The sequence below is a fragment of the Cinclus cinclus genome, chromosome 1 (assembly GCF_963662255.1).
Source record: "Cinclus cinclus chromosome 1, bCinCin1.1, whole genome shotgun sequence".
Taxonomy (NCBI): Eukaryota; Metazoa; Chordata; class Aves; order Passeriformes; family Cinclidae; genus Cinclus; species Cinclus cinclus.
The window spans coordinates 28737621-28881799 of record NC_085046.1 but is presented as its reverse complement, the minus strand read 5'-3'; the positions used below and the strand labels follow the sequence as shown (position 1 = coordinate 28881799).

Sequence of the window (144179 nt, the reverse complement as noted above, 5' to 3'; positions counted from 1 at the left end):
CACAAAAGGGGTGATTGTGTGAGGTTTTGCTGACGATAGATCACACACTCTGTGATAGAGCTCACAATAGATCTGCAAATTTTCAGCACATCTGCTACAACTATATACAGATGCAATTCAATCTCCATTTTTTTAGCTTAATATTAAAAAAGACAACCTATCTGTCTCTTTGCATTCTTCATGAGAAATATAAACATAGCAGACAAAATGTATTTTTCAGGCAAATGTATAACATACATTGTCAATAATGCTGTCGTCAAAATTCTTCAAAATTCAGTTTTTGCTGCTAGGAAATTCAGTAGAATACCCTGCTTCTAAGGAAATATCTCAAAACATTAATCCTATGACACCAAGGGGGGAAAAAGCATATTCTAGAAATTAATTGCTCTGACTCTGACTAAAGAGAAAAGTTTTGATCCAGGGCTTTTTACCTAGCTACTACATCACAATACCTTAGGTACATGCAATGAATCATCAAGCATAGAAGAGCCTGCCCCAGCTGTGTTTCCATTTTGTAGTTCACTTTGCTGGATGGGCTGAAATTTCCAGTTAGATTTGCAAAGCCCACCTAGGTAACCTCTGCTCTGCAGGTAGGTTGAAGTGAGCCATGGGAATAATGTCTGCTTTAGTGAGCAGTGCAGACCAATGGGAAAGTATTTCTGACATGAGTTAGTGCTGAGAACTTAACAGACACATCACACATTTCAGGAAGACATTTCTGGGATGGATAGATAGATGATAGATAGATAGATAGATAGATAGATAGATAGATAGATAGATAGATAGATTGAAGCTGGAGCTGGACCCAGACTTGGACCTGTAGCTGGAGAATATTAGGTGTGCTTTTGGAGAATATCTTCTAGATCAATCTTATCTAGAAGCTACCTGGTTTTTATGCTTTGAGATTGCTTTGTGATGTGAATAAAAGCATGATGAATATTACAAAAGCACAGGCTAAAATTTCAGTGATAAAATGATGCTGTGGGTATCATCAACATTTGAACTTTGTTACAATCAATACTTTAAACACAATGGTCTGATAGTCTGAGTTATTTAGAAGCCATACTTGTGAAGGATTTTCATCAGAATACTGCTTCTTACCATTATCATGAGACTAAATATGGCTACAAAACTGTAAGATATCTGAGCAAAATTTGTGTAGTACAAAAATATGTATTTGCTTGCAAGTATAAAGATTTGTTTTAAGTACATTTATCCATTTTATAGATGGCCCACAACATAGCTCCAGGACCCACCTGAAGGAATGAGGAACAGTTGTGTGCATATTTCACAAATACCAACAACAGATTCTTGAAATTCACAAACATTTTTTGATACTTGATTGTTCAAGAGCAAATTTTACAGTTTATTAAATTGTCATATCTGGAAAAAACCACCATGGTAAACAGTGCTCTTTATTACTGCATTACATTTTGTCCATTTTCATCTTTCAACAAGCCATGGAGTCAGGAAAATCTAAAGTGTCCATATTTTATTGGAACTGAAGAAATTCTGCAAGGTTTAGAGAATATTGTCACTAAATTAATCAGTTCAAGCTGGTTTAGGAAAAGACCAGGCTTATATAAATAGAAAATATTCAACAGTCTACTCAATGACATAATTTTGAAAAAGGGAGGCCACTAAAAAGTGGAAAAATAGATCCTTTTAAATAATGACTCAACAGTGGAAGAATGTTGCCCATACCCATCTGTGTCCCAGACAGAGTGAAGGAGATGGTTTATCTCCTGCCAGGAGAAAAGCCAGCACAAAAGGAAGATCTTACAATAGAGCATTCTGGTGAATCTTCACTTATGATACCCCATGGAGTCTGTAGTAACAATAGAGAAAGGAAATGTGACAGACTGAAAAAAATTTCACAGAAAACCACAAGATGATAATTGAAGTCTTTTTACTGAATGGAGCTGTAGGTGTGTGTTTGAGTGCAATCTGGTTGTGTTTATGAAAGAGTACCATATCACTTTAAATTCCCTACTAGCAAAACAGTAAGTGAGGAAAAACCAAATAGAAAATAAAAATAGAATCTATGGTTCCTGTAGTGTGTCATTTATTATGTATATGTCAGCTAAATGAAACTGTTGCCAATGGAATTTTTTTTGTTGGACAAGTAGATGCATACTCATAGGTAAAAAAAAAGTTGAGTCCATACCATGTAGATCCCACACTCACTGTTGTGATCGATTTAGTTAATTTTGAAGAACACCAATGTTTCTTTTCCTAGTGTACTCTCCAACCTCTGCTTTGGAAGAGGAGGTGGGTTCTGGAGCTAACATGGTTCAAGAGGTGGATTCATTGTTTCATGGTCCCCCTCTGCTCCTGCCCTGTGCGGTCCTTCCAAAAGACATTCCCCCAGCACAGTCCTACACCTTGTCCTCATCCACTCCTTAGCCATTTCTCAAGCAGCATGATTTGTGGGGAGTGGCCTCCTATGTAGAGAGCTGGTCCAGAATGACAAATAAACAACAGTTAAACTAAAAGAAAAAAGAAGAAAAAAGAAAAAAGAAAAAAAGAAAAAAAAAAGAAAAAAGGAAAAAAAAAAAAAGAAGAAAAAAGAAAAAAAAAGAAAAAAGAAAAAAACCCAAGAAGAAAAAGAGGAAAAGCCCAAGAACTCAGATTTCTTTTGACTTTAAGTCCTAAGATTTCTATGAAATGGTTGAGGTAGAGCTCATAATTTGGTATAAAGTGCTTAGTGATGTCGTGCAGCTACTTGGCACCCTATTTAACAGTATGCTCTATCCTTTAATTCACTCTATTCTGTCTCTGATTTTCTAGTTAGTTTCCAATCTTTGTGTTAAATCCTTGTCTATTAGTAGAATTTTGGGGGTTTTTACTTCCCCATGATTTCTATAGCACTTATGAAACATGAGAAGCAACTACATGTACCCTTACATGGTTTAAAATGTCTGCATTCACTGGTATTCCTTGGTATTATTTCTTGGTGTGCACCTGGACTGTCACACTCCACCGGTATGTGGGACATCAGTTTAATTGCTAAGGCCTTCTGCAGATTCATGTGTTTGCCTGATGAAATACAGAAGAAATATAGAAATATACCTCTAGGGGATTGAAATTTTGGTCTGAAACCACAGTGCTTGCCTGAACATGTATCCTTGCTTCCAGTTCACATCAAATGACACCAACCTTCATCCCACAAGTTCTAGGAAGGCATTTGTTTCGTGTCCATGAAAACACCAACTTCCCAATTTGTGCATAGCTTTAGAATCAAAGACAATGTCTGTATAACTTATTTATTAACCAGTATAGTTCAGTGAGATCAATCTAATGAATGTGGAATTTATACTGCAAGATGATTCTAGAGAGAATGCAGATTTGGACTGTGCAGAGGTACAAATTACCAGCATCAAGTGAAAAATTAGCCAGCCTGAAAAACAGCCTGAAACAGGTCCAGTTCTTTTATATGATATTTTAGAAACCCCAAAAACCAGAGGCAAGGGGGGGTGGGGGGGTGGTGTCCACCTCAACTAATTTATTTTCTAGAAGTACCTATCTGCATGATGAAGCAAAGCTTATAAAAAAGGTTAACACAGATATAACCATTTTTATCAAGGTATTCTTCTGACACCGCTCAGAATTTGTCAGCACTGTTCTCATATTAGGTTTTTGTCATGAATACCTGGGTGTTTTGTACTCTGTGTATAGCAGGCCTCATTCCATATTCTTAAAGACAAAAATAATTCCTTTGTGTTCAGCAGAGTGTCTTGGCATTGTCTGAGACACTGAACAGTGATAAATGAGAGAAATAAAAGAAGACTCAGAGATCTCTGAGACCTAGTGTGCCTGTATCTTTACAAGGGAAAGTTCTAGGCAGTATTATAGCCGAGAAATCTGTGCGGTCAAAAAATAAAATCCCCAGCCTTCAGGCTACAGATTAGATATATATTCTTAATAATAAGGGCAAAGGTCCAGATTAGCAGAAGATACAGATTCTGGATCTCTGAAGAAGTCTTCCTTGGCATTTCAGCATCTTTCTGAAACATGTGCTTTAGTCAAATACGGGTAATGAAGCTTAGTACAAAAGAACCTGGATGTATTGTATAAAGTCACCTGGCAATATCCCCTGGCCCTCCAATCTTAAAAAAGCCTAGAGAAATGAAATAAAATTCGGTCTATGTTCTGTTTAATCTTCCATTTAAGAAAGAGTAAGAAATAACATTTGAATACTTTTCATGCGTGAGTCAAGTATTTTGCCATATTTGTAGCCTTTAGAATTAATAACTTACATATATTTTTGTGGCTTTTGTAGTCTCGGATTCTTCTTTCTATAATGAAAAATAGTGCTTTGCTTTAGTGACTGTCATTTTCAGATAAATGTCCAGCTGATAGAAAATAAACCATCCTCATGAACCAACTAAAGTGGACACTGATTTCCTTTGGCTCTTTTAAGGACTTCATCCAAAATCAATTTTCCATTTTTTATGTTTTTCCTTGAAACACAAAATCAGAAACAATAAAAATTTGCATTCCATACACCTACAAAAAGAGTACTTCTCTTCTGTTTTCCTAAAGAGCTGTCCCTGATGCAAAACTATACTGTTAAAGACTTTCAGTTTGTGACACAGAACAACATACTCAACTCAGTCAGGAGACCATGTGTGGAAAGCTAAAAAAAGTTTTAATGAATAATAGGTCCCAAAAAGCAACATCAATTGTAATCATTACTTTCTTTTAAAATGAAGTCATTTAAGAGAATTCTTCCAAAAGCTCATTTAAAAAAAAAGAAAGAAAATATGTAGATTATAGTTTATTTTTTGGAAGGGAAGAAGAAAATGTATATTTTATAATGTTTTGTATACATGTTTATTATCTGTACCATATGAGTTGTGTTTTGCCCCTACATTTTCTATTGATAATTTACATAAAATGCTTGGATGAAGAACGGGCCCTTTGGCAGAAGTAAGCTAGCATGGAATACATAAACCAAAAATCTGTTTCTTTGGGTGAAATACATTTCTAGTTTCTTGAGACTTTTGCCTCAATACGCAAAAGTGCAGTTTCAATTTGATATAGTATTTCTAATGCCATGTAGTAAATCCTTTACTTTTCCAGTCTTAACTAACCGCATTTCAGCATTTCAAGCTACTCTTCAGCAAGCTAGATCCTGCCTTACTTATGCACAATTGCAGTTGAATTGTGTGAGAGTTCCTGCTTCTAAAGAAGCACACATTTCAGTCCTGACTTGTGTCAAGCATTTTTGGATCTCCCAACATACTTGATGCCAAAATACAATGCTACATGACAGTTCTGCAAGCAAACAAAAAGAGCACTCACTACATCCTCCATTTCAATTCCACTCTCACAAAAAACCCTGTGATTTTAATATATACATTCACCCAATATAATTACTTGCATTAGTTGCATGAAGTACTTATTTTCTTTACAAGTTACTGCTACGTTTAGTATTTTTTAATTTTAGCAGGGCATACCAATCAGGCAAATGAATGCTAGTAACATTCAGTTCACTCTCCTGTAGGAGAGGGCTTTTGCTTGTCTGCAGCCTCACTATGGCTTCGTACCTGACAACTGTCTCATCTGCATACAAAACATAGGAACTATTATCTAGATATATCTGTCAAGGGAAGCCTAACACTCTAAGCATTAGCTTTAAGGCATGCAGACTTTTCCTGTTGCAATCCCAGTCAAGTAATTTCACTGCTTCTACCTTCCCGGGTACTTAATAGACCAGTAAAATTTGCAATCAATGGAGTATTTTGAAAAAAACCAAGGTCCTGGCCATTTAATTTAAAAAAAAACAACCCTGTACTATTCATTCAATAGTGGTAGAACTTTAGTCTCGTGTTCATGGCCATTTCATTTAAAAAAAAACCCTTGTACTATTCATTCAATAGTGGTAGAACTTTAGTCTCGTGTTCATGGCCATTTCATTTTAAAAAAAAGCCCTGTACTATTCATTCAATGGTGGTAGAACTTTAGTCTCGTGTTCATGGCCAAAACTCCTGTAGTCCAAGGTATGTGTTTTGCGACCATGTCTGGTTGTTGCTTCCCTTGCAGTTTAGTGATATTTAGATGATTTCAATTGAAGGCAGTTTTCAAAGTCTGTTGGGACTTTTCTGGATGAAAAGCACTTTACAAATGTAAAATATTTTATTATTACAGCTGCCTACAAGAGAGAAACTGTGTTTAGCTGAACATTCAGAAAGAATATTTACAGAAATTTATTAGAAACTTTAATTTTGCTTCCAAACCACACTCACTAGAGATTTGAACTATTTGTCTTGAATTGTACCTGCCAAATTTTGATGACATGAAATTCCCCCTCCCCATTTAAAAGAGAGGGATTGACCACAGTCATACTGCAGACATTAAAGTAACCTGCATTATTAGGTTTTCTCCACATTCCAATCTATCTGCCTTAGGGTATTAAACCCTACTTTCATCTCTGTGAGATTCAGTATTGCCAAATCCAAGCCATAAGGCCATGTCTAGACTACAAACTGAAAAGTGGGTTTGACTGCACATATGGGCACCCTAAGCCACATGTCCCACAATTTTTCCATCTCTACTTTTGTACATAGCCTACTCACAGTTTGGGTTTAAATAATTTACACTGTTACAAAGAAAACCAACCTCCCAGTGCTAGCTGATGAACCATTACTATGATTGATTTTGCCTGGGTGCAGGCCAGGCAGGCTGCCTGAACAAAAGCTTGGCCCACACAAAGCCACTGAGTATAATCAACGTTTCTGAGAGTAGCGAGAGTTCTTCCATCTCCTGGCACTCATCTAAATAACGCCTCAGTATTAGTTTAAGGGTTTGTGGTGTAAATTATGGGAGAGTTAGGTCTTGAGAATATTCTGAGATCCACACATGCCTGACAGTAGAGATGCAAATCCTAGACATAAAAAGCATTGTAATGGTCCCAAAATCATGAGATTAGATTAATGAGATATTTTCAAGTACACCGCCATCTTTTGATGCTGGAGCCCAAACCAATTAAGGTTCAGGATACAGTCTGAACTTTTACCATGCAAAGATTATGTGTGCCACAAAGCTGAAGGCTAGGTTTGGAGAGCAAACTCAGTATTTCTGTTCCTCTGATGGTAATAAGGTAATAAGGCAAACAGTGACTGACTTCAATCCTCTGCAACACCCCTAGCAAAAAAGGACCTTAATAGCCAAGAGTAATCCTGAAGTATGATTACATTAAGCACCCTCTGTATTCCAGGGACTGTCTTCCTTCCTTTAATCTTTCTGTGTGGGATAATTAAGATATTTTCAAGTTCTTTCAGGTATTGTAGTTTCACAAAGTGTGATAAGTTTTATGTGGTGACGTGGTATTAAGTCACTACTACATTACCTATTGTATCCAAATAAAGGTGAGTGAGTGATACAAAAAAGGACCAAATGGGAGTGGGAGGATTCCCAAACCTCTCTTTCAAGGACACTCTAGATTATCTTATAGTTGCATTACTGCATGTGGCATGAGGTTGAAATTGGAGTCTCAGTGTTGAATATCCATAGGAAGTAATGTATACTCGGGGGAAAGGATACGATGCATTCACTAATGACCTCAAAACAGACTACACTTCTAACAGGAAGAGTGAATGAAGTCCTCCCTCAGATGTTTGGAATGAGTACTTGGGAAGGACTGCCATCACATAATTAGAACAAGTGTTCTGACACTAGTAATAAACATTAAGTAATGGAAACAACGAAAAGATGTAAACTATTTTAACAAGATGGATAAATCATAATTTTTATAACCATGCTGTTCATTAATATGATGTTTCTTTCTAACATGGAAATGTGAATCTAATGCTAATTGAGCAAAAGCGAGTAAAAAGACCATTCTGATTGCTGCATACAGACTGTTAAAATTCATATTGGCCTTTATGTCCAAACTAGTTACCTAAGAGCTTTCTGGGCTGGTGGTGACATGTTATCACTGTATTTACGTTTTAGACTACAAAATCTCATGTTCCACCTATTGGAAAGATGTTTTGGGTTATTTTAAAGTGCACACTCAGAACCTCAGAACACAGATCATCAGAACTTGGCCAGCTACTCTCTTGGTGAGTGTTTAACTTCATGGAGTGTCTAAACACAACTCCCTGTGAGATGATAGAAGGGTTTCCTTTAACTTCAGCAAGGTTCAGATTGGATCCCTATGACCGAAGCAAAAAGCATGCTCTTCCTCGTGACAGTTAAGAAAACGCATTATCTAACTTAAAAAGGTTTTTTTGAAAGTGTTTTTTAGAATGTACAATAAAATGCATTTCATGACCATACATTCCTCTGTCCTTAGCAACCATCATATCCTTTTGTCTTTTTTTATACTTGTTGATTGAATTAATTGTAATAAAATAACATCTTTCCTCACTTCACAACAGAGAAAGTCATTAACAATTAAAATCACTCTAGCACTTCAGTTTTAGTTATTTTCTTAACAGACCTTATACTGATACTACGTCTACATGAATTATGGATTGGGTTGACCAGAACAAAATAATTTATTCTGCATAAGAGATCCTCTTTTCTGTTCTCTATATTATTTGTTAGAAGGTGCAAAAGAGATCTATTCTATGCACAATTTATAAGAGGCTACATACATAAATGTGGTGCAGTCCAAGTAAGAAGCAGTCATGAAACTTTATATCAGCTAGAGAGTGCAAAATTTCAAAGTTCAGGTAGGTGTTTGATCTTTAACATTTACTGACATCCTCTAAATATAAAAAATACAAAAACTATGTCATAACTTCTTTTACATATGGAAGTAAGGTTTAACTAGTTTTCTTTATGTGATTTGCATAAAGTAAGCAAGCCATCAGATATGCATCTTCACTGTTGTAAGGAGCGCTACAGCAACAGGTACTTTCATAGAATCATATAAAATTCTTTTTCACAAATTGTTTTTTATAAATGGGTGCAAAATGCATTGCCACCTGCTAGTTAAGAGAATCTCCTCAGAATAACAAATTTATAAAATATGTCCCCAAGCTACCTCCTGGACTTGCCTGATCTTTCTGACCTGTCTCTTTCTGACATTGTGCAAGTATGCAGACTGTATAGGTACTTCAAACGCTTTTCCTTCCTCGAAAATTCAATTGTACAAAAAAAATCTCTGGAGAGATACTCTCAATCCTCTGTCTCCTCTCTTGGTTGCTAAATGTGCTTCCTGCACAGAGGAACCAGGTGGACAGACATGGCAGTGCCAGGCAGTTGTGATCACACTTCTCATGCTCCAACAGCTTGCCAGAGTTTGCAATGGAAAAAGAAAAGGAGGCAGTCAGCATGGAGCGCTAATTCTATTCAGCTGTGCAAGAGGTGGATGGAAATGAGCATCTGTGAGGCAAAATTCTGAAGGGAGGCTGGAAGACAAGATTTCATGATCCTACCCTCCTAAGAGGTAGCAAACATAACGTAATGAGAAAAACAAAATTAAACAAAATGCAATCTCTTACTGTCTGTTTACACGAAGGTGGCTTGACACATCCAGCTCGACAAATGACAAAGGAAATAGGCAAATCCAAGATTTGCAGGAGGCCAGTCTGGTTACCATCAGGGAAGAATCAGGCCAGGAATTTTCACCTGCAGGATTTTCCACTTATAATAACAATGGTTTTGTTGTTCTAATCAGGCAGGCATGAATATGTGAGATGAGAGCTACATTTCAGATGAAAACTCCAAGAAGGAAGGACACTACTCTGGTTTTCTTCAGAGTGAAAATTTATTGGAAATATTCCTCCTGAAAAACAAACTCAGACGTTGACAGCTATGAAAGCTTTATTTGTCCAACATTTCCATGCTAGGATACATTTTAGAAAAGCAACCCTTTGAAAAGCTCTGAGGAATTGCAGAAAGGCCAAGTGAACAAAGAGAATATTCTGACATTTCCTTTCTTGAATACTGTTTATAAGTCATCTAAAGCAGTTTGTCATTGCAAAGACCAAAGACTGAAGTCCCAAAATAAATGTTGTTCACAACAACCATGCTTTGCATTGGAAAAAGAATGTCTTCATTGCCCGAAGGTTACAGGCATAAACAGAGTCAAGGTTTTGAATATTGTGTAACATGCATTTGTTGTTGAGCCTGTTTAGCTCCTGGACAGTGATGTGATGTGCAACAGTGACAAGAGCTACTGTTTTGGCCAGTTTTGAGCAGTATGGACAAAGTTTAATCTTTGGAGAAGTACTAATTTTAAAATAATCATTGCTGATTATCTCTGCTGACAGCGGCTTCATTGTTATTTTGTAACCATACAACTTTAACTTCATTTTAATTCAAAGTGCCACTCTGTTGCGATCATATAGATATATGGAGCATTAGATGAAAACTGAAATCCCACTGCACTTCAGGCTAGAGGATTGTTTTGCTTAAAACTCTGTGATTAAACAAGTACAGCTAATAATTATTTATTACATGAAGGCATACTCAGTGACTTCTAACATTAGATAAAATGAGATAAATAATTCTCTAAAACCTAAGGCAGGGATTATCCTATTGCTGGTGAACTGCCACTATTAAAAGTCAAGATTAATAAAAGAAAAAATAAAAATAGTAACATCTGGCTAGATTTTCTTCTTTTTCTGAAGTTTCTTCTGTAAGGAGTCTCAGAATGTGAAGATTTCTTTCTGACTTGGATTGAAGAAAAGATTTTGAATTCTTGACATTTATGGCTGCAATGATTGCCATTCTTGCTCTTCCCTGAAGTGTTTTGATATTAAATTTTGCATAGAACCTGGAGAATGAGTGGAATGTACTGAATATTCATTCCCAACTCTCAATTTCACGTCAATAACATTTTTCTCACTCTTCACCAAACAGACTGCCTATGTGTTTCTATGTATTATAGTTGTGAGTGACATGATTCAACTGCAACAACAAAATGTTCTCCCTGTAAAAATGCCTAAAAACCTATTAGGCACTTAGCCCTAGAATTTTGGAAACCTGACTCTCAGTATGCATTTTTCCACTCTATTAGTTAAGGTTTTGTAGTCAAAATAAGTTTTACTAAGCTTTAGTTCAGTATAAATGTAATTTTAAAAGAGATTCTAGACCATTCCACTGAGATCTCAATCAGCTCTTCCTGTTATGTTTTCTTTTTATATGTGAAGTCAAGGTAATGAAAATTGCCAGAAAGGAAGTCTGGAATGGGCTTTAGTGTCTGTGTAGTCAGGTAATACTTGGTTCTGTGTCTTAACTTCATTCAGACTGACTAATTCATTTATGGCATGAAATAGTTAGGGACTTTAAAAAAAAAAATAGGTGACTGAAACTAACTTCTGATAGGAAGGAAATACTCTCAGCAGCCGAGAGTAAAAACCAACACAATAAGATAGATCCTCTAAGAGAGAGACAGATTTCCATTTTAATTAAGGTTCTCAGTGTTTAAAATTGTGTCTGGGGTGATAACGTGAAAACATTTGCTGGATTTTACCAGATCCCACATCTTCAAATAAGAAATTCTCAGTAATGTACAAATGCACCATCATATTGGATGAAGTAATTTTAATAAAATAAGATCTATTCACTTTGATCAATAATATTGCGGTTCATGGGCAAAACCCTGTTAACCAAGTGTGTGGTAAACCTGTGAATTTTTTGTGCGGGATGGGCCATTTCTGTCTCTTGGCAGGGAAAGGATTACACAGTATAAAAATTATTAAAATTCTAATTTGGGGCCAGGTTTTGCCCTCGGGAACTTCCTTAATTTCATCAGGGAGTTGTGCATGTTTATCTGATTGAAGAATTTGGACACTAGCACTCGTGGTGAAGGTAACATTTTTCTTTAACAAGAATGTGCACTAGTCAAATCTAAAATCTGAACGTAGCAGGGATAAGTTTCCTACCAGGAGACAAATGTCAGTAACTGTTCTGTTTTGATAATGTAAAGCAATTTCCTTGTAAAGGGAGTGGGAGATGGAGTAGAAGGAAGGAAAAAGGGATCTTCTTCCAGATACCTTGTAGGCTTGTTTTTAAATTATGACTTTGGATCTAACAACAGGTTTGGCAAGTGTTTGCCTGGGAAATCTTGACACCGTGCCAGATTTTCTTAGCTGGTTTGTAGTAGAGTGTGCATTTTTTAAATACACTGTAATCATTTCAGACCACATAATTAGAAACACAAAGCAGTTTACTGAAACATAGTGATATATTAAGGGTTCAGTTAATCACACATAAAGAAACAAGTCAGACTTCAAAACCTTCACTCAGTTTCTGTTTTATTTGCAACTGGGGCATGCTGATGGGACTTTGCCTGTTTAACATTGAGTGGGAGTTTCAGAATTTTAACCTGAGGGTAAAATTTTCAAAAGTATTTAAGTGACTGGCTCACTGAAAATCAATAGGACTTTCACTCCTTAGGGCAACACTTTACAAAATATGTAGATACCAAAGTCCAGTTCACTTCAGTATCTATGTGTTGTTAAAAAAAATAAAAATAATCCATTTTTCCTGTCCTAAATTTCCTTAAAATAGAAGTGTTACATTTCAGTGTCATCTAAGAGTTTCTGAAAATGTTATCACAAATGGACAGGATGTTATTCCTTTTTTTTTTTTTTTTTTAATTTTTAAAATGTTTTGGTACTCTTTCTTCTTCAACACATGCAGAAATCATATGTTTTGGATAATAAGACACATTGTCTTCAAACTTGTTTTAAAATCTTACTGCAAATGTTCAAGAAGAATTCTTCAGTCTACTGTAAATTTCCCATTTTAAAAAAAAAAATTCCCCCTTTTCAGTCTATTTAATGTCTTTTTTTGCTGAAAGTGATAATTTACCTCCTCTGAAGCCACAGCCTGACCTAAATAATTTTGTCTGCATTACGTATAAAAGCAAGCAGAAAAAAATTTAAATTGTAATATGGTATCTTAGGGAGATGAAGGAGATATAACTCAGAACTAATTAGTAACTCTTATTAATGAGAATATATGTTATGTTTTCTGTTGAATCTCTCAAATGTAGTTTACTGAGAAAATTAAAAAGTGTTAGTATAGAAAAACCTCAGTATTCAGCAAATTTGGTTTTAGAATTTGCAGCACAGGAAGATATCTTGGTTCTCTAACATGTTTTCTGTATGAGCTTTAAAACTATGCTAACTTGTTGCACAACAGCTTACAAGTTCTCAGCAGTTGCATTTATTACAATTTTACCTCCCTTTCAGACAAGTTCTCTTATCAAGCTCCAAATCACATTTTAGGCAGCTTTGAAGTACATTACGAATGTACTTATTGCTTAACAGAAAATAGCCTGACAATCCTTTCTGTTTTAAGGTGCAAAGTAATAAATGTCAGTTTATTTTTTGGAATCATTTATCTGAGCCTGTGCTTACTCTCAAAGTATCTGGCTTTGAAACAAATCAGAAGTACAGTGCTCTAATGGTCTTCTTGTAAATAACAATAAAAACATAAACACAAAATTTTAACCTTTCTTTCCATGATGCCTTCATTCTAATTCTGGCCTTTTCCTCTCATTAAAACTGAGCAGGCCTAAGTTTTACAAAAAATTGAGGATTCCTTCTTTTTTTTTTTTTTGGTGCACATTCAATGATCATGTGGTTTGCAAGGCTCTCTGGCAGTCATTTGTACTTGTCAGTGCATACTCTTCTATCCCCTGTGGCTGTTTTGTGCTGCTAGACAGGTGTGTGCACTCTGCACAAAACTTTGCCCTTTGGACATCATTAGAGTGTCTAAGAAACATGGAGAATGGGATCCTGACAGACTTATAAATGACTATGAAGAAGGGAATTCTCTTTTGGGATCTTTATGGAATGTATGCCTTATATTATTCCACATCCATTGAGAGAGTGTGGTTTTTCCATCACAGAAAATGCAAAAAGCAATATTTAAGGTGCAGATAAATACATAGATACCATTCTCTCTGAAGAGTGATGGATGACTTTACCACTATGTTTAGGTTCACTCAGAAGGAAGGCTGTTAAGATAGGAGGAGGAGTTAAGCTGGAAAAAGCACGTAGTTAAATGTAGCACTTTATCCCTGGGTACATGTACAAACATTTAAATTAATCTAGTTAATGGGTTTCTGCCTTATGTCTTCTCCACAGTCACTTTTCAAGCATCTGAATAAACATGGGCCTTTACATCATGCCAAGCAGCAGAACGAAGTTCTCTTGTATCCTTGGGAGTAGTGAAATCCAGACTCCTGGACTCTTCACACTGAGCACTCAACCTCTCCAGACACTCAGGTATCATCAGTATGCCCCAGCTAATCTTAAGCATCATAATGGAAGATAAAGGAGAGAGAATTTATTGCCTAGGACTCAAAGCACATAGAGTTTTATAGATCAATAAGAACATCCTGACTTATGCCCAGGGGCAAAAAGGAAGCCAGTACAGACTTCAAAGACTTTGTGTAATATATTCCTTATGGCCAATATTACAGATTAAGCAGAGCAATGTTTGACACAAGCCATCGAATCTGACTAGAATGAGAACAGACTATACTGTGGATAAGTCTATTTTGGAGGCTACAAGGATAACTTAGAGCCTTCAGCTTTGAGAACTTATCACAACATCTAACTAATGACAGCAAAATATATTTTAAGTCTGGGAACTCATTCTGAGTTAAGCAACAAGGAACAACTTTTGATTCTGAAATTCATTGAGGAAGAATGACCAAATTTATCTGATCAGAATTCCTTCAAGCAACTTCTAATCTCTCTCAAGGAGATTCAGAAAAAGTGAAAAACTGTAACCTCGAGATTTGATAAAGAAAGTAGAAATTGAATTAACTGACAAACTCCTCAGAAGCCTGCTAACCTTTCAAAGCAGGGAGGCTGACAGTACTGACCAAGAAACTGAAATCACAATATCTTCATACAATATTTGTAACAAGTGGAAAACACAAATAAAATTAACACAGTATCTACTGTGTGTCTAGTGCACAGAAAAATTAGGTAATCTGTATTATCTTTCCTGTGGCAAATTCAGGTCCAAACTTTTCCTTTACAAAGGCTTTTCTTGATGTCTTCCTTCTCTAAGTGGCAAGACCAAGAGATGTACGTGACAAACCTAATGGTTTCATCAAGACTAAATTTGAAAGCATGATCATTAGCTTTCACTGAAAGCTGAAAAGGCTGAGGCCTAGCAAGCTGGGCAAGACTCAGGCCTGTAACAACTCCAAAGTCCTATTCATTTTCCCCGTGAGAAGATTATACACCTTACTTCAAAGAAAACAGCTCTTAAGGAAACCCTGACTTTCTTAAGATTTGTCTAGTGTAGGAAAATCTCTCTGCTAGGAAGAGGTCCCCTGACTGGTACACACAGACACTGTGGATAACTGGAAAATTGGTTCCATGCATTTAATTACAGTGGCTCAGTTCAGCACAGAGACTATCCTGCAGGGAAGATGAGATGTGTAAAGATCTGTACAATCTGTGAATATGAAAAAAAAAATGAAGTAGGACTTGAACATCAACAAGGTTCATTGCTGTTGAAAAAAACAGCTCAAACATTAATGATCTGTAATGTACATATCTTTTTTTTATTATTTACTTAAGAAAACTTGTTTTTTTAAGGGAAGGTAAAATGCACGTCTTTGCTTTTGGGGTTAGATGAGATGCCCCATGAGAGTGGAATTTGGAGGTTTGTAAGGGGTTAGCAGTGATCCCACTCCTCCATACATTACCCTGCTGAAAGATCTCACTCTGCCTTGCAACATTCTTGTTATTCCAGAACTGGGTTGGGCTAGTCATAATAGATGCAGGCAATCAACTCCACTTCCCCACACACAGCTCCGCCAGTAAAACTCACTTCACCTTGCAACACTCCTGTTTTTCCTGTGTCCTTTAAGCAAAAGCTATCAGTTTGACACTCACTGTGGAAGTGTCCTTACTCCTACTGAAATCCAGGATAACTTTCTTAGTGATGCAAGAGGAAAGTGTTGGTGATACAGACAAATGTCTGCTTGTGACTAGGGTGAAACAAAGTTGTCTTCTCTGAATGACAGATTTTGATCCTGGCAATAGATGTAACTAACCTGTGCTCCACTTAGGATTTTATTACAGCAATAAAATCCAATGTGACTTTAGATATCAACTCAGAGAGTGTGAGATTACAGTCTAACCTTTACATAATATGGCCTTGTGCAAGGCTATGCTTTTTCCCAAGAAAAGGGTTTCCTTTTTAGTTAGAACACTAGAGTTCTCAGTGTTGATCACTGTTGTTTAATTTATTTTGAAAATCTCTAGAGCATTCACCATGATGCAGACAAGCATTGGCCTACTGGCAACATCTCAGTTTACACTGGTGTTTGTATCTAGGCCATGCAATTTTATTTAAAATCAAGTACGTGCATGACACAATAAAAAAAATATGCCAAAGTAAGGATTATTCTTCCAAAATTTTGAAAAAATTTGCATGTTTTCTCTTTGTTTCCTTTATCACATGAAATAATGCATCAAAATATAAGAATGCTCTAGGCAATGTACAAAACTAAAAAAGACTAGTTTGGTGAATGAGCATGGTGAGAGGCTATGAATATGGATACATTTGTACTAAGGAGCCTAGAGGAGATACCTTTTATGTGTGGTGATCCAGAAATACATGCTTATAAATCCACACACCAGGGAGAGAATATTCCCCTAAACCAAATAAATTCCCTCACAGAACTCCCTGTTGATCAAAGCTGCATAATTTAAAGCATCTAGAGGCAGCTTTAAATTATTCACAATATTTTTTAAAAATAATTTTGGCATATTGCATAGAGTATTTGTGTAACTAGCAGTCTTCTGTAAGTTTTATGCATTTTGCATCCTTATAGAGCTCATCTCAGTTTGAGAAGAGAGTACATAACTTTGAATAAATTGGGCAGGAGAGACTCATTCTGACACTGTGTTAGTCACATCATGCAAAAGTGCCAGGCATGCAGGACCATAGGGAATGGCAGGGTAGAGCCGGCAGTGTCTAGGTCTCAGCATGAATGCTGCTGTGTGCTGGTTCCTAAGAGTTTTCTGATACCCTCAAAAGCCCCAAATAGGAATCCTGCAATTAGTGCATCTAACTCCTCCTTTACTGCAGTCTTCTCTCCTATTGGTGAAAGGTCTTCGTAGCTCATGTAGGGACCCCACCCCTTTTGTGGGTTTTCATTCTGAAGCTATCCACAACTTTACACCTGAATGAATGCCAAACCTCTCTGAATATATAAAGGAAGCCTTCAAGAGCAATTCCAGTTACACAGAAGAAGCAGAAGGAAAAGATTTCATCCAGCTTTGTCAGATAGAGACTGAATCAGCCATGCTTCTCCCTGCCATTCACTTCTATGGCTTTCTTCTGGCTTGCATCTTCACGAGAAGCTATTTGGCTTTCAAGAACGATGCCACAGAGATCCTTTATTCCCACGTTGTTAAACCCGCTGCGGCGAGCCCGAGCAGCAACAGCACGTTGAATCAAGCTAGGAACGGAGGCAGGCACTACACCAGCACTGGATCCGACCGTAACAGTGAGTATCCCACCGGCGGCACTTCCACCGCAAGCCATGGGCGGCAGCCCCGCCTGGCACGGCCCCGGGAGCGGGAGAGGGAGCGGAGCCCCGGCTGGAGCCGCACATCCCGTGGCAGCGCCCCGGACCCCCCGCCCGAGCGCGGCGCTCCAGGGAACCGGCGCCCGGGGGAAGCCGGGCCACGGGGAGATGCTGCTGGTTCCGAGCCGGGATCTGCCTCGCCGGGCGGCCCCCGAGCCAGCCGCCCTCCCACCCCCGTGCTGGGAAGTCCTGTAGGACCGGCTCTCTCGGGCAGGTTACTTCCTGAGGGAGGTTCATCCAGGAATGCCGGGTTCTGTGGTATCTACCCGGCAGGGAAGCGAGATAAAGAAAAAGGAGAGAGAGGCATTTCCAGAGCGCTCGCTTTTTTGACTCACCTCCCACTGCGGGCAAGAGAGGTGTCTGGGCTACTTTTCAAGTGCAATAAAAAACTCTGAATTTTGTTCCCGCTGTTTAGTTTTATTTCCTGCTGTAGCACTTACCCGCTTAACACCTCCAGCAAAAGTAAACAAATAATCTCGTAATTTACCTATGATCTCTGCTCTAACTTGCCTTTTTATATCCAGTCTTTTCCTTCTGAGTTTTATATATATATGTCAGATACGTGGGGATCTGGAAACCTTCTGACTTTACCTGGTCCCTCCCCTGCACACCTCCTTAAAATGAAAGAAATCCAAAGAGAGAAACACACACACCAACCCACCCACAGCAACTTGATAAAAATAGAGTCATCCTTGGAAAGTGAAGGCAACAAGTGACACCAATACCTTTCAGCTAAGCCAGGTGTGTCAGTTCTATGAATACTAAGGGTTTAAATGCACAGGAAACATCTCGTCATTATGAGATTACTGGAACAGCCCAGTAGGTATTCATTGTCACTGAGCTGTCACTGGTGAAAAGCTGAGCCGGGGAAGACAGAAAATCAGAAGGAAAGACAAACTCAGATTTGTGACCAGATGCTCCCAGGTACATTCCTGAGTGCAGCTGCAGGAAGGCAAGCTTGAATCTTTTCTGCAAAGCAGGCAGTAGAGCAGTCCTGTCAATATTCCCTGGGATAAGCCTGCAGATTTACAGTCCCCTCTGCCTGCCCACCTAGACACGGAGGACAGGGTGAAGCAATCAACACATTGCCTCCGTTCAGAACTTGCTTCCAAAAATCCAAGTAGAGACAGAAGAAGCCTGTAGCTGTGATATGTAGATGTACCTTCAAAGCCTTTTATGATTCACTCTGAAATGTTTCTAGTAATTACTTCTATTTTAAAAGCGTTAGTTAATTGCATTGTGTGTAGAATCTGTGCCGTAATTGTCCTTCAGAAAGAAGGAGAGCAGAGCCAGTAAAGATTGCTTATTAAAATTAAGCACACTGTGGGCGTTTATTTCAAAGTGTAATTACTGAAATAAACAGTTGTGTTTATTGCAGGGTGCAGAGCCGCACATAGAGACAGGTACAAACATGCCTGTGCGAGAAGCTCTGCATGTTGACTCTGTCAGCTGCCTGAGAGAATTTGCAGGATCCTCTATGTTACATATAATATACATACTACTACAGTTACAAAGATGGTGTTCTTTTGAGGGTGAAAGGATGCCTCTAAAATTGTTACTGCTAATCATTCAAACTTCATAGGCAGAACCCCATTCTGCAGTAACTTCAGCTGTTACCACTTCTGCAGTGTCTGCTCCGAGCCACAGAGTTCATGGGAGAGTTCAGTCCACTGTAACCACGGAATGAGAAGAAACACACCATTTGAAATTCATTTAAAAGCATTTCAACTGTTTCCAAAGCAGTGCTTTCCCCCTTGCTAATGATACAATATAATTGTTGTAAACATCACAGAGCAGATTCCCTAGACTGTGAACAAGCAGGAAACATTTCTCCCCTTGGGGCACTTTTTCCTCTTCTAAAAGGTATATCCCTGAGAAGAAGTAGAGAGAAGAAAATTTCCTCTTCTACCACAACTGCTGAAGTGCATGTCATTAGGATTTCTTTATGCTGTGGTATTATCCAGAGATACCATCAGCACTTGAGGCCCTTGTGTTGGGGGACACAACAGTAAAGAGATGTCCTGTAAAGATTACAGCCTACTTTAACTTCTGCAAAACATACCTGGTTAATGTGAAAATGACTGGTTAAGGAAATCATTCCATTTTGATTCTCAGTGTTTCTTGTTCTGTGCACTCTGCAGATCGCGTTCAAGTTGGTTGTCGAGAACTGAGATCCACCAAGTACATCTCAGATGGTCAGTGCACCAGCATTAATCCCCTGAAAGAATTGGTGTGTGCTGGTGAATGCCTCCCTTTGCCACTGCTCCCCAACTGGATTGGAGGAGGTTATGGTACCAAGTACTGGAGCAGGCGGAGCTCGCAGGAGTGGAGATGTGTCAATGACAAAACTCGCACTCAGAGGATTCAGCTTCAGTGCCAGGATGGAAGTATAAGAACCTACAAAATAACTGTGGTCACGGCCTGCAAATGCAAGCGATACACCAGGCAGCACAATGAATCCAGCCACAACTTCGAGGGAACCTCTCAAGCAAAACCCATCCAGCACCACAAAGAAAGGAAAAGAGCCAGTAAATCCAGCAAGCATAGTACAAGTTAGAAGTCAAATGTTCTCTGCTCTCTCATCTCCCTCTCATTGTGCCAAAATTGAACTCACCTGTAACCATTTGCTTTACCATTCTGACTGGTTAAAGACAAGTCTGCCATTGCTGCGTTCTCAGTTGACACGACATTCTTATTGCTTTGACCAAAATCAAAAGGGGCATTCTCAGCATATGGACCTTTTGGGTGATTTTCCAAATGCTCAAGAGGGGGAATAATACAAACCTTCCAAAACTACATTATAAACTTTTACAATGTCTCCAGCCATGGAAGCAAAGAAAATTTTGCCAAGAGTATTCACTGAAGTCATTTTTGTGAAATGATACTTTGTTGTTTTCCTGAGAACAGTTATCACGTCTATTGCCTTTTATTTCATGTTTTATGACCTTCTGACAACAGCTTAAAGTACAACACCTTGTATCTGCTTTCAGATTAATACTAAAAGAAAGTGCTTTGCATGCTCACCTTTCTCTTATCTCAATATACCAAAAATTAAAATATGCATGGCAGCAATCAAAAAGTAAAGCCGAACAAACTATTTATTTGTTGTTGTAATTATTTAATGAGCTTTTATGTGTGTTATTTCCCTTCAAAATTTCCTTATGTTTATAGCTTTTCATATGTATCAAAGTATTTTCCTATGACTTGTGGCTGGATTAGAACATACATTTTGTAGATAATGTAAAATGGACATTTTAGCATTTAGGTATATATATTTTAATTTTGAACATTCATAGACTTAGGTGTTATTTTGACATAGCAACATAAAAACTGTATTTTTCATTCTTCATCATGTATTATTTTTGTTTAAAAAGTGTGCAATCAAAAGACAGATATGACTTCCTTTCAAATTAATTAGTTTTTTTTTTTTTTTACAAAAATAAACACTGCTAAAAACTGTATTGTCTGGCTCTCTGTATGAAAATGCACACATTTCAACCAGTCACAACACTTAAAAAAGGGAGAACATTATTTGGTTTTAAAAAGGCTATCCATGAAATTTAACATGGAAACAATCTTTCTCAATGTAAAGATCTTATATGACCATTTAACAGATGGTGTTTATTAATGGTCCAAGTCAGGTTCTTATTTAACAATTCTCAAGCTCTACATTTCAGAAGAAGTGTGTATTTGAGAAATTTTACAGGCTAGTGAGAGACCACCATTTTTTTTTCATTAGTAATGATCAAGTCAGAATAATGGTATAAATTACATATGGTTTCACTTTTTTCTATAGAACCAATAGAGACCTGCACATTTATCTACAAATTCTTATAGAATGTATCAGAAAATTCATAATTAATCTACTTTTCAACACATAGTGCATGAATCATCTGTTCTTAATCTTTCAAGATGTATTAAAACACTATGGGTAAGATTTCATCATGGGATTCTGCTGTTCTTAAATCATTAACTTTTACAATCCATTTGCACCCAAAGTAAAAATTACACAAGAGGAGAGTAATGAAAAATCTTGCCTGATAAGGTCTCACCCAAGTTCTCTTTGACCTTTTTATCTCATCCTATTTTGCATTTTAGTTCCAAAAGATTCATCATTAAGTTCTTGGCAGAGATCTTGGTCATTAATGTAGAACTGTTTGAAAATCACTGCTGCTGCCTGACTTGACTTACTGAATCCTAACTTTTATCGACAAAATGTAATGATTTTCCCTCAAAGTTACTTTCAAGAATTCACTTTAAAATTTGCCATATGTAAAAGAAAAGAACATTTTTTATTCAATTTTAGGTGACCCACATGGTAGTATAGTTTAAAATCCCCACTGCATTAATGAACTAGCTGTTTCAAACTCACTTTTGTGACTGTGAAAATAGCAAAATGGTGAGACCAGAGACCATTTATACTTAAATTCTCTGATCTTAAAGGAGCTTCTTTTAAGCATAAAAGGAGAAATGATGAATAAAGGAGTTAGCAGGGAGAGAACTGAAATTACATTGCTGCTAGGCATATCAGTTCAGCAGACTTAGAGATTTATTATTTTTTTTTTATTTTAACAGACGTTATAGTCTCGTTCAATCATTTCATGACAGAAACATTTTTCCCAAATGCCAAACATCTATCTATTTTTAAATTGCTATCCAGCTACTTATTGAAGATAATAAAATACAACATATTAAGACAATGGACCAAAATATGACTGATTTCAATGCCAATAGTCACTAAAAATCAGTAAAGTTGCTCTACCTGTTCTGTGTTTAACTTCCAGAAATAAGAAGGGTGAAAAAACTGCACATCTTGCTCATAATTCTTCTTCAGTCAGTGAAGTTGGACTGTAGGAACAAAATACATGTTTAGTATCAGTTTACATTTAGAAATAGGAATAATAACTTCTAGATTGTCTTTTTATGCAAAACTACCCAAACAGGAATAATCTGACAGACTTCTGCTAAAATGACTTTGTGAAATTTTGCTAGACATGCTATAGAAAGACCATGGGGCCCATTTCTAAGTCTGGCATATTTAAGGGAACATGAGGGAAGACAGCAGGAGCTGTATCCATCAGGAGCAACTTAACTTTGATGTACCACCTTAGTTAGCTAAGGTCTCTTCTTTGTCCATGACTGACCTTTTGTGGGAGAGATCTGCAGAAAGCAGCACTAGAAATATGTTAATGTAGAATTTTCTGAAGGAATAATGTTACTCTGTGATGCAGCTGGTGGCTCTGAATGCTTCAATGTGGCCTATACAATATGCCTTCTCTTTCACCCTGTTACATGTGAACTCAAAGGGGTCTATCCAAGGATCCAGATAAAAGGCATTACACAAGTACATCTAACTAGTTTATTCTGGAGAATCTCCAACATGTAAAGTTGCAGTGGGTAGGATATGGGCCATTGCTCTTTTGGAGGTCAGTGGCCAAAGTTTTTCAAAGACTTAGTGAAATAGTATTGCTTAAACTGAAATAATTTTAGATATGATACATCTCAAGTTTGCTTCCAAGTAAAAAGGAAAGACAAACATGCTAAAATGTTGACCTAAAGTATTAAGTCAAATAGATACAAGACAACAAGTGTGTAAATGTTTTGAAAAAGTACAATGTAGAAGCAGATTAATTTTTTTCATATATTTGACTATAAATAGTCTAGATTTATAACACTAACATTTTATAGAAGTTTACTTTCTCAAAGATGCTCAATCATATAGGCAGATCAGAATTCCAAATGATTTCTTAAAAAGCATTCGAAACATCTAAAAAGGAACCAAATAATTTTATATTTCTCATACTTGTTTCTTGAGAAAACTAAAAGTGAATAAATTAGAAATAATCTGTTAATCTGCCATCACTATTTCATTACTTTTGAGTTGATGAAATCTGCTCCCAGAAAAGGGGTAAATTGTTTTATAATGAGTGGAAATCAATTTTCCTTAGACATCACTAGAAACAAACTTACCCAGATGCTGATTGTTTTGATAGCATGGAGACACTCAGAGGCACACTTCTTAGAGGCAGTGGTACACAGTATGTGTCATTAAGACATTTATCAACTGTGGAAGTCATAAGGACCTGACATTTGCAATCTAGACTAGAAAGGCCTTTGAGAAGTTTATTTATCCAGTTATTTAATAATAGTAACATATCTGCTGCTCTCGCCTTTCCAGCAGCCTTGAAATCAAAACCACCCAATCCAAGCTCAGTCATTTGTTTGGAAATAAAGCAGACATTTGAATAACACCCTTCAAAATACCTAACAGATTTCTGCTAGTAAATCACTTTAGTCCTTCTAACCTTGACCTTTATATCCTTCCTGAAGAAGTACAACATTAATCAAGAAAAGACTGTTCAATACATTCCATTGTGAGAGTCTTGTTGCTACAGTATTAACCTGGAGGTGTTCAGTTGAAAATTATAAGGAATCCTTAGAGTTGGAAGGTATCCTATTCTCATGATGCATTTCCTTTCCTGGAGGCCAGGCAAGGGGCTTTGATTTTAAGTTCATTGACATACATATAAACATCACTCCAGGCTAAACCTGAAAATTCTCTAGAGATTTATGAGCTAAGCAGACATTCTGTCACTGGATTTGCTAATTTTGCCTGAACATCGCCCCTACAACAAAAAGCCTGCCCATGCATCTTTCTGAAAGACATCCAGCCTTTCAGCTCACTCCTTCTGAGTTATGTGGACTGACACATAGAAAAGTGTGATTTACAAAAGATATTGCCTACCACTGAATTAATAATCAAACATCTACCTCATTGAGTACTTCCATGACAAGAAAATACTCTTTAATTTTTAATTAATGCTTATTGAACAACATACCATTAAAATAGGTAGTCTCTACTAATTGCTGAAAGAAATCTTCAGAAAGACTGGACTTTAACTCCATTTTGGGAGTTTGCATTTTCTTACCTCCCTTTGGTTTGACATGATAGTGAAAGAGGTGATGTTACATTACCTGAAGTTCAGGCCTTCTTAATACTTCTTTACAACCACAAAAAAATACAGAGGATGTCTTAATAGAAAACAAAATCTGGACAACTTCGTAATAGGGATGTTTGTGGAATATAGTTCTACTTGAATGTGATGGAAAATAAAATTAAAATAAAATAAGTCATCTACCAGAAAAGAGGCCCAAATCAAAATCCACTGAAATGATAATATAGTTATTGTCTACTAAACTGCAATGCTAACTCCTGTCAAAAAGTGATTTTTACTACCATCCACTTAAGCAAAAATAAACTAAATGACTAAAAAATGTTTTTAACACTTTGTCTATTTCTTGTCCCCTGCTCTATTTTAGTAGTTGTGCAACAGTGTGTAATTGTCTCATTGTTTAAACCCCTAGCTGTTCTGAACTACATTACTACAGCACACTTGCTTTTTATAAATAAATATTTAAAATCTCTTTTTAGAATGTCTGGATGCACTATTTTTAAATTTTGACTACTGAGAGGAAAAGCAATGCTCTGACTTGGCTTAGGAGTTCCAGATTTGGTTTGTTTTGTTAGCCCCAGTGAGAAGTGACTTAGTGAAAAAGCTGTAAAGCAACTTAGTAAAAGCATAAAGCATTTTGTAAAGTCTGATGTTTGGTTGGCTAAAGAAGATCTATCCAGGCACAGTCATTAAAGTTCTTTTATATAAAACAGTGGAGAGTTGAGAGAGAAGGCCTAAGGAGAAAAATACTTGCTTAGCCCTACCACAAGAACAGCCACTGAGAAATGGAGTGACTATGCAAAGCTTTAAAACACTCTGCAGGACAAAGACTTTAATTGCAGCTGAAGCAAGTTTAAACATCTGTTGCTTGTTAAATTATTCTTTTATTTATTTTCTTATTTATTTATTCATTTACTTTGGGATGGGTTGGAAAAAGCCTTTTTAGATTCCCTATGGCCATTAAGTTGGGATGGAGAACAGAGGTTTGAGTGTTTCTAATACGTAAAGCTGCAAAAATTTTGGTTTTAGCAAGGAACACTTGCTTTTGGTGTTTTTTTCTTTTTCTTCATTGAACAAGCCTGCTGAAACTTTTGCTTTTGTTCATCTTCATTGCAATTTCTAGGAAGTAGCCAGAACAGCTTATAGCACCTGGGAACTGGTTGCATCACTGCACTGCATCTTTTGTTTTCAGATATTGAAATGCCTGAATGTGGGTATGTCTAGAAGAGGAGAAAGAAAAGAAAATGGATCAAAATAAGGGGAAAAAATGGCATGTGGAGGACAACAGGTGCTGTGTGTTCTTTGTTTTCTTCTGATCCTCACAACTTTTCATGAGACTTCAAAAGACTTGCTCCATCTGCAGATTGCCAAGCCCAATAGCCCACGAACATTGCTACCCCTGAGATGTACCAGACTGTCAAGTCTAAATATACATGGTAGAAAACCATTTCTGACTGTCACTGTGCCTTCACTTCCCATGCAAAGAGAAAAATGCACAGCACAGTGTGTCTGTACCATTACACACTGAACCAGGGAATTCAGGGAGACTTTAGCATCTGCCATCTCCACAGAAGTACACATACCACTGCATTGTTCATATCTTCTGGTGGGTGACCACAGCCTCGTATTTCTGAGGAGAATGAATACTGCCTAAGCTGACAAGATTAATGTACAGGTTTCTTAGAAAGGAGTCCTTCTGCCACACACCTGGACTTCCTTGTAGAAGAATTTGGCTCAAAATCTTGCTTACCACCTACATAAAATATATCAAATATCATATACATGTATAAAATTACACTAATCTGATTTTGTGAACACGACCATCAAGAATACACTAGTGAGTTATACATAAAGCCTCTTCTAGGTGCTATGCAATTGTTGTACCCATATTTTCTTTTAATCTTTTTTTAATCAGTTATGAATCTTGACATCTCTCCCAGAAGAAAATGTTCGCAATATCTTTTGCCAAGAATAAAGTAAATGTTAAGGACTTCTATTTTTATTCACTTAATTTAATACTTCTTGGCATATGTCTTCCACAAAAGCCCGCATTAGACAGACCACTCAAGCCACTGTCTGAATCTTAAGAACATAATACTTTGTGGTACTCCTTATCCACTCAAACACTGCAGTCCCTTGCAAATCTGTTTGTTTCTGCCTCTCCCGTTGAAACTTGTGTCTCTAGCAAAATCAAATCCTCTTTCCCATGGTATTTCAATGACCAGGCTCTTTCCAGTATTCACATTACCTGTCCCACAATTCTTTTCCATGCACACACACATACACACACACAGGATGAATTATTTATTATTAGAATGAAACATTCAGTACTGAAGAAAACAACATATGAAAAAACACAATAGTATTGGCACAGGTAAGTTCAAGGAAGAATTTTTAAAGTAAAATGAGTTGGAATGACTTGCTCAGAAAAACAGTAGCAGGATACAGAGCATTTTTCATCAAGTAGTTGGTTTGCATCCAGCTAGATTAATATGTTGGAAAATGGTTAACTTTTGATGGTTGCTCAGCAGTGTATGTTAAACAAGCTGAGTCTCTGTAGCGACATTGCTGCAGTTGGGAAAAATCTGTAACTTTGATCTTTTTAAAAATTGAACAGGATCCAAGGATTGACCCTTTCCAATCTGACATTTTCATGCTAGAACTGCACAAGTCAGCAAAGGATGAGGCGAAGGATTAGGACAAGACTACTGTTTTTAGGGACTATCATCCTGCATGTTTTGATCACTATAAAGCAACTGTTTGGAAAGAGAAAGAAGACTAACAAACCTTACCACAAGAGTGGACTGCATTTTGTGGCACTTCCCTTTATCAACTGCCAAAAGGGTTAGAAGGTAACACTAAAAATCAAAAGAAGAGGAGAAAAAGAATGCTTGCACATGATTGTTTTGTCTAATGTGTACCATATAAAGATGCAATGAAGACTAAGTCCAGTTTTTGTGTTGGATAGTACCTTGTCTTGCCTGCTGCAATTTCAGTCCCTGATGGAATAATTAGGACCAGTCTTAATTTACTGAGTGAAAACTGACATGAATGGAATCCCTCCTATATGAATTCTGGCAAACTTCCTCTATGTTCCTTAGATGAAGGGCCAGTGAATAACATTCTTGGTATTCTTAAAGTAAGGACCATTATTAACATGATAAGAGACGCAGAAACAGCACTTTCAGTGCGGCAATAAATAGTAAAGCTTGTACACTTGTACATACCAAATTTTCACATTTTCATTGGTATTATTTGATTGTCTTCAACACTTGAAGTTTGGTGAATTGTTTCATATTCCTACACAAACATTCTATGGAAATAACACAGAAGATGGTAAAGAATAAAACACAGCATGATAATATACACACACACCAAAATTAAAAAAAATATTCAGAGCCATGAAAATCCCAACTTTATTCCAAATCTAACTTCAACTCTTATATATTTCCTAATGTTTCATTACATCATTCTGTTCTGCTGGCATCTTGACATCTGTGGCTCAAATCATAGACTATCTCATAGACTATCAGCTAACCAGCTCATAGACTATGTCTGCTTTGAATCATCTAGGGAAAAGGAAACTACCATTAGTCTTTCCTCAGAAGTATGTTTCTTCATTCTTGACAGGACATTTGTCAAAATTAAATGTTTTTCTTTTTACTGACATGATAGGGCACCATCCTAATGGCTGCCACTGGCTTTTACATCACAGTGACAAAGGAAAACAGCCGTAGGATTTCTGTTCCTCAACTAGCATGTCTTTGTTAGTGTCACCATCCAGTGCACCCTGACAACCCTAAGACCCTAAACCAAAGTTCCTATACACAGCACAACACATGGTGATGTTAAAGATGAGCAGATAGGCCTAACCTGGCATTACTGAACATCTGACCAATACAACTAGAATCTCCAAGGACCCTTCCAGAGCCAAGTGTCTAAGACTAGTCAACTGTTTCTAATGAAAAATTATGAGACCTCCATCTCATCACCAAAGCACTCCCCAAAGCAGTAGCAGTCTTTTTCCAAGTCTTTAACATTTCTGAATTTCACAAATTCTCCTGCAGTCAGGGAATTTCACTCTCATGAGTTACTGGATTACATACTATAGGGCAATTCTCTTATCTTTAAATTCTTTTACTTTGTGTACACAAAATACTAATTAGCTCCTGAAATAACTTTCCATATCCCAGAGGCCTAGAGTTTTATCAGGTAGAGAATGGATAAACACTTCAGGGGAAATATAACATTTTAGTTTTAGGGTGAAGCTTCAAAATGTGTGCCAAACATCAAAATCGGTGTTTGTCAATTTTTTCCTAGCACTTACACAGCACTCAAGCAAGATGCTTCCTCTATGTATCAAGTATTTATAGAAGAAATTCAGCTACAAAAAACACATAAAACAATGTCAAAGAGGTTTTCACATGTAAAGCACACAGGATACAACAGGTAAAGTGCAATGAATGTTTTTTAACATATCTAAAACGACATGCAAGCATGAAAACACTCCTCTGTGTTCAAAGACCACATTTCCTTTACATTTCTAGCATTAATATTCTCTATTTACCCTTCAACTAATTAAAAAATTATTTTGCAGAATTGTCTATAAAGGAAATAGGACTTAGAATTCCCCTTAGGGACCTGATCTATAGGTGGCTCTATGCACACTGTATATAAGGCATGTAAGCAGTCTTTGATATTTGATAGTCAACATTCACACAATTTAAGTTATGCATGTGTGTAACTCCCTTGCTGTACATGCTGTTTTGATCTCAGTTCCACATACCAATAGGAGCAAATCAATAGCACAACACTTTATCTAAATATTCCACATATCTATAGCATCTTTCATCAAAGAATCTCAAGCCAAGGAATAACCCTTTGCAGTCATATTTGTAAAAATACAAATATAAATATATGCTAATGTGAAATAAGATAAGATTTCCCTGAAGGTGCTAAATATGCTTTGGAGAGAAAATATTTTTGCCATTTTCAACATTGCCCCATTTATTATACTGCCTCAAGCTCTATGTTCCCTATGACACTATATTGACTTGGAAACCACTGGCACCACAGAGCGAATACTTCAAGGCAGCTGCTGTGCAACAAAGATTGAAATAGTGAAGATGTAGGTCAGTCTAAAAGGACCATGTGGAGGGCTGATCAGCCCTCAGACTCAGGCAACACGTAGAAAATTGTAAAGAGTATAAAATAAAATTGGCACACGATTATTTTTTTCTAGTAATCAATCAGAACTGAAATAAATCTGGAAAAAAATAAGCATGCTGTCCATGAAGCTTAAGACTTCGACATCTTGTGCTACAAATAGCAACAGACATGCAAGATAAAAACTGAAATTCTATCCTTTGGAGGACTTCCTAATCTCTTTAGATAAGCAATGAACCTGTGTCTATTTCTGTAGACACTGACTTCTATGATTTCAGACAGTTATTGGTGACTTCAGGAGAGCCAGGACTGCTATCCTACTTGAACACAAAAACCGTCTAAACAGAATTGGCAATTCACTTCCTTCCTTACAGCTCTGGATGTTCATTTTATGGCCTGCCACCACTGAAGTAATAATTTATATATCTGGATAAAATTAGTGAAATACAATCCTGCAAACACAAGGTTCTGGTTAAAAGCCTGCACAACAGCTCAGAATGCTACAGATCACATGTTAGCTTCAAGAAGGGCTCTCAGATTTGTAATATCTTTATCTTCATGTTATCTTTTAGAGATCTCACAACTTCAGAGTATGTTGGGGAATTTTTGTAATTTTCTTTTATAATTTACTTTAACTTGCAAAATATTCCTTGATTTCATGCATTTCCCTTTAAAACATGCAATAGTGAATGTTGCTGCTTGTCAGGAAAAGGCAAATTGATCTTATTTTGCCTGCATTAAAAATAAAATGCTTCAAGAGTTTTGCAAAAAGGACAATTTCTCAGCTAAACCACATCTACAGAAGACTCAACTGCAATTTTAAATTAAGACATTTTATTCTTTTACTAATTTTTCCACAAAAGCCTTTCAGAATGATATCTACCACTCCCATAACTTAATGTTCTCTAAAAACACTAATATGAGTTTCAGCCATAGAAACAGAAGATTTTTCCTCCCAGTAGCCAAATTGTCAGGTCAATTTCACTACTGTAATTCGATTCCAATTTGTATATACCTTCATTCTTCAATTAAAAAAAAATAATAAAACCCCCACTTATCAATCACATGATTGGCATATTTACTGCATAATTGCAAACTACCACTGTGGTTTCAGATTTTATACCCCTGCACAGAAATGATATATTAGCCCTGCTCTTTAATTGCTTTGAGGTACATGCTGCCCCTGTCCCTTTTTATCCAGACAAAAACTGTGCAGAATTGTTCTCCCAATATGTGTGAATTTACATTTTACCCACTTCTAATGTTTACATGTAAGTATGCATATATATGCACAGCAACTAAAATATTAGATTGATTCAATAAAAAATTTATAATGGAACTGAATGGAATGGAACTGAAGGTAAATTATGTATTCACAAAGTGTCACTACATTCACAAAGTTCTTCACTGCACACTACTAACAAATGAATATTAAAAAAACAGTAAACCCTTAAATCCCAGTGTTCTTAACTCACGGTAAAATGTAATATAAATAGATAAGAATGCTAAATATGTTCTTTCTTCCATATCATTGTCTGAGAAATCAGAAGAAAAAAAGGAGAAATAGCAGCAACAAGTTCAGTATATCCAAGAACCCAAGAATCTGATGGGCTTCTGGAAAAATTACCTGGTGCTATCAACACAAGAATCTTTTGACTCCATAGGGACTGTGGAAAGCATGAAAACTGAAACATTTGATGTTCAAGTGCGGCCAAAAGCACCTTCAAAGTGCTTTTTGGCTGGTTTGTAAGATCTCACCATAATATACAACAGATTTGATGACACTGAAGTCTGTATTGACCAAAGTCCATCATCAAATATAATTTATTCTGGGTTGATCAAGTGTAATATTGCTAGCATAGTAAGGAAAATGGACTTTAGAGCAAGAACAGAACCAAATTGGCAAAAGTTCCTTCACACAAGAAGTTAATATTAATGAATGAAATGAAAGTGGGGAAACACTGGCTGGACAAGAAAGAAGATACTGGGCACAACAGATTGTGGGTGTAGGTGAAGACATGTAAAACCACAATGTCAAGAAGGAAGGAGAAAATCTGAAGGCTGTTTTGGAGGTGGGAATGTCTTACTTACCTATTCTTCAGAGCTCATGTACAGAGTGAGAAGCCATGGAACTAAAAAGAACTTCTTTTGTTCCTCATAGTAAGGCAAACAAGAGTTGTGTTTGTTATGAATTAATTCATGAAGACCTGAGACAGGAATTCAGAATATGATACACTAAAAAAAGAGAAAAAAATAGGAATGCTGCAGAATAAGCTGCCATTAACGCATTTGTATAAAACTGAAGAAAAAAGTCAGAATCCAAGATGATTGTAGATACTGGAAGTGCCTAGCTTAAGAAGAACAATTAATTTGGGCATCTAACTATAATGAAATTATGTTGACTCACAGTACAAACTTGGAAGTCCTGAAAAGAGACAAAAGACAAATATATGTCATCAGTCAGGAATTAGATAGTGAAATACTTCCCAAGAAAAGAAAATAAAAGACCTGCTAAAAAATATCATAAACAGTTTAATATGGTTGCTGAGCCAATGGATTTTTTAAAAAAATCCCACATGCTAAACTGCCCTGGAGACAATGAGACCAACACTTGTTGGGAAGAAGGCAGTTCAATTTCTAGCTAATTAATTCTCTTTTGAAAAGTGTCCATTCCAAAAGCCTGACACCTCTGGGTGTAAAGTGCCTGTGCTGTGCATGACTTCACTGCTACTGTAGATATCAAGAATCAATGAAGTCTTGCCTTTGCTAGGAGGGATCACTTCACTCCTATTGCATGCTACTCATGATGCCTCTGTAAGCCTGTAGGATCGTTTTACTCCAGTCCACAGCTGGCACTGGCAAACCAGCCCAACTGGCACATAAACTTTCATGCTTATTCCTCAGAAAGGCCTCTGTATGTGTTTTTGTTAGGTTGCTCTTAACACAGCTAAGAGAAACCTGAAGAGCTGTAAATAAGCTTTCTTCTCAAAGACATAAAGAAAATTTGCAGACTCTAAAGACTTTGGTCATTTTAGGATAGCCTGTATATAAGACACTGAATTTTTCCTGAAAAATAATGTCAAAGAGGCAAGGGCCAGGGCCTTGAGCGACTCCACCTTCAAGCTTGGATGACTGAGTTAAGGAGTCTAACTTGTCAAGTGCAAACACAGCTCTTCCACTGGTGAGAGCTGCTATGAAAAAGCTAGAAGCAACCCTCTTCTCAACCTTGCTTTCCTTGTTTTGCTTTGGGAGAGACTTTTAAGCACTCTTTACTGTTGGCTTCCTATGCCTGCACCTGGTCTGATGCCTCCCTGACCTTGACTTGCACCCACTGGCTCAGCTTCCTGACTTGCCCTGGCACCTGCCACCTCACTAAGGTCTTGATAGGTGATCACCAGGCTGTGCCTCCTCTGCCATTTAATGGGTATCAGCCCTGGGAATTTTCCAAACAACATGTCTCATCCATCACTGCTTACAGTAACACCATGAGACAATCTGGAACATCCCAGATCCTTGCAGTGAATTGACTACCACTGAGTTTTACTTGTGGGTGCTAGTTCATAGTCGCCGAACGTGAGCCAGGTGGCCAAGAAGGCCAACAGCATGTTGGCATGTATGAGAAATAGTGTGGCCAGCAGGACCAGAAAAGTGGTCTTGCTGTACTTGGCACTGGTGAGGCCACAGCTAGAGTGCTGTGTCCAGTTTTGGACCCCTCACTTCAAAAAAGACATTGAGGTGCTGGAGTGTGGCATAAGAGAGGCAATGGGCTGGGGAAGGGTCCGGAGAACAAGTCCTGTGAGGAGTAGCTGAGGGAGCTGGGGCTGCTTAGCTTGGATTAAAGGAGATTCAGGGGTGACCTTATCACTCTACGCTGCCTGAAAGGAGGTGGGAATCAGCCTCCTCTCCCAGGTAGCAAGGGACAGAAAAGGAAATAGCCTCAAGTTGCACCAGGGGAGGTTTACGTTGGATATTAGGAAAGATTTCTTCACTGAAAGGGCTCACATAAAAACAGGATACCCAGGGAAGTACTGGAGTCGCGATCCCTGGAAGCGTTCCAAAGGTGTGTGGATGTAGCACTTGGGAAATGTAGTATAAGAGTGTATACAGCCATGCTGGGTTAACGACTGGACTCGATGATTTAAGAGGTCTTCCAACCTTAACAATTCCAGTATGATCCTATTCCAATCTCCCCCTCCCAGCATTAAGGGATCACCACATTTCAGCAGGTTCCCCAGCCAGCCTCTCACGAACACGCAAGGCCCACGGATTCCTCTTCCCCCGGCCCCACTCACGCTGCGCTTCCTTCCCTACCGAGGGAATATTCCTCACTCCCGTTCCCGGCGGGACCGGGCGGGACGCGCCTCCCCCGCCCCTCAGCGCGGCCCCGCCCCGAGCCACCCGCGTGCCAGCCATTTAAAGGGCCCATGGCGGCCGCGCCTGGGCAGTGCAGTTACGTGCCCGCTATCGCCCTGCTGCACTGCCGCGGGCTCTTCCCCGCCGCGGTCCGGGTGTTCCCGCGGGGCTCCCGGGGACCGGGGGAGCTTCTGCGGGGGCTCGCGTAGCGCGGTGGGGGGCGAGCGGTAGGGCCCGGTGCGCGCCGGGTGCAGGCGAGCGGGCGGGCGCGTGCTGGATTCTTTGGATCGCGGACGTCGTGGGCGAATAAAACGGGCGGGCGGGCGGTTGCGCTGTTCCTGCCGCGGGGGGAGCGGAGCGGAGCCGCCGCCGGGCCCGGCGCAGATGGAGCCCGGCAGCCGCGGCGCCGCGCCCGGCGGAGTGTCGGTGTCGGCCGTGCTGCCGGCAGGAGGGAGCGGGGAGCGCCTGGGCGGTGCCACCCCCAAGCAGTTCTGCGCCGTGCAGGGGAGGCCGCTCGTCAGCTACGCGGTGCGGGCCATGGAGAGGTAACGAGCCCGGCGCCGCTCGGCTCCGGCCGCGCCCCGCGGGGTCCTGCCGGCCCTCGCCGGGCCCCGGAGAGCCGCAGGCAGTCCCCGCTGCCCTCGCCTGATGCCCTGGGCACTAGGGCGGGTCTAGTTCGCCTTGCGGTGTCTCTCCGTCCCTCCCCACCCGGTCAGACCGGGAAGCGAACGAGGTGTACCTGGGAAGAAGTCCCGAGCGGGACCTGGGCGCTTCCCCCACCCCAGTCTGGCTGTAGCGCCGCCATCCCGAGTGCCTCGCTACCCTCTTTCCCCAGCCCTGCATTCCTTGGCTCCTGGAGATCATCTATCTGTTCGAGCCCAGTCAGCCTCGAAGCTCGAGGGTTTGTTTGCAGCCAGCTGCACTGGGTGGTTTGGTGAGCTATGAGCCCACCGCAGCTGTTGGAGACAGTCATAGGAATATCAGCCCTGAAAAGAGCTCTGTTCTGCCATTGGAGATGATCTTTATAATGTCCAAAGGCTTCAAAAAATGATCCACTCCTCATGATGGGATGAATGAACTCACTGATATACAGCACTGCATTATGCTCCACTGTTGCCCATGGTAAAACACCTTGCATCAGGAGGAAGTTTTAAGCAAAAGTGTTTAAGTTATAGTTGCTGAACTAGGAGCTGGTGGCTTGCTTACATAGTCTGAAGATGCTTGTGTAACTTCTCCATGTTCATGTTGTAGTGATACAGCAAGGAGTAATGCATGCAAATTGAAAGATTGGAAATTTAGGTTAGGTCTTAAGAAGAAATTCTCTACTGTGAGGGTGGTGAGGCACTGGAACAGGTTTCCCAGGGAGGCTGTGGCTGCCCCAGCCCAGGTAGCATTCAAGGCCAGGTTGGATAAGGCCTTGAGCAATCTCGTCTAGTGGGTAGTGTCCCTACCTGTGGCAGGGGGACTGGGGCTAAGTGATCTTTGGGGTGCCTTCCATCCCTCAACATTCTATGTTGGAGCGAAGGATTAAAGTAACAGGATTTATTAGCAGCCAGGCTTTTCCTTTCCATAAAGTTGTTGAGTCCTAAGCTTGTGGTTGACAGTTAATATATTTTTATCAAATGTTAACATAATGTAGGTTTTGTGTATCTAGTGTCACTTGAGACACCACAGGTAGGAGCAGAGTGTCAAGGGGAATTCTGGATGTGTTGCAGTAACTTGTAAGAAAACAAACCTTTAGATTTTTAGAGAGAATAAATGGGGAGGAGTGGAGATAGGTGAAAGAAATGAAATTGCCAGCATCTCTGAATTTCTCAGTGCATGGAAACTTGTACAACTTCAAAATTGGGACTCTTTTTTTCATTCCCACCCAGAGAGGCTTCCCTCAGGTCACTTGTTACTTTATGGAAGAAATACTGTTTTTTTTCTTTATTTAATTTTCAACATCAGCCAGTTGCAAAGCTAAGCACATCAGTAAGCAAAGCGTCCAATCCAAAGCTTGCCACAGCTGTAATTTCTGCCAAAATGTCATGGGAATCTACAGAGAAGATTTATATCCTCACTCAGTGTATTTGGAGACCTGGAAAATAGACAAGAGAGAGGTTTGGGAAGGAAATGTTATGCATCTAAATTGCCAGTAAGCTCTGAGAAAACAGACATGCTTTGAGTGACAGTATTATATTTGTCCTAAAGCTGCAAAAAAGTAGAAGGTTGATTTGGAGTTGTACAGTTTAACCAAGTTGATTGTGAGAGTAATAACTTGGTGTTTTTGCTTAGGAGTGCAATAACTCCTGCCAGTGCTCTGTCAGGCAGCGCTTCCTGCCACCTCTGCTGAATTGGAGTGTTGATTGGTATAGATGTGTATGAGGAGCAGGGAATAGATGTACTCCAAAGCTTGGGATGGCTTTTATTTTCATCTCAACACTTTCACTTTTGGCTCTGAAACTGTGAAGTATGTACCTTGTTCTTACTTTGTGCGTATGTAAGCGCATGCATGTAATATTGAGGTACTGCAGTTTATCACCTAATCTACCAAAAAATGGCAGGTTTTGTGTGTAGCTTGATACTATCTTCTCATATCTGTTGTTTACCTTATGTAATTGAATGGGTCATTGACTCATTAGCCTGTAATAACTTCTGTTGAACTGGACATCTTGTCTGGTGTGGCTATATTGGAGCTTTTTTAGATCTGGAAAAGAGGTAGAAATGTATAGACAGAAATATATGAGCAGTTCAAGGATGTGCAGGTGCTTTTCATGTGCTTTTTAAAGATCATTAGAAAAAGATTTTTATGCTGTTCAGCTGAAAGTAGTGAGACTCTTAAATATGAATGTGGAAAAATGGGCAGATGAGACAAGAGCAGACATAAATGAATAAGCAGTGCATCCTGTTGTATAGGATAACAGCATGTAGAACACTGGCCTGCCAATAATAATAATAAGATGATACCCTGAGGAAGAGGAGTTGAACAAAACTAGGGTAACGAGAAATCGTAGGTTTTAATTGCCAGTGTGGTGGCACTGATAGGAAGGTCAGGCCCTACTTTTGGGCAAAAATTAAAGTGTGTTAGAAAATTTAAATGTCTCTTTTTTCCCATTGGCTTCGTTCTTGCTTTTGTTGAGCTATCCAAGGGTTTTGCAATAAGAATGGAATTCGAATGGCATTCCTTGTTTTTGCTTCTGTAACAACCATCAGAGCTGTTCTTTAATTTGATTTTTTTGGTGTATGTATGTTTGTTGGAATAGAACCTTTCCAGTTCTTTTTTTGAGACAGGGAGGAATCTTAGCTCTCTATGCACATGTGCGTGTGCATATTTTACTAAATCTATAGAGAGGAAAACAAACTAAGGTAAAGATTAATTTTAAAATCATTGTGGAATTAATATGCTACTGCTATTCTTGCCGTGCTCATATTTCATCAGTTGTTGCAAGTACAATGAGTAGTTATAAAAGAGGAAAGCAGAGTTAATATCTTCACTGGCAGAATTAAAATTTCCCATAAAGGTTTCAGGCAGCTTTGTTTCCCTTATTGTAGTATCTTAAAATGAGAGGAGGTATCTTAAACTCCCCTGGGGAAGCTCCCAAAGGAGCACTTCTTTGGAAGTGTCTTGCACAGTTATTTGCCAAATATTTTTCTCCCCTGACTGATGCATATTCACTGGCTCTGTGGGTCACACAATTACAGTTTTGTTAAATAGATCCACTCTGATACTTCTTTTTGGTCAGTTGTAATTAGATTTTTTTTTTTTTAATAGCTTATGAGCAAAAGAATAGTTGCAGCAAATTTTGTGGAGGTATCTTTTTTATTATGTCTGACTCATAAGGAACATTTTATTTCTGGAAAAAATTGAATGGTTTCTGTACATGAGATCTTTCAAACTTTCTTTAATGTACCATAAAAGCTTCTTGCTTCCATTTTTGTACTGTAAGAGAGATATTTATATGAATATGTTTTTTCATAAATTAATAAAACTTTTATGGAGCAAAAGGAAGTTACGCTTGCATTCTGCAGATGGATTTTGTTCTTGATGCTTCTTTTTCTCATTTGGTGTTTAGTAAGGTTAACAAAAGTAATATAGTGATTTATCTTGCACCTCTGAATGTTTCTGTGACAGTAAAAGATCCTAACACTGGTAAAGCCATTTCTGCAGCCACTGCATGGTTTTGGCCTTGTTTTGCCGGTCTCAGTAAGTTATACTGAATAGGTTTTTTAGTGGCAGAGTGAGAGTTGCAAGAGATTGAGTGTGTGTACTTAAGCCTTATATCAGATTTCAGCGTTGGTTTCTATGCGAGTGAACTGGTAGAGGGTTAAATCTGGGTCACATTTGTACTTCATGCCATTTAGGTGATACAGTTTCAAAGTGGGCTTGTTTCATTTCCTCTGCAGCCTGTGTTTTGAAGGAATAGCTTAATCTGTTGCTGAGTTAATGAGCTCTCCTGCTTTCAGTTCTAGCTCAGCTAGTGTGTTTGTACTTCTGTTTGAAATTTACTGGAACAATACTGTTTTTTTACTAGGCAGTAGGTCTGTATGTAGGTGATGACCAGAAGGATAGCTGCAGGAAACAAACATACAGTCCTTTTCTGCCTCTTTGTTTGCTTTTTGCTTGTATTGTGATCCTCCCAGGGCAGTTGTCAAGTGATTGTAACTGGGCTTGTCATTTTGTTTCATTTGGTCAGACTTGATTTCTATTTTGGAACCACAGCCTGTGTTGTATGGAAGCACTAGAGCTGTGTTTGTTAAAGCACGTTGGGGTACAGCATTGTGATCTTTTTTCATGCATTGGGCTGATTCTTTCTGAAGCTTGATCCAATATTACAGTTATAACATTGAAATGTTGTTTTTAAACTGTATTTGAGCAGGTCCTGAGTAGATTATTATTTTAGTATGAAATCTTTCTGAAGGAAAGGATGTGACAAATTGAGGGAGAGGAAAAAGGATTTGTTTACTGCCAGATTGAGTGTATACTGATATCTTTCTACTTCTTCAAAACATTTTTCAACACATGCATAAGCAGATCTTCAGAAGAGCTAGCAACCTGTGTGGTGCACAGCTCTCATTCATTGAAATTTATAGCACACTTTGCTGGATTAGTACTTGTCATGAGTTTTAGTGGGACAAAACCTGAGCTGTTCTGTATGTAATTGATCTAGAGGATACTTTTAGGCTCTTACATGAACATGTTATATCCCTAAAACCCAGCTCTAATTATAGAACATGGGTCCAGAATGAGTTGAAGGAGGACATACTCAAGTTTACAAATGTGTTTATGCAGACACAGGGTGGAGCTGTGACCGCATCCTGTCACTTTTTGGTGCATTGTACCACTGGAGGCCTTGAGCCATTCATTCCACCCCCTCTGTGCAGAGATTTATCACAGGCTGGCCAGTACTTGTGTTCTCTTCCCAGCTTCTCAGAAGATGCTGTGTACTACCCAGTTGCCTCATAATCTGTTTCATTTGACTCCAGAAAGGGCAATATCTTTTTACACAGTCACAATGACTGTGCAGGCTGTCCAGTTTCTGGGTACTGTGCAAGGCTACAGTCTCTCTGCAAATCGAAATGCAGAGCTCTTGTTCTCATTTAGCGTGAAATAGCTCCTCCTGAATTTTGCTTTGTTAAATGACTGACTCTGGGTATTTAAAAGAAGAATTGAGATGAGTCCAATTAGTTTGCCCTAGTTCCAAGTTGAAGACATGCAGAAGTGCTACGTTTTGTAGTTAAATTTAAGAGTATGCCAGAAATCATATTTTGATGGACCTGTAGTGAGTGACAAGTTGAAATGAAACTTGAAACCACATGACTTCAGGTTTTACATTTGAGCAACTTCAGTACTTAAAGAATGCTGAGAATATGTTGGTGTGACTGTATTTTATGCCGTTGCTAATAGTTAAATAAATATAAGTACAAGTATTTTTCTTCTGAAGAATGCTAATAGCAGTCTATTTTAAATAGTTATTTTGCAACTAATTGAAATAGTTTCCCATGGAGTATTATTAATTATAACCCCCCGCCCCCCCCATATGTAAGGTGGAAGATGCTCTGTTACTTGTAGTTCTAGTTAACTGGTTTGTAACACAGATTAATTTTGCTTTTGAAGTAAAAGTAATTCCCAGGCAATGCCTCCTATATCATTGCAGTAATCAGTATTTTGAGCCTGTGTATTTCTGAACTGTGAATTTCATACTCTTGTTTTTCTAACTGAAAATATTTAGTTCTTAGTACCTTCATTGTTCTTGTGTCTGCAATATTAGTTTCAGTAGCTTTGCTAGTTTTATTTGAGACATTGTGTTGTACTTGTCTCTTTCTTCCTAGTCAGATGTGTAAGCAACACATGGGTAATTTTACCACAGTATTTTTTTTAAAAAAATCATTGGTCATCTGGTGAGTTTCTTGTCTGACATTCTAAAATGCTCTTCTGCCATCTCTGGAGACACAAAAAGGGAAGACAACAATTACTTTTTTTACTTTTTTTAATGTTTTCTACATAGGCGTTTAAAAATAGGACACTACAATGGATTCGAATTATGGTATTTCTGTTGTTTTGAAGTACAGTATGCCACATATGACTAGAATTTGGATTCCTAGATACTTTGACAGAAGTATGATTTCAACCTAACTTCAGTTATGATTGGTTTTAATCTTGTTGTCTGTGGGTCATTCACTTCCCCTCACACATCCCTTCAGTTCTAGAACTAGACTGATACCAACAGAAAAATCTTGGAGATGCCTAAAAATGTATTTTTATATGGTATTTTTAACTAGCATAGCTATGTTTTTACATTTTTCTAGCTTCCTACAGCAGAAACATTTGTGTTTATAAATAGATATATTTTTTCAAACTACCAGTATAATGTTTCCTGTCAATATAAGTGTTACAGTTTTCATTCATTACCATTCTGTCAATTACTGCTCATGCTTGTCTTGATAGTGATCTTTGCTTTAGACGTTTTCCTGATTGTCTTATTCCTTTGTAGACTGTGGGCTTCACTGGAACGTGGAGTATTCCAGGCCACAGGATTTACTGGGTTTATTAGAAACTGATTAGCAAACTGCTGCCGATTTAGAAGTTCTGTAGGAATGGTGCTGTGTTGGATCCCAGAAACCTGGGGTTTTCAGGCTTTCTGTGCTGTCAGGCTGATCCCCTGGAGAATGCTGCTTTTGACCTGAGGCCTTGGAGACAGCTTCTAAATATGAGTGATGAAGATAAAATCATGAATGTGTAGTGAAATAGAAGTGTGTGCTTTCATATGGTAATCTGAGGATTTTTTAGTATAGTAATAGGTATGGAGACAATGTGGAGGATTTTGGGCATTGTCTCTTTTGATGTTCATCTTTCTTCCTTCTTCTTCACAGGTTTCAGGTAGTAGTTTCTGGTTGGTCAGTCAGTATCACATGGAGGGTCATGGGAATCTAGTTATTGGATCAAAAATATAAATAATATAGGTGTTAATTCTCTATTGGACTATTTGGCTTTGAAAGACCTTGTAGCAGCTGCATCTTCCTCCATTGTTCCTCGCTTCTAGCAGGTATCTGGAAGTGTTGTCGAACACTCTGTACTTTCTGATAAGATTTAATAAGCAGCCAAGCCCAAAGATGAGAAAATACATTTCTATCGTGTTTTTGCTAATCCTAGTTCTGAGTGAAGGCAGATGAGACTGAGACAAACCGCTAATTAAGTTGTGTAAAACTCCCGCGCTGCAGTTACAATGCTGGAGTAAGAACTGTTTTCAGGCTTTTGAAGAGTTATCAGAATGTGCCCCTCTGCAAAGTGGTTGTTGGAACCAAGTCTTTTTCCAGGACTTCAGTGTTATTGATATAAATCTTCTGTTAAAGCTCTCCCTTAAGCAGTGGAGTACAAAAACATGAACTTGAGTATATCAAGAGGTGCTTTATTTAGCAATCTTGAATTTTTGTTATTAATTTCTTTGTTTCATGTATGTCCACTTTTATTTAGTAATTCATGTCTACTTTTTCTTGTTTTGTGCTGATTTTTCTAGGATAAGTTGGATATCTGACATTATTGTGGTGGTTTCTCCTGAAAATATTGAAACAATGAAGACTATAATTGAAAAATATGGCCACAAAAGAGTTACAGTAGTAGAAGGTGGAATAACTCGTCACCGGTCAATATTCAATGGACTGAAAGTATTTGCACAGAATGAATTTTCCAGCCATTTGCTCCAGAAGCCAGAAATAGTGATTATCCATGATGCTGTGAGGCCTTTTGTTGAAGAAGATATTATTTCAAAAGTGGTTATGGCTGCTAAAGAACATGGGGTATGTACTATACAGCAATGCAACTCTATAATGTGCTTTATACTTTACAGCTTAAAATCACGATTGATAAATCAGAAATTTTCTAGAAATTTTATTAATGTGCAATTAGTGGGTTTTATTTAAATAGAACAGATCCAGATTCCCTATTATGCAGAGAGGTCAGGTGGGGGAGGTTGACATTTTTAAGTGCTGCAGTTATTATTTGCTACAGTGAATAATTGTTGCCATAGAGACTGTCAGTAAGAGATTGAATCAATCAGCAGTTTGTTAGTTGAAAGGTAGGTTATGTAATGATAATTTGCCTTTTTTCATGCAGAATTATTACCTAATGCTAGAGCAGTTCTGTTACTGATTACTAATAATAGGTTAAGAGTACGTGTACTGCATTGGTTGACTTGCAAACTTTGTGCTTTCATCTCAAACTTATATGCAAATCTGGAATAAGCAGCAAAAGAGCTGTCTCTGTATTAATGCTAAATTGTTCTAGAATCTGTAAGCATTTCAAACTGCTGGAAAACAGGGTAAGTGGGAAGCCTCCAGCTGTAGGTTGGATATTCTTCTGTTTAACACTGCATCTGAGGTTTAGGATTACTCCCAGAAACCAAAAATATTTCAGAGAAAGTAAGTGATATACAAAAGGTAAGAGTTGGTAGAAGTTGTGTTATGCAAGTAGAAGGATAGGAGAGGCATGCAACAAGAGGAACTGCTAAATGAACTGCCTAAGTCAGAGATGTAAAAGATCATGACTTAGCCACAGGCTTGTTTGCAAAATTTGCTCTCTTTAATTTTTTCTTGAATTCTCTATTAATAGGATGTGTAATGCTTCCCTGTTTCAAGGACATGGTTTGAGGTAGAAGACAGTGATAGCATATTGTTTGGGTACTAGAAAACTAGGAAAATGTACCACTTGTCTTTTCCAGAAAATGTGGTAAAAGATAATTGACAGGTGGTTCACAACTTTAACTGTGTAGTGAGTCCAAAGGATGAACTGTGGTGTTTCCTTAGTGCTCCTACGCCTTCACAATTTAGAAGGGGAATATATAGCTTGTTAAAATATTTGTTATGAAAATCAAATTATGTCAAGTCTCTCAGAACATTCTGTTGTAAATCTAAATATATTTAGCCTCTTCTTAGTAGGCCTGTAGTTTTGCAGATAAGCTTAGTAAGAAATGGCAATAAATTAGAAATTCTGCACTATAGTTTTCAGTGATTAGAATATAGGTTTCCAGTTATTAAAACTTAAATTCTGTTAGGTCAAAAATCTCATTAAAATTCTTTCTCGTATAGCACAAAATAGCATTTCAGAATTAATTCTTTGCCAAAGACTTTAAAATAAATCCTCTTTGTAAATCAGTTTTAAATGTGGGTTCTTTGAGAGTGGTAGAAGAATGGAATTAATTGTACTGGTTTTGGCTTGAAATGAGAATAACTTTTCTGAGTATGTTTGTGTTGCCTTTGCATGTTAATGTGTATCATATCTCATTTGAATTTAACTTGTTCACTTTTTTCTTGAAAGTTTTGCGATTTTAGTACAATATTTTCTCCTGGTTTTCTTTTTAATTGGATGTAAGGTATTTAAAGTAAAAAAGTAGGGGGAGCCAAGGCAATTTTCACAGACCTTCTCAAGTCAGTGTATTCTAGTTCATCTGAACTTCTGACCAGTAAATATTTCCTAACTTGGATCACTGAAGTATCATTTGATCTCAAAGAGGTGATTGTGTGCATGTATAGTAGTCTATTCCTTTGCATAATATTTGTCTGAAATGTGTGTGGTGATCATTTGCTCTGTGGTGGCTTTCTGTGTTGGCTGAGATCCACTGACTTCAGGAAGGCTGGGCCATCAGAGAGATGTGTGCTCAGTCTCTAAGAGATGGGTGCTGTTGATGTTACCTGACAAAGCAGTTGAATTAAGGAACGTGAGAAGAATTTAATTTAATGTAACAAATTGGAAAACCACCTTCCCAGAGACTGTGTCCACCTGAGAACTACAGAATTCTGAAGAACTAAATGGAAAGCTATGACTTTCTCAAAACTGGTATGCATGGTTTTGAATATCGGAAAAAAATTGATCGAGAGCAGCTATCATGTTTAGTTCTTCCTTTGCTCAAATTCTTTGCATATCTAAAAGGACGTCAGTTCTTCAATCTTTCAGTACAAAAAGTAATTACTTCCTCTTGCATTATGTAGAAAGGCACAAAACCTGGCAGAAACATCATATTAAATGACTTGTGTTAATAGGGGTAATGCTGTATTGTTACATGTCTGCATACCACATAGATAACATAATTATGAGATGCTTTAACGTTCTTTAAAATGGCAATTGATCAAGTAAGTTATTTCACTGCTAGCTGCCAATTGTCAGACAAATAAACTGCTTTATTACACTTACTAATCAGTTTGTTATTTGCCTGTGGGAATAAAAATGTGTACCTTAACCAGAACTAATAAATTATGCCTTAACCCCCTCCAAACAAGTCCTTGATTATGTGAAAATATGACTTTGTAACCAATTAAATTCCATTTAAGTTTTTGGGGTAATTTTGCAATTAAAATTATATGTTTCTAGAAACAAATTCTTTACAGCCAGTAAAAGTTGAGAATACTGGAAGCTTCAGAAGGCATCAGTCGAAAGCCTCTAGCAATATCTCATTGCCAACATTGCATTTTAAACAACATAACTAAAATGAAAAATGCTTGCATAAAAAAGAAATCAGGATGGTGGGGGGAACTTGTCAGTTGTGCTATTGAAAGTTTACAAAAAGAAGGCACATCCGAAGACTTTTTTTTTTTCTCTAGTTAACATAAACTAGATTTGAAAGTACAGTATGTTATGTTGAAAGAACTAAGTCAAAGTGGCATTCTTAAAAGCTGGTTTCTGGAAGCTGTCTAACATCATTACTTTATCCTGAGCTTTAGCAAGGGCCTAAACAAAGCTTACATGCCAATACAGCTATACAATGCTACTCAGTCTCGCAGACTCCTACTCACAGAGGCACTTGGTCAAAATAATACCCCCAGACAGAAAACACTATATGTTGTGCTGATCTGGTCTTCTTGTGCTGCCATTATCACTCTTACTGTAGAGGAAAGCTGGAGTAGAAAACATGGACCCCTGTGGATCTTGTTCTTTCACCCATTTATTTTGCTATCTATGGCTGCTGAGTTACAAGCAAAACTTGGTGGGTGGCAAACCAAAAAGCACCTTTTTCTTCACTGACAGAAAGGAAGACTTGGGTGGATAAATAAGATGATCTGGCAGAGTATACTTGAATGAGGGCAGAATACTGGAGTGGTTCTGCCCCTTCTGACCTTTCTTTGCACTTTTGCTCTTGGAGCAATTATCTTTTTGTTTTCTTATCTCCTACAGTTTTGCCATATATAGAATATTTTACACATGCTCTTTGTCCTCTTTGTTATAGTCAAGGACCGATTTTAGCCAGCTGCAAAGGCTGCATCAGTGATAACATTTTTTTTGATTCATATTTATACACTGGGTCATCTGAAGTTGTCCTCTGCCTGTGTTCTCAGAAGTTCTTTCATTGTATGCATGACAGGCTCACTGTCCTATAACACCCCTGTGCAAAAACAGAATCAAGAATTGATGACATATTACTCTTATGATCTTGACATGAATGGAATTAATTTTGTACTTTAGGAGAGTGACTAATGTCTATGTAAAAATAATTATTAATGAATTATAAGGCTCTTATTCATCAATTTGAGACAAAAATAACATTTTAAGACCTACATGCTCTTAGCCTACTAAGGCACATGGAGGACAGGGAGGAGATTAAAGAGAGCCATTATGGCTTTGCCAAGGGCAAGTCCTGCTCAATCAACCTAGAGGCCTTCTATGATGGAGTGACTTCATCAGTGGCATAAGGAAGTGCTATGGATGTTGCCTCTCTGGTCTTCTGTAAGGCCTTTGACACAGCTGTCCACAATCTCCTTCTCTCTGTATTGGAGAAAGAAGGATTTGATGGGTGGGCTGTTGAGTAGAGGAGGAATTGGTTGGATGGCTGCATTGAAAGGGTAATGGTTAACACCTCAGTGTCCACGTGGAGGTCAGTGACAAGTGATGTCCCTCAGGCATCCATACTGGGACCAGTACTCTTTAATACCTTCACCACTGATGCAGACACATGGGGATCAGGTGCACCCTGAGCAAATATATAGATGACACCAATGTGAGTGTTGTGGTTGATATGCCTGATGGGTGGATGCCATTCACAGACACCTGGACAAGCTCAAGCAGTGGTCCTGTGTGAGTGCCGAGGTTCAACATGGCCAAGTGCAAGCTCCTGTATCAATGAAGGCTGGGGGCTGAAAGGATTGAGGGGACACTTAAGAAAAGGGCTTGGGGTACTTGTGGATGAAAAGCTGGTCATGAGGCCAGAGAACCAACTGTGTTCTGGGCCAGGAGAGGTGTGGCCAGCAGGTCAAGGGAGGTATACATGTCCTTTTATTCCACTTTTGTGAGAACCCACCTGGAGTACTGCAAGAAAGATATGGACTTATTGGAGCAGACCAGCAGAGGCCCAAAGGAATGATCAGATGTATTGAACATCTCCTATGATGAAAGGCTGAGAGAGTTAGGGTTGATTAACCTGGACAAGGGAGCTCTGGAGAGACCTTATTTTGGCCTCTCAGTACTTGAAGACGGCTTATGTGAAAGATGGAGACAAACTTTTTAGCAGGGTCTGTTGAAATAGGACAAGCGGTAACAATTTTAAACGAAAAAAGAGTAGAGTCAGACTAGATAGAGACAAATACTTTTTTACAGTGGGGCAGGTGAAACACAGGAAGAGTTTTCCCAAACAGATGATGGCTGCCCATCCCTTGAATCAGTCAAGGTCTGGTTGAACAAGGCTGAGCAAGCTGATCTCACTCAGAGTTGAAGATGTCTGTGACCATTGCAGCAGGGTTGGACTACATGACCCTTAAAGGTCCTTTGCAGCCCAAACTATTTTATGATTATACATTATTGTAAAGATCAGGAGCTCCTTAGCAGTCCTGAACATGTGAAGAAATGAAGTGTGGTTTTGCTGTTGTACAAATAACAGTTATACAATGCATTTTTTCTTTTTAATGGATAACTATCGAAACAGTGATAGTTTCCATAGCTTGTTATGTTTCCATAGCTTATGGCATTTTTGGTCCCATTGAAATTAAAACCTTCTCAGCCAAGTTGTTAATTGTTTTCCATGTTGAATGGAAAACTAATGCATTGTTAGTAAATACTTGTAGTCTGAGTCCTAACAAGATGTAATGTTTGATGGTGGGAGGACATGGGTAAGGGAAAAAAAGCTCTGTCATTTCCCACTCTCAATTTAAGTACTTTAGATGATTCACTGCATTTATTATGAAGGATCCAACTCACCCAACTGAAATACATGAACCATAGACAGAAACTTAAGTTATAATCTCCCTTTTTCCTTGGCAGCATTTGTGTGTTTTACTAACAGAACCAGCCCAGTTCTACCACATCTAGTATTTTTAAAACATGGTTTAATCCACCACCTTTTATTTTCTGGAAGTCTACACACATGTTTTTTTTTTTTTAAATAGGGTTAGTTTATTCTGAAACTAAATGCTGAGCATAGTTTCCTGTACTTAAGTGGCTTTTGGGGTCATTTTAATGTAATGTCTATAAAATGTACCCCCTTTAAATGTTGAGAACAGACATATAGGTACTGCTGTTTATTTGAGGCTAGTTAACATCTATATGCTTTATCTGAGAAAATATTACATTTGGGAAATGAAGGAGTCTTTAGCAAAGAAAAGTCTATTTAGCACTCAGATTTCTCCTTCCTGCAGCAGATCAAAGGTTTAGAGAATAGTTCCTTAAAATAAGGGAGATCTTATATTGTCCAGCATATGTGAGAAGCTGAATAAAGGCCTTGGATCATTCTAGCAACTCCTACATGGCAAGATCTGGAAGAGGTTCTTAGCCATGCCTCTCTGACTAAGGATTAGGCATGTAAATTTTACTGCTTTTCACCAATTGCATTGAAAAGAAAGATTATCTGGGTCTTCAAGCAGAAATGTTGCCAGCTGCATTTTGGCTGAGTTTGTAATTCGGGTGGTTGTGGCAAGGACAGCACCAGCTCTGCAGGCTAGGTGAAGCTTCTGAAAGCTGACTTGGCCTGTTTCATATGCTGTAATAAATTGCTGGACTGGTTCTGTGCTTACCCTTCTGTTTCCAAGAAATAAGTGGGCTATAGTACAGAAAGAACTAAAACTGCCTTGAGGAGCCTCAGAGCATGTAGGAGAGAATTCATGAGGTATCAGGTCCACACATACATGTATTAAAGTCACTGTTTGGGCCAAACTGACATGGTAAGGTGTAATGATCCATTTTACAAGGCCCTTGATAACAGAAAGTGTTAGATGAAGCCTGTATAAAGAAGTGACTTGAAATTTTGAATTTAATGGACTGTAAGGGAAAGAAACTTGAGTCCAAGGTTTCCTGCAAGGAGAGATGCAAACAGTTCTGAGAGAAGCAGCTGAGCAAGTTCAAGAGGCAAAGACATTTGATAAGCAAGTGCAGAATTGCTTAGGGCACTGTGTGACCACAAACTGTAGTGCTCATGGGTTTGGTTGCTCAGGACTGTATGCGTGGGATAAGAGTTATAAATTAAACATTGCAGATTTGCATTTGGCTGATTGAATTGTGCAAGAGTGTTCCTACAGCACATTGTGATCTTTTTTTCTTCTTCATAAAATGATGTAAACTGTGCTAAATGATATGCAGTGGATCAGTAGCCTTCACATCATGATGTTGATTTTTTAATTATGCACACTGTCTGGAGGTAAAATACTCTTCTTCAAGTATAAGCCCCCTAAAAACAATTTTAACTCTTGTGGCAGTTGCATCAAGATTTCTCTTCCACTGTATACAAGTGCTAACTCGTCCTTATATTGATTTACTGTAATGTGCAAAATCCTTTGTGGCAGAGCGCGCACTCACCAATAGCTTTTTGCTATGTAAATTACTATTTGGGGTATGAAAGACGTCTTGCTGTCTGTAAGTGTTTCCTTACTTGTCAATGCAAGGTAATGCTGTGCAGTCAAAGCAAAATAAACAGTCTTGTTGATTTTAATGGCAACATTTATTGTTTTTGTGTTTCATTAATTTTTAGAGTGTGTTTTGTTTAAATTTTGCCATCTAGATGTGCAGTATAGCACGAGTTAGGACAAGAAAGTGCTGGTAGCTCATCTATTGTCAGTTATGTTGAATAAATGCAAAATGTAAAGCTGTAAGTATGATTTTAAATGCTTCAAAAATATTGAAAACTGACGGTGGGTTACTGGCCACATGATTTGCTTTGAAATGTTTGAATTGCTTAGACCAAATTATACATCTTATTGAATCCATCGTAATTGTGTATAATGTACAACTGGAAAGAGTAACTAGGTCATAAGAAAGTCTTGAAGCTTTGCACCAGCACATGCTGCTCTTTGGTTGAGGGATGCCATGTGTGGTGTGTATCATATACTTAATATAGATCTTTACTAGCATTATACAGACTATACCAAATTTTAAAATATTTTAAAATAATATATCTAGAAGAAAAAAAATCTTGTTAAATGAGAGCATGTTGCTAAATATTTCCAGTTATTGCACTGTACAAAAAATAAGTTAAATATCTTGACTAAGGTAGTAAGACCTTTTTAGTCTAATAATATGACAAAATATATTTTATGTAATGTACTGTACTATTGTATCTTTGGAAAAAGCTATCTTACTTGACCATTCTTGAATTATCACAATGAATTCACAGATAAAGAATGCACTAGAAGAAATGCTATATAATTTTTATGACACATTAAAAATTTATATATTGATCTAATCCTGTGATCTTTTGTAATTTTATGCTTTATTGTTTTAAAAATTTATGTCAGTAATTCATGATACAAGATAAACTACATGGTACAACATAAAAGACATTCATACAACTTACTTTAGTCTGCTTTTTTAAAAAAAAATCCGATTCTAATATGAAATCAAGTGTTCACATAAATGTTGTTTTATCATTTGCAGTACCATTCTTCTCTTTTCCTTAGTGCATATATACTTTGATTATGCTTATTTTCCACTTATGGTACATTTTTGAGCTTGTTTTCAGTGCTGTGATGAAAAATTGCAGCCTGTGATGCATCTAGTTCTGCTTCTTTACTCTACTTTAAACATCTATCTATTTCTTTTTCATTTTTGTGTTCCTGTTGTTCTGTGTTTTTGAGGGGAATCTTTTTTATTTTCTCTGAGAAATCTTATTTGTTCCACAGAATAACATTTAGAATTTAGCATGTGGTTGATAAGACCAAAACAATATTTACTGATGCTTCGAAGTAAATGCTTTAAATACAAAAGAACTGAAATTATGTAAAGTAAAAAAGAACATGTGCAATCTTAATTTTTGAGCAACAGTTGCTGTTATCTTCCTCAGTTTGCTCCAGCTAATTGGGGCTCTGACATGTCTTGATGTACATGTGCTATCCCCAGTTACTCAGATAGTATATTCTGATAAAGTTGACCTCATTAGAAGAAATGTTTTCTTTTTCTTAAACAGTGTCATAAATATACATTACATTTGTTTAAGGCATCCTATGTCTTTGAAGTCATTTCAATGTACAACACAGTGTCAGCTCATTAACATTGGATCAAAGTGTATATTAAATTTCTGATTAAACATCCTCTCTCTTTCAGCTAGGAATAAACACAATTATAACTTCTTCCTTCCTGGTGTTGGTTTAAGACTAACATGTGCCCAGTTTTAGTGAGTTTGACTGTTGCTTCTAGGCAGCTGGGTAAACAGACTTTAAGGAAAGTAGGTGAAGTTTAGCATACAAGCCTTTTTTTCTTAGTATTCAAAACTCCTTACATGTGTTCTAATTAACCTTCTTTTTGTCTAGCTGATGATTAGGTTTAATATCTGTGTAAGACTAGGCTTGTTTAACATTTCAACCAGTTCTCTCCTTGGGCAATTAAAACCTGCCAGTGCAAATGTGTCAAAATAGCTGAAATTGCACTGGCTGCTGATACTGCCTACATAAAAGAAATTCTACTGCTCACTAATGAGAATCAAACATGCTCTAGCCACAAGGATTCTGATTTTTGTTTTTTGTTTTTTTTCTTTTGCCCTACAAAATTCAAAATAACATAATTTAAGAATTATTATTTTTGTTAAAGAATATACAGGTAGAAGATACACTTTCAGAAAGAAGGTAATCCTTTTTCTTCAGACTTAATTTCTAATGGATGCACAACCCAGGTTGCAGATTGGGCTTGTTTGTCAGTAGAAGGAATAGGTAGAAGGAATCCTGGCCACACCACAGCACATTCACATAAGTTATGTCTACGCTACATGGGAGAGTCTGGGTGTGAGTGTGGGTGAAAGTATGCTATGTCCTGGACTCACATTTATGTTTCTGCATGCTAATGAGAGTACCTCTACCTTTATTGTGGTGAGCTATTGTTTACTGAGTCATCTTGCTTGTCCTGTAGTCCTGACTGACTCAATGCTGTATCTGGTCCTTCAAGAGGTGTTTGCAGCTGGTCTGAGGGGGTATTTTGGACATAACATTTACAGAATGAGTTATGGCGGTGGATGGTGGCAGGTTTGAGTTGAAACCGTGCAACCAAACTGCAGCCTTGCCTTGCTATCCAGAAAGTAGGTGGGTTCTGGGTGCAGAATAGGGTTATGAACTCTGAGGACTATGTGCAGGCTTGTATTAGTGCAGTTTGGAAACTTGGCTAGTTTGGGCTTGAGCAAGTGTTCACACCTAAGTTTAGAAAACTTTGCTCTCAGAATCGAATTGTGTTTTCAACTTATATAGGCATGGTGGCTTATGGTTTGTATCATGACTTTGTTCCTGCCTCCATCTTGTCCATTGAAATAAAGTTGGTTTGCTAGGATTTCTGTAGGTTGGAAGAGGAAATACCCTAAATCTTCCATCTCTGCACTGCAATCATAAAACTTCTCATAGATTGAAACTTCTGGTTATAGGAAAAAAAAAAGTAGCTGTAGATAAGAGCTGGATACAAAATACAGAAAATGAAAAGCAGATGAAAGAAACATAAGAAGATATGGTATTTTAATATAATACCTTAAATGTGCATTAGAAGTAATTTTCTAATTGCTTTATTTTACAGAAATGGTTATGTGCCTTTGTTTTATTAGCTGAAAAGAACATCCTCTTAAATGCGTGAAATATTTTGATCTTACAATTAAGTTTTTGAATTTTGAAGGTTCTCTTTGATAAATTTGAAATAAGAAATCTTTCAGTAGAGACAGTTCTTCTAACGTAAATGATAATTACTGAGTGTGGCTGAAGTATGTTGATTACTGTAGATACAATTAGTTTGAATGCAAATGTCTGAATAGAAATGCAGGTTTCTACCTGTTTCATGCATCAGAGTTAGTGTGTTTATTTCTGTATTTTTTTTCATACTGTAGATGGCTGTGAATGCCCTTCCTGGAAAGTAGTTTGATCTGTGTAAAAGAATACTTTCCCTGTAGTAACATGTGGAAACAGTTTGATGGAATAAAATGAGAATAAATTAATCATAGTTCTTCTAAGCTTCTTTTGCTGGTTCATAGCCAGACCTAATTTAGACTGAAATCCTTATGAGATGGTAGTGTTTGGAAACATATAAATAATCTTTCACCCAACAAAAACCATTCCAGGACATATTTGTAAACTGTTAGATACCTAGCTAGTCTAAATTAAAATTGATTGTTATTGTTACGTAGTTCACCAGTGTCCTAATGCAATCCTTGTCTTAATGGAAAAGCAAGATAAAATTGCTTATATGTTTACCATGTTCACAATTATAAAACTGACTTTAATGGTGTTCCAAGATGGATACAGTTGTCCTACTAAGTGTGACAAGCCCTGCAATCTCCAGCATACACTTTCAAAGAAGTTAGCTGCTTTGAAATTATGAAAAAGTATTTCTACTGTACTTCTGTTTTCAGTATATATATGCAAGGCAAATTTATTTTTTTCTAAGGCAGGGTGGCTAAATTATTTGTGAGTCTTGCTTCAGTTCTATTTTGCTTGTCAGAGTTGAAAACAAGTCTGAATAAAGAATTAAAATTTATAAATATGAATATTGAGAAAACATGTAAAAGCTTAAGAATAGGAACATTCTTTTATCAGGCCTATTTCTAAGTAATATTAAAACATTGAATTGTTAGTTGGGATGACTAAAATATTAAATAAATAAAACATAAAATATACACTTACTTAATGCTACTAGACAGCTGAGAAGATAGCATAGGGAAAATGAATTTTGGGGGGACAGAGGCTATGAATGGAGAAGTATTGTTGGTATAATTAAAAAGTGAAAAGAAGTCATGTTAGAGAGATGGAAGGCTTTGCTAGTTTATGACTAGACTCTGTAAAGTTTGAGGCTGTCCTTCCCACTCAAAGTTGAGGGTTCCAGACTTCTTGTGGAGTGGACTTTGTGGGTCTGCGTTAGTACTTGGGGCTTACTGGGGACAAGGTAAGTATGCCAAAGACATAGCACACTTTTTTTTTTTAGTAGGCCAGCCTGGAGGATCTGTGGTTGTCTGAATTTGTTACTGCACTGTTCTAAAACAAAAGGAATTGTAGTTCTGACATTTTTGGTAAGGATTTTGTGCCACTAAAACTTCTTTTTTTCTTCCTAGTCCATGTCATTCAACTTGTTGAGATTTGCAGCTATTTAGCATTGTTCTGTTTCAACATTGGCTACTCAAAATGGCCAAATCAGTGATGCATGTTGGTCTTCATGCTCTTTTGGAGCTTTTAGTTCTTTGATAACTTGTTCTTAGTGTGTTGTGCTGTAGGTGGGGTGTGTTGGTCTTGAGTGAATGCTGCACTGTGTTTTGGAAATCTGTAAGCTGGATAATTTGTTGCTTGTGATAAAAGCTCCATCTCGCTCCCTAATCCTCATGAAAATTTTAATGGGTTCTGTTTGGATTTTGCTGCCTAAGATTACCTTATTATAAATAAAATGATGATTTTAATTATTGATGGATATTCAGTAAAAGTAAGCTATACTGCATTATGTTAGCCAAGTTGTTGTGTGTCGGCTTCTGTGATCTAAGAATTCATATTTCATTTTGTAATAAAATATGTCATTAATACTTTTTTGATTCAGCAGTCCTTGAACTGATTGTGTTGTCTGATCTTAAAGCTCGCCCTGGTTATGGATTCACTGAATACACACATCTAAACAACTTCTTGTTAAAGTGGAAGTACGATGAACTGAGAATAATATGTTACTGGTTAGTGATAAGGTGAGTTAGTACACCTTGGATCCATTGAAAACACTTGTGATGCCTTGTTTTACTGATCTTCCTCATGCACTTCATTCTCTACCTTTTTTTTCAGTCACCATTGAATCTTTAAATCTTGAATGCATATTCTGGTCTAGGCAGTTATGCAAAAAAGATGAACATAAGACTTAGAACCTTTTTGTAGAATATTTTGATCTGTGCAGTTTAAAATGGGTCCTAAAAGACACCTGTTGTTTTTAAAAGCATCTGGAAATGGGTTCAGTTTCACCAGATCAATGGATGAGCTTTTTTCTGAGTGACAGGAATCTGTCACTTCCCCTGAAGTTGATAGAATTCTGCATTCTTATGACATTTTAACATTGTTTTAAGGTAGCCATAGGTTAGAAGGTTGTTTTTTTTCTTCCAATGTTTTGTCTGTGAAAGAAAACTAACCAGTCAGTGGTATTTGTTTCGATGTCTGTTATGCTATGAAGCAGTATCTTAAGAGCTTGGTCACTCATATTTGCCTACTTTAGCTGACTTATTTAACAAAATATGCAAAAAATGGGGGAAAGAAATGCATTTCCTGGACATGCCAAGGTTACTGCTTGACTGTGTTTGAAGTAGAGCAGCTTGAAGGTTTAAAGTAGACATTTAAAGAAATTCAGATCTTTTGAGTATCCAATTCACATTCAGGAAGGGTGTTTGATGCATTTTCTGTATGATTTTGAAAGCAAACCTACTTGAGATCTGGCTCAAAATTATTAGCAATTGGAAGACAAATACTCTTGAGTAGGGAAATATCAGTATAAGACCAAGGCGCTTGCTTTAGACTCACAGGATTTGTATTTTGTGCTATGGTAATTCAAAGTGCAAAAAAGATTTTTAGAACTACAGTGACATTAACAAGTACTTATAATTTTAAATGAGGACAGGTCTTCTTTGGCCTCGCCTGAGAGCTAGGCCAAATACTTGTGCACTCCTGACATAAAGAGCAAGTCAATGCTTCTCAAATTAGAACAAATAAAATTCAAATACCTGAAACTCAGTATATACTCTCTTTTACTAATATGGAAATAATTTTTGTTACTGATATATAACCACAAAAACCAACATGGAAATCCCTTGCAAAGGTTAAAATGCTTGCTGTTGTAACTTGAATAGATGTGTACTAGCTGCATGAGTGTGTACTTCACTTACACCCCACAATTATCAGGGATGAAAGTCCCTTTAGCTACAATACTGCCTTATTATCCCTACTGTGCCCTAATATTTAAGTTTCTGAATGAAAAAATGTAAACTGTAGCCCTTAAATTCCTAAATTTCCCATTCAGTTCATTACAAGCCTGCTAGGTGGAATTCAGAAAGGCTTTTTGCTTTTCAGAGAAGGGGTTTGTGCTAACCAGAAAGAATTACTGCAGAATGAGCCATACATCTTAAAAGTGTGCCCCTCTTTGGCCTGTATATAAGACAAAACTCACAGCTCAAGTATTTTGATTTTACAGGCCAAATGTTATGCCTAGACCATGAATGAATATACAATGAGCCAGTTTTGGAAGCAGAAGCATGTGTGGTGAGGTCTATGTAAGCCAGCATGGGTTTGGCAGTTCTGTTGGCTAATACCAGCTCAGGGATGTTGCCAGCAGTATTGCAGATGCAGTTTCCTGCGTTTGAGACTCATTGCTCTTGTGCCATATGGAAACAGTGCAGGGCCACAGGCCAGTGTTTTCCCTTGCTTGGTCCCAATTTCACGCAGTCTGAAAATGGTCTTAAGAGTTAAAGTAGTTCATGTGTCACTGAGGTGGTAAACGCTACCCTGTGCTGGGTCACATCATCTGGTTGAGAGAGCCCCATGTGTGTTTGTGAGACAGAGAAAAGTCCTGTGGGAAATGAGCCAGTAATGAGAAAAACAGAAAATCAGTTTCTGTATCTTGTCTCAGGATTTTTAGGTATTGACTCAGTGCTGCACCTTAGCAAGTATGCTCAAGCTCAGCTTTTGGGGCTTTTGCACTGCAGCTGTTTATCATATGAAGGCTTTCTGAGCAGTTGAAACTTCGTGGCTTTATTAAGTACCAGAGCTCTCCATTCTGCTTTCAGTCACAGACTGAGTTGTCCTTTTCTGGAGTAAAAGCTGGGGCTTTCTTTTGAAATCAAATGACTGCTTATTATCATATTTCTGCATACACAGAATTTCTCTCCTTTGCATGATTGGAAGTCAGCCATGAATCTTATTCTTTGTATTAAATTTCATGTTTTCAATCAGTGTCAGGTATAGTTTGAGTGGACCTGCTGCAGAAAAAAAATCTTATTGTGCCCAGTTTGTGATTTCTTATTGAATTGACAGGAAGAGAGGGGAAAAAAACTCAGCCTGCCATGCTGGACTCAGTTAATGGGTATTGTAAAAGAAAACTGAAGTTGTTTGAAAAATGCACTTGTTAAATGTTAAGTGCCATGAAGCTTTCAATTACTTAAGAAGTTAATTGCAGAGTTTAAAAAACCCGTTGCATTTGGATTTAGTAGAAATTAGGTCTTTCTGAATTGTTTGGAAGAGCTAGGTCTCAGCAGAGCAGGAGTTGTGGTTCAGTATTGTCACAAAGATACCAATACAGATATTCATATTTTTTTATTGTGCAATAAACCAGATGGCAAGAAAACAATGTGTTTCAGAGTTCTTTTAAGAACATGATTCTGAGTATTCAATTTTATTTAGAATTGCAGTTTGGTTTTTTGTTCCTCAGAGTGCATGTTTCACTTGTGAGATTTGGTTACGCAAGTCACATTGTATTCTTCCAGCCTGTTTTATGCTGAAAATGTAACATGACAGGATTGTTAAAAACTGTAATAAAATATTGGATCAGCCTAAGGAATCCTCTTTTGCTAAATAGCTTTCTGGAATGGTAACTGTTCCAGAAAAAAAAAATCAAATATATAGCTAATTACAGAAAAACTGTGGGTAGCATGCTGCTCTCTCTCTTTTCCCATGACCTTCTAATTTTATATTTTTTTGTATGTGTGTATATGTGTGTGTGTGAACAATTAAAATATGACAGCAGAGCAAAATAGCATAGTCCAAATGCCCAGCAGCTGGGATATAGATGTAATAATCCATGTCCTTGAATCATAGGAAATAGAGAGGGGACAAATTGCAGATAATTTAGTCTCTCTACTTCTGCTATGCACAGCTTTTGCTCTAAGTACATCTGTTAAATTTACACCTCATTTAATACACTGACATATTACTAAAATTATAGTGGTGTTTAGTTTTCTCAGTTTGTCTTTTCTATTACAGAAATAAAATTGGTCCTGCCTAGGATGGAAAGGTGGCCTAGATGAATTGAGAGTCTTTACAGACATTTCTATGTGATTCCATAATTTTTATGTATCTTTCTGTACCACATTTTGCCTTTGGATGATAATGTTTTGCTCCATGTAGTTTTTGTATTTCCATGTATTAGAAGGAAAAAGTGCTTTTCAGATTTTGAGAAAGTATTTCAGGTATTTCTCTTCCCACATGTATCTTTTTAATCTTTTCTTTCACCCTGCCCTGCTTAGTCATGCATATCAGAACTCACTGAGAATGAGAAACTGGTTCACATCTCTCTATTCATTCTGTGAAAAATGAACTGAGAAACTGTAGTTTAGAGCTCATAAAGTGCTCAACGCTGCCTGCATTCACCTTTGTTTTATTGTTTAGTCGTGTAAAAGGGTGAGGAAAGAGAACTTATTATTTCTCTTCCGAGAGGGCAAAACGTTTTTGGCTTTTTCTGCCGCTTTATGATTGTATGAGATCAGAAATCTTCTAAGAATGGACAGGACTCATGTATTAGGGCAGGATTTGCCAACTGAGATAAGTAAAACTGCTCATATGTGATAAGGGACTGTAGTGTTTTTTTCTGTGTCAAAATTCACTAAACCTCAGAAAATCTGTGGCTGCAGTAAAAAGTGTCAGAATTCATCACTGGGAATGATTTTATAGGTGTACTGTTTTAAGATGTTGGATAATCCCACATATTTTGAAATGGCATCAATTATTCTTTTTTAATTAATCTTAAAAATTAATAATAAACAGTACAGTGTGAATATGCTGTTCTCAGTGGTTAACATTGATGGGGGCTTGCTTTTTGCCCTGTGACTTGGTAAGTAGTGTCCTGCCATTGCATTCTTTCCTTCATTATTGTATGGACCACTCTCATCCCAATTGTCCTAAGGTATATCCAAAGCACATGAACATTTGATAAGTTGATGAAGTGTGGGTAACTTTCTGGTATCAAAATGCCTAAAGCCACATAGGAGAGTTCTGTTTCAGAGATGCCAAAGATCTTTAATACTATATATTGATTAAGAAATCAAAGGTATATGCTTAATTGTTTTCAAACCTAAGCAAAACTAAAACTGAAATATAAGCATTTAAATATCTGTTCTGCAGCGCAATGCTGCTGGATATTGAGTACTTTCAGATGTGTATGCTGTGTTCCCTCCGATTTCACTGGTAAGTGTGGTTACTTGGTAATCCACAGGGTGAATTCAACACAGAGGAACAAGCTCAGTTTTCTGAAACTTTTCTTGTAGCATAGTTCTGATCAGTTTAGATATGTTTAGATCAAGTTGAGATCTGTGAAAGCAATAGGTATTGTGGATTGTCAAGTGTTCTCAGGTGTCTGCTGCTGTTTGCTATCTGAATAGGCCTAGAAGTGTCCTCACAGAAACCAGCTATATGTGTGGAGAAGAAAGTCTGAAGAATTAACATCTTAGATCTGTACATGTATTCGCAGTAGATGTTTGTGAAGGACTTAAGATTTCTTTCTTTCTTCGGTGAATTGTCTGTCGAAGTGTTCTTACGCAATCTTATGCAAAATTAATTGCTACATTAATCTTGAAAGTCTCATGCAGACTAGTTAGTATGACTTACTGATTATGAGAAATAGAAAAGATAAAGAAGGAAACAAAATCATTTTCAAGCTTTTTTCAACTAAAGCTTTGTGATATAAATTAATTTTGATAACATTTAGGTTTCATTGTGTTTTGTTCCACAGGCATCAGGAGCAATCCGTCCTTTAGTTTCTACTGTTATTGCCTCTGCTGCTGATGGGTGCTTGGACCACTCACTGGAACGTGCCAGGTACAGAGCAAGTGAAATGCCTCAGGCTTTCTTGTTTGATATAATCTATGAAGCATACCAACAGGTAAGATATTAAGGCTTTCTAAGACCTTTTTTTCCATTTACTTCAGTTAAACAGAAAAAAAGATAACTTTATTTCTCTTTCAAGAATAGAGCTTTAGCACCTATTTCAGATCATGTCAAACTGTATGCCTATTACTTCTGTATCTTTAAAAAAAGCCTTATCATTCTAATTTATTCAAATTTTTGATTAGTTAATTTTTAAATATAAGAAGGGGTAATGGGTCTAAATGGCTGGAAAGACAAATTTGCTTTTATTTTTATTGTGCATAAATTAAATTACTTAAATAAGTGAGTTTATATGTTTAAAGTTACATGTCTATGTAAATTATGTGCTGTTGACTGAGAGTATCGAAGGGTTTTGGGTGCACAGTGAAATAATGACATTTTAGAGTCATTTAGTGGGATGCAGCCAGTTCTAAAATACTGAGATAATATAACTTGCTACATCTAGGTAAATGCTTATTTTGTTTCTTCTTGTATGTGTGTTATACATACTTTGATTAGTGGCTAAAAATAATGTTTACTTGTCTCTATTGTAATTTTTTCATATTTTTCCTAATATATTGCTTTAAAATTAACTTCATTCAGGAAAAATTAAAGTTGTGGATAATGTATTAAACCCTGACTCTTTTGCCTTAATTTGCCCTGAAGACTGCTTTCATTTGCCCTGCCCTGCATTCACATCTTACTGGAAACATTCCAGCCTTTCTTCTCAACACTCTACTTCCTTTTCATTCATCACCTTGTGGAAATTGCCTGTCCTCCAGGTATCTTCCAGACTGACTGGAAGCAGAGCATTTCTTCATTTGTCACTTGGAAGGAATTATTTTTCATGTTAATGCTGACAGTCATGCTTCCCATCAGTCTTTCAATTCTAAACAAGCCCAAGTTTCTGATACTCACTTTCAGAGTACAAAACTTAGAAATCACTAACAACAGAAAAATCTGAGGATAGGCAATGAAGAAGCTGTTACTTAATTGTTCAATAATTGTTTTCCTTAGAAATGTTGGCACAAATTCTGTGTCATACCCTTTGTGTGTGTTACTTGAAGATATTAGATGCTGAAGATGAAGGACTACACAAGATGAAGAGCTACTCAAGTGATTGGACTGGCTTCAACCTTTTTGCTTCTGATAGGATGCAGGGGGTTGTTCTTAGTACATGACACACAGCTGATACTTCTGAGATTCTACCTTGAATGTAGTGGGTATACTCATAAGAAATGTAGCCTCTATATAAATAAGAACACATCTCAAGAGACGACTGCTACTGTTGGTTGTACAACCCTCTTTGATGTGTGTATCTTTTGGCAAATTTCATTTTTATGTGCTGTTTCTTGCAACCACCTTCCCCCCCCTCATCCCCCAGACAACTCAGTATTTTTTCTGCTCTGTTTGCTTATAATTTGCAAATACAGTAGAGCTGGCAAATGCATAAAATCTCTTGCCCTAAATGTCTCACTCAAAAGACAGCTATATTTGCAGTTCCTACGTTCCTCTGAATAGAGTTTTTTTCTCACATATGCATTCCATCAGTCTTCTTTTTTTGTATCCCTGCTCTTTCAAGAACAAGCCACCAAAGTTGTTAGAAGCAACCAAGGCTGTGGTTTCTTGTCCCCAGTTTCCTTTGCTTTGGCTAAATTCTGGTCATTTTAATGCTCTGTGCCTGGACCCTTGGGAAGTATAACACTTTGCTAAAATCTCTCAACTCATATTGTTTCATAATTATTTATGTTTCAATGGTGTCTAGCTGTCCAAGTCAAGGATTAAGATCCTATTGTTCTGGGAACTGTACAAACAAATAAAAAAAGACAGATAATCGTTGTCCTGAAAAACCTAGTCAAGCTACTGTAGGACAGATTTTTGTAGGAATGGATGCAGCTTATGATGCTTCATAAGTATTAACATATCCATAATCAATTCCCACAACCTGGTGAAGGTAAGTATCATTGTACAGATAAACAAGAGAAAATAGTTTTGTTACTCATGTTGCAAGTCGTTCATGAAGCTGGGAATGGAATTCATTTTGGCTGGCTCTGCCTGGGATCGTGATCCCATGCCTGTGTATTTTATACAGTTGTGACCTTTATGCAGCAACAGTGTGGGGAAAACAACCGTCAAACATGCATTCCTTGGAAAGAAATTGTCCATTTGAATTAGTGCTTCGAGTAATACAGGCTTTTCAGTTACACTGTGGGTAATGTGGAATATGGCTTTTAAACTCCATCTCTATTTAAATGCCATCTGATATGAGTAGATAGGTTTAAAGTGTTTACTTCCAGATGTGTTTGTGAATGTAAAATATATTGACCACAAAGTTGCGAAATTCAGTTAAAGGTTAGTTTTCTGACCCTTTCGGGTTTGCCATCTGCAGTCTTTTTTGTCTCTTCTTGTCTGGCAGCAATCTGGGCCGAGCAGACTGGAGGTCCTTCTTTTATTGCTGTTTTAAATTTATCTAGAACTAGAATGGAGTAAGGTATTAACACTGTTAAAATATGAAAAAATATGTTTGTATGATCTTTACCAAATTAGTAATTTCCTTAGAAAACATTTTACATTTCTTGCTCAAATAAAAAAAAGGATAGTATTGATTTGGGGAAAAATACACACCTGTTGAATCTCCCCTAATTAATTTTATGTACAAATACCAAAGATCGTTTTATAATAGTATCTTAAAAATATATGTGTACTACAGGGAATCCCCATTATATTTGGCGCCAAAAATCCAGGACAGATTTTGAGGAATTCAACCAGATTGTTCACCTGCACTTCATTGTGATGTATTTAATTTAGTTTTCAGTCTTACATCTTCCCTGTTGCCTAAAACACGTATTCCAAACACATCTTTGTTCAGATATATGTTACTTTCTGATTTATAACTGTTAGGATATCAAGACTTCTGAGTTCATAACTCTTAAGTTTATTAAGACAAGTGACCAATGCAAACAACTGCAAGGGGAAAAATAACTGTATTTACAGTGTGTGTATCTTGTGCGTGGGAGGCTTTGTTAGCAGGGGTTTTCCTTGGGATTTTAGGTAAAAGGATGTATAAATTTGTTAAGGGGATAAATGTGATGTTGCATCACTACTCTTAGTTCTGGTATATCCTAATTTATGAGTTCTCATTTCCTGCACAGTGTAATGAACCATAGTAAATGGACAAATTAAAAATTTTAAAATCAGAAATGCAAGCGTCTAATTTTTTACTAGTAAAACCTCTGGAAAAGTTGTAAAAACATGGCAGAATCCATTATTTACTTCAATTCTGGATTACCTGGGACAAAGTCAGCCAATCAAATTTTTTAAAAATTATTTTTATTTTGTTATGTTAGTAAAAAATTCCTTATCTTTAAAATACTTGTTTCTTTTCTATTTTTATCAGTCTCAAGGAAAATCAGGAAAGTTTAAGTGTTAATTGAAAATCCACCCTTTCCAAAGATAGCAAATAAGGGATAGATTCCTTAGACCAGACTTGTTCATTTTTGATTAAGGTAGTTTCATGTTTCTGTTCCACTTCTTATTTAAATAGGAACAAATGTGAAGTATGATCCTGCAAGCCTGGGAGGAGGTGGGTGGGGGAAAGACTTTACTTACCAGAAGTCAAGTGTTCCCTGGAGCGGTACCTTTTGAAAGAATTAGAGTATCAGGAAGTCAGATAGACTACCATTTTCCTTTAATCAGAGTAGGCTGAGACTGATTTCTGTAATACTTGCTTTTGTGATATTATGAAATGCACAAAGATCTCAAAGGTTTTTTTGTCTTTTACACAAAGCATCTTGTTGTGTCATGTCATGTGTTCTGTACAAACAACCACAATATAAAATGGCTGAAATACTCAAAGCATTGAACACTTGAAATGTATCTGCTAAAGCAAGAAAGGTAGCAGGAACATTTAAAAAGCTTTACCGTTTCATGATCTTGAGGAGGAACAACCAAAAATGGAAACAGAAAGAGGAGTGGTAGGTAGAAGATTCTGATCAGCTTCTATATCAGATACACAAACAAACACCCTGATAAGACGATACAACAGTTAAAGAGCTGTCGGCATGAATATGGGGAATACCAGAGAGTTTCTCATCACCAGTCCAGGGAAGCCAAGAACATTGCAAGAAGGAATAGGTACAAACAGCTGAAAAAAGAGCAGGACATATTAGAATGCTGTTCTGCAGGAATCCTTCATATGTGGGTGGTATGACAAAGTCTGATCACTAAGTCAAAATTAAGGGATAGCTTTTTAAGAATTATTTTTTTAAAATTTCACATTTTTTTTCTGCTGATCATTTATACAGTATCTTACAATTTTCCTCAAGATCTGCAGTGCCTGTGGAAATTTACTGCAAGAACTACTCACTTTTGAGTAGGGTGGGGTGTTTGTATTACATACATAGTTAGTTTAATCATCTGTTGATAGTAGACCTTTTGCAGAGTATGGTAGTTTATATTTAGTTAATCAGAACAATGAAGCTGAAGTAAAAAAAGAAAAAACGGAGCAGGAAATAGGAATACTCATTGAAGGAGAATGAGCTTCAACATGTTTAGAGACATTTCTCTGATTCATGTCTATAATCTCCTTACAGATATCCACACAGATCAGTCTGATCTTGAGGATTCTATCTAGTCTGTGTAGAAAATATGTGTAGACTAATATTTTTTTGGACTACACTAAATTAGTGTATCTGTTCATAGCCAACATTAACCACTCTTTGAATATTAAGCAATTACATTTACTTATGGGCCACTACAACATCTGCCTGCATAGGAGAGAATGGCTATATATAAACATAGTAATGACAAGATACAAAACAATAGTGTGTCAGAGAGAATCATGCACATACTTTGATGCTGAATTCTGGGAGGCAGATGTTCTTCCACTCCCCAAAAAAATCATTGCAAGATGTCCACAGATTGGGTGGAGATGAGGAGAAGAGATAGCCTGTGAACTGTCCAACCTGGTCATAAGTAGAAGAAAAAGAAATCCTAAAATGATTCTCATCTAACAAACCCCTAGAAATGTTCAGGCAAGATTTTGCCAGAGTAAGAAAGGAAGTTGGCTATTGTTAGGGCCATTGTAAAAGTATTTGCTGAAAGTATTGTCTTTTCTGTATGTAAATAATAGGGAGTGTATTCCATGTGGATTTTGTAAACTTCTAAAGTACTTTTTGAAAGGGCACAACATTACTGGGATTCTTTTTAAAACATGTGTGAAGCATTTTAGTATCCTCTGCAGCAGGGAAGTGGAGTCAGCTGTAGCAGTTTAGCAATATTTTGGCATAGGTCAGGCAAAGTCCTTCGAGGCAAAATGTCTAGACTGATTTGGGGATTTTCCTGTGGCTTCATTCTTTGTTAAAAACATCAATGTCTGTCAAATTATTATTGCCAGGAGCAACAAGCGATTAGATGAACGGTAGTAGACAAATTGTTGACTAAAACCTTGGCAACTTTGGGAGAAGGGGTCAGATTCAGAAAAAGGACTGAAGGAACAAGATATAAGTGAGACAAAATTTGGGTATTTAATTCTAATGCTGGATTCCTGAAAAAAAACACTGCTCATCCCCTTGCCAAGACTAAAGATATCTGAATCTTCAAGGCACATCAACCTTTATTTTTAACATTCACTAAACATGAAACTTTGTGTATGTCAAGGCATGTAAGTTGTCATCAAAACTGGTCAACTTAATATTTTATCTCCTGTAAACATTCACTTGGGAATATTTTTTCATCTGATTCTATTCCATCATGAATTAGTGATATGGGTGTGAGCTGTTCATTTCTGTACTGTAAAAGGACTGAAAAAGAGATCACCATTGTTTTAAATATATGACAAATAATGCATAAAATATATACATTTCATCATAAGTTGTACTGGGTTATTTCTTGACCTTTGTCTTTCTTAAAAAAGCACCAAGAATCTTTTATTAAGGGTATTGTGTTGTAAGGATGATCATTTAACCTCATTCTTATTCAAACAGATTTTGCAGTTTCTGTGTGCTCTGTGTGTGTGTAGGTCCACTTCCTTTTCCACATTCCCAGGTTCTGGTCACACACTTTACTTTTGTAGTTTATAGTTACATGCTCAGGTCTTACAAATGTATGCCATGTAACATCATTATCGTATTTGTCCTAATTCTGCATTCCAGTTATGTCTATAGGTTTTCTTCCTTCTCATTAAAGGTATTCTGAAATACTGAATCAAGAAGTGATTTGTGAATTAGGCAAGAGCTGGCTAGAATAATAGTAATCTTGTAGTATGATTTGTATGAAGACAGTACTACAAACCAATGTTCTCCTTTGTATGGAGTCCTAAAGGCAGCATTCTTCCTTCTGCCTATATAACAGGTAATTACAGTTTTAGTGCAACTACCTATTTGGTTGGTCCAAGTAAGCTGGGTACTCAGCTGAAGTTTTTTGAAATCCCTAGCCCTAATTTTAATTAACTGTGTACTACTTGTATGAAGGTAGCAAATGTCTGTGACTTCTTCAATGCACAATCTAAGCGTATGAAATAATATAACAAAAGGACACCTTTCTGATTTGTTCATAGGTCATTAGGATTTTAGATGTGATGGTTTGACAAGGAAATCTGTGTACTCCTAAATGTTAGAAGAAAATCTATTTCTTCTCACATGAGAAATTTCACATTATTAACAGTAACTGTTGTAATCCATTTCAGCTTTGATTTTATGACTTCTTTTAGTCACATTTTTAAAAAATTATTTATTTGGAACTTCAATATTACCTGAATTCTGTTCCATTTAATGCACACTGAAAGCTGGTAATTTTTTTCTTGTTTTGATGCACAATTGCTATAGAGCTACTTTTTTAATAATGCAGTTTTGCAGAGATTCTGCATTTCTCCGTTCATTGTCAGGCTGATGCATGAAGACTGTTGTTTAACTGCAGGGTTGTCAAGCTCCCCTAAATGAAAATCCTAATTTGTATAGTCTGCATGTTGTAGCTCTGAGATTTTTTCCAAAGAGGTCTATTATTTCATCTGGCATCTTTTTACCCTGACAACTTTGCCCTGAGGAGGAGGGAGGAATAAATAATTTTTCCTATCCTTAAAGCCTACCCAATTCTAAAGAATACTTTTCAGGGTAAATATGCTAAAATGAATTTTGTCAGTAATGCTTTCTTTTATTCAAAAAGTGAAGCTAGATTGGTGGTCTAGAGAAAATTGTGCTAGTTTAGATAGCTCTGTACTTGATTAGTTCTTTGGAGCAATGGTAGAGCCAGGATATTGTCTCAATCCCCACCTTTCCCTAATTAAATTCTGCCACAGGAATGTTTGGAGAGATTCTAATGCCTTGCACAAGAAAAAAAGGGTTTTTGCTAATGGGATAATTACTTCCATTTTATGTCACTCCTCATCCTGTAGGATCTCAAAGAACTTTGCAAATTCACATATTAGCTCTTGGAATTGTTTGCTGCAGTGGTGCAAAGCTTTCACTCCATGGGTGAAATTTGGCATCTCTATGGCAGTGAAAAGGCATTTTGTCTTCAGATATAATTTGGAAGGTGTATATTAAGGACACAAAATGCAAATATTCAATTGGAAGTTAGACTGGATTATGGGAATACTGTTGTGTTACTGGATTTACCGTGGTAAGTGTCCTGTATCCATGAGAATCACCTGTTTGATGCAAGCTCAGAAAATGCTGAATACTGAGTGAGGATCCTGGTATCCCACGTATGGAAGACCGCCCACCGAAATTGTCATCTACTGATTGTTCTGAGATAGTAACAAAGAAGACCAGGTAGTGAAGCTAAAGGTTTTAATCTCTTGTTATTGAGTTTGGTGTATTGAAAGGCAAGGAAAAGGACCATTTTTGATACTATATAAGTCAAGAGGTAATTTTTCTGAAGTAAATTGTTTCAAGAGTGAATAATCTTATCTGTTAAAAAAAATAAATTTAGAAATACATTTTAGCTTGGTCTGAATTTTCCTCACCTCTGCTTTTGACCTCAATTAAATTAACTGTTGTTTTCTTAATTTTATAATGTGATGTATTTAGAAATCTGTTTATTGGGAAAATGTGAACAATTACATCTTCAAATTTTCTTAGAATTACCTAAATAACCTGTATTTTCTACATTAGGGCAAGATTTTTCTTGTCTTTGTCTTGTCCAAATAATTATTTCCCCAGTATTTTTCCATGTCCAAATAATTATTTCCCCAGTATTTTTCCAATTTGCAAGATAAATTTAAGAGTTTAAACAATGAGTTCTAACACAGTGTATTGAATATTACTCTTGTCACATAGAATATTAGTATTTTCTTATTTCTTCATGTTGTAACTAAAATATGGGTATTTAGTGTACCTGGAAAGTAATGTGAGTACCAAAATATTCCAATGAGCAATCAGGAAGTGTTCAGGGGTGTAATGGTAGATTTCCAGGAAATCATGGCATGTACGGAAAAGGCATTTGCAGTTACTGCAGTGAAAGCTGTTGGGATATAGATGCAAGTCTGTATAAAAACAGGCTTGCTTAATTCTTGTAGGGAGTAAATTGCTGTATCTTTGTTCTCTTCACTACTACTGCATCTGGATGTACGTCACAACAGTTTTAATAATTAACTACAGTAAAAATAGTTTCAGAGATGAGATAGTCTGGTTTTACATTGATCTCAGTATTTCCTCAGTCACGTTTCCTCCTGTTTGCTGCTTCTGCTGTCTCTCATTTAGCTGTGGCATATTGATGCAGGCTGAGTGCTTGCTGCAAGCCCACTGTTGGATTCAGCTTTTTTTTTTTTTCAGTGGTAATGAGCGTGGCAAAAAAAATCTTTATAAAACAGGATTAAAAATAGGCCAATTCAGGTTCAGTGAGAGCTTGTGTCTACTTCTTAACTCAGTAAAATGTTCCTGATGATGAGTGTTCATGATGTACTCTGGCACTTCAGCAGCGGAAACTTGATTTTCCAGGATCTGGAAAAATCGTAAACCTCTGCTATTGTTGATTAGTTATGCATTTTAAATGCAAGTGTTCTGATATTGTTACTGAATGGATTTATATGGGAGAAAAAAAATGGAGATGCTGCTGACAGTGGAAAAAGTGCTAGAGATTACACAGTCAAGGGTTACAGAAGTATAAATGCTGGCTCTACAAAGACTTTAAAGATAACTGTGTAAAGGAACATACATTTCAGTTAATGCATAAAAGAATATTTTGTGTCATTATAAACTAAGGAATTATGAAAATATTAGAAAATAACAGTCCTGTATTGAACCTTCTTTTTATCTGTGCTGGGTCTGTTGTATGGCTACCAGCTCCCATATAAAGACACAGTAAATTAGTGTTCAAAGTATTGTATTGGAAGGAATTAAGCATATGGGCTATTAGTAAATACCAGGGAGACAGGCTGCATATCTGCTCTTTTCTCTAACCTCTTATTCTATGTTTACATGCAAGGAACAGCAATATACCTTGCATTTTAGGAAGTAGTTGTACTTTTCAAAATGTTTTCAAACTAATTTTGGGGAAGAAGACTTTGTGTAATACTAAAATCTGTATCTCATTCCACTTGTAGCACTTTATTCAAACGTCCACTCGTGGAAAACAAACAGAAAAAAACACCCACAAAAGTGCCCCAAAAACTACCTATTATAATGTCTTTGAATATTCAACAGTATAAAAGCATTTTTAAGTAACATATTTCCTTCTGTGTCATTTAAAAAGCTTAACTATTATGTTTTCTTTCTTCTGTGGATATGTTTTGTGCCAATATTTCCAGCTGTTTCCATCATTTCAAATCTGTGGTCTGAAACTTAAACTATGTCTATTGTTTCACAAAGCTGTGTGTGCCTGTCAAGTTCAGTTAACTGTACACTCTCAAACTTATGTTAAAAAGGCTTTCAGTAATAAAGGGGCTTTAGAAAGAGTAAGAGTTTTAAACAGATTTTGGTATTGTAAACTGAATCTAGATGTACGCTGAATCACATACAGAAAACTTAGAATGAGAATGGTTGTATATCTGGGTCAGTAAGAATTTTCTTCACAAATATTCTGGAATTCTTGTAGAATCATAGAATATCCCAAATTGGAAGTAACCGTAAGGATCACTGAATCTAACTCCTGGCCCTGCAGAGGACATCCCTAGTAGTCCCACCACCTGAGAGCATTGTCCAAATGTTTCTTGAACTCTGCCAGGCTTGGTGCTGGATCACTTCCTTGGGAAGCCTGCTCTTTCCCTCTGGATGAAGAACTGCTTCCTAATATCCAACCTAAACCTCTACTGGTACAACTTCAGACCAATCCCTTGGGTCTTGTCACTGGTCACCAAAGAGAAGAGATCAGTGTCTGCCCCTCTGCTTCCTCATGTAAGGAAGTTGTAACTGCAATGAGATCTCCCTTCAGTTTCCTCCAGGCTGAACAGACCAAGTGACCTCAGGCACTCCTCATATGGCTTCCCCTCAAGGCCCTTCACCATCCTTGTTGGCCTCCTCTAGAAACTCTTAAACAGTTTAATGTCTTTTTTTATACTGAGGTGCCCTTACACTGCCCCCAGCACTCAAGGTGAGGCTGCCCCAGAGCAGAGCAGAGCTGGACAATTCCTGCCCTTGACTGGCTGGCGATGCTGTGCCTGATGCAGGACTTTTTTTTTTTAATAGGTGCTCTCTAATAATGCTGATTTGTTAACTGAATTTCTTAGGGCAAGATAGAAGCTTTTGAATTCTGCACTTTAAATATGGATTTAAAATTTCACATGTGAAGATGTTTAGCATGAGATGGTATATAAACAGCTGGCCTTGTGCTGCTACTTCATTTCATTGTTTTCCTCTGACATCAGTGTATCAGACTTGGAGAACAGTACACTCTGACAATATGTTTAGGTTGAAACAATTACAGATAATTAGAGTGGTAAATGTCATGATATACAAGTGTTAGTGAAATATGTATTTAATTATTCCTTTGCTTTGTGTCATATTTCATCCCTTGAAGCAAGCAATACTCTCAAGATGCCTTAGCCCATTTATGGAACTTCTCCACTCCCTTCTAATTATCTGTGATTAATACCTTGCTAAAAAGTTGGAATTGCTTCATTTTGCCCTAACTACATTAATTACCCATATATTTAAAATGTTACTTATTTTATTTCAAAGTAAATTCTTTCACAGCTAAATTTATTTCTGAAATTTCCTCTTCCATTCTGAAGCAAAAATAAAAATACATGGGTTTTTAAAATTTGCATGTTACCCACATTAGTTTGTGTTCTACCAGAAAATTTTCCTTAAAAACAAAATGAAAAAAGGAAATATTTTGGTAATAAATATTTGGAATTGAAAGTTACTAGCCATTTCTGGTTTTACTGCCACTTTATCTCTGAACCTCTTTAGTTGAGGGATTACTGTATTTTTATGTATTTCGGAGATAGAGTCCCCTATTTATTTATCTTTTTATTGACCTTTTTTTTGTATCCTGTTTATTTAAATTTCTGTTTAATTTAAAAATGTTCCAAATTGGTTTTCTGGAACCCCTTTCTTTTTAAGTTACTCTGTGTTCTTGCGTCCATTTTTTTTTGTAACTCAAGCTAAAAAAATGTAGAGAGCAATAACATTTAAATTGCTTTTCTAAGTTAGCTGACACAAGAAAATGGCAGAATTTACTGGTTTAAATAATATAAAAGTGACAGCTATGTTTTTTTCCTAGGATATCTGTGTGTATGAGTATTGCAATTCAGATGTTTAATGTGAATAAATTGCTTGAATTTCACTGATACATTATAAAACAGGCATAAAAAATTTTTCTTCATCTATTTTAATAAACTTCTCCAGGAACTTAATAAAAAGAAAGGCTGATTGTACTGAACTATTGTCTTTTGGTTCTTCTTTAACCCACTAAAATTTTTACATACTTGACAATTTCAATTTCTTGAAGTCTGGAGGGCACTGGAAATTACTGAGCACAGTATCTTTGAAACATGATTTTGTAGACACATGGTTAAATTTGACACAGTGGAATTGTTTGTAAAGGAAAGCTTATATATTGGAGAGCTAATTGTCATTCTTTACTGGCCTTGTGTTTGAGGTTGATTTAGGTGATAACAACCTAAGTGCATTAATAAGATGTTTCACAGAAGCTTTTACCAAATACTCTTGAAGGAAACTTAAAGATTTGGGATAAGAGAAGGGACTTACCAGAGTAGATTATTTGTTAGAAGATAAGAAACAAGGTCAAGTGTATGACCAGTTTTCATTGCAGTAAATCACCACTGGAGTTTCATGATGGTATGTAGAGACCTGTCCAGTTATTTTGTTCATAAATAAATTGGAACAGGAAGTGGAGGTACTCATTTTTTCTTCTGCATAGTAGAGATGAGGGCTAACTGAGAAGGTTTGTAGAAGAATGTGATAAAATTGGTAGGTAACTGTAGATAAATGGAGGGTAAAAGGGTTGATAAAAGTTGTTAAGTAGTTTCCACACATGAAATGACTGAATAGATATTGATCTCTTTATCTGTGGAAAGATGTGAGAAGAGATGTGGTAGGGCATTTGAAGGGTTGAGAAGGTAGTTTTTCTGTCAGAATAACAGAGCATGTGATGAAAAGAGTGATGAATGAGATACTCCCTCCTGCAGTTGCTAAAAAAATACTGCTATTCAAAAAATAATTGGGTGAATTTAGGATTCCTGTAATTCACTGAGTGCTGTTAAGTCAGTTGTTTTTGGTTGAATGTGTCCCTCAGGGACTTTTTATTATATGGATTTCTGAAGCCAGAATAATAGCTTTATATGAGGCAAAGGGAGCATTCTGGGAATGTAAGAACATATTATTGCCATGTTCTTTCTTACTTATTGTTGACAATTCACTCTGAAATAGAGACTGGTTAGTGTGCTAGCCCACCTGTGATCTCCTCAAATACCTCCTTTTTAATAAAATATGCTATCTTAAGTTTTCCTTGTTACATAGAATTTGTGTTTCTGGATGGACTGCTAATTTAGCAATGTGAAAATAGAGTAGAACTTTCTTATCTTAGTTAGGCTAATTCATCTTGAGGTAGTCCTGACTGATAAGCTCCCAGCTCCTGCTTTTCTACCTATGAAGCTTACAAGATTCATCTTCTCCCTACTCAGTTTTTCATTAATGAGGTTTTTATAATCAGTATCAATAGGAAGCCAAACTGCTTGGGAAGGGTGTGTCAAGGGAATAACATCTTTTCTAGATGACTACAAGGTAGATAAATCTTTGTTTGTTGTGTGGGTTTTTCTTGTTTTGTGTTTTTTTTTTTGGTTTTTTTTTTTTTTTACTGTGAGGATTGTGGAGCAGCAGCATGGGACTGCTATTTTCTGTGCAGATAACTGGAGAAAAAGATAGAAGGAATCACATAAGGTATACAGAGGTTCTTAGTTACTACCATCCCTTTTCTGATTCTGCAATAAGCAAAACAGCATTTGAAGAGCCATGTTTCTACATCTATTAAATTGTTCCCATGCTCTAAAGGTTTGTCACTGGAAGGTCAGTGGTGTCTATTGGTGAGGCCTCTCTCAACTCCATCAAGAATTTTTTCTACATGTAACTTCTCATTCATTTATTTAACAATATGACGGTTCAGCAAGATACTTGCAGCACCTAACTGTATTAATTTGTGCTTACAAAGTGCTTGTTTACTTCTGTAGGACTTTGTTGAATAGCCACAGTTTGGCATAAGCTTCTCAAAACTGTTTTATTTCTGATCCATGCTGAACCTATGTGCCTAATATGGATGTATTACTGTGGATAGGACTGTTGAGATATAAGGTTTAATAAATGAAAGAAAATGTGTTTTTGCTTAGAAATATCTAAGACTAATTTAAGATATTTTTTCTTTCTAATTGCTACAGTGTACAGACTATGACCTGGATTATGGAACTGAATGTTTGCATCTGGCTCTGAAATACTGTAAAACAAATGCCAGACTTATTGAAGGAACAGCTGACCTCTGGAAGGTAAAGAAAATAATAATATCTAGTTCTATCCATGTAATTTAAAATTAATAAAATTTGCATATTATCATAAAAAATCAGATGTGCTTTCAATTGTAATTTAGGCTTTTCTGTTTCATTTTTCAGAACTTGTCTGAGCTCTGTTTAGAGTTCATTATTGTAGCGAGACTTGGGCAGGTGTTTCTTGAAGACAGTGATTTCCTCTAAATAGGAAAAACATCTAGATATTTGAATGATCTGAGAATCTGTAAAACTATAAATCTGTAATCTCCAAAACTAAGAATTTTCTTTTACGAAATGAGTTTTCTCCTGTTATTTCTATATATTTTGCCTATTTTCCTCCACTTTTCCTATGAGGGCATCACTTCTTTCTGATGCCAAATACCAGACTATCAACAATTTAATTTTTAGAGTAGTTCATTACATTCCATAACACTGTAATATTTAAGACATCTTCAAATAATCTTTTAAGTTTTTTAAACATAATTTACCTTTTCTGGTAATCTGGTAGGTTCCTGAAGACTGACAAAACAGCTGTGTGTACAGGTGCCAAAGTATTTGTCCCTTCTACTTCAAAGTATCACATATCATTGTTTTGGATGGTGGCACATTATTTGTTTTTAGTAGCTGTTGTGTCAATAAATTTTAAAGTTTTTTATTATTTTTTAAAAAATTTTATTCCTTACCACATCTGGAAACAGCTCAAATCATTGCATGTGTCTTTGACAGTAAATTTCCTCCAATGAGACATAATTTCTAATAGTATAACCATAGATCTTACAAAAAAAGGCAGTTTCCTGGATCTGCAGTGCAAGTTTCCTGTGCAATTTAAGAGCGAAGTTTACTTGTACATTGGTTGCATACAGAATTTCTTTTGATGTCTTGTTGGGGGCATACAGTCTTTCTGAAGCAGTATATGGTCTGTTTTTTCTATTTAGTCTTCTGAGGGACAGATTATGTCATGCATATTTACATTACATGATTTTTTGGATGGTTTCATTTTTTTGGATGGTTTCATTGTCCACATTGCAAAGCATGGTACTTACATGAAGGGAAGAAAAATACATCAGTAATACTCTTTTAGCTGATTATAATGTTCATCTGGTTCTTTGCTGTCTGTAGATACTACTGATGTCCAGCAGATAAATGTAGCTTAGAATGACAGAATAATTAAGTCTGGATGAAATAGGTAGATGTCATCTGGTCCTACACCTTGCTGAAATTGGGACCAGGTGAGTAATATTAGGCAGTGCAGGGCCTTGTCCAGCTAAGTTTTGAATATCTGCAAGAAGGGAGATTTCATGGGGTCTCTGGGGAAGACAATTCTAATGAATACCACCTTGTATAGGGACTTTTTTCATGTTATTTCATCATCATTTCCCTTACTGCCTCTTGCACTGGCAAAAGAAGAAAGGCCAACAGAAGTCTCTGCAAAAACAGTCCAATTTATGTCCACTATGGCTATTAATTAACCCTTCCCCACCTTCCATCTTCCGTAATTTGGGCTGAACAAGCCAAGTTCTCTCACACCATCTTAGCAGCCCTCTGCTGGCTCCCATCTGTTCCTTTTTGTGTTATACTGGGGAGCCCAAAATTCAAACAGTACTCTGGAGTGTTCTCTGAAGGGCCAGACACAGGGGAGTAGTCCCTGTATTACCTGTAATGAGGGCTGCTTCCTTACTGATACAGCCCTGTTGGATTCCTTTTCTCCACTGCTCCCCACTGCTGGCTCATGCTCAGCTTGTTCAGAAGGTCCTTCTCTGTAAAGGCTGTTTTCTGTATTTCAAGATGAGCATGGACTGCTGCTGCCCAGGATCATTCTGTCCCAGATGCAGGATGCTGTATTTGTATGTTTGTTACAGACCACAAAGTTTCTCTCAGCTCCTTTTTCTAGGCTTTCAGGATCCTTCTAAATTACTGTTGGACCCTTGAGCATATTGAATGAATACTTGTTCATTTGTTGTCATCTACTAGTTTTCTGAGGGTATTTCCCCTTTCTCAGGTTGTTCATAAAGATATTAGACAGTATTGTCCCCAGTATCAGGCCCCAAGGAATAGCATTAGTAACCAGTCCCCAGTTTCATTTGGACTTGAACTTGTGCACATCTTTGTTCTAAAAGAGACTTGTTAAAGTGTCATTGTCCAACACTCTTTATGAAACAAAATCCTGATGCTGTTAACTTCATGCATGTGGGACCCATTGAAGTAGCACTAGACTTTAAAGAAGCCTATAAACATTTGTAAAACGATAATGTGAAAAGGGAAGTCCTCCCCCAATGGAGGAAAGAGCAGCAGAGACATTGTGTGATAAACTGTCTGCAGCCCCCATTTCCCATCCTCATGTGCCACTGGAGGGGAGGAGGTAGATAAAATTGTGAGTTAAGTTGAGCCTGGGGAAAGAGGAGGGGTAGGGTGAAGAAGTTTTAATATCTTGTTTTATTTCTCGTTATCCTGCTCTGATTTGGTTGGCAATAAGTTAAACTAAATTAAACTAATTTCCCTGAGTTAAGCCTGGTTTGTATGATCTTTCCCAGCCGATATCTCGACCCATGAGCCTTTTGTTATATTTTCTCCCCCCTATCCACTTGAAGAGGGGAATGGCAGAGCAGTTTTTTTGGGCACCTGGTATCCATCCAAGGTCAACCCATCACAGTCTCAGTGTTGACAGTGTTGTGCAGAGTCTGACAGTAGCAAGAGCACGCATTTATCTGCAGACACTGTGCTGCAGGCAGTGTAGAGCAGTGAATATTTTACATGCAGTAAACACAAAGATTCTGGTGCCAGGTCATTAAAGTACCTTCTCACATCCTGTGCTTTGTCTAATTTTGTAGCTAAAAGTCATTGATGTTTTCTGTGGCTTGTAAAGACATTAAAAGTGAAAGGCTTCAAAATGACAAGGTCTGTAAAATATGACATTGTTTCTGCAGGAAATACTCATTTCAGTTGAGAGCCTACAGAGCAATACAGCTCCTTCTTGAGTAGCACCTGGTGTTAGTCACTCTGTACCCAAGTGTTTGGCAGTTGGCTTGTAGCAGTACCATTAAAAAAGAGAATAGTCATGCTTGGTCTGCAGTTTCATGGAGTGCAGAAGACTGCCAGTTTTCTCAAGTGGTGCTTGCTTATAAAATGATTAGGAACTATTGCTGTTACTAATCAGCTCTCAGAAACAATTGTCTTTCCTTAGCTGTCATAACACTGTAATTTGTAAAATGTTGTTATTATTTTCTGCTAGGTTTTTAATGCTGACCTAAATGAAATTTCATATGCCAAGAACTGATGTTCTCTTAATGGCTTCCGTCTTATATTTTCAACACAAGGCAAAAAGATATTCTGTCCAGATAAGTGAGAACTGAAATAAATAATCATTGTTCAGTTGAGGTTTCAGAGGATGCATAACAGAAGAACTGCAGTCAATTAACAGCTTCTAAAGTTCGAGTATTAAAAACCAGGTTCATCCTATGAGGACCTAGAATCTTTAAAGAGCAGATCAGATACTTGTAAGAACTCAGTTTATGCATGAGGTGCGCAACCTACGTAGCATTAAATGACTCAAAACTGTGGGAAAATGTTATGTGTATTTGAATATCATCTTCTTGAATTAACACTAATTATTTTACCCGAGCACTTGTACATTAGGGAAAGTAACATTTCAAAGTCACTGTTGGAGCTAAATCCAAGAGATTGTTTATTTTCTGGGAACAAATTACAAAATTAAAATAATTCTTTGTAGTGAAAACAACCAAATAATTCAAATTACTTCAGTGTTACAAATATTTATAAGTTCTATTTTAAAGATAGTTCTTACATATCTATAAGATATTTTCATCAGGATGGCAAAAAAAAGAAATGGAAAGTCTCTAGCAACACCACATTTTCAGTTTCTCTGTGTTTGATACCTTGGAAGTAAAATTACCTCGAATATTCTGGGGCAATATTCTCTTGAAGTGTAAAATGAGCTAACAGAATGTATTCGCTGTACTCCAACATGTGTGTGTGTGTGTACTGTAGATAAAAAATTCAAGGTAAAAACACTTTTTAAAAATTGTGACATATTTATAGACAATGTTGACAACGTGAAAAATCCTCACTATTTCTAAAAAGCAACAGATTATTTTCTAATCCTATAAAACTATCCCATACAAAGGATATCTGTACAATGTCTTAGTATAAGAGGGAAAAAACTTCATTAAACTTCATTAAATGCAGTACATTTGTGTGTGTGATCATAACTTTGTTGTATTTGTTGGGTAAAGAGTTGTATTTTTGCATTTAATGTATATTTTTGTAAGTCTGTAATAAGTAAGACTGTTCTGCCTTTCCTAGAAGCAAGTCATGTTTTCATGTTCTGTGGCTGTGAGGTGGTTGTGTTGAGTTTTAATATTTGGCCTAGTGATATTCTGGATTGCATCAATAAAGTTCTGAAAATCTTGGATATTCAAGAGGACAAAATAAAAATTAATATTATCACATGAAAAATGAGAATTTGAGTAATTTGGAGCCTGTGAATTTGATATTGATCAGCAAAACAAAAGGGTGTGCTGCTACAGGCAAAACTTGATCGATAAAGAGTCATGGGATTAAAGTAATTAATGTCAACCAACATGGAATTTATTTATTTAGTGAAATCGACTTCAGGACTTTATTACAAGACTATAATTTTGGTTGATAAAAATGGTAGTGCTGTTACAACGTACAACTGGCAGAAGTATGGCTTGTTAATACATGACATCTTAATTAAAAATAGGATGACTGTAATTGTACTAGTTCTTATGAAATAGATGAAAAATTAGATAATTGATATATTTCAAAAGATAATTCTCACCATGTCTCACCAGTTTCTGCAGAAACTGTTGTTTCCTTTAAGGTATTTAACAGTTGTCTGATAGTTTGCAGACAAAGATTTAAGGATTTGTAAATAAAAATATAATCGATCAGAAGTAACCTATATATAAGGATTACTTAGGAAACATTTTCAACAAAGAATATGCTTTTCATTGCAGCCAAATATAAATAACTGATTTTAGAAACAAAGGAAGTGTAGGTCATATTTAGTGCATTGTTCTTGGAAGGCAGTGAATTTGAATGTGGTGTAGGCACCATAGAGAATAAGAAGTTTCCACCATGTGTGGGCAAAATACAGTATGTCAGCTATGGGTAGAGAAACAATATGAAATTAGAAAAGAGATATTCTGGTATTACAAGTTCATCTAGAATTCTATGGACAGATCTGGGTTCAACCTCCATGCAACTGTTATAAATAGGGACCATTCAGGGAACTGAATTTAGCATTTTAGTCAAATTGAAACAGGTGTAGAAAAACTCTCCCTCCTTGACTGGTAAGGGGTGGTCATAGATGGTATCTGGAAGGGCTTTTCTGTAAACTCTGCAATTTTCATGAAACCTATAGGAGCTTGTATCTGAAATTAGCTTACAGAATCAAAGATTATGAAAGAAGTACAAATGAAGTATTGTGATACTGTCTTCGATGATTTATTTCTCTAGGAAAAAAAGAAGAATTTACTTATGTCTGTCTCAGAATTTTAGAAGAGATTTTTCTAAAGGTTCATTCTTTTTATTCTCCTGTGCTGTTTTCTTGAAGACTGCACCTACCATTTTGTTAGATCAGACTGTTTAAATTTGTGCCACAAAGAGACTGTTAATGTTAGTATGTGATCATTTCTAACAGACTTTAGTCTTGTTTCTTGAAGGGTTTTGAGATTATAATCTGTTACACTTTACTGAAAGTTCAGTATAGTGGCCTTCTAGAATCTGGTGAATAGAAAGAAACTTTGCAGCAAAATCAGTCACTCGGTCACTCTATCCTTAAATCTAACTTTAACACATTGATTCTTCCCAACACTAAGTAAAAATGTAAATGTCTGTATGTAAAGTCAGACTCCTAAGATTTAGCAGGATAGATTCATTCTCTGGCTGCTCTTCCTACATGACAAACTGTAGGGAAGTAAGTTAGTTTTTAATTTTAAAAGAATATAATGCATTGGGGAAATCATGAGATGTTATCCATCAGTGTCTGATGGAGACATAATACAGAGCTTAATTTATGAGATTGAAAGGAAAATAGTTACAAGAATCCTTACATTAAAATAAAATGATCACTTACTTGGACACTAAGATGCTGATACTATTAGTGGTGTCTTGCTGTAAGATTTATCTTACAGCACTAAAGCTTTTGGAATTCTGTTCAGTTCATTTCAAAAAGAAAGAAAAAAAATATTCAGACTCTAGAGAAAAAAAAATTCAGAAAGTCCAGTAAAATTTTATGTAGCATACAATGAATTTGCAGTAAAAACAAATACAAATATTTAAGAGTCATGTCAGTTCAAGTCACTGCTTGTCATTGTGAAGACGTTGCTAGCAAAGACTGTTAATGTCTTGGGTAGATGCTGACTTTAATTTTCTGTTATTTGCAAAGCCTATTATTGTGACTGTCAGCCATCATGAGGGTACGAAGACAGATATGAAGGGTGTTTTTGCAAGTACCAAGTAAATATTCAGCCTCTTATTGTTCATCAAACTTGATCTGATTAATGTCTTCAAGAAGAATTTGATGTTTATTAATTCTCTGAAAGCTCATGCAGTCTACTTGTAGTCTCACTGACTCCCACTGGTTAATTGGACTCGTTAACAGTAACAGTCTTTCATTACTGAAAAATTGCACCTATATTAGTAAAAGCAATAACAAGGTTTCTCCCTTGCTGTCATTTTTATGATCTTAAGTCCTGTTAAAAATTAATCTATTTGCAATAAAATTAGAGTAGAGTGGATGTGTAAAAAAATAGATGCCTTATCATGTTTTCATGATTTTTCAAAGGATTGAAAATACTTTTAAGTTTCAAATGAGTTCTAAGCAGATCTAAGTGTTTGGAAAAGGGATTTTCTCAAGTCTCCAGTAGTTTCTGCAAACTCTGTTCTCATAAATTGCCAGTGATATTTTACCAAAATTAAGAAATTGACAATATCACTTGTTTGTGGTGTTTAAAATATAAAGAATTGCCTTCAGGCCATTGTTTTATTGGTTTTACATTCCTTCCTGCTGTGTTAAATCTAATGAGGCTTGTCTGTCCTTTAGGTGACCTACAAGCGAGATCTGTATGCAGCTGAATCAATCATTAAGGGTATGTATTTGTCCTTGTGACTGTCAGTTTGCATATTCCTGATTCTAATTAAGAATTTTGTGTGTGATAGTTTGAAATGTCTTTAAGAAAAGTTATATGATGGATAAGATGTGCCTAGGCAAGTTGTTTTAGCTTTTTTACTGGAATCTTTGTATTAGGCATATTAATCTTTATTTACTTCTCTCAGAATACAGAACCTTATAAAAAGCTGTGTATATTACAGTCAAATAGAGATTAATTTTGAAGGGCCTTATAAGGAATAAACAATTTTTTTCTTTCATTTGCAGATCAGTTCTGAATATGTTCCATCTTTGTGTTGTACATAGTAGAATGAAAATGAAATATTAATACCTTTGCTGTTTATTAACTTCTTTGCTGTTTTGCATACAGGCAGTTGTTGAGTAAATTGATATAGCAGTTATGAGATATTGAGGTATTTCATTAATTTATAAATATTTTGTTGAACAGTTTAACTTTTTTTTTTTTGGTGACAGCAGTTTCATGCTAGTTTAACATGAAACTGGATTTAGCCTTTATTTAGATGGGCTCACTCTAAAAACAGTGCAGTACTGTATAATGAGATGGTTCTTGTAAACTGATGGGCAGTGATTCAGGGGACCCTTGCCTGAATCCTTGTTGAGAACTGAGGGATACAACCCCAGAAACTGATGAAGAGAAAGGGATTTGCCTTTGGATTAAAAATTCCTTTCCAGAGAAAAGAATGCAGTTCCTATTTAAGAAAATCAGAGTGAAACCTGTGTGCTCTTGGGGCAGTGTGTGACTGGCTAGTTGTTCACTTTGTTATTACAGTGGGCAACTATTTCATATTAGATGCAATGTTAGAACTACTTAACTGAATTTTTCAGGCACTAATAAAACAGATAGAACTGGGAAACCTGGAAATTTCTGGTTCTCACAGGCAATGGGCTTTCATCTTCATAGCTAGAAGCCTGGTATTTTTGAAAATCCTACTTTTTATAGGATTCTTGGAAGTTCCACACTCCTAACTTTCACGCTTAGGAATTCCAAATATTTTGAAGGAAAGAAGGTGGCAGGGAGTAGTTGACATGAATTTACAAACCAGGAATTATGCCTGACCAACACAATCACCTTCTAAAATGAAATGTGTAGCTTGGTGGTTGAGAGGAGAGTGGTGGATATGGTTGACTTGATTTCAGCAAGGCTTTTGACAGTAGGTCCTATGATGTTCTCATTGACAGTCTGATGAAGAAGAGACTAGAAAAGTGGATGTGGATTGAAACTGGCTGAAGTGTCCGGCTCAAAGAATAAAGTCCAGTTGGAGCCCAGTCATTAGTGGTCTATCCTAGGGTTCCATGATAGTTAAAATCTTCACTAGTGATCTGAATAAGAGGGCAGGGCACCCTTAGCAAGTCTGCAGATAATGTAATATTGGGAGGAGTAGTTGATAGGCCGTGTGGCTGTGCTGCCATTCAGAAGGACCTTGATAGGGTGGAGAAATGGGTGAACAGGGGTCTCATGAGATTCAGCAAGGGGAAATGCAACTCCTGCCCTTGGGAAGCACCATTACAAGCTGGGGACTGACCAGCTGGAAGGCAGCTCTGCAGAAAAGGCCCTGGGAGGTCTTGGTGGACAAGAAATTGAACAGGAGCTGTCAACACACCCCTAAAATGAACAGGGGCTGGCAACATGCCCTTATGGCAAAGAAGGCCAACAGCTCCCTGGGCTACAATAGACAGAACATTTACCAGCAGGCTGAGGAGGGTGATCCTTCCTCTATGTTCAGCACTGGTGAGCTCACATCTGGAGTTTTGGGTCCAATTCTGGGTTTCCACATCAGGGGAGAAATGGTCATATTGAAGAGAATCATGCAAAGAACCATGACAATGATTAAGTAATGGAACATCTGTCAAAAAGAATATGCTGTGAGGGCATGGACTGTTGTGTCTGTAGAAGAGAAGGCTCACAGGGATCTTAGCAGTGTGTATAAATGCCAGATGGGGCACAGTGAAGAAGATGGAGCCAGTGGTCAAAAAATTACAAACTTGGAATGAAACTAGCCTTCATCCAAATGAATTTCCATGTTCCTGTGTATACAAGGGCTTCAATAATCTCATAGCTCTTTAAAGGAGATTAGTTATATTAGTTTATATACATATATATATATATATATAAATATGCAATGTTACCACATTTTTTTTTCCTTAAAACCAGTACAGTCTTTTTCAGCAGTTGCATTTAATACAAAGCTTGTGTAGTTTAATGTAAAAATGAAGACCTTCATGGTGGTCAATCAGGATGATCCCCTTACTTATCTAATGTCCCTTTGCTGTGGCAGTGTGCAATATATATGCTTCAGTAAGCACAGTCATTATGGTGGTCTCTATAAAAATATTGTTGAAGTTTAGATTTACTTCTTGCTGCATTGCTTGAGTTCAGGAAGCAGAAGCTGTGCATGCTCTTTGCTTGTTATGCAAGCAGTATAATGAATCCTTCATAGCAAATGAGGACACTGCATAACAGAGCTATTATACATAATTAATTATCTTTAATGGGGTTTTGAATTGGCACTGTTAGTCCTCCAACAGCAGTTTCAAAATTGTGCCTTATCTATTTTGTGCCCTTCAAAAGGCTTAAAATCTCAGATCTTCACATGGCTATAGCAAGAATTATTTTGGTAGTGGACAGTTGAACCATGTAAATTAATATTAGGCAGATGATTTATGCACAGTTCATTCCACACTTAAAGCATATTTAAAGGGAGGATATATTTTTGTCCTTTGGAACATCATCCTGATGTACCCCTGTATGGCATAATTTTGTCTTATATCTGTTAGTTTTACAGAAGAAATGTTATTAGCTGTATTCTGCTGTGTTGTGCTGCACCTATGGGAAACCTTCAAGGACAGGTCACCTTAGAGAATGGCAACCATCCTACAAGCCAAGGCATGCGCAGTTAGGCCTTTCCTGCAAGCTGGATAATTGACTATATCACAGTGTCTGCTTTTCTTGAGAGTTCAGAACCCACTATGTGGTGCTGTATTTTAGAATCACAGAATCATAGAATGGCCTGGGTTGGAAAGGACCTTAAAGACCATCTATCTCCAAGCCCATGGCCATCAGCAGGGGCACCTTTCACAAGACTGAATTGCTCAGAGCCCCATCCAACCTGGTCTAGAACACTTCCAGGGATGGGGCATCCACAACTTCTCTGGGCAAGCTGTGCCAGTGCCTCACCACCCTCGCAGTAAAGATTTTCTTCCTAATATCTAATCTGAATCTAATCTACTCTCATTTTGAAGCCATTCCCTATCACTACATGCTCTTGTAAGTGACGTGCTTATCACTTTTTGTGTCATGTAGAGTGCCTGAGGGGGAAGTCCTACATGTCAAGTTGAGTTGCAAGATGCCAGCTCTCTAAATGCCACCTTTCATGCAGTAAAGGTCCTCCTGAGATATCTCAGAAGCTGAATGCATGGCTAGGAGGGCACCAGGTACTAAGGGCTCTGGCCTCACACTGCTCCCTACTGCTGTTTCAGTCTTCACAGCTGATTTGTTTATCATTAAGTTACCCAGTTTACTGTGCTGGATGCACATTTTATCTCTGGATGAATTCAGTAGTGATGAAGAACTTTAGAGTGCACGCATATAATTTTGTGACTACAATTCCAAATTTTATGTCATCTGCAGTTTAGTAGTGATCAAACCTTTTGGTTTTTTTCAGGAATTCAACAAATTTCAGCTTGCTAAACTTGACTCAGGTGGAAATAAGAAAAACATGCATCCCTACATGCATTTGTTTTACCTTACATATTTATATGCATGCATATCATTCAAGGCAACACAAATAAACATTTCATTGCTGTAAATAGACTAATTAGTTATTTTTCTTTTGAGACTGTTTTCTTAAAACATTTCTTTTTAGTTTCCTAACTTCCTCAATTCTCTTTTATAACTTTTATAAAAAGCAAATTTAATGCTTTTCTTTAGTTAAGCAGGTACAAACTTGTAGAGTATGCAGACAAGGTGGCACACGCCTATTTTTAATAGTCTTGAAGTAAGAAAACATTGTCTTACAATAGGGGTGACTCATCTAGAAATGTAGTTAAGATCAAGCTAATACAAAACATCCTAAAAAAAATTCCATTAGGATTACTGCCCTCGAGGTAGATAACTTTGAACTCTCGTTCCAACATGTAAACTTTAAATGGTGCTTCTCAGAAGAAGTTTGTAACTTACAGTTTGACTCTCTGTCCTCCTCCTCCTCCTTCTTGTTTTTCTTTTCTCAAGGGCCTTACTTCATAAATTGCTTTTTTGCAAGAGCGTGCATTTGCAGGTTGGATAATTTGCTCTCACATTTGGCTAAATAAGTATCTGTTGATGTAGATAAAATGATGATTTTTGCAAGTGCTGAGAAAAATATTGTAATGCATTCAAACTGTTTATGATTGTTGGGAGCTACATATTATGACTTGTGTTCTGTGAAGAAACCATGTGACTTTTAATAAAAATAAAAGTTGAGATAAGCCTTCTTTAGCAAAGGACAGAGATCTTATGTGAGGTAGGCTGCATTTTCATGGGCGTGCTCCATGACCCAATGGCTGTTCTCTGCTCTGAGCCAAAGCAATAAACTGGCAGGTGGGGAATACTCCTTGGAATAGCTACTATCATGTGAAAACAACCCTATTTTCTTGCCTTCTACCACAAAATGTTTCTTTATTTCCTGTGTACTAATATTGGTAGGGTCAGTGTTAAGTTTGATTTTTAGTTTTTGTGGCTACAGAGATGTGGGGAATGGGTAAACAACAACAAAAAATGTTAGATATTTTTGGTTACCGATATTATTCAAATTACAATTCCAGCTCATTCTGTTGAGTGTGAATGAATTCTTGGCAGTATTTATTTAATTTTTCTTATATTTATAGCAGTAGCATCTCATAACAAAGATGTTTCTAAAGATGCCTGAGGAAACCATACTGAATTTCTAGACTAGTCAAGTCATTGCGACGTAGTAAGTGCAAATGGAATTCTGATAAATTAATTTACTACTTGGAATTCACTGCAAACTTCAAAAGCATTTCGATGATTAGGATGTGCTTCCAAAATAATAGGAATCGTAATAGTAGATTAGAATGGTGTGGTACGAGCTTGTTTCCAAAAACGTGTATGTACACACATATATGTGCAATTAAGAGAAAAAATTTATGTCCGTAGGCTAAAACCTACTGCCATTCAGATAAGTTTTTTTTCTTATGGTATTAATTCTCTAGGATATGATATTTATTATCTTTATTCAAATAAAGTATGATTTTAATTGCTGCTTGTTTGTGGCATGGTCTTAGAAGGTAAACTCTTGTGCACCTCTTAGAAGGTAAACTTCTAAGTCTTCCATTAGAGTACACTTAATACATTATCTAACTATGGTATTTTCATAAACATGCACGCATTTTAATTTATAATTGGGTAGGATCCTAGGATAAGGACTGTGGCAGGTGTTGCTGAATAATAATGTGATCTAAAGCTTTCAGGATATCAAAGGAAGGTGTGGAAAAATTGAAAATTACATTTTCTGATGTAGAAGAAAATAGATTTAATGGAATAAATTCTGAAATCTTGTATCAGTTTTGGCTTTAATGAAGAAAACTCCTGATAGGGAAATTTAATGTTTAAATTTGACAGTGTAAAATTTAAACTATTTTTTGTTTCATCAAAAGTATGCTCTGAGTGTATGTTAAAAGTGTTGAAAGGGATCAAATGTGATGCCTGTGAATAGGGAACACTACTCCATTATCAGGTACAGCTGGAATGACCCTGGCAGTAAATGGGTGATGTGTGTTGGGGAGAGGAAGTTTCCAGGGACATAATAAGTTTAAATAAGTAGAGGAAGAGGAGGCCAAAGTAAGGTAGAGAGTCTGATATGGAATGTGATAGTGAGACAACAACTGAAAAAGCACTGGGCAGATGAAAAAGAAATTATGGCAGAAACTAGTTAAGTAGAACTGTGGCTCATTGTGGAGGAACAGGAAGAAACACAAAAACCCAAGCAAGGGAAGTTCCGATTCAATAAAAGGAATAACCTCTTTCACCCTTAACAGACAACTAAGCAGTGAACAGGTTGCCTGGAGAGATCATATGTCAGAGCAGTAAGGGGCTGAGTGACCAGGTCTGACCTCATGGGTGATCCTGCTTTGAGAAAGAGTTGAATGAGAGACTTCCTGAGGTCCCTTCCAGCCTCAATTATCCAGCGGTCCAATGGAAAACAAAATGCTTTTAGATGAGTCTTAAAATTCTTTGTGACATGGCCAAGTCATGGCTTTCTAGAATGACTGTTTTTTTCACCCAAACAGAATTCTGAAAATCAGGGATGAAATGCTGCACACAGTCAATTTTAGTGGTAAGAAGCAAAACTCATGGAATCCCTGGAGTTACAAGCCAGCACTCCACTGTGCTGTCTGGGTTCAGTGTGACTACACTGAGTGACAGAGCTCCATCATCTTAGCAGGAGTGGGACATGGGCAGTCTTGAGAAGGAAGGCTCCACTCAGTCTTCCTTATCACAGTGCAGCAAAGGTGATGTCTAAATGTACACATGGATCTTTTTTGACGACTTGAAATAGTTTGGATTTAAAGGGAAGTTGAGTTTCAAACCTCAACTAGAACAAAATTGTTGCTTTGCTATGATGATTTTATAAATGATGATTTCCCAGACTCCCTTTACTCTTTTCCTTGATCATTTAAAAGCAGGGAGCATCTTTTCAATGTGTGTATTATCATTACTTTAAGGGTCTCCTACTTTATTAACATACTTTCCCTGTATAACATTATGTTTCTTCTCCAGATAAAAAATACAGTTTTCCAAACTTCATTGGTTTTTCTCTCTTCTTTATTAAACTCAGGCTGCAAATCTTAGTTGCTTTTTTTATAATTGCCTCTCCTTTCTCATTTATATTACAGGAAATTAGAGATCTAAGAGGGCTGGAGAGAGAGAGGGAGATGGGTTTTTATAGCTGCAGCCTTTGAGCGGTCTTTTGTGAGAATACTTCTGACGCTGTTGATTACAGACTTCTTTTTAAAAAGAACTGTTTGAGCCTAAGTTATGGTGCCTTTTTGGATTCCACAGCCTTCTTCCACATGTGAATTTTTTTAATAGCTCCAATCTGACCTTCTTCATTGAATTACTTAGTTCAATAGAGTCTGAGTTCTTGAAATCTGATATGCTAGTCTGGTTTATTATGTATATCTATCTTGTATCTGCACTTTGTGTACAGTACTAAATTCAAGTGGCTCTTGCTCTGATTTAAATCTACCCATTAGTTTCTTTCTGCTGATAAGAAATTAATTCAATATGGTTTTCCATTTTTCAGACTGTAAAGTTACTCTCTATTAAGTAGAAGCCAACTGTGATGCATGTTCAGTATGCTTTTACCCAGTGAATCTATGGGAAGATAATTTTCTCCCACAGTTGTGGTATCCTCTGATTTCCAGTCCTGTGAGAACTGGCCATGCATTTTTTTAATTCTCATTTCCATCTGGTTGTGATGGTTTATAAGCAGATGTTTATTGTTCTCTCCCTTTCTTCCTCCCTCCCCATTCTTGCTGACTTAATACAAAGTCAGTTGCCACCACTATTTTTGTTGCCACGTTATAAATATTGGACATAATAAATATCCATGATTCAAAAAATCATTCTAATTATCTTTTGGAATTCTCAGCAGTTAATTCACTTTTCCTGCTCACAGAAAATTGCTTAAAAATCACAAGTCACTTTCTAATAATGTTAACTCTACAGCAGCTTTAAAATTAATTTTCAGGTATTTATGTCTATTTTTATAAAGAAGTCTGTGGGTTTACAATAGAAAGTGGGATATTTCTGCACTACTGAAGTTATGCATCTTATTGAACATATTGTGTGGTATGTAATTGTAGAAATAACTTTCCACATGCAACAAATATGTATTGTTTATATCCAGACTTGTTTGAAGACCAGTTAACCCATGTTTTTATAATTTTTCTTGTCTTTCACTCCGAATTTATTTTGTGGTGGTGTTTGGTATATTTCTGTCTCTGGAGTTTCAGTGAAGTCTGATTTAAAAATAATTAGACTTTATGTGTGTGAAATTTCTAGTTGCTTATGGAATGGCTAACCCAAAAACATTGGAAATCTTGTGTTTTGTTCTGCATGTTAATTCAGCATCTAAAGGATAAAGTCCTGAATTAGACTCGAGAGTTTCAGAATTGAATTTTGATTTGTTACCTTAAAGAAAGGAAAATGCTCACTGAATCTAAAACCTGAACTCACTAACAAGAGAAATTACTAGTTTTCTGAAGTACTGGCTTTGTGAAACAGATCAGGCAATAACTTGAAACTGTTGTTCTGGATAACAACAAAATATTGCATTTTGCCCCACCAGTAAAAGATCTAGGAAGTTGCCCAGATCTTTGTCACAACTTTGAAACTTCTTTGTATTTGAACAGTTACATCTGCTGTCTCCTTAAACAGTATCATAAATATTTTTTAGCAATTTTTTAGTATATATTGTTTGGAATAGGATTTATCTCCTGTTTTTTGGGTTTTTTTTGTTTTTTTTCTTCCCCCCCCCCCCTTTATTTACTCAGTATTACTGACACTGTATTTAGTTATCTGTTGAAGTGATAAGAGGGATAAAATTCATCTGTCATCTAGTGTCAACGTGAACCTGAACAAATATTTTTTAATAGATTTAAATGGGCTTTAGGGACAGGCCTTATGTAATGATTTTGTGTTGTACAAAATAATATAAAATATAATTTGAATTTTGAGATGTATATTATATAAATTATGTAGTTGCATCAACTGTACCTTGTAGCCTTTAAATTTACAGCAATTGAAAATGTTCTGTCAAGCAACAACAATATGTGGATTGAAGGTAATATTTAGTAGATTGGTAATTTGGATTCATTTATTTTTGTATGAAATACTAAGGTTTTTTTCTTGATGACAGACAGCCTATCACATCAAGTTTGTGTTATCACCAGTGTGAAGGAATCTCTTGCACAAGTAGGTTTTCTCCTTCCTGAATCTCTGAAAAGCCAAATTAAAGTAAGTACAGCTCTCTCACTCTCAACTGTCTGATTAATTTAACGTTTCTGGTCGCCACTGCTCCTAAGAAATGGTCTAAATAATGTGAAAGCAGAAACTAAGACTTCCTGTGTCACTGTAGTATTTATTACAAGGGATTTGTTACACCAACACCAGGTGTGGAAGTTACCACGAATGAAGCATCTTCAGCCCAGTTGTGCTGTAGAGGGGGATCTTACAGATCCACTTAAAATATCCATATTAGATTAGAAGAGAAGTTGAAGCCAGACAACAGAGAGGCAATTTTCTTTAGATTTTTATGAATTCACTAAGCCCAAATTGTTACAAATATGTTACAGAGGAAATGCTTTTGTTACTTTGAAGTCTGACCTGTAGTTTGAACCAATTAAAGTATACAATGTTTTCCTGCGGAGCTGTGAATGCAAAATCAGATTAATCAGCCTTTTTATAGAGTAATAGTGATACATTTCCCACAGTGAATGCTCATAGGAGCCTTTGCCTTAGGATATTGAGGGAATGTTCTACTGGCATTTAACTATCTTCCTTTTTCATTATTCTTTCTAAGAGAGCTATCATATTTCCATTTTCCCAAAGGTGATTAACATTTGGTAATTACTTAAATTTAGACTGGTGTTGGGGTGATTCTTAATTATATTTTATATGATGATATCACATGTTCCTGTTACCCAGAGAAACAGACAGGGAATAACTGTTCAAAAATACAGGTATTCTGATTTGCATAATGTTACTTCTGCAATGGTTTTATTCATGTCTGTCAATCTTGGTGTGTTAATTATTAGAAGGATATGTTTCTCTACCCACCTTTATTGCTATTTTATATCTGGAAATGTCACTTGACATTTCACTTAAAGTTTTTGTTTGGAAAGAATTGTATTTAGCATGGAATCATGCTTTATATCTATTAAATGTCTACATCTAAAAGTAAAAAAAATAAATAGCAGAGTTGAATAAGATCTTTTCTTGTCTGAATAGCTCTAGTATGGTGGGGCAGAAGTATGTTTCCATTTCACTGACACCAGATGCATGCTAGTTCTCTTTTTTGTCTCTGTGTAAAGTGTTCTTCTATTAGTAGGAAGGCATCACTTATCCATATACTTTTAAACAATAAAATCTCTGACTTATTTCATAAGCTTACCAATATACAGAATTTCTAACCTTAGAAAGAATTTCTGCACAAGCCTATTTGTTCTCAAATGAAGCACAGTACGTTGTGTGACAGACAGTTGATTTTATGCAAAATAATTCTTTTAAGCAATGTAGATGTACCTCACTGAAAGCTGTGCCTTTTTAAAGGGATGTTTGGAAAGTAATTGATCTAAATAAGAGACCAAGTGGGAATAATTCAGCAGAGTACTTATTATCTGGGAGCAGTATTTTAACATTTTAGATACTTTTGATATTCCACTTCTCAGTAGCAGCCGTATTTATTTGTGGGGTATTTGTTAACTTCTACATATGTCCTTAAAGAAGAATTAAAAAGAAATTTTCTTAGAAGGATTTCTGAGAGAGGGTCTAATAGCATGGTAATATCAATAACAGGGGGTAAAAAGACCTAAAAAGTGAACTAAGAAAATAAAAGAAATGAAAAGAAAATATTTTCTAAAAATTTTTAAAGGCTACAGCTGTTGCTTATGAAGTACTTTAAGAGTACTTTAATCGGTGTTACATTAAACAGTATGACTAATGAATGAATGTTTTGCTAAAGATGTCATTTTTTATTTAGCCCTTTCTTTTGAAGCAAAAAAAAAGACTAACTGGGAGCTGAAGGTGTTTTCTTCTGTGACTGAAAATCATGTACTTTTTAGTGTACATGAGTGCTGCTGTACATGAAATGGAATCAACTGGATGAAGTTATGTGTCACTTTTGTGACTGGATAATTATCCACAAGTAGGATATAAAAATATTTGCTTGTTTTCAAATAGAAAAAGAACTAGCATTTCACTAGTAGAAACTCACCAATTTCTTAATGATTGTGTTGTCCATCTAATGTCTTGGTGTTAATTGTGATTTTACATTGTAATGTAATTTAAATAAATTTGCAGGTTCCAAGTGTCCTGGTATTAGTTTTTGATTTTATGGAAGTGGATGTTGAATAAATTTGAAAATTCAGTACAGGGCATCTGATAACTAAAAAAGCATTAAAGAATATCAGTTATTACAAGGACCAGAAGTAATTAAGCAAATCCATACACTCCTTTTTTATTTAAACACTGAAACATTATGTGAGAATCACTTTTTACCAAGATGGTGTTTTTAGGTAATTTTTGCTCTCTAATGTAGTTGATAACATTGATTAATATTAATTTAAAAAAGTACTATTGCATAGGGTATTAAATGGCTAATAGAATAAGAATTGATTTTAGTTAATTGATGATTTATTGAAGCTTCAACTTAGGCAGTTCTACTTACTTTTCCGACAGAAAATTTTGATTTCATTTTTGCTGGATAATATGGTCATAAAAAAATACTAGTGCATTACATAATAAAATTGTTGAAGGTAAATCAAAATTCTGATACACTAAAGGAAGTTTTAAATGTTCAGTGATGCTTAAGCATCATGTATTGTAATACCTCAAAGTAAAAAAATAAAAGTAGGCCTTCTGCCATATACCTTCTGAAAAAACACTGGCTTACAGTAGGCTCATGTCCATTGAAGTATGTGCAAGGTTGTAAAGGTACCAGGGATTTCTGATTTTACATCTTCAGAGATTCAAGCCAGGTGAGCCCTGGAATATTGCATTTCCCAGGTATTTTTAAGTAATTCATACCTTCTGTGACCTTTTTTTAAATCTTAAAATATTAAATGTCAGCTATTTGTGGCTATGCTATCAAATTTTGAGCCCAAAATGTTTGTAAAATCTTTAAAGCATAACTGCAAACTTCTTTGTTTCAAACCACCTTCCTTTGCAAACAAGTTAGCTCCTGATTATTACAAAAAATAACAAATGCAGCTCTACATAACACTGAAAAACCTTTTTAAATGTTCTATTTGGTACTTTAGTCGGGTTGGGAAGTAAGTGGCATTTTAAGGGAGCACAGCGGTGTAGTACTTCTGTTGCGTGCTATGATATTTAATATGTGTTTTGGGAAGAAATAAAGCTCAGTTTTGCTGTGAAACAGTGGGATTTGTTGATTTAATGGAAGTAACATGAATATTTTTTTTCTCCTGAATTTCAAGATTTTTTATTTGCTTCAAATTCTTATCTTCTCTTAGGGAACAGATTCACCATCTGCTACCTGGTTTACTGTTTTATTAAGGCAATCCCAAAGCTGACTATGTAGTAGAATCTACTTTCTATTTTGGCTGGGATAAGATAGTTACTTAGCTTGTGTTAAAGGTTGAAATATAGTTATGTCTGTGCCTAAGAAAGTATTTTGAAATATTTGTTGAGGTAATTATTTCAAGGAGAAACTCTAGACAAGTCTTGTACTCTTGTTCTGGGCAGAATCCTGGAGTATCAGTGCACCCAGTCTTTCATGCGTACTTATTTTATTTTATTTTTAACTTAGAGAAGACAAAATGTATCTGAGTCATGTAATCTGAGTATTGTAGAGGTTTTCTCAGAAGTAGCGGTCTAAAATAATTAGACGGGTTTATGGACAGTGTTTTCATCTCTTGAAACAGTTGAACATCCTAACCCAGGCAGCTGCACTCCTGTCTGATGCTTAGAGGGCTGTTTCTGGAATGTCTACACTGAGCAGTATACTTTGACATATATTGGGCTCCATGCTTCACTGTTGAGTACCCCAACATTTTGAGCAATTTTCAGTTTTGTAGTGGAAATAATAAATGCCAGTTTTAAATAATTTGAATGAACAACTTCTGCCACAGTGGTGGAAGCTTTAGCAGATAGTTAAGGCTGAATTAGAATTCTTGACTTTTTTCTTTTTTTGTCTAATCAGGTTGAGGCTATTTCAATATCTCTAAGCAAAAATGATAGCCGTCTACAAAACATCATTTCAGGACAGTGCTACAATTTTGTTTGTGTAAATGTAAGTAGTGAGGATGCATGCTTTTTATTTTACAATTAAACTTACAGTAATGGTCAATAATAATTAAATATTTGAGTAATAATTGTTTGTTTTGTCCTCATGTACTGAGTCCATTCGGATGTGCACATTTCTGATGTGCGCTAGACTTTTGAGATACTGGTCTGTTCATTCTCCTCTGGTTTCACACTTCTGTCACTCTGTTGTTAACCAGCCATGAATTCTTGAACAAGAGGGATAAAATCTGAAGTAGTTTAAAATTTCCTTTCATGACTGTTGTATTGAAGTGAATTATTTTAAGGAGAGGCCTGTCATACATGAAGTCATCTAACTGTGCATTCATTGCTACTGTGGTCTAAATTGGTGTTTTCCATTCTGGACATGTGCATGCCATGGGATCTATATTTGGGTCCATGTATGGGAACAGGTTGGTTTTAGATGAACCATATCTGAGACTAATTAAGACCCTTAACCTTTTTGATTGTTTTTATATATATATATGTATATAAAAGGTTATTAACATGATTAATCTCATTCTTTTTCAAACATCTATAACTTTACTTGACAGTACCATAAACGTGTATTAAAAACAATCAGCTAATCAACCAAAACCCTCCAAAACCAAAAAGTGAAGTATCTTCTTTTTTTTTTTTTTTGTAAATAACAGATCTTCAAATTCCATTTTTATGGAATTATTGTTTTCAGTAATTCTAAACCTTTATTTTAATTTAGGAAAAAAGGTGTGCCCTTCAAGAAACCCAGGAGCTAGTGGATATGTTGGAAAAATCAAATCTTCCTCTCTTATATCCAGTTGTCCTTATTTCGGTAGGTAACTCCTGTAAGTTACCATAGAAAGCATTTTAATAATGATTTTAAATTAATATTTAATATAAATATTTTTAAAGTTAGACTAGGTTTTAAACTGCTGCTAACTCAGAATAAAATTATACATTCAAACTGTGAATTGTTCTCTGAAGAAACTCGTTTTCATTTCAACAAATGTACTGCATCCTGTCAGGAAACAAACTGATACTAGCAAATGACAGTTTATTAGTTATATATTTCTGTGGAGGGCTCGTTGTGGCTGGCTGGTTGTACTGAACTGTTAGCTCCTGCCTTGCTGATGTGCTCTATCTCTGCTGAAGATGCTGCAAAGCATGTGCCATGCTTGAGTGATCAGTTGAAACAGAATTATGTGGCTTTATTTTTTTTTTTATATGCATGTGTGGTCATGATGGCTGCACTGTTTTTAATGCAAGCCAGGATGCTATTGGCCTTCTTAGCCACCTGGGCACAGAGTGGCTCATGCTCAGCCACTGTCAACCAGCAGCCCCAGGTCCTTTTCCACTGGGAACCTTTCCAGCTGCTCTGCCCCAGTCTGTGGAGGTGGCTATGGTTGCTGTGACCCATGATCAGAGCCTGACACTTTGCCCTCTTAAACCTTATACCCTTGGCCTCAGCCCATGCATCCAGCCTGTCCAGATCCTTCTGTAGAGCCTAACCTATCATACCTATTATATCCTCACCTATTGTATGCTGTTCTCTTGGAATGACTGACTGTGATTCTGTGTACATCAATATTTAGCACTTTGTTTCTAGATCATCCTTTTTTTGCCTCTGTTTCCAGGCAACTTCAAGAGTAAAACTTTATTTTACTGAATTTTCAAAGATAAATTACTTCCACCTTTCATAATCAGAGTATTTGCATGTCTCCAGTTCTGTTGGTCATTTACAAAGCCACTGGATGTGCAAAATGCTCTTTTCTGGACTGAAAATGTTTCCTTATTCCTTTACCAAGAATGTATTTAGGTGGACTACTTTTAAAATAGCCTTAGGAGAAAATAACACATTTAATCCCTTTACTATCCAGATCTATCAGTTGTTTCTGACAAATACTGGACATTTCCAAGAACTAGACAGTGGAAGAAAATCTCATAACTAGGTGGGAACAGTTGCTAATATTTAAAACACTGATAAAAATACATTTGTTAAAAGTATGTTGCCTAACTGCACTTGGGCATCTGGTGGAAGTACCACACTCTCTTTTGGAAATACGAGAAGGGAAGAAAAGGAGATCTGGAAGGTATGTTTTAAGTGACAAGAATTAGCTTAACAAATCATTATCTCATATTAATCACTGGGAAGTTTTGAAGTCCTTTAAACTTCTGATCTCTTAAACTCATTACAGATGGTATGGGGGACAGAAACTACCTTCAGCAGTCTTTAATTAAATTCAGTGTTGGATGTCCTCTTCACTAAGGCTCATGAGTGGGATTTTCCTCAACTTTATTTTTTCCTATATACTTTTATAATATATTACCTGTATGAATTGTTCATTAAAAATCCTGTAATACACTTTCTTTCAATGTAAAAGGACATATTAATATTTCTCAGATAAATGTGAATCAGAATTTTAAGCAATATGATGACATTCAAATGCACAGGTCTTAGGTACCAGCTGTAAGGAAATATTATGTTTTTCTACTCTCAAAAGTAAAACTCTTGAAAGGATAAATGGGGAGAGCAGCTAACTGCTTCCATTCTAAACTCATAACTAGGAACAGTCTAACGTAATTGGATTTGGGTAATTGGAAAGTTCTTGTGTATTCTTTGATTTCACGACAAAAGCAACTTTTTCATAATAATCTGATAATTAAGAAAAAAAAGGGTTTTTTTCCCCTTCCAGTAGTCATCTTCATTAGTTGTAAATATGACAGGTGTTATTATTGTGCCAGGTTCTCCCTTCAACCAGCCCAGTGAGCATTGATCCAATAAAAGGATGAGCTTGCACTGGACACAATGACTTCTGTCCATATTCCCACCTCTCAGTTGCCACAGATTTGAAGTCTGTCCATTTTTCTGGTGCCTGAATGGATTGTTTTGTGGTATCTGTAAGATGAAGCAGCAATTGGATTTCTGTATTTGGGCAAAAGGGAAGATTAATGTAATAGGAGAAATAGGCATCACAGAGGAAAACTTCAGGGTTTTTTTTTTTTGTTTGCATCAAGCCAGTATCTTGTCCAATTATGCTGTAGCATGACAAATCATATTCTTAAACAGACATTACTTTTTTGAGCAATACATTTTCATGTTTGTAAATGGTGTGAATGGATTTGATTTTAAGTCATTACTTTGCTTAAGGTTAGAAAGAAAGGAAGCTAGTATTTCAGCTCTGTAGTTGCAATTATTTGCATTTCAGTACCAAAGTTAGTTTGAGAAAGATCTCTTTTCAAAGCTGTCAAAGAGGTTAATGGTAAAGAGGAACTAGGTTAAGTTCTCTCAAAATAATAGTTTATCTAATTTCTTGTAAATAGCTGTAAATGAGTAGTACTTAGCCTTGTTTTCAGATAGAGAATAACAAAACAATGAGTGTGTGTGAAAATTAATCTCTGCTTGTGTAGTAGAAGACAATAGCTTTGCTTCTGGTGAGTATGCATTTAGGCAATAAACAGCTCTTTTTAAAAAAGTGTTGCAAGGGAAAATGAGTGAAGACCTATTTTCCGTCAGTATAAATGGAACATAAAGTACAAAGGGAACTTGAAATAATTTTCCTAAGCGCTGATCTCTGGGGTGATCTCTGTACCTCTACCTCTGTGTAGTAGTTGCAGATAAGTTTTAATATGTAATCATTCAGTCAGAAAAATGCTTTTCCTTTCTTTTACGGATAAAGATATTTCTGCTATTAATAGTCACAGAAACTTTATATATACAAATCATCCTTAATTTTGATTTCTACAGCTAATAGAAGCTTTGTAAGGGAAATTGATTAAACTGTGGAGTACGTAAGGCTTGGGAATGATTGGGCTAGTTGATACCTCCCTGGAAATACCAGTTACAGAAGCACAGAATATTTTAAGTTGGAAGGGACCCACAATGATCATTGATTCTAATTCTTGGCCCTGCACAGGATAGCCAGGGGAGAATTCATAGACTCATAGAATGTGCCAGGTTGGAAGGCACCCATCAGTCATCAAGTCCAACTCCTGGCCCTGCACAGGACACCTCAAGAGTCACACCATGTGCCTGAGAATATTGTCCAAACACTTCTTGAACTCAGTTCAGATCCTATAAGACCTGCCATATTTGTGCAGCATCCCAGATGGACATGAGACTTGCCTTTCCCTGCCCAAGAGCTCAGGATAGTCACATCCCTACCTTCTTTTGAGGTAGTTTCTGCTTTTTAACTCTAAGTATTACCTTGAAATTAATGCAATTTCAGCAACTAATATGCTATACTGAAAGGATAGTAAATTTCCTATTAAACTTTAAAGAATTCAGTTTGGCCTTGAAAACCTTCAAGATGCTTACAGAAGACATGTATTTTATAGTCCTTTGATAGTAAAAAAAAAAGCAAAAGGAAAAAAAAATCTCCTGTGAAAGTCTAGAGCTTATAAAAAAATGTTGTTTGTTTTCAGATTTCATTGGATATTTTTAAGATGCAGGACATGTCCTGGCATATTGGTTTCTTCTGCTTTGAAAAAAATTAGTTTTCATGTCCCTAAATTTGTAAGTAGTGGAATTCAGTAGTAAATAGAATCAATCTAAGAAAAACACTTTTTAATCTGTATTTTTATGTGTGCTTAATGCATAAAGATGAGATACTAAAAGCCATCAGTCTAAAATGGCACGCTATGGAAAAGTGGATTTTGTTTTTTCCTCATCTGTTTTTTTGCAGGTGCACTTGGATATTTCAGAAAATAATTCTTTAAACATTGGGATGGAAGACCTAACTATGATCAAGAAATTTGCAAGAGAAACTAAAAAGAAAAACATTTTAGTTTATGGCCTTCTTATCCAATATAAGGTATGTAATTATCTTTCTGTGTGCAAATTATCTTCTTTTGCAATTTATATGATTAATGATAGAATCTTCATTTAAAACAGAATCAAAGGGAAATAAATATGACATGAAAGGGTTTTTTAGGAAGATTCTTGCCTGTTCTTGTTCAAAATTCAGACAAGCCTGTAGTTACAGACAAAAATGTAAGCTTTTTGATTAGAGAGGAAAACATGGTAAACAGTTTTTAGAAATGCATGAAAACGTCAGGACCCTCTTTTGCTTTTCTGCTTAGAAACTTGTTTTTTCCAGCATTAGAAAAAGCAAAAAATAGTGAAAATACATTGAATGACTGGTTTTGAAGTATTTTATGTCCCTCATCAAAACAGAGTTTGGTACTCAGGTGACAGGAAGGGCATGGCGTATAGGTGTTGAAACAGTGTCTGTAATAGTAGCAAATTGCCTCAGCTGGAGGCAAAAAGAGTTAGTACTCCAACATACTTTGTACTCACAAAAGCTGTTTAAAAATAAACCATTTGCCTGGGAAACATATTCTGTCAACCAGAAGAGTGGGCTGCCTTGCCTCCAGTGCAGGTATAGTTTTGCAGCTTCTTAACTCAGTAAACAGTGAAGGAAGAAGTAAGCTAGAAATTTTAATAGAGAAGAAGAAGCATAATCCTGACTGCTTTTTTTTTTTTTTTTGGTTGAATTATGCGTTGAATTTTTTGGTTTGAATTATGGGTTATATATAATTGATTAAATGTGGCTTTAATTTTGTATTTATTTCTGGTATACCAAGTACTTGATTTTTCCCATCAAATTCAATTGCTTTATTAAGAGCTGTGAGTATCAACACCTATCAATTTATGCTTGTATATATTTTTAATTCCAACACAGTATAAATATTGCTATTATATGACATTATTTCATCTCTTGTTTGTAAAACAATGAAGCAACTGTTCAGTTTTCTTTCTGCTGCTATCAAACCCCATTTTTTCAGGGTGAATTCTGGCTTCTTTTGGTAAAAATAATTTTAATGACTATTGAAATATAGCTTTAAGACTCACCTTATCATGGTAGAAAATAACATTTCAAATATTGCTTTAGTCTTAACTGCAGTTTTTTTTCTTTAGACTTCATTGTGTGTATATGATTTTTATATGCAGTTGCATTGAATAGACATATGTGGATAGCAACAGTTAGTAAAGCTGGCTGGAAGAAAGAAAAATCTTTTATAATCATCAGTGGATTTTGATGTGCGTGGCACCAAGACATTTTAAAATTAATGTGCACATATAAGAGCAGTTGAGATCTGAGTGGGAATTCTTGATCTGTGGTGATAAGAGGACTGCAGCAGACTGCTGCCTCCATTCTTTGAAAACAAAAAGCTAGAATCATTATCTAACATCACTGCAGGCAGAATCATCACTTGTTAGCATGGAGAAAGTCTTATATAGAGTAAAACATTTCACAAAGTAAGTAAACTATTTCTACCTGTCTTGTTTTAAAGTGGCTTTCAAACATATACCTGCTCACAAAGGCATATATTCTTGAGTTCCTGCTGTCTAGTTTGACTGATAACAAAAGAACAGGCTGTACACATCATCTGCATATAAGTGATATATGTGTCAAGTTTACTTTTGGCTGCAGATCTATATAGAGCATAATTGTTTCTAGGTAAAGACCTATGGAAAGACTTGATGTATGAATCTAAGACTTACATAGACCAAAATTTGTTGCTGGTCTGGGTGGGACTGCAAGACTGTGAAGAGCATAATTTGTTTCATGGAAAAACATTTTTAAAATGGTTTATTTATTTTTCTTAATCTTAAGTCCAAAGCATGATTTAAGTCACAAAGGAATGTTACTTCTAGTACAAGTCATTAATGGATGAACCTGTAAGGTTTCATGTAGGCATAATTGAGAATCCAGAAGAAGTAGGAACACAAAAGCGCCTGTGCTAATGCAGGATAACCTATTATTGCAATAACTTCTGTCACTAGATGCTTTCTAGAAATCCCAGAAAGCTATAGTTTATTTCAAGAAAAGAGTGATGACAGCTTACTTCATGGAGCTTTCCTCTTGGTGACAGGTTTATATCATCACTACCAGACATACACAGTTGGTAGGTACACATTTCCTAATTAAAAAAAAGAGGAAATTTATTGAGACATGGCCATGGTAAAGTTCATGCAAAATTATGTTTTGTTTAGAAGGGTTATGTGATTAAGTGGGTGTAAGGATATGTTGATATAAAAGAAAATGGGGGCAGTCTTTTGTATTTTGTATTAGAAAAGCAAATTTGTTGAAATAAATACATTTTGAAAATATAGTTGTTGGGATTTTTTATGTTTTGGAGGTGGAAAAGAAAAGCTTTTAGAACTAAGGAGTTCAGTTTTGATGGTATTGAAGGAGCTGTGAAGCCCTAAGAAAAAGTATGTGCCTTTATTTGAGCCTTTATTTTCACTTCTTAAATGCAGTGTTTGGTATTTAGAAAAAGATGTCAAGTATTTTTTATGACTATTTGATACATCAAGAAGGTAATCAGGATAATTAAAAGAAAAAGCTTTAATGTGCTATATAAATGACCTGCTTTTTACCTTTCATTTGACTACAACAAGTGCATGTTTGTAGCTGGTACACGAATAGCAGTTTCTCTTATAAACATCATGCATAGGATACCACATTACTGATATTGATATACAGATTGGATCCCCTTCAGAAAAACTCTAGTTTGCATCCTGAAAGTACTGCTAATTTAAGTGACACTTCGAAAAAATTTTTTTTTCTTTCCTAAAACAGTTCTGCAATGTTAGAAATGGTTTACACATTCAAAATATGAAGAGTATTCAGTATCCAGGGTCTTAACTTATGGAATTAGTTTTTGACCATTTTTCAGATAATTTGAAGAAAATAGCTAATAAGCAAGGTGAATTAAAAATAGGGAGAAAGGTCCATTTTGTTATGGACAATATTACTGGCAAGTGTTGATGAAAATTCCAACTCCTTAATTTAATGACAAGTTCACCTTGAAAACAGCAATGACTGGCATGATATTATTATATATAAGAATAAGAATATTTGCTTTAATAATGGCCAAGCAGGATGTAATGGAGAAAGCATATTCTGAATACTGGGAGGAAAACCTATACAAAGAAGCCAATTGTTCTTAAATAAACAAAGTTGTACTTAGAAGGAGCTTTAAGAACTGCTAAAATCCAGAGTATGAAAGCTAATGTCAAATCATTGCATCCATGCAGGCCTGGATATATATTAAAAGTGTTCATTTATATCATTTGAGCCACAAAATCTGGGAGGATACCTCAGCTGCATGTTGTTGTTCTATGTTCTGAGTAATGGAATAATACTGAAATTGGGCCTTGATCACGCACACACACACACACACACACACACACACACACACACTCACAAACACACACATTATTATGTTAAAATATATTCCAGGTAATTAATGGGGTTATGCTTGAATATGACAGTAATGTTTAAAAAAACCCCCGTTTTCTCTATTTACTGCTCTAATAATAATAATAATAATATAATAATAATAGTTTTATGACTGAATTGCAAAAAAATCAATAAAATAATCAGAAGAATACAAGAAGCATTTCTTAGCATGGGAGTTCAAATTCTACAGCTTGTAAAGGTTACAGAAATAAAATCTTGTTCTGTAGATTTCAGTAATGAATTCTTTACTGTTCACAGGGAGTAAAAAGCAACAGTAATCGTCCAAAATAAAGCACATTTGGATGGATATAGGAAAACACAGAAAGCTTTAAAATAAGAAAGTAACATAAATATATCTCAGATATAGAACTGTATTAATTCAAAATAATCCTACTACAGAGAAGCACGGGCAGAATGTTCTGTCAGAGCAGAAAATATGTACTAAGGCTTGCCTAGGGTGAGGTGGGCCCAAATGCTTTTGCCTCTGAAACTTCTTTTTAAGATAAAGGAACTATTCACTGACAGCCAGAAAAAATCACAGTAGCTACACTAAAGAGACAAATGATGCAATAGAATAATTGTTATGAAGCTGCTTGAAACTAAAAGGAACCTGAACTCTGGGTGATTTCTTATGCAAACATACTGGACACTTATTGTAGCCTTAAATACTTTTTGAAGACAAGAGGCCCATCTGCAGTGTGGTTGATGGCTCAAGAAATACTTGGTGTGCTAGAAGTGTTTTATGTCTGTCTTGGTAAACCACAAAGGTAAACATTTATGATTTCTTTTTCATCAAAGATCCCTTAAAATAGTATTATGGGTAAACATTAAGGCAGTGTTTCTCAAAAGAGGGAACACACCCCTCAATGGGATAATCCACAAAGTAGAAGGTGGTTTGGCGAACAGTAGTGAGATAATGAGTCTGGAAGGCAAATTAAGTCAAAATCACAAAATAGAACTTTGGAAACTCATTAGAAACAAATAGGTTCTGCCCTACATGACTCCCACTTGCTTCTCAATTGACTTAATAATCAGTATAGAATTGGTCAAATGATTGCAGTCTGATTTAGATGATTGGAATTCTGCCTGGAGACCTCACTTTTCTCAAAAAGGCTTTTTTTTTTTCATTTCACACGCAATGACATAATAGATTGCAATGAATATGGAAACTTACATTTATTCTTAGAAATCCTTAAGGCCAAGTAATTACTGTTAAGTATTTTCAAGAGGCAGAAGTTGAACTTTTAAATATCATGATTCTATGGACTATTCTCTCTTTCATCAAGGAAAATTATGCAAATTACGTGATGAGCCAGAGTGGTCTTGTTTTCACAGAGTTTGGGACAAAGAGGAAAACCAAATCAATCTGAAACTTTCTATATGGATAGGCTCATAGAAATCAGAATCTGTAGGTTTCTTAATGCAAACTCATAGCCAGTCATTCACCAGTAAAACCAGAAAGTTATATTTATGGAGACTTGACACATTTTTATCCTTAATTATTGGTTCTATATGCAATCAGTCATGAATGCATATTTTGCAAAAAGTAAAACTGACATGATAAGAAAGATTTACAAACATGACTTTGTATTTTGAACCAAAATCCATTTGATCAAACTAGCCTTTTGCATCTCTTTTTTACCATTCAGAGAATATTTTTTAAGAAATTAAAAAAGAACAAGTCTCTGGCATATTAGTCAATTAAGAAATGTATTAGTTCAAATTTTACCAAAATGTTGAGGAAGTTTTTGGCTTAGAGTCAGGAGAGGTCATAAACACAGAACTTTGGAACCTCACTTTTGCTTGCAACATTCTGGTACCTGACACTGTGGGAAGCACAGCTGCTTGGCTGTGCTGCTGCTCATTTTAGTAGATATCTTGAATCTTGATACTGGATAATATTGATCAAAAAATTGGGGTTGCTGTTCTTTTTTTTCAGAGTTTTAGTGTGTCTACCTTGAATGCATGCATACATGCTTGTTTATTTTCTTGACACCTTTCTCTGTTGTTCTCTTGTTTCCCCTCAAGTCTTCCTCCTCTTCTAGCCAAACAGGTAACAAATCAGTGGATTTTCTACAGATTTGCAACTCTTCTAAAAGCACTCAAATTAATATTCCAACAAACCAATTTCTCAGTGCAGTACCAAATTCCCAGTATGAAGAAGATGGGCTTTTAAGAAAAATAATTGGTAACTTTTATGACTTTCATTAAATAATGATGTAGGTTTTTATCAGAGAAAGGTCAGAAAGTTGCTCAATTTTTCTCTGCTATTACAAGTGCTGGGAGTTTACCAAGCTGCACTGCAAACTATGAGGTTAATATTTTATGCCTTTTGCACATAAGCTTTTTAGAACTTCTTGCAGCTATTGAATTTATAATTGGAGAAACTAGAGTTCTTCCATCAGCTTGTCAGACAAAGTGATGAAGACATTTAGACATATCCTAAAAGTTGTGACTTCATAAAATGGCCTTAATCATCCTTGCTCTTATACCTCAATTCAGCCATTCTGACAGTGTTAGTCAATAAATGTTGCCAATTGTTTCTTTTACAGATATTTTAATGGTATAAAGCATATTCCTCTAAAATAGCTTCTTAGTATGAAGAATTTTGGGGAGCAAGTGGAGTTAAGGTGAACTACCAGACTCTCTAGTAGAAAGGAAAATATATGATACACAAAATATCAGCTTAGAAAAGTATGGCAGTATTAATTTTTCTGGATGTTTTATTGTAATAGGAAATAAACATTGAATTGGAACCATTTGTAAAAACAAATACTATGAGCATCAAATTGGAGTTTCATCTTCAAATCTGATAGTATGAGTTATTCTGATTTTTATTTCTTATTAAATCTTTGATGTTGACCTCTTATCTCTTAATGGAAACATAAACATTTAAGATGAAAGGACTTTGACACAAAATCTTGTTTGCAAACAAATGGCTTTTAACTTCTTTTTCCATTGCTAGCCTGTCTGACAGAAGCCTCTGAAGTCCATTGCATCTGTTTAAGGACAGTTGCACTTTTGAGTTAGTGCTGCAATTCTCCACTTAAAGCAGTGTTTGTACTCTTTTATTGTCTAAGTTGGGCATCAAAAAGTAATCTTCTCAGTTGGCTTCCATGCTGTCCCCCAGAGGCATGGTTTAGCAGCTAAAATACCTATAGTGTGGAATACTTCTGTTTTTTTTCTGGTTTAGCTCTGACTACATAAAGCAACAGTAACAATGAAGCTTTCTAAAATTGCTCTGTGTGCTTAAGAGGCATTTTGAAAATGTTAATAGCTTGCTGTTGTGTTAGTTTTCTAATGAGCTTTTGTATTTTGAGTGCACTTTTTCAATTAACATGAAATATTCACATCATGAACATCATTAACATTATGACCAAAATTATTCAGATAACTTTTCCAGTTTCAATGCAAAATTTAGTTTTATAGCAAAAGCATGCAAAGGTTGTAGCACATTTTCAGCACTGGATTGGACCAGGAAAACTTAGGAAGTTCTTCAGTGATTTAAACACAAAAATTCCCTTCAAGCTATACATTGTAGTGACTGTAACTATTCTGCAGGCTTTTGCTACAGTCCTTGCAGAGTCATAATTCCTAAAATTTGTGCAGCAGAGGTAGTAACCATCAAAACTATATTGGGAGTAATAATTTCCTCTTTCATCCTCTCCTGCTATATACTAGCAGGAGTCAAGTCATCCAGCCTCAGGCTAACGTTGAGGTATTTCTTTGGAAGGGCTAGAAGGCCTGTAGTTGAGTTTCTGTATGAATTTGAGACTCTATGCCCCAAATCTTATTTGTTGTTTGTGTCTGTTTGTTCAGTGAAAGTCATCCATTATTAGATCATACCCAGTGCTGAAGTATTTAAAAATAATATGCGATATTACACAATTCAAAGGCCCAATAATGTCAAGAATGAAAAATGCCCCAGCTTGTGCACAGTCATCAGATCCCAGTGATAAACTGTCTATCCTAGTAGCTGCTTTGTGCACTTGTACCTTTTTCAGATTTGTCACCCATCTCTGCTGGAAGTATCTGTCCTGATACATCCCAGGTTTGGGTTTTGCTGCATTGGGATTTATTATGCTGCAATATGTTGCCATCAAAGGTGGCCATAATGGACCAGATCAGAAGTTTATCTAGGTCACTGTCTTGGGTCCAACCATAGTTGTAAGGAAATCCCTAGGAGAGAATCAGATCATGGCAAGCATATATGACACCCCTAAATTTTCTCCTTACACTCAGTAATTGCTAACTTCCCAAACCAGAGAGATTTTCTGTGGAAGTATTGGCCCTGATGGGTTTCTGTTCTATGCTCTTGTCTTCTGAGATCCATGTAAACTTTTAGCCTCCACTGTGTCCCCTAATGAACAATTACATAGGCTGGAAAACAAAGAAAGAGAGATGGTTCTTCACAAAGTAGTGTCTTAAGCACAGGGGCTTGTTTCTGGTCTGCTGAGATCTCAGAATTTAAAATTTGAAATATAGATTGTTTTACATTACTTACATTCCACTTCATAGACATTTACATTCAACTTCATAGACATTTTATTGTCTAGTTACTCAGCTTATAATGAACATCCTGCATTCCAAACCAGTCAGCCACTGCCCTAATGGACTTCATATCATAAGCAAACTTGTATTCTTACTGTTTTTTCCAATTTGTTTATGAGTGTGTTGAGCAACATAGATCCTATAATAAATCTCACCTGATCTATGTGGGTTCTGTTATGACATCTAAGCATTTTCTCCTACCCACTCTACTCAGTCTTTTGAGCAAGATTTATCCCTGACAGGTCTTCTGTCTTAAAGTCCTGGAACCTTTGTTTTCTTAAAACCTTTGGGGAGAAATTTTGTTGAAAGTCTTGGAAATCCCAGTAAATTCAATCAGATGTCACCCACTGCTTTGAAGAAATACAGTGAGAATGCACATTCAAACTTAAAAACAAAGACATGTTGACTTTACCATCATATTAACTTGCTCTCTGCTATTACTGTTGAGTATTTAATTGTTAAATTTTCTGGTATGGAGTTATAGCTTTCTATTCTGTAGTTCTCTGTATCTTTTCAGAATTTTCTTGTTTTAAATTGGAAATTATTACCACCCTGTTGTGCCTACTAAGGCAATTTTTTAAACTAGAGATGATGCACACCACTAGGAACCTGTTGCTTCTCTTCATTAATAAGGCCAGAACATTCACAGTACATTCTGGTGCTGGCTTGTGGTTGCTGAGGGCTATTTATTTTTTAACATTCAAAGATAACAGGAGAAAATCTCATGGCAACTTCATCTCACTAATGCTAAGTTTCTAAACATTTCAGCTGGCTTTCATCTAAATATGTTTTGGAACATCTGAATATGAAAATATGTTCATATCTCAAGACTATGAGATGCAGAGTGTTTGAAGTTAGATTAAACTGTTCTCTTAAGACATGGAAATGTATGGATTGAGGCTTAACAGAAGTCAGAAAAAGATCATAGGAAACCTCCACTGGGTAGTGATTTTCATCTGAATTTTGTTGTGAAGTATTTCCTGGAAGTTATTTTCCAGTCAAATACTTGGACTGAATAAAAGTGAAAAGTGTCACCATTATAGATTTTCTGTCATTTTCAGTCTAAACTCATTAAATTTGATTTTAAAGCATTCTATGAGGAGTTGCTTTCCTAAGCCAGCTTTTATTTGTCCTCCTAACTAATGTTTTAACCATATTCCAAGCCTTACAGCGTACTTTCTCACCAGGTCAGAGGTTATATTTTCTATTGAGCATCACAGCCCAATACTTTGCAATGTACTTATATAAATCTTCTTGATTTATAACTGTTTTCCTCTTTGAAGTTTCTACCAAGCAGAATCTTTTTAAAAATGGAATTGTTTACATTTGAATTTTATTCAACCTGTGTGGTACTGGCAGCAGCATGAATGCACATTTTTGGCAGAACTTCTGCCTTCAACTTTTTCCTTGACTCAGTCTTTCCATTCTTAAGCAGCTATGAGCTCAAGCGTCTTTCTCTTGTTCATTTAATTCCAGTGTTCTGTGCTTAAATTTAGCAGACCAGGTGTTGAATTTTGTAGGCAAAATTTTAGCAAATGGTATGAAACATGGAGATAATGTGTGATTTCTACTTAAACAACAGCAGTATAATGAAGTGTGCTTTGTGAGGCTCACTAAACACCAACTTTTATGATCACTTGCTCTCAGAACTGTGCAATTTGAGATGTTTTTCCCTGTCCTGTGAGGTCTTTCATTATTCAAAATGAGGTAAAATGGGTTCAGAACTTTCCTTTGACTAGCTCAGATACCAGTTCCATAGTTCAACTTTTGATTTTTGTCCTCAAAGTGTGCTCTGTGCTTTCCATGTTCAAGGCACAAAGATTCTTCCATGGAATTATGGCATAACTATGTTTACAAGCTCATGGAGTTAATAAACTAAAATAGTTGATGGTGTCAAAAGGGACAGCATGTGCCTTTTCCTCTGAAGCAGAGAGTGGACTTCCTCTCTCTTTTGACTCTGCCTTTGGAAGTGGAGGGGGGGTTTGTTCCTTCTGTAAAAGTTAAATTTCTTCTTTCAAAGACTTTAAAGGCCTGGGGTCATGGTGAAGCTCCAGTTTTTGTGCGGACTCCTGTTCTTGTGCAGCTTTTCCTCATTATGTAGATAATAAATTTCCATCTGAACAATTTCCCTCCTTCTCTGCTAGATGTGTGTATATATATATATATATATATATAGCATTTTAACTTTTAAGTCCTTGTTATGTATGCTGTGGGAAAACTGAGTGAAACATGATGCAGTCACCCAGAGTAGCGATAAAACATCCTGAGTTCTGCTTCTTAAAAGTAGTGGCAGTAACTGAGGAGGAATCTGTCTTCCAATATTAAAACTGAAGCAAAGGTATTCGTGTTTCAGAGTTTGCATTTATTTTGTCAGATTTTAGAAACATCCATAAAATGCTGCAGATGCTTGTGTTAGTCAGGACTGTAACTTTTATTTTGCTTCCTGATGAATAATTAACACTGGGACATGCATGTGGCCTAAAAAAATTACATTTCTGCGAAGAGACTGAAATATTAAGGTTCTGCAATTAAACTTTGCTGATTTTGATTTTTCAGAACTTGTTGAACAGTGGTTGGTATGAAGGGTCTATTTACTCAAAAATTTGTATGAAAAAGGTTGCCAGTGACAAGTTTGCTTTCAGAGTATTCCCAGATTATGTAAGCAGAAATTATGAGTTTGTTGTAGATAAAATATTTAATGTTGAAAACATTCTTTACACAATGTGTTATACATCAGGAAAGAAAAAAAAAATAACATTATTAGAATCCCTTTAGGGAATTGGAGCCTAACCAGGGAGTTATCTTAGGATAGGAAAGGATTTTGTGATGTATTTGTGATATATGCTCTCAAACTTCTTGCCTATTTTGTTATGCTGTATTGTAAGTGCATCTTTAGGAGAAACTTACTGTACCAGCCAATTTTTTATCACATGAACATTTTCAGGAACACAAAGGGAGATAAGGCAGAGTATTAGTGTTTGATATATGGCATAGTAAATTTGTATACAGGTGTTTGATCCTGTAGGAGAGGGTGAAATAAATGAAACTCTAAAACAGGGCATGGTTCTAGGTCAGTTATCATGGGAGACACATGTAAGGCTGTGGGTCACTTTTCAGATTCCGCTCTTCATCTGTGCCTGTGCAGTCTTGGTCTGACAGAAACCATGGCTTCATTTGTATGCATAAGGGTAGATGATCAGTTATAATTACTCTGAAGGATGTGCATTTTAGGAGCTCTCTACTTTCAGTGAACGAAGTTGAAGCTTCAGTGAGACTAACTGCTTTAACTAGTGGAGTTAAAGTCTCTACGCTTAGAGAGTTGCAGTCTGTGGCTGATGCTTGTACTGAGAATAAACCTTCAGCAGGTTTAAAACTGACATTTCTGCTACATGTCCTAACTGCTTAATTGATAAGAGTTTACTGGTGAAAATCTACTTCAGAACAACAATCTCCTCTTGGTATTAGTGGTGTGCCAAAATCAGAGAATTTTGTCAGTGCTTTAGGTATTGACTCGGGTGTTTTAAAGGTAGTTTGCCCTGATGTGTCTTGAAATACAGTGTAGCTCAAGAGTAAATTCAAGCCTATTCTCATAAAGCTATACCAAATCCTTGCAGAAGAGTTATATTGAAATTGACAGTTATGCTTCTATACCCTCTACAATCTTCTTATGAAAAGAATTTAAACTAGGATTGCTCTAGAAGAAGTAGTGTGAAGAGTTAATTTTTCATGGAAGTACATCTTCTCTGCATGTCCTGTTGCTAAACCTTTTGGAAAGAAGATGAGTCTGCTTTGTTTATAAAGCTTCAAAGTGAAGTGATTTACTGCACTCTGAAGTCCCATTAATCATGTTTGTTTGTATGTCAAAATTCCACTTCCTAAAGTTTACCCCAAGCTCAATTTTAAATACTTAGCTGTTACTAAATGGGGGCTAACTATACATCTACATCCACTTGGTGCAAGATTTTGCTGATTAACTTTCTAGTAACTCTAACTGGAATGTAATTTTTTTCAGATTTTACATAAATTTTGCAATAAATAGACATTTTGGACAAGGTAACAATTAACTGTAGGTGCAGCCTCTTAGATTTCTAACATTCTATTAAAGTTTGTTTGCAGGCTCTTTAGGTTTTTTCCCCTCATGATAGAGGAAAGTGCATTTTACTGCCTAAAATCATCCAACAAATGTTAATTATGATCTTTCTAGAACTTATTGAACAATTGGCCTCATGAACTCAGATGATTTCCTTAATTTCTTATCTGACTGATCAAAGTTTTGCTGCAAGATACCTTGCCACCCCATTTTTTTCAGGCATGAGTTGGAAAACGCTCTCTTTCTATCCTAAACAATATGATCTCTTTGCTGATGTGTTTATGCCAAGAGAGAGAGTGGGGATAAAATTTCGTGATGTAAGAAAACAGCCGCTGAAAGTTTTCATACACAGGTTGTGTGTCAGCCACAGCAATAGCAAAAGTGAATTGGCAATTCTGTCAGCTATACTGATGCTTTTGCTGTTAACAGGTTTTGCATTTCTAGTGGAAGGGCCAGCATGGTTTCATGTGCCAGCAATTCCTTGTAACCGTGTCTGTGAGAGGTGGAAACAGGTATGTTTCTAAAAGAGGTGGATTTCAATGTCAGTGCTGAACAAAAGACCACCACAAAGTAAAGTGCTGCAACAGGGCAGAGCTAAGATAGCTTTCTCTTTACAGAAAAAGAAATGGGAAACTTATTTCAAAATATGACCTTTTTTTTTTTTTCTTAAAAACTGTGACGCATTGGTGAAACCATCAAGGGTTGGCTTTGTTTTTTTTTTCCTCCAGAGATTCTGTATCAATATTCCATTTTGCTAGAAGCAGTACAGCTGTGTTTAAGAGAGTACTTGCCAGTATAATTAAGGATGTGAAGGATCAGATTCACTTGGGATGGGAACATTGGTCAGATGACCTCATAGTGCTAATTTACAGCATAAGCTTGCACCAAATTGTGCCAAAATGGGAATCATACTGAGTGTCCACCCTAAAACATTGCTAAAACATTTCAGCATCAGTTTAGTATAAAATGAAACATTTGCACATGGCTCTTGACCTTGTTTCCATACTCAAGTGCAGCAACAAGTTTAATTTTAATCCTAGGGCAAGTGTTTTGCAGAAAAAGCCTTCTGTATCCTGATAATATAGCAACTGTTTCTCCTTGCTGATGTTTTTCAGCCAAAGAACGCAGGCATTCAAGTGTATGGGCAAAAGTGAAGTTATTGCAGAGAAGCACTAGAAACTTTAATGGTTTTTAACTGAAGGAGAGTTTTTTAGATTAAATAAAAAAGTTTTTTACACTGGGGGTGGTGAAACACTGGGACAGGTTGCCCAGAATCCAGAATCATTCACAGTTAAGTTGGACAGGGCTCTGAGCAATCTGATCTAGTTGAAGATGTCCTGACTCATTGCAGGGGCGTTGGAATAGAGGACCTTTAGAGGTGTCTCCCACCCAAACCATGATGTGATCCTATGACTATGTACTTGAGTATTGGGCTAAGCTAATACACTTCCAAGTACTAGTCCAATGGCTCGTTTTTTTCTTGTTGTGATTGTTATCATTGGTGGCAGAATTATTATTATTTCTACAAGCTTTAGTAAGCACTGTAACTTGATATCCTTATAAATTGTGTTTAAATTAATGTTATCTGTAGGATTTGACTTTATTTGGTAATCAAGGTAAGTACAAGATGAATATAAAACTGAAAAAAAGGATTCCACTTAAAAATAGGGTGCTTTTTTTGGTACCATTAGGAAAAACTCTCTTGGCCATGCATAGAGGTTGTTCTCCAGTTAAGAAAGGAATGTTCATATTTGTATAGTTTTCTTAGCAGATGAAAGTGGATTTACTCTAGGCAGTGTTTTGAAGTATGTGATTGTTCACTTACGTAAAAATACATCTAGCCTGTCCTAACATTATGTTTGGTGAGAAGTGAGCAGTGTCTTGGCTGTGTATGCATTAGGTATGCTTTCTTATGTATCTGATTAACTCCTCCTTCTGTGCAGCCACTATAGTGTCCTAGCTTCTGACCATTCACAGGGATCCTTGATAGAGTTCCTGCTAATGGAGACTCTGTCCAGTCTGAGCAATGGGCCAAGTTGGGGTTGGAAGCTACAGTAAATCAGTAAATTAATTAAATTTAATTGTAAATTCTTCTTTCCCACTTTTTTTTTTTTTTTTTTTGTCAGGAAGGTAAGCTGCATCCTGGTTGGGAAAGCCAACATAATATTAGGAATATTTCTTACTTTTTTCTTGAGAGACTATGGTTTCAGGAACATGATGTAATTAATTTTGGGGGTTGTCTTATGAGTTGGACTCAGTGAACCTTGTGGGTCCCTTCCAACTGAGGATATGATATGATTTGATGATTAATCCAGATTTAGCCAAGTGACTCAGCTCCATAAACGTTCTTGTACATAAACTGTTGATACTAGTGAAAGCTACAGCCATGAAATTTGCAGACATTCCTCTGTATTCATCATGGATTATTGTCCATGGGTTTCAGCTTTCTTTATGGCTGCCCTTTCCACAAAGACTTTGAACAGACCCCACACAGGCTTTGGCATTTTTTCCCCATTTTTTTTCCCAGGGAAGACACTTCAGCTCATTGCTCCTATTTGGTGGTGGTGTATCCTGTGTTATAGTTCCAGTAGGGTTTTCGTGTGTTCATAACCACCTTCATCTTGGGCACCTGGTGTCAAAAAATAAGAATAAGGGGGAAAGAGATATTTTAGTGTTGGGGGGGGTGGGAAAGGCAAGACAGGAGGAAACATTGCAGAAGAGAGAAATTAAAAAGACTGGGAGCAGGGCAGCAGCAATGAACTTGGCTTTTTATGGCATGGGTGGAGTAGACAGTGGAGTCCACAATCATTTTACCAATCTTGGTAGTTTGCCACACTTGTTAGTGCTGTTCCCAATGGATCTTGTGGGGCAAAATGTGAATAACCATATGCTATTAAAATGCTTTATGCAAAAATATCCTGAAATAGTTTGCACAGAAACTCCTTAATTATTTGAGTTCTGACACTCAAGTTAACATTTGTATTTTAAAAATGAAAAATGATACAGTGAACAGTTAATTTCCTCTCTATTTTCTCAAAAAGACATCTAATGTAAAATTAATTTTGAGCTGTCTCAATTGAATGTAGACCATGGTCCACAACTCTTCCACTGAGAACAGGAAAAGCATTGCAATAACCACATAATCTCTGAATAAGGGAAGGCTCTTCTACTCCAACTGACAGAATTTGGAAACTCTATCAATATGTGCTTCGTAAATATAGATGAAAATACCACTCACTTTTTTAATCTTTCTAGAAGATCTAAAGCATTTAAATTTAAATTTGCAGTTCAGATGATGTATCCCCATTTGGCAACTGTAAAATAGGTCTTCTTTTTAATATTCACTCCAGGGATATAGTGAGAAAAATAAGATTAAAGATATGATATTAAAATAAGATAAGAGGTTTCTGAGGGTTGTACTTTGTAGGCATGTTTGGAAATATTTGCTGTAATCTACTGAGACAATGTTTTACTACATATGAAAGATATCTTGAAGATGTGATTTAGGACAATGAGCATGCATTTTACATAAACATGTTTCATCCAGTAAAGACCAAGTATTGTCTTGAATTGATGAGTTTATTACCATGGCAATAATATAGATCATAGTAAAAAGATAATACAGGAGAAGAAAGCCAGAAGGATTAATCACTGCAGTCCAGAGGTGAGTTATTTTATATACCAATGGAGTTTTATAATGCAGGCTGGATTTTTAACTGACTGAGTATAAAAAAGTCTTGATTTGCAATCCCTGAAGCATAAATATACATTTCTTCATCAGTCAGCAATACTTTTATTACTATAATTATAGTCAGAGGCAATAGGATTTTAGGAATCTTTATCCAGATGATGATTATATATTTATTACTCAAGTTTCTAATATTTCTTTTAAAACAAGACATTCCTAAACATGTTCATCCAAGCAGGAGCACTCAAGGCCTACCTGGAGTTACAAATGCACCCTGTATTGAAACATGGCATGCTATTGTATTGATGAACAATACCTGTTCACCACGCCATAGAGAAAGCTAAAGTGCTAAAGTGGGAGTAACTACAAAAATGTTCTTTTTTTCTTGATCAGTCAGATACAAATAAAAGTACCAGTGATGCAGATCATGTTCTTGTTATTCCGTCTTTCCCATTTGCTAAAGATTATCAGCATCTTTCAGTAGAGAAGAAACTAGGATGCAATGTTTTTAGTGTAAGCAAAGAAGAAGAGTGAGCTGGAGTAAAAATTCAAGTAGCAGAAAGGAGTTGTAAAAGTCAGAAAATAGTGTTCTCTGCAAAATTCCTGTGAAATTGGCCTACCATGATCCTTAATTTCTGTGCTTTTCTCCACCCTGGAATTGACATCAGTATCAAGTTAGCAAATACTTAGTGGCTTCAGCTGAAGCATTTTAGCTGGATTGCCCTTGTTGAAAACACCATGGGATGATGAATAGCAGTTTTTGAAAATGAAGTGCAGTTAATTCGTAAATCTCCACACAGACACCCACTTTCAGACGTATAGTAGCCCCAGGCCAGTATCTGTGGAGGAGTGGAATGTGTACGGATTCACAGCTTTACTTCACAAGTTTTTTGTATGATTCCACATTTTCCTCCCCACAGCATTTTATGTCTTTTAAGTCTATTGTGTCTCAGAGTTTTTGAACTGTTCATGCTATTAGTTTTTTCTTTCCACACCCTGTGATAGGTGACTATTCTTCTGCGTAGATCTTCATACATACTATTGCAATTATTAATGCTTTCGTTGTAAGTGAACATTATGAGATACTTGCAGAGTGATTTATCTCTTTTCAAGTATGAACAAGCTATCAAGTTTAGAAATAAACACATTTATATTCATTTCTCTGCATCTGTGATTGATGACATGACCGCTGATGCTATGCTCTGTGTGGGGGAACACATTCTAGGGAATGCTGTGTCTGGCCAGATCTGGAGATACAGATCTTAGTCTCCGTGTCATCTTTTGGAAGAAGATCTGGCAGGAATGAACATACAAGATCAGATTTGAGAGAAAGAAAAAGTGGTGAGGAATTCTCCATCATAAGCTTGGAATAGAGGAAAGATTCTTCCTCACTCTGAACTTTTATGCTGAATAGTGGGGCTTTGGTTTCTTTTTTGTTTTGTTTTGCCTGGTTTTTTACCTTGTAAGATTTTGATTTATTCCATTGCTTTGATATTCCACAGTTAATGGTTTTTAAGGAAAACACTTATTTTAAAATATATTCTCTTTGTGGCATGCAAATTAATTATACAGTTATTTCAGAATTTATTTTGATACCGCATTCTAGTATTTACATATGTTTATAAACAATGTGGGGTTTGGTTAATTATATTCAAGGAAGCTGAATTTAAAGTAGGCTGGGTAGAAGCCTGGAACCTGTGAGTCCTAGGAGAATGCAGGATTTGTCTGCTTGTCTGGCTGTGAGAAGCAGAGTTTAGTTAGTGTTACAGTCCATGTTGGCATAGTAATGGTACTTCGATTTTTCTGTATCTTGACTGTGGATATTTCAGGAGCAAGAGTTTGCACAGGAATCTTGTGTAGATTTCCTCCAGTTTTATATTTCTCTTTACAAAAATGTAATAATTTGTAGCAGCTACTCAATTATGAAAATTATTGTGACAGACTACTTATCATATTTCCCTACATATGCATGTTAAAAAGCTTTTCTCAATGATTGATTAAGATATTCAGTAGAGACTCAATTATCATCTGAGATGCTGAGGGAAAAATAATTTCAGTGTCAGTTAACTGAGTTCTGCAATGATGCTGGTATATCCTATTAAAAAAACAAAAAAACCCCACTGTTCTTGCATACTGGTTGATAATACTATAAAAATTAACATTAGCAAAGTGAAACTTTCACTTTGAAAGACAATGGAAAGTTTATTATTAATGATGATAGCATTTAAAAACAAGATTATAAAAGTGACATAAAGCAATGGCAGGGCCATTTATTCCTTTGGAATTGCAAAGTAAAATTTAACTCCCAAAATAAATACACGGATTTACTAAGACTTGAAAGAATAAGAAACTTCTCGCATAAGACTAGTAGATATTTTCTGGACATTGTAATTGTAAAGTTCTATTTTATACTGTGATTCACCAGAACAGGCTTTGGAGAAGCTTTTTGGTTATTCATTGCTTCTTTAGGCTGTCAAATTAAATATATTTTCAGGCTGTGTCAATACTTGAGCAATATAGAAGGAAGAGCCTCAGGTGGATCTTCCCAAAGTAATCCTCTGGTATTAGTGTTGTAGTACCTTAGCACAGCTGACAAATTTTAAGTACATTAATGGTGTTTTGCCTCATTGTTTTGTTTGTTTTGAGTTGTAACACTAGTATAACAAAAGGAACATCTGTGGAATCATACCATATTTCATTGCTCCATGTGGAATATACTACTGAAATATTCTGCTTATACCATAGACTAATAAAACCTCATTGTCTTTGCCATTGACATCACTGTCAGTGGTCATTATCCCTCCAATACCAGTTCCACTGGAGTTTTCATGAATAATATGAACATCTCTAGGTTCTAGACTTGATCATATCATACTGCTTCATGTGAAGAAAGAAGTTCTCCATACACCGTTATGTATGCACTTTCAAAAAAAATACAGTTTAAAAAAAGCCTACAGCAGTCTTGATTATAACTTTTCCTACTGTAACTGAAAAAAAATTATAGGCACCTGTAATTTATTATGAGCATGGTGAAATTACAATTTCAACTCATAGCAGAAGGCTTTGACTGTAAGCCTTTGACAGCATTCTGAAATTCCGCATATGCTGGATGCTTGATCCCATGTCCCAGGAGGATGCAGTCTAATCCAGAAATTCTGATGCTTCCAGCTGGTACCAGACTAGAGTAAAAGCAGCAGTGGTGCTAGAGACTCCTAGAAAAAAATTATCTCCTCAGACTCAAGTGGCTCCATGAAGTCAGTTCATCTGGGGTATTTTCACAGAGTATCTACTATAGATAGAAGAATAGGAGAGGAAGGAAACTCCTAATAGTTTTATGGTGGCACTTCAATGTAAGGGGAGACAAGACGACTCAAAGTAGAAACAAAGACGAACAGAAAGGACCTCCATATATGTGGCTTATAAAGGAGATGCATGCCACTGCCTCTGCCACCTGGTGTTACCATGTCTGACAGGCAGAAGGATGATGAAGGATGATGAAGTGCTTCACTGAGTATCCACCTGATATATCTGCTCTGTGGAAACCAAAGATTTGTGGGATAACTATCCTTGGAATTGCTGGAGTGAAAACACTTGATCTGAGCTTCATATTTGAACTAGACTGAAGTAAAAATCTGCAAAATGTATATTGTGTATTTACAGGATCCTCAGCAGCATCATTGCATTGGTCTGTTTTTATTGTGCTGCTCTACTTGGTGAAGACAGCTGAATTTAGGAAACCCCAGGAGATACTCTTTACCTGGGTTCTTCAGGTTAAAATATTGACCCGACCTTCAGTTTCCTGTCCCTCCTGTATTGGAAAGCAGCAGCAACTCTCTTCTCCCTACAATAGCTGCTTGCCTTTCTGTCTTGTCAGGCAATCTTCCTTTTCGGTACAGGAAATTCTCTTTTCCTTTCACCTGCAGCAGCAGCATCCTTTTTATAGTCAAAAGGTCCCTGTCCCTTACTCCCTTCAGCAACAGAATTACCTGTCACTTTCATTATTTACTCTAAATTATCTTAATTTCCCTTACTTTCCCACTCCTGTCCAGAAGTTTCCACTTAGCTCCTATGTTTTTGGCTACTGGTATGGAGTAGAAGTGGTCTGGAATGGGTGTTTGACAAACCCAAAAAACCTGTATGCAGCTAGTATAGAGGCTGTGCTTGGGAGGAGACATCTTGCAGCCCAGTGAGACACCCATCTGACAGATCTTTTATCCTCTGTGCCCCTCACACAAGTCATCTTCCTGCCTTGAGAGCATCCGGTGCTCTGCACAGATGTTCTGTGACTCTTCTGAGGGATTCTGTGCCAGATGGCAGGATCTGCAAAATGGATCCCTGTCACTCTCACTCTCTTGTTGTTTTGAACACGTATACAATCTAAATGCAATGTTAATGAAAACAGCATTAAACACTTTAGCTAAAAGGTACACTATGCAATTTATTCTTTTGCTAATTGGATGAACTCTTTGAATCAAGATTTTTATAATGTAACTAATAAGCAACAGCTCTTATTTCTATTGCTTTTTGTTGCCTCAGGTGAATATATTATCTCGATATTTAAATAATTGGCAACAGAAAGTTGACAGTTACTAGAAAATTTATAACCGTGAATCAAGTCAGACAATAGCTTGTTTTTTTTTTTAATGGGGGGGCGGGGGACGGAAGTTGATATAAAACACTTCCAGATGTTATTTTGTTCATGTCCTTAATCAAAAGAGAATATTCTGAGCAGGCTGGCCTGAGCAGGTAGTATTTCTTAAATATTGATAATTACAAATTCTTCCTGACATATCCCAGAGCTCACTAAGCACTCTCCACTGGATAGGCATGGCAATCTGAATCACTCTGCAGTCTCCCCAAGAGCAGCATGATCCTAAATGGAGCTGGTGGTTCCATATCAGTGCTGTTCATATGCTTTTTCAGTGAGATGAGCAGCCTACACAGACCCTAGCTGCTCCAGATGGTGGATATTCACGATTGTGCTTGTTACTGTAATTATGAGGAAGACAGTGCAGATAGTGAAGGTACTGTGTGCATAAAATTGAGTGCAAAGCAAAATGTGTTGGGAAATGCTTAATGAAGTTCAGTTCATAATTTACAAAAAAATTATGTACATAAAGATCTTGTCTTGGTAGGAACAGACTTCATAATCTGCTTTATTTGTGGCAATTTATTTTGATAGACTGAAGATGAAAAAAGTGTGAAAACAATAAGCATTGTTATTGCTCAGTAGTATTTTGGTCATTAACTGGAGAATGTTGTAAAATTTGAAGTGGTGGGAGTGCAGTTACCAAAAAAGTATTTTGTCACAGTGTGCAGGGACATTTAAAGCCAGCTGGTATTAACATAGCAACTTTGTGCAGTTTTTCACAGTCTACTTGTTGACTCTAATGCTCTGAGTTCAGAATGTGATTTTCTTTTAAGTGTAAACATCTATCTTACAGCATATACAAGGCAGCCAAACTTCTGGTTTGATGAACAATTATAAGGCTTGTCTGTGAATAGACACAGAATAATTCAGGTTGGAAAAGACCTCCAAGATCATTGAATCCAGCCTGTAATCCAACACCACCTTGTTGACTAGACCATGGCACTAGGTGCCACAACCAGCAGTTTCTTGAAGACTTTCAGGGATAGCGACTCCACCACCTCCCTACACAACTTTTTCCAATGCCTGACAACACTTCCTGTGAAGAAATTCTTTCTGATGTCCAATCTGAACCTCCCCTGGCACAGCTTGAGGCCATTTCGTCTTATCCTGTGACTGATTGCCTGAGAGAAGAGGGTGCTCCACCTGGCTGCAGCCTCCTTTCAGGCAGTTGTAGAGAGTGATAAGGCTCTGCTTGAGCCTCTTTTTCTCCAGTCTGAACATCCCCAGCTGCCTCAGCTGCTGCTCACAGGACATGTTCTCCAGACCCTTCACCAGCTCCATTTTCTGAACACACTTCAGCACCTTTCTTGTAGTGAGAAGAACCAAACAGAAGATTGGAGGTGCAGCCTCACCAGTGCCTCAGCAGAACAGGAGGATGAATGCTGCCCTGGTCCTGTTGGCCACACTCTTGTTGACACAGGCCAACATAATAATAACCTAGTAACAAGCAGATAATGCGCTCTGTCAGGTGTTTGTTAAACACCTCCTTCCTAAATGCCATTTAAACTCTGTTGTTGTTGATAGAAAGTTTTGCTGAAACACGTGCTACAACTTAAGCAAGCAGGCCTGTGTTCGATATGAGATACAAGAGTGTACAGCTCTGGGCAAAATAAGATTCTAAAAATTATAAGAGAAGTAGGTAATTCCAAGAGGTATGTTAAGAGAGCAGTGAAGATATATGTGTGCACTGATTTCACTGGTGTACTGAGATGTGATGTGTAGCTGAGAACAGCGCTGCTTAGAAAGTATGATAATGAAGTACATTGTATTTTGTATTGGTGTTTTGCCCCCAGCTTGCTTCATATGCTGGTAAATGTTGACAGTTATACCTACAGGTTGATGCCTGTTACAGCACTGTCAGGAGTGTTTTTCAGGTTGGAAAGGATGTCTTGAGATTTGGGCAAGGATTTTAAACTGAGGAGTTAGGAAAGAAATTCATAGCCAGTGGAAGCAAGGACAAGTAACCTTGTCAGTGTATAGAGATGCAGTCTGGATGTGTAAGGATGGGATCAGGAAACCTAAGGCACAGATAGAACTGGACTTGACAAGGGATGGGAAAAATATTTCCTGAGAAATGATTCAAACTTTGAAATATGGGGAAACAAGGTATGGTACAGGAAGAGCTGAGTTTCTTTCCTCCAGCATGTTTGCTTCCAGTTTGAAAACTTGACTTCAGGCAACTTGGAATTACAATCTATGAAATACAGATTGGTAGCAGGGGTTGAGCAGATTGAACTAGAAAAAATTTTTTCATTAACAATTGTCTTTGCCTAACTGACTGGGTGTGATAGGTATGGCTTGGGAATAGACTCAATAAACCCATGCAGTTACAGATAAGGCAGCTGACATTTTTAGAGCTCCTTTGTTCATTTGTTAAAATGAACTTTTAGGTGAACTGGCAGTATCTGTGAGTTACGAATAGTTTTGGTCATTTATCTGTTGCTTCATTATGTATTAAGCAACAGTATCTGGCAGGCATGTTTAATGTTTCTGATATTCTCTGTCATTCATTTATTAAATCTAGGCATTTAGCAAATGCAGATGAGATTAACATTAGCTTGACCATCACTGAAGCTTATAGAATTTCTCATCTCAATTATGCTCAGTTAAGTGTTAGGACTCTTAAATGTTCATGTTTAATTGGTTTATTTAATCTCGAGGGATAGGTGTAGTAAATACTGCAAATGGAGACTTCTAATGTGCAGAGCCACTCCTTTTACTGACCATAAGGAAGAATCAAAGCTTTTTCCAGTTTAAAGATTTTTAATTTGTTTTATCTCCATCCTGTTATTGGGATATTTCAAATTCTGCTGAATTCTTACTAGATATAAATATCTCAATCTGTGTTTTCAGTTACAAAAGTTTTACATGCAGTTTATGAAAGTAAAAATAACACAACAGAATATAATTGTAAAAATACATTTTCCTCTATGATTTTTATTTTAATGTTAACTAAGCCACTCTGTATTTGAACTTAATGCTTTGCATTGTAGGACCTTCTTTGCTTCACTGAACTATCTTTGCAATCAAGTAGCCTGGCACTTGAATTTCATTATGTTTGCATAATACACAAAGATTCTGAACAAAATTAATTTAAGATAGACAATCACAGGTCTTTAAGAATATATCTGTTACTTAACATGCAGAACTTTTACACAGCTGTTGTAGCTACATTCTGCTTTCATCCCTTTAAGCACTCAGAGCTGTTTATATTATACAGAAGGATATTTTTAAAACCCTTTATTTTAAAGGATTTTCCATATATGTTAGATCAAACTATTACATGGGGGGTTTTAGGGATTATTTGTGAGTTGTATCTACTTAGTGTTAGTCCTTTAAATTTTTTTTTGCCTTCTCTCCTAAATACTATTGCAAACTGGAAAAAGAATTTATAATAAGAATTAAAATTGGAATAAGAATTAAGAAAAGTATCCCTATGAGATAAAGATGATCTGTATTCTAAAGTTGACTTTATTCTTACTGTAAACCAATTCATCTATTAACTGTAACACATTATATTAACCTTATTGGTAAATTCTGCTGTCATTCAGTCTCTGTTTATAGATGTACCCCAGAAGGCTGTATTTCACTGTTACTTTCACATTAAATAAAACATGAAAGAGTACCTCTGACCTATATACAAGCTAGAATTCTCATCTTTTTTTTATGTTGTCCTTGACATCTGATTCCTACTTTTACTTCTTTTTGTGTAATTGAATTCTATAGTTTGGTCATTTAAGCTTCACAGTAGTGTTCCATGTTATGGTTTTCATTCTTTACTTGTCATGTGATGTCTGAAGCCACAGTTGAAAAGCAGAATTTTCCAGAGAGGAAGCATGAGACAGCAGAAGTGGTGAACAAAATGTACTTTGGGTTAACATGATGATTTCTCCTTTTGATGGCTGGCATTTGAAGATATAGTTGAAATTTTTTATAGTAGAAAAATCAGTATGCATTTTACATGTTTTGTCAAGACTAATTTAAAATATTTTTGAGGTGCAGATACTTGTCAATAATGCTTTGTCTTACAACCAATAAGATTTTGAATCCTAGATTAAGTACACTGTGAATATATTTGTGACAAATGAGCAATTCATATCAGACATATCAGACATAGTCACACGTTTTCAAGAAAGCTGCTGTTCTTGGGATGCCACCAGAACCTTGTAATGCACTGGCTAGAAGTCATCCTCAGTTATTGCACCTGGAGTAAATGGTGTTTGTTATGTTTGTTATCAGAAAGTGTATATCTACCCACTGAAAAGCTGAGGGAGTTTTTTATTGCCAACAGCCTCTGCTGGGACTTGGTTTCACCCCAGGAAATAAATGAAACCAAGGCTTGGTGATCTCTTGATGTTGAATCTTGGATGTGTCTCTTTACATAAAGTGGGACTGGCAATCTGGGCAGTAGCTAGCTAATCTGTTCTGGTGATTTGTGATGCTTTTTATGTTTTTGCAGTTCTTTCAAGAGAAGGAACTGATTCCAAAATAAACTTTAGAAGATTCTGCAAGTTACAAGCCTTAAGTACAATTGCAAGTGACACAGCAATTTTAATTACCTGATTTAAATACAGGGATTCATGGACTACCTTTTTTAATGAATGCACACAACTAAACTTGAATTTGGCTTATCATAAATGAGCACTATTCTGTATACCTGAAATTTAAAAAATCTTATTTTCAGATTCTGAGTTATCAAATCAGAACTGTAAACAGTGGGTGCAGGCAGAATCTTACAATCCTGCAATTGTTCTGCTTTGTAAGGATGCTTATGAGACTTTTCTAGTTCTTTTCATCTGAACTGTATTTCTCTTTGCCTAACACTTTAAGAAATTGGAAAGTAACTGATAGCAATTGCTGTTATAAATAGCTTCAGTCTTAATAAAATCAATGTCCTGGAGCTGGTGTGCAATGACATCATTCACAATTCAGTCTATTGCTTGTTTTCCTTATTTTGAAGTTTATTTTCCATTTTATATCAGTAATATAATCCAAGCATTTCAGTCCAAAACAGTACTTCTTGGGTGGTAAAACTCAATAGGTATTTAGTCCTATGCCTTATAAATCTACTAGAGGCAAATTATAATTGTCTTGAAATACAATGCTTGTCATAACTTATTACAGTTTATGTATTATCTATTGTGTAAATACAACATTTGTTCCTTTAAGCACATACTAAAGTCAAAGCAGAATATAACATCACAGTGGCCAAGACAAGGACCCAGAGAATTGTCTGGGGTCCATGACAGCTTTCTCAGAACATTATCAATTAAGCACAATAAAGGATTGCTTCTACTGAATGATTTGGCTTGAGAGCTCCTGGTATTTAGTGACTGCAGAATATGAATTTGGTTGCCACATATTTAGATATTAGAAAATAAAATGTTCCACTGAAAGAATGGTCAGACATTGGAGTAAGTTGCCCAGGGAGATGGTGGAGTCACTGTTTCTGGAAGTGTTCAGGATGGATGTGACACTTGGGGGATATGGCTTAGGGGTAGTTATGGTGGTGCTGGGTTGATGGTTGGACTTGCTGGTCTTGGAGGTCTCATCCAACCTTGATGGTTCTGTGATTTATTTACTTAATATGATGGTAGTTGCAGAAAAAAGGATTCATGCTTTTAAAATTTATTACTTCCCTAAATGCATCCTAATAAGGTAGGATGAATCTAGAAGTGTTTTGGAAAAGATGATTTTTGGCATAATTGCAGTTTATTTTATAAATAGCTCTGAACTTTAATATATGTTCTTTTTGATATTTAGGTTGATGTTTAGAGCTTTCCTGATTAATCAGTTTAAATGTCATTGCAAAATTGTAATGCCCCTAACTGATATTTATTTGGTACAATGCCTTTTTTTATTTTTGAGTTGGCTTGAACAAATTAATGCTAGTGTATATTCATAAAGCTTTGAGATTGGTCATAAAGAAATACACAAAAATTAAAATTGACACTTCAAATTTCCATCCTAGTATTAGAATCCCATAAAAATATATTTGAAAAATTAAAAGGAAGAATAAGTCAGATAATTTACTCTCAGTAAGAATAATACTCTTTGCATATATATGGATTGCAACTACAAAAGATTTCAGTAGTGAGTTTGGACTTCATGACTCTCTCTGTAAAAGCGAGACTTGTCTTAAAAGTGCAGATTTTGGAACGCATTGCTTGTATTGTCAAGGATATTGGTAAGAGAGCAAATATTTTTAAAAAACAAAAAATTTCAGGGAAGACAGGAAGTTTTTTTCTACTTCATGTTTCTATAATATTGTCTAGCTTATATGCTGTAAAAATATGTGCTGCACCACCAGTATTATAGGAAAAGTAAATCACTGGTGCATGGACACAAGAATATTTTTTAAGGTGAAGATTAGGCTAAACAATTCAGAAAATCCTTTCTGCTAGTGTCTGATCTGGTTATAGGAAACAGTATGCAGAAACCAGTGGGAAATAATAAAAATGCAGTAACTTAGAAAGGATGTTTAAGTCCCATCTTTGGACTGAAACACATCCACAGACAACTGAAGCACTAGACAGCCTGTCTTTTCCTAATGGACCTTGAAGGGAACTGTTAACTGCTGTTAAATTTTGTGAATGGGAGAATGGAATCTCATTTTGATGAGATTAAAAATGTTAAGCAGCAAAAGTTAATGCAAAAGTTCTTACCAGGTACGCTTCATGTAAGTAATGGAAAGATAATCTCAGTAGTTATTGTGAAGGGGATATTGTGACTGAGGACAACTGGGAGTGTCAAGAGAAGAGGCTGTGACACGTCTGTACTGCTGCAGACATAATTCTGCTGACTGAATAGGCTGCAGATTTATGGAAGCAGAACACTCAGGGTAAAAGCTGAGGCCAAGAGTGGGCACAAGGGAATACAGTTTGTTGAAGACAAAAGAGATATTGAATTGAGAGAGAGGATTGAGTGGAAATGGAGTCAGAGATTGCTTCTTTTATCCGGAGGAAACTTTTAAAGCATGTCCATGAAAAGCCAAACCAGACATTTATCTGATCAATACAGGCTGAGGAGATGAACAATGTGAAATCAGTGCCCATGTAGAAAGATACATGCTCTTATAAATGCAGCTGTGAACTTGGAAGCAAATACTGAAGCTGGAAGGAAAAAAATAAAAGTGAGTCAAAGTCAGAGAAAAAGTAAAAGTTGTGCTTTCTAGTTGAAACTAACACCTAAATTATTTGAACAGCAGAACTGGTTTTTAATTCTGGATAAGGCTTAAACAGAGCTATAATCATTTCCTTTATTATGAAACAAATCTATGACATAATTGCTCTGCAGACTCTCATAAATGAGCCCACATGGTGAGTGCTGGGATTCATATCTGTGCCATCCAGTGTTCCCACTTGACTAAGTGACCTTTTCATGAGTATTATTTCCTTGGTAACTGTGGATACCAAGACCAGAACTCCACAAAATTAAGCTACTACATTTCCCTTAAATACAAATGTTACTATTATGCAGTTTCTATTTAAAAAAATAATATTTACTTTTAAAATTAAATTTAAAACTCCTCAGCAGTATTATGTCCAGGATCTGTAATGGTTAGATGCTGTCAAATTTTTTGCTATGAGAGTGGAGACTACTTACTGTTCTGTTTGCTTTCATTTTTGACTGTTACATTCAGAGAATAATCCAACTATTTTGTTAAGCCCTCTAAATTATTCTTCAGTTTGTTTAAAATATTGTTCAAAATTAGCATATTTTAAAATACTTTAGACATTTTGCAAGTGAATTATACAGGTCTCATCATTATCATGATTCTTGCATCCCTTCTAAATATTGACAACAGTAATTTAGAGGAATATTCAGTTTTTATAGGGAAAGGTGAAAATCAAAACCATTTCACATGCAGGCAGTCTCCAAGAGGGTCTACAATATCACCTCTTCTACCATACTATTTTGGAAAAATGGCAATCCATTTTTTAAAGGAAAAATGCTAATGTCATCCATCACCATGAAAAATAACATTGGTCACTTGTTCAGCCCATGGATTTCAATTAGCTTTGGATGTCCCAAATTTTAAAGTGTGGACTGGGTGATGTGATAAACTCTTACATATCATGTTTAATAATGCCCTTGGAAACTTCCATAGATAGTTTCCTAAATGGCTAGTACAGAAGGTACTAGGGAGAACCAAACTTACGTGTTTTAAGTGTCAAGTAGGCACAAGATGGTTTTAGGATTTTTGAAGGGAAACTTTGGTAACAGTTTAATTGAAAGTGTTAAAGACTGTAAAACATAGTCTCTTCTGTTAGCTGCTCAAGAAACAACATACCTGCAAAGTAGGCTTAACACTGAATGCTAATCTCATAAAAACAGATGTGTTCATACCCAGAAGCATATTTAATATTCCTTATTTTTAATAAAACATCTAATTATAGAGTAAAATTAATACATCTGCTAAAGCAGGACTCATTTTTTTTTTATTTTATTTCTTTCTGTTCCTTCTTTAAAGCTTTAAAATAGCCTTTCTTCTAAAAGAACAATTTTTTTGTTATTTTGCAAGAGTTTTATCACTTGGATATATTTTCATTTTGAGTACTCTTTTTTCTTTTTTATATATATAGACAGGCTATTGTGTTACATGATTTTGGGCTGATACTTGTTGGCAGAAAGAGAGAGAAGTATGTCTTGGCAATCCCTGACTTTTATGTAAAAGAACATCTGTGAGCTCTATCTTTGTGGTGTAGATGGACCCTCATAGCCTAAGAGAAAACTAGAATCTAAAAGCAAGCTTATCTGTCCCGTTACACCTATAAGGATTATACATTTTGAGTTGAAGGATAAGGATTTTCTGGTGCACCCTGAGGAATGCTACTAACTGCTTTATCTGTTTGCCGTGGTTTTGCTGCAAGGCAAGTTATGTGTTTTTTTCTGCCTTCTTATCACTGAACTTATACTCAAAGGGGTTTTTTTGGAAACAGGCTATTTACCCTCTGGCTATGCCATGGTTAAATCAGTAACTGGTGGCAGGAGAGATTCCTCCACTTGATTTAACAGTGAAAGGATGATCAGGTGGAGGTGAGACTCAGAAGAGCTATCATAGCAGGAGCATTAAGGTTGGAAAAGACCTCCAAGATCATCAAGTCCAACCTTTGATAGAACACCATGGTGCCCACTAAATCATATTGCAAAGTGCCATGTTTTCTAATTTGCTGAACACTTCCAAGGAAGCTGACTCTACCACTTCTCTGGTAGCCTGTTCCAATGCTTAACTGTTGTTATTTTTTTTCCCCCTAATATCCAACCTGAACCTCCCCTGATGCAACCTGAGGCCATTTCCTCTTTGTCCTGTTACTGGTTGCCTGGGAGAAGAGTCTGACCCCCAAATTGGGTACACCTCCTCTCAGGGAGTTGTTAGCAAATGGCCTTACTTCCATCCACACTTCCATGGGAAGATACAGAATGTCTGGTGCTTGCCATTCCTCTTGGCTACTCAATGAAAACAGAGCACTTGGCCGTGGTGGTTGCTTAGTGTGTTTTTATATTTTCCTGCCCCATCTGTTGGATTAGGTGAAGACTGTTCACTGCTGCTTTCTACTCACACCAGATTTTAAGACTCATCCTTTCTTTGAGATTAATTATTCAAAATTAATATGCTCCTACTATTGCTTAGCTGAAAACTTTAAGAAGGACAGATGCTCTATTTGCACTGACTTTAGACTAAGGGTGACAAAGAAATAAATAGAGAAACTGAGAATTTGGATCAACATTTTCAGAAATTATTATTATTATTTCCTTTTTCTTCTGAGTAGGGATTCATTCAGTTCATGTCCTAGAGTGCTGGTGCAGACAAACTGTCCAGTCTTAAGTGAGTATGTAAACATTGTGTAGACAAAAGACCTGAAAGAAAACAATAAAGTGCAAATGCAGTTTCTCCATTTGCAGCAGTTTTGAGTGTATTTGAGCATACCTGTGCTTAGAGGTACTTTGCTCATGGAATTATTTATGCTTGCAAGAAATTTAAGTTTCTTTTCTGCTCATTATATTCACCATGTGAAGACTGCTTTGGAGCTGGAACAAGTTTGTGTTTTGTGCAAAAGAATGTTGAGAACAATCAGAATTACTGCAAAATTGATGTGTTAAAACCTAATACTAGTGTGAGAGACAAAGGGAATAAATCTTATTACTAAATTCTGTTGTAACTTGTTTTACCCCTGCTGACTCCTCTCACTCTCCAAGGAGATGTCACCTGTGTCCTTGTAACCTTTTGTTTCATTTCTGGAAGCTTTTTCATCAATCTGTGTTGGGTTTTTTCATTGTTGTTGTTGGAGTTTTTTTTCTTTGAGATTTTTTGGTTTGGTTTGTGTTCTTCTGTTAAAAGTAAACTAAATTTGCCTTAGATGAAAGTCTTGAATTGGAAGGAATTTATATTTTTGCATTCTAGTAGGGTGTAGAGCCTCAGTTATAGACAGGACAATACAGAGGTGGACCTAAACTATGCCTTAACATCATCAGAGAAGTAGAATCTGAATGATAAGCTGAAAGCTGTAGGATGGACATTTGAGTGTGATTCAAAGATATTTTCATATTTCAGTGTGTAACTTACAAAGTTTTAATGATTTATTCTGCAATCAGTCCTTCCTTGCAGAATGATGAGATGATGCAACTTGAGAACCACTTTGCATGCAACTAGCTAGATTCAATTAAGAGTACCAAATTAGGGAAATCTGTGATATCAAATGACTAACAATGAGCTTCTGAACAGTCACTCCCTCTCACTGTGTCTCACTGCCCAAAACACTGACATTTGAGTAACTTTAAAGCTGCTTTTGAAATTTTGAGACAGCAGTTTAAAACCAATTAGGTATTAGATCTCCTGAAGCAAAATACAGAGCTTAAAGTTGAAATTCAGTCTCTGCAACTGCAAAATAGCCAGGCTTGTAATACTGTCATTACTTTGGTTTGTATTTCTGTAACCAAGATTGGAATGTGGCCTTTACCCCACTGAACTGATTTTATCATCCTAAAAGTTTGGAAGCCACAAGGCTGGATGTGAACAATAGCCTAGCACATGTCTATGCATACTTTGTCCCTCAGTATCTCTTGGGTTTTGTTTACTTCTTTCCCCAAAGGAGAATTTTTTTGTTGCTTTTTTAGAAGACCATATGGTTTTTCCTCTAGACCATCTCAAATAAATTATCTGTAATCAAAAGCAATGTTTCCAATCAATTAGTTACTGCAGCCGTGTGCTTATATTTCAGATTATTCACAGTCTGTAGGAGTTGTATAATGAAGATTTTAATGACTGAATGTTGGCATGTACCCATTTTAACAAATGCACACATGCCCCTTCTTATTTTGGAGATCTGGATGCCTATTAAGCTTAATATTGCATATAAAGTTAGCACTTACAGAAGGGAAGAAAGATGTGCTTTAGACTGGGAGAAAGGGAAAAAAGAAAGCTCACATTTCCTCTGCACTGATTTTTAGCACCCCCCAGGAGATTCAAATGCATTGCTCATTCTTTCTAAAAACCATATACATATTATCAACTTAGATGTTTGTGAATTACTGTGTTCAGTTTTTTCTTGAAAAGTGACACAACCAATCTATGTTGTCAATGCAATATGGTATAAAAATGGAAAGCTTCTAATACTGAAACATACTGTGTTAAATATATTATAAATATGTACTTTTTGCTTGTGCTGTAAGTTTATTGAAGAGGTGCTATATTGTTTCCTCTGTCCCTGTTAGGTAGGTTTTTGGATTTTTTTTAAATTTTTTTTTTCTTTTGTAATACAGTTACACAGATGACCCCAGATCTCACTGGGTAGAAATATCCTCTGTGCTTCTTTGAAGATTTTTTAAAAATTAGTTATTTCACCTGCAGTATATGACACAGTTTATATGTCATACAGAGCCTCCGACATTGATATAATCTCACCTGATCTTTAGCAGTGGTTTATTTTTTATATTTTCAGGGTTGAGATAGTTGTGTATTTAAACTTTTAACTCTGCGTTTTTTCCTTTTCCCTCTTCTGGCTTGCTCCCCTATCACTTCTCTCTGTCTTCTTTACATACTCATTTTTGCTTTCCTTCTTATTGCCAGCTAGGGCTAACACAACAGTCATCAAGTGAAAGAGAGCTTGAAGGTGCTGTATTTCTGTGTTTATAATAGGAGAAAACCAGCCCAACTGTGCTGATCTGCTTTTTCTCTGCTAATAGCCCCACATGTCAAATGCAGTCATATGGATCTGTGGCTGCTTCGTCTGTGCCTGGATAAGTGCAGCACTCTGTAAATGATTTGCATGATTGGGGTGTTATGTTGTGCAGGAGGCCAGCACCTCTTAACCCATTTTTTCTGTGTGTGTGTGTGGTGGGTCTGCTTTGTATTCCTGTCCAGCTGCAAAAGTTAATGCTGCAGCCCATAGAAGTATTGATAGACACTCACAGTGGAAGAGACAGCAGAGAATCCACCACACAAACACACTGAGGGGAATGCTGTTATAGCTTCTTCACAAGGGGAAGTGCAGGAGAAGACCCTGATCTCTTCTCTTTGGTGACTGGTGACAGGACCCAAGGAAATGGCATGAAGCTGTGTCAGGGGAATTTGAGATTGGATATCTGGAAAAGGTTCTTCACCCAGAGGATGGCTGGGCACTTGGAACATGGTCTTCAGGGAAGTGGTCGTAGCACCAAGCCTGGTAGAGTTCAAGAAGTGTTTGGAAAATGTTCTCAGGCCCATGGAGTGATTTTCAGAGCTGTTCTGTGCAGGTGCAGGAGTTGGGACTTCAATGATCTTTGTGGGTCCCTTTCAACTGTGGGTCCCTTTTCTATATGTGATTCTATATGCTGCTGCTGTGTGGAAGGCTTAAATCCCACTTCCACTTGAATTTGTTGGTGCTATCAGATCCACAGCTTTCTGAAATCAAAATGACTTGCTACTGCTTCAGTTGACTTCAGACAAATCTTACGATTTTCAGCAGGTCACAGAGTACGGGGTTTGTCAGAGCAGAAAGCAAGGTTCCTGTGCCTCTGGAGCATTTCAGCTTTCCTGTACTGATGGCAAGAATGATTTTTTTCTTCCCGTTAAAAACCCTGATGGTGTTTTTTGCAAGGTTACTAAATGACACTTCATAGAGCCTGTAGGTAGCACAGTATGTATATTAACGTGAATACATTTCATACTATAGAATTGTTTGGTATCATACTGTATAAAGAGACCACCTCTAAGAAACCTCAAACACATAATATAGTTTTGCAGGCGACCACTCTATTAAATGGCCTATTTCTGCCAGTACTTTTGTACCAGTCCCATACAGGTGGCAGAACTGGCTGCTAGCTCATGCATTAGGTAGCTTTTGGAGCAACTTAGAGGACAGGATGATTCACAGGCATTGTGTTATCACTGCTGGCACACTCACTCTTGCAAAGAGCTTCAATCAGATAGTGGTTAAGTGTCGAATGAAAACTCTTGCCTAAGCTGCAGTGATTGAATGTAATGAAAGTGTTCTTCATAACTCTTGAAAGAATTTTTTTGGTCCAGGAATTTTTATTGATCATTTGGCATAATCACGCAAACAATATTTTTTTACGGGGGGGGAGGGGTGTGATGGGGGAAGATTTGGAGAGCTGAAGAAGGGAAGTGAACCCTGGTCACCTACATGCTGTAGAACATGTAGATAATGGACCTGTTTTAAACCTGATGAACTAGGGTGAATCTGTCTATTCTTATCATACTAGAGAAAGGAATCCTATATGAGTTTTCATTTGTGCTCTTCTGTTGGACTTTTTTAAACAAAAGAGTGATGTTTACCTTCAGGTTTAAATCTGTCACTTACATGAAAATATAGAAGCAAAAGCGCTAAAGACTTAATCCTCACAGACTCCAGAAGATTTAAAATATTTGTTTGTTCTCAGTAGATTCACGGAGTCATTGCAAATGTTGATAACTCTCCATTTTATTTGTATAAACTGTAAGAAGCATGGCTGATCAAAAATACGAGAGAGAGTTGCAGTTCAGTTTCATGTATTTATGCACAATTTATCTAGGTTTGGCTTGATTATCATGAATGTATGACCATTTAACTGCAAGGAATTAACTCAGATCTATTAGAGTACACTGATTAAGTAGTCTACTAAACTACATTAGCACAGTGACAGCTTGGTTCTTCCAGTGCCACATCACTTTTTTTTCAATCCTTTTTGCATCCTTAGTATCTAGATTTCAAAATTATTTATATTTTTGACGGGTATCCCCTAATGAAAATTGATTGCATTTTCTTAGTTCAGAAAGGAAGGCTGTGTGTACAAATGTTCAGTTATGAACCTGCTCGAGTAATTTTGAACCCAGCTACCTATCTGAACTCAAGTGCTACCTTAATTACTTATGTATTACTTGAAAGGAAACCTAAAAATATTCAGAGAAATGCTTTTCTTATCTTTTAGACTGATCTGCATGACTTTCTTCTTTTTGAGGTAAATTGTTGCATTGATATCATGTATGAGATGACACTTATCAATAGATCCTTTGGCACATGGATTAAAAATGTGGTGTGGAAGCATTTTAAGAAGAAAGGAGACTTCAGATTAATTTGTACTATTACAGAAATGGAGGTTGCTTTAATATGTAGATGCATGCCATTACATATCTTGAGGGGGGGAAAATGCTTCTTTGTGAATCTACTGATGAATTCCTCATAGTGTGATTAAACAACAAACCATGTTAGATAATTGATTTCTGGTAGTGGAAGAACCTCAGTCTCTCTTCAGACCAACTGTTTCAATTAAAAGTATTCATTGAAGAAGAAAATTTCAAGTATTGACATTTTTGAGGCTAAATTTTCCACTCACTTTCTCTGAGTGTAAATAGTACACTCAGTATGTGCTATCAGGCGAGTTTTGAAGGGAGCTGGTATAGCCTTAGTATAAATTGCAGCATTCCATGGAATTCTAAATTAGCAGCAGCTCCTCTTGTACTGGCAATATAGTCTTTTGCAAGATGCCTCCCAGAACAGAGACTGTTTCAGCACTTTTCTCTTCTTCCCATGTCTCCTGGTATACCTGGGGAGTACCCATATCCACATTGTGAGAAGCAGTGAGCATGAGTTCCTTCTGTTGGCTCCAGCTTTTTTCCCTAAGGTGGCAAGAATGTGCAGTACAGCACAGTTACTGTCTTCTAGTATGGTTCATCCCTCTCTCCTTCTGTGTTTTAGTGGGAGACATGTCTACAGTGTAGTTAATTTTCATTTTTATGATGATTGTGCTTATGTGATAGCAACATGGAATTTGTGCCTCAGTCTGGGGGCACTGTTTGATTGTGGTTCTATGTATTCTTGATGTATCTGGTAGGGACAGAAATGCTCAAGTGTCACTTCCCAGTGGTATGTAGGCTGTATCCATACTGGTAAGTAAAACAGGCCAGGGATGGTTCTCTTGTCCTAGGGCTAAAAGGCACAGCATGCCTCATCTCCACATGGCAACATTCTCACTTCCCAAAAGAGGGTGGCCTCATTCATCCTGTCCCTTGGGAGCATTCCTTGGCCTGTGCTGTCCCCTGAACCATGCCCAGCCATTGTCTGGAAACATGTTAGCTGTCAGGAGCCAAAACTGTGCCAGAGAGCAGGCTTACAATGGAACAGCAAGGGCAGGAGCATGCCAGCATGCCAGCACATGCTCCAGCCCTCTTTTTGTTCCTGGTACAAACATAACCATACTGATATTGCTGAAATTTAGCAGTGTCTTTGAATCCTGTTTTCAGGCTTTCTGTCAGCTATATAATCAGGACTATGCAATTCTATTAATTTTAAAAAACTTTATTTAGTGGAATGTCAAATAATATTACGGCAAGACAGAGTGCAAATAATGGAACACGGCAGTTTTATTCTTTCGGCAGTACAAGACAGAGGTAATACCTGCAGAGGCTTTCTTTTTTTTGAGCTGAAATAGGTAGGCGTATTTTTCAAACTATTCTTACACTGAGCTAATACTTATGTAAATTGAAATGCATATATTCGAAGTTCCAGTTGGGGCAAAAAATAAATCCTAAACAGATTGAAGAAAGGAAATGAATCGTAAGGGAAATGTTAGTTAATATTCAGATATCCTCACAATTTCTTAAATAAATACACATTTGTAAAATGTCAGATTACATATTCCAAACACAACTTTAACTCTGTCCCTATAGTCATTCCCAGTCTTAGTCTGTAGACCAGAGAACCCCTACAGTCAGAAACTCTACATCAAATAAATTCTGAGTATGAGTTACAGCCATCACACAATATGGTTACCCTGAAATATTTTTACTATTTAATAACAGACAAAGTAGATATTTTATTTTTGAATCAAAGTGCTGTTATGTGGATTTATAGTTTATAACATTGGCAGTGTTTCTGAATACTTTCTTTTCCAAAGTACATAAATATAAAGTAGTAAAAGTTTTGGTTTTAGCTTATAAGTGTAGTTAATAATCTGTTCAAACAATAAAAAATTCTATTTATTAATGGCCAAGAAATGTTTGGGGGGGTTGGTTTTTTATTTACAGGAGAATAATTTAAATCAACTGGATGAAATGAATAGACAGTGAATATCACAGAGGTTTTGGGGGAGTTCATGGCACAACAGTTGATGATGTGGGACTTCAGTTATTAATCCATTAAAGTCATTACTGTCTCCAAATCTTCTTTGAAGGTCACAGTCTTTTTTAAGGATTTGGTTAACAAGGAAAAAAAACTATTCCTGTTTGATCAGTCCAGTGTGTGCAGGGCTGTGCACTCACTGACTGGCGTGCCAAAGGAAGTTCTGTGCCTGGAATTTTCAATGCTGGGCTGTGGGTGGGCAGTAACGTGCAAGAGCTCTTGTGCCTGCATCAGGATTCGTATTGATCCTCCTGTTCAGACATCCTGGGGTTTATCGTGGTTACAATATAGGCAGACACGTCAGGCAATTAAACATGTGAAGACATGGTTCTGCTTGATTATTTGACTTCCTGCAACTAATAATGAGATTTTTGAAAGATTTAGTGCTATACCATTGAATATAAAAGAGGTTTGGAGGCCTGTATGTGCAATGGAGTTAGGTGTGGTAGATTAAGTTTGTCCTGGCATCCTTATTGAAGCTTCCCTGTAGGCACTATCAGCTGTAATCAACATTGTTGCCAGAAATAACATTGCAGTGTCAAAACCATGGGTATAGTCAGGGGACTTGAAGTGTTCACTTGTTTGTTTAACTTCAAGTTAATAAAGACCCAGAGGATTTTTTTTCCTTTCCTGGGTTGTTGTTGAATCCTGTCATTTTTGCGTTTTAATATTCTTTAGTAAAACTTCGGGTGTTCAAATTACATTAAAAATATCTGCTTACAGGCAGAGTAATGGCAGAGTAAAGTAAAATAAAGTCCTAGGAGGATTTGGAAGAAAGAATACCCAAGATATAATTTAGCTGTTGCATCAGTCATTGTTATGCCTACACTTTGAACAATGTGTTACCTTTCAGTTGCTAAATTTTTTTTTCTGTGTTTTTTTTTTTTGGGGGTGTTTTTTGTTGTTGTTTGGGGTTTTTTTGGGGGGGGATGGGGGGATGTGTGGTTGTGATGACTAGAAATGATCAACAAAAGTTTTAAATATTGCCCAGGTGGTGACCATCAGATACTACAATAATGATTCCTATCATAACAGTGAGTCTTAATTCTCAGAAAGATACAGGATAGACAAATTGAAATTCCTGGAGGAGTCCAGTTCATTGTGATATTTACTACCTGTGACCAGTAAGACTGTGGCTGTGAGAGTAAAGCAAGTTAAAGTCAGCATGTACTTGACCTCTGTGGCACTGATTTCTCCTGCACTAAGAAGCTGGTTCCTGGGCCCCGGTGCTGGACACTCTTCAATGAATGGGTGACCCTGAGATCAGAATGGGATGATGTTACTGGGAAGGACCATCTGCACAAATCTAAGATTAGTAACCCCTATGATAAATACTTTAAAAGATTGGCTGATTGAAACCTCAGTATATACTTCATGAGGTAGTTAAACCATCAACTGTAACTGTGCTTAGAATAAGAATATATTTTCTATTACATTTGTTATCCTAAATGAGATTATATATATTCCCTTAAAGAAAAACACTTCTGGTTATTTCCAAAAGATGGGCTTACAGTGATCAATCCTACACAGGGGCCAATAGGTTTCCTGTAGAGTTATAATGGTAGTATTAATAATCAGATTATTAGAAGTGAAGTAACTGTAAAGCTTGCAGGTTTAATTTGTGCTGCTTGCTTATTGTGCTTCTGTTTTTGAACCAGTTTCAATTCAGCAGTCAGTTTCAGTTGTTTTTAGACAACTTCTGCATGCACATTACTCTGCCACATTGCCTGCCTTACAAATATTTCTCATAATTCTTTGCATGTCTTTCCTTCAGAATGTGGAAATTAGCACTAAAGCCTTAGGTTTAGCTTTAGAAAGGGTTTTTTTTTCAGTCTAAAGGAATCTTATGGTGTCACTTTCAATCTCTCCTGTGAAAGTTAAATTTCTTTCTCTTGCTTCCTTTTATGTTCAGAAAATATAATTTATTACTGCAAAGGAATGTGTACCAAACCCAGTAACCAACAGAGGATGTGGAAAGATTTATTGGGAGAAACATTAAGAGCATTCCTGGCCAGGTGTATTTTATTTCTTTCTGTGAAATGGAAAAGAGAAATACTATGCACCTCCAGCCAACTTCAGATATGGCTGGAAGCCCATTTGGAAGAGAGTGTCTGTAATTGTAAAGTGCTTCTTGAGATAAACTGAACAAAAAGTGATGAAGGGCAAAAGGAGATTTGGCATTGATGAATAGCAAGAACTGTTTTGCTTGATTTTGAAAGCAACTGCAGTATTTGCCATCTGAGTGGGTCTGCACACGACTTCTGCTCCCCTTGTACTTTATCCAGCAGCTTATACCCATGGGAAATGAGGAAGTGAACATTCTGCTGAACCACAGCAGTGAATTCTGAGTTTGCCTTGCACCTTTGGTCCATGGCAAAGTCTTCTGAACAAGCAGGACCTCAGAAGACTTCCACACTCCTTGCTTAACTTAGAAGGCATCCCTCATGATCAGCAAGGCACATGTCATGAATATTTTTATTCTACCACAGGTTTTTAGAACTCAAATAATTTTACTGCATATTGGAGTATATAGCATGAATTTGTGTGGAGTGTAATCTTTTGCAAGGTTGCAAATTGTAATTTACTTATTTGATGATATTTAGGACAAAATTCTAGGCAAATACAAAAATATTTTTTTTCAGGGATGATAAAAAAATCAGTTATACACTAGCTATTGCTAATTTGATCCAGTTACCTCTCTTCATTTCATTTACGTAAATAACAAGTTATTAAGAGCATTATTATAGAATCATAGAATAGTTTGGTTTTGAAGGGTCCTTTAAAGGTTAGTTGCCTACTCCAACCCTCCTGCAGTAAGCAGGGACATCTTCAAATAGATCAGGTTGCTCAGAGCCCTGTCCAACCTGACCTTGAATGTATCAAGGGATGGGGTATCTACCACCTCTCTGGGCAACCTGTTCTATTGTTTTACCTGCCCATCATAAAAACTTTCTTCTCCATATCTAGTCTGAATTGACTCTATTTTAGTTTAAAACATACCCCTTGTCTTGTCACTACAGATCATACTAAAAGGTCTGACCCCATCTTGCTTGTAGGGCCTCTTTAAGTGCTGAAAGGCTGCAGTAAGGTCACCACAGGGCCTTCCCTTCTCCAAGCAGAACAACCCCAACCTTTTCATCCCTTCTTCATAGGAGAGGTGCTCCAGCCCTCTCATAATTTTTTGTGACACTCCTCTGGACCCATTTCCACATTGAAAATGTTCCAGGGACACCTCTTCCCTTTCAGTTTTTCCTTCAACTGCAGCTTCTTAAGTCTCCAGTTCCCCTCTGTGCTAGCTGAATAGGCAGGTCCCTTCAGCAGTTGCCTTATTTATTAAAAAGCAAGTTTTGATATTGTGGTTTTGTATAAGTTGTGGAAACATTTGGTTCTTTTTCCATTAGTCCAAATTTCTTAAGTGTTCTCTACAAATTCTTCCTTCATGCAGCATCTTAGAAAAAGAGGTGAAAAGATGTGGAATCAAACTGCTCCATCCTTCTACCCCAGGCAGGAAGCTCCATCTGTATCACATTTTACATGGATGTGATCCTCATGTTATAGGACCCTCATGATGAGTTTCCTTGATCTGTCCAAAAATCTCTAACATTATATACTAGTCCTTACCTATTGTTTCCATCATGGATAAATGGAATAAATTGAATAAATGGATAGGTAAAACCTATTGTTTTATCCATCATGGCTATGGAGAGCAACTCTTAATTTCTCTTAGTAGATTCTCCTCCCCTAGAGTTTTGTAGACCTTTTTCTCAGTTGCTTCACAGAAATTTTTCTCTCTTATTTCTCACTCCAAGGATGTTGCCATGCCTGACTACACCTACTGCTATTTTCCCAGTGCACAAATGGAAATATTACTGGTAGCAAGAGGGCAACCTTTTGTAGTCCATACAATTAAGAAAACTTGGTAATTAGACAAAAGAATCTTTCAAATGTGAGCTGGAGTGTTCAATTAGAAACACAGAATCAACGTCTCATTTTATTGTGGTTTCCTGTGTTGATTTCTATACTTGCCTATCAAAACCAGACTACTTTTTAAAGTTATTTGATACAAAAATCACCTAAACCATTGAAATCCCAGTGCTTAAATGCCTTTGTGAATTCAAGTAGTTGGTAGACTACAGATAGAATTCAGTACATGTCTAAAGTTGCAGGTCTTTAACTATGCTAGTTGATTAAATCCTGTATTTTGTTCCATGTTTTCAACCCCAACATTTTTACTGCCTTTTAGATTTTAAAATTCAGCTAGAAAGTCAGGGACAGAATCAAGTTTTTTGTGGTCTATGAGTAGATAGTATTCTAGCAGTTTTGCATCAAGGAAATTGGAGAAAATTGTTATTACTATGAAATTACACTTCCTTAAAATAAAAGAGGTTTTGAGGTTCTTCTTCTAATAAAGAGCTTTGTTTCTTCAGCAATCATATGGTAATTTGGTGTAATTGAACATTTATTTTAAATGTTTGTTTTTTCACTTTTGTAAATATATTGTTTTCCCTACTCCCTCTTTTTTTCCTTTTCTTTTTGTTCCAGGACCCTTTGCTGCTTCAGGAGACAGTAAATTCTGCTGCTGCTCTTATCATGGCATTAATAAAGGACAGAAACCCGGAGCTTACTGGCCAGCTGTTGGTAGCATAAGACCATAAATCATGTGTAGCTTTTGGAAATGTTAGTCATCATCTGTTTGCCAAAGGTCTTAAGCCATTTCATTCTTTGTTGAAAACTCTGAATTTGTGTCATTTATTATTATGATCCTTTAACAGCAATATTTTTGATATTTAAAATACAAATCTTATATTATGTATAAAGTGTAACAGGAAATACAAATAATTCTGAGATACACTGGATATATACTGTGAGGAATGATATTGAAATGTTTTTTAAGGAACTGATAATTTTAAAAGGTGCCAGAGGACACCAAAGCATTCATGCAGAATTGTCTTTAACTATGTGTATATGTTGTACTCTAGGACTGCATGACTTAAGTTTTATTTTGGATAAGTTAATCCTAAAGCACACTCATCTACTTTATGTGAAATTATTTAAAAATTGCTGCTGTAATGCCTATTAGTAAATGTAGAGTTCCATACAGAGTGTAGCTTTCCTGACATAAAGAGAAATGCATATTGCAGGAAGTGTTGGAAAGATCAGGTACCTGTTCTCTGTGGAATGAAGGTAACCTCAAATCAAAGATATGCGTGGGTACATCGAGGTGCTAACCCCCAGTTTTCCAGATGCAGTATGCTCTGGCTGTAGCCTCCTTGGTGTTACACTTCTTCCAGTGCCCATGTGCCATCATTCACAGCTCCTGCAGTCCCACTGAAATAGGAAGAGTCTGCTAAATCCTGTATAAGAATACAGTTCTCATCCCTTGCTGGTTAGCAGATGTATGTAGTAAATAGCAGTAAGGAGGGTAAGCATTATGAATTCGAAGACACACTGCTTTGATAGTCAAGTGTGGACATTTGGGACAGGAAGATGAAATGGTGAATGATTATTATGTGGAGTATCTCCAGGTATCACAACCACTAAGAGCAATACAAGCAGTGTCCCTGAAAACGTATGTTTTTTCCTATACATCAGGAATTTTATCTCTGCTGCAATTTGTGAAGGGGCTAGGTTAGTGTCTTACATACTTGATACAGCTGGAATAAGGTCTTGGAGAAGTATCCCTACCAGAAGCATCCAGTGAGTCCCTGATTCAGTCTGTCACTGTCAGTTTAGTAAGTTTCCCTCCAAAAACAGCATCCCTCCCCTTACTCCCACCACATCCCACTCCCTCTGGTGTTCAGACAAAACTTAGGATAACAAGCTCCCTGCTTGGTCCCTTTCCTCTTTCTCGTCACATGACTATTTATATCTCTGGTTTAAATCCCTTTTAGAAGCTGATCTTGGTCCCAAACTTCCTTCATTGCACAATAAAGACATTAGCTGATGGTTCTATATCCAAAGCAGACATTTTCTGCTCATGCAAAGGTAACTAACACAGTTTTTGTGCATCATCTGCTTTCTTCTTTGCTTCTTTATTCTCTGTACTTTGATTAATAATTTGTCCTTTTCTGACATTGTACAACATAAGCATTCATATTAGCTCTGTGTATGGCTATACAATAGGTGTATTTTATTCATACATATATTCACGTCTGTCACACAAATTGAGAACTAAAGAATTTATTCCTGGTATTCATAATTTAACAGGACAGCTCTCACAAGTAAGTTTTCTGAATGTGCTTTTACATTAATAAATTTGATGAAGAAATTTCTCCCACAGGCTTTTAAAAGACATGATGAAAGATGTCTCTTTGACTGTATTTTGTTATTCTTGTTTGCTTTAAGACTAAAATGCAATCTGTGATGTGTTTTCCCCAAACAATAAGAAGGTGAATTTAGGAAATCCTTCATGTTTTCTATCCACTCTAATTTATACATTGTGATACTGCATTAACATTGGTTTTTGTGTAACATCTTTTGTTTAAACAGAGCTTTTATTTTTTAGGGTTATTTTACTTACCTCATTCTCCTAAGAGGATTTCAATCTAATTAAAAATTATGCCACAATGAACTGCTGTAACAAAAAAATATGTATATTATAGTTGTTTATGGATTTATTTTGAAAAGAGAACAGACAATGCACAAGAAAAAGTAAGTTTTGGGTCAACCAATACACTTAGTACTAATCCTAAATGGAAGATTATAAGCTTTATTAATGTACTGTTAATCGTTGCATTATGACTTCTTAATCTTTAGCAATCTTTTAAAATTATCTACAAACACTGAAAAGTCCATTTTGCTGGAAGCAAGTACACCAACAACAGAACTACTAAAACAGATCACAAAATACTAAAACTGCAGTAAAAAAAAAAAGAAACTGGACTGTGATTAATGCTATTGTGTATCCAAACCAAATTTAAATGGTTTTTTGGGTGATTGTTAGTACTTACAATGGGAATAAAGATATAAAATGAAATTAAGAAACTGGCTGATTGTTTTTTGTCTGTGCATAGCTTCTCACAAATAGGAGTATACATGAGAAACTTGGCAGCCTTTTGTACACACAAGCTGTTTTGAATTTAACTAGTGAATCAGTCACCACCCATATTGCTTTGAACATTTGGACAGAGATAACAGAAAGTAAATAGAAGCTCAGACTCTGCCAGCCTTGCTTACCTTACTCCTCAAGCACTCTAATTAGTATTCCTTGGGTAGCGTTCATCAGAAAAGAGAATGCAGAAAGTGGCCCCAGCAATGCTTTTTTCTGAACTGCACAGTTGAGTGAATTAGATTAGTATACTGAAACTAACTCACTTCATCCAAAATCTGAAATCTGTTTTACTTTGTCTTCAGTCATTTAGGTAGACATTTTCTATTTAGTCTTTTTCTTTCTTTAGCTTTTTCAGACTACATGGCTTGAAAAAAACAATGGCTTGGTGGTCCTCTGAAGAAGAAAGAAATTAAAAGGAGAGAAGGTGGTGGCATTATAAACAACTATACCAAAAAGCAAACAGAAGGAAAGTGAGATGTTGCCTATTGTAATCAGTGGCATGACAGAGTCAACTTTGGTTGAGCTCATCTTAATAATTAATGTAGGCTGAAGAAAAAAAATTCTGGATGCCACGGAGCCTTTGGTGTATTCAAATTTGTATTTCTATGTGACACCTAAGTCTCATCATCTCCACAGTGGTGTTCTAGGTGCCATCCAAAGAGAAGCTTCCAAAGACATAAAGTTTCAAATTAATGCTTGGCAATTTCTGAAGATACAGCAATGTTTCCTGTCTGTAGGTCATTCCACCAGAGAAGGGTCATATTTTGGTTGCTCTGTTCTCCCTGTCTCAGACACTTGCCACTTCTCACTTCACTGCTTTTCATTTGGCTTTTATTTCTGAGGAAGAGCACATTCACTTTGAGACATGAATTTTTTTTTTTTATTTTGTATCTCCTTCCTCATCATCCATAACTTGGATCTGAAAAATTCTAGTTCATCTTATCAAGCATCCACCAATGTGCAGACAATCCCTTCATTGTTGTTGAGGACGGTTTGGGGGTTCAAGAATAAGGTTATGTTCTTGTTATGTTATGTTAACAGTATTCCTGTAGGCCATAGCTTGGAGCAAGATTATTCCTGCCCAACTCAATCCAATTTTTCACATGATTTTGAATAATTTGTAAAGGATAACAGTTCAATGGCTAATTCCCTTCTCTGAGTGCCTAGAGTGAGACACCAAAGTCAAAGTGTGAAAATGGGTTGAGCCCATTTGTTTACCAAGTTTATCTTTTGCTTCTGGCAAGCACCAAAGAAAAGAAGCAGTCACTGACACTGCATTTTTCCCCAGTGTAGGTTGATTTTGATTGACAGGGCTATACAGCATTTGTTAAATATACGTTTTCCTTAATTATTTCTTCCAGGAATACTCAATTAGTTTAGAGATCTAAAAAGCACAGATTTCAGCACCTGTGCTGAGGAAACAGTCCCAGCTGTGAAAATACTCTTCGT

At 36.5% G+C, this 144179-nt stretch overlaps 2 protein-coding genes across 2 annotated transcripts; both read left to right on the top strand.

The window, feature by feature from the left end:
• The first annotated feature begins 17136 nt into the window (after window positions 1-17136).
• Window positions 17137-20093, top strand: SOSTDC1 (sclerostin domain containing 1). The gene is made up of 2 exons (XM_062495395.1): window positions 17137-17455; window positions 19678-20093. The coding sequence occupies exons 1-2, from the start codon at window positions 17137-17139 to the stop codon at window positions 20091-20093; spliced, it is 735 nt and encodes a 244-aa protein (XP_062351379.1).
• A 14299-nt stretch (window positions 20094-34392) lies between these two features.
• Window positions 34393-140326, top strand: CRPPA (CDP-L-ribitol pyrophosphorylase A). The gene is made up of 10 exons (XM_062495383.1): window positions 34393-34553; window positions 42006-42285; window positions 59588-59737; window positions 73553-73657; window positions 80745-80790; window positions 89750-89847; window positions 93773-93862; window positions 94592-94684; window positions 98535-98663; window positions 140222-140326. Exons 1-10 carry the CDS (start codon window positions 34393-34395, stop codon window positions 140324-140326), a joined length of 1257 nt encoding a protein of 418 aa, XP_062351367.1.
• The last annotated feature ends 3853 nt before the right edge of the window (window positions 140327-144179 follow it).

What these genes read in the sequence shown, in the direction of transcription:
- CRPPA (XM_062495383.1), top strand. Translation starts at nt 34,393, where the DNA reads ATGGAGCCCGGCAGCCGCGGCGCCGCGCCCGGCGGAGTGTCGGTGTCG. An exon ending in ACAATTTTGTTTGTGTAAAT is followed by an intron (nt 93,863 to 94,591) that starts GTAAGTAGTGAG and finishes ATTTTAATTTAG; the next exon opens with GAAAAAAGGTGTGCCCTTCA. An exon ending in GCCTTCTTATCCAATATAAG is followed by an intron (nt 98,664 to 140,221) that starts GTATGTAATTAT and finishes TTTTTGTTCCAG; the next exon opens with GACCCTTTGCTGCTTCAGGA.
- SOSTDC1 (XM_062495395.1), top strand. Translation starts at nt 17,137, where the DNA reads ATGCCAAACCTCTCTGAATATATAAAGGAAGCCTTCAAGAGCAATTCC. An exon ending in CACTGGATCCGACCGTAACA is followed by an intron (nt 17,456 to 19,677) that starts GTGAGTATCCCA and finishes TGCACTCTGCAG; the next exon opens with ATCGCGTTCAAGTTGGTTGT.